The sequence below is a fragment of the Rhopilema esculentum genome, chromosome 7 (assembly GCF_057945365.1).
Source record: "Rhopilema esculentum isolate cy_ngs chromosome 7, ASM5794536v1, whole genome shotgun sequence".
Classification (NCBI taxonomy): Eukaryota; Metazoa; Cnidaria; class Scyphozoa; order Rhizostomeae; family Rhizostomatidae; genus Rhopilema; species Rhopilema esculentum.
In genome coordinates, this window is record NC_142821.1 from 11,275,209 (window position 1) to 11,419,387 (window position 144,179).

Here is a 144,179-nt window from a genome sequence, read left to right on the forward strand (position 1 = left end):
CAAAAAATATATAGAAAAATGCTTCAAAATTATTGTTATTGCTGAATATATTGTCGGGGAAAACCCCACGCGCCCTTTGCCCACAGTGTCTTTTAACTCTACGCATAGCAATTATTATTTTTGTATGGATGTAGTTAACAATAGTTCATTCATTTAGTCTGAGCTTATAGGCTTTAGCTTTGTGACTCAAGGTATTTTCTTTACACATGACTTTAATGCACGTAATGCACGTAATAACCTCGTTTCAAGAGTCGTTAAGAAACTGACTCAAGATTCAAGCTTCACATGTATTAAGTATTGGCGTCAATCTATTGTTACAGAGATTTAACTTTTCATGTTTTGGTAAAATCTGATTGGTTTGACGAATTGTTCTTCTTAATTCCTATTAGTTACGCTATTTTTATACTTATTGTAAAACGTATATATGCACGTGTGATTTAACTTAGGGCCTGTTTACACGGGACCGGATCCAAACAGCATCGGATCCATTTAGATCCGATCTCATTTTTCAGGGTGTGTTTACACGGGATCGGATCTGAAAATACTTGCGTTTACACGGGATCGGATCCGTATGGATCCAAGATGCGCGGGTTTGTGTGCGCAATCCAATTACGAAATTTTGGCGTCTTTTGGCGCCAATTACAAGGATACCATATAGGATGCACCTCGTAATGGACAATTTTCGCCTCATTTTGGATCCGTACCTGTTTGGATCCGATCCCATATCGTTTACACGAGACCTTTTTGGGATCGGATCCAAACGGGACCACCTTTAAAAGCGATCCCAAACGGGTACGGATAGCAGATCCAAATTGGATCGGATCCGCCAGGTCCCGTGTAAACGCAAAGCCTATCCGTACCATTTTGGGTACGGATCCATTTGGATCCGATCCCGTGTAAACAGGCCCTTAGAGTAGAGAGTTTGAGACTAGAGTTAAGAGAATGTAAGTCTCAGAATTGAAAATTGTGATGTTGAACTTGTTGAACTTGGAAGATATTTCTTTTTGAGCACAACTCTGCAATTAAATACGTATCGTGAACTAGCGCTTGAAGAATACTAACATATATCAATAAAAAATGGTGGAAGCATTCAAACATGTTTTTGCAGCTGGTGATACAGAATTACAACGAAAGATACCTCAAGGCCATAACAGTATTGAAAGCTTTAACAATCTGTTATCTGAAAATTTACACATTTTGTCTGCGTTATTGTATTCTGGAACTTATCTAGAGTCAACATAAAACTCTTTTCTTCAAGAGTGGAATTTTCTTCAAATTTTATCGTTTGTTTGCAGCCTTTCTTCAAGGAGGGATTTATTACAAGCTTGTTTTATTAAAAACCCATCTCAAGGACAAGGAACCTCTATTGATCAAACTGTGCTTAAAGTTCTGAAATTCTAAAACATCGAAATTCTGAAATTGATTTTAAAAGTGGCTAGAAAACAAGGCCAAAAACAAAAGGAAGGCAAAAAAGAAGTTTGGTTTATGTACAAGTACAATGTCAATCAAGAGTTAGCATTTCTCTTTCATTGATATTGTCTGATGTAATGCAGTCAGGGGCGTAGCGTCCGGGGGAGGGGGTGTGTGGGGGTGTAAACCCCCCCAACTTCCAGAAAACTCGTAGATAGAATTAAACTTAAAATAAAATATTAATGTAACAAAAGAATTTCTGTCTGTAAAATATGTTTTTGCATCTCTTACACCCCCCCCCCCCCCCCAGCGAGTATGGCCACGCGGCAGAGGCGGATTCAGAGTGAGTTCCTTGGTGCACAGAACTCAGTCAGTTTTCCGACATATAGCTAAAATTAGTGTTGCCTGAAATAAGTAATATTTAGACTAAAAAAGTGAAACCTAAAAATTCCGAGGTTCATCACAGTCTCATCGGAAGAGAATGAATTTAAACAATGGGAGTTTTGTTTGAAACACGGATGGAACTTGGTCAAAACAGCATCTGAAACTCGGAAATGATACCATATTTGCAAGAGATTTGTACAATAGCGAGTGGTTATTTGGCTACCAGATGTCTTATAGGCCCTTATTCTCACGACCCTAGCAGCATTCTAGCAGATTCTTAAGCGTTTGAGATAAAACAAGGAAATATCGTTAATTTTCAGGAGCATTAACTAGCTTGGTTTTAAATTGCAGTCTTTAATTGCACGGGAGACCTATGCTCAGACAGAACATCATATTTTGAAGAATATGCTGGTGTCTCCAGAGGCAAAACAGCAAATTGCGAGCAAAACAAAAGGGAAAAACTTCTCTGTGGCATCCAAGACAAACAAAAGGGTATTGAGAAAAGGAGAGGGTTGCAAAAATTTTCACAGAGGCACTGTCTTCTGTCAGAAAGAAATCTAGAATCTAGATTTAGTGAGTGATGAGTACCTACCCCTCCCTCCCCCCGTTAGAATCCAGATTTAGTGAGTGGTGTGTACCTACCCCTCCTTTCCCCCCTTATGGTACCAAAATGCATAAATATGAGTAGTAATGTTGTTTTAGGCACAATTATCAATGCATTATCTGAAAGAACCTTGCCTTGGCCTGGAACTCAGTCAGGTTTTTTGCTGGATCCGCCCCTGACGCGACGCCACTGAATGTAGTCTTCGCATAGGACTCAAAATTTATGTGATAAATCCAAACAAATGATGTGAGGTTTCCAAGTGATGGAAACCGTCGTCTTAGTTCTTGATTTTCTGAAGTGATAAAAATTGAAAAGTTCGTTATGGATTCCGCCTTTAATAGTATAAGTTCTTTAAACTTTTTGGCCTTCAAGGCGTTCGTGTAGGTTCCTAATAACAGTGCCGTCGGAATGAAATTCATATTGGGGGGGCTGCCCATTGTTTTCCTTCTCGTTCAGTACACTGTTATAAAGTAAACATACTACAGTTTGACAATTATTGGGGAGGGGGGGCTCGAGCCCTCCCAGCCCCCCGGTTCCGACGGGCCTGTAATATAGTGGGGCGTTATAAAAGATAGCGGGGTTGAAATGACGTATTGAAGTTTCACGGTTACTGCGTAGCGTGTGGTATTATCGCGGAGGAGATTATATGACAACGACGAACGGAGATGAAGTTAGGGACAAAATCATGCCGAAATAGCATAGGTAGCGTAGAAATTAGTGGAATAATCGTTCACAAACCCATTTCGATATCGTACTGAACTTCTTTCTTGATATAATTCGTTACAAATGGTCTCTATTTTATAAGAAACAGAACCATTCAAAGAATGGAGCAGGGAGGGCTGTTCGATGTACAATTGGCCTAGGCTGTTATTGCAGATGAACCGTTCAAGCACTACATAGAACATACTTTGACAGACGGGAAAAGACAGTTGAAGCATGTCATTATACTGTTATAAACTTTTAAAACTGGCGTATGCCATCACTTTGCTTTCAGTTCTATTTATGTGCGTGTCAACAAATTGGGGACTCAAAACTGGCGTCGATTCGGTTAAAAATTTGAAGGCAGACTCTGATAATAACAAAGTTTATCCATCTACACTAAATGGATCCTTCGTTGGAAGAGGAATCAAATTTACTGCTCGACCTTCCCAGCTCAAAATTGTAAACAAAACTTTACACAGGGCATCGATAACACCACGGAATAACATTTTTGGAGCCACCAGTACAAGTGAACGTTTGCCTGGAAAAAATTGGACAAAACAAACAGGAAAAGAGAAAATAAAAAAAATTGAAGCAATTTGGCCCAGTACAGTTGATTCAAAGAAACATAATAGCAACGAATCATCAACAAACAGCCAAAATACAGTATGTTTGCTATTTGAATGCAATGTCTATTCAGACAGAGTGTTGGTTCTTTGTTACTGCCAAGATTTATGAAAATCTTTTTTGATGAAAAAAAGGAATAAAGATTCCTTAAATAAGCCTTTAAAATTGTTGAAAAAATGAAAAATTTCCAAGTTTGGAATAATTTGATCTTATAAACAGTTTTTTTTCAAATTTTTCTAAAAGTGATGGAAATTTTTTGATGTGCTTAGATATTACAGAAACATTAAACAGTTAACTTTGCATAATACTATTTGTTGATGTCTTTACAAAGATACTAGAGTAAAGCTAACTTGGTTAATTTAAAGAATAAAAACCTGAATTCATTTCAAATTTGAAGTAAATGAAAAGTTTTGTCATCAATGCTTACTTAAGAAGTCTGAAATGAATATGCAACCAATCATGTATTGCTGATATTTGTGCAGAATGATTATATTTCAGAAGTGCATCTTGAATCATTTATTTTCTAGGTAAATTCAACGCAGCAACCAAAGATTACGGTTGAAGAGCCAGACTGCTCGAAATTTGTCTCAAAGGTTTGTCTTGCACACATAAAGCTTGTTCGTCTGAATCTTTGTGTAATTATTTTTTTTCTTCTAGATAACGTTGATACAAAATTTGTTAAAAGAAAATCATGAATTGATAAGGATGTTTTTTGAATGCATTGGTCCTACAGCGGAAACACCTAAAATGGTGAACAATGCAAATGGACAACAAACGTGCCAATGTCAGGAAAAATGACCTTGTCATCAGAAGACATAAAACTAATATCAAAACTAAATGAACTAATATCTTGTTCATGCATAAAAAGTAAAGAAAGGAGGCCTCATATGCCCGGACAACAAGATAAAATATTTACTAATACAACTCCTATTTTAGTTTGCTTTTTGTGAGAAACAGGATAATTTTCTTTACCAGTTTGCCTTTCTTCTGCTAACTGCTAACAAGATTTATAAACATAGCCTGTTGTTGTTTTGATTTCAATAAACATCAGAAAGCTTCTTGATGTAAATGACATGTTCATCTTGCTTTTTATCCATCAAAATTCTGGTCAGTTTGTAGAATTTGCACAACGATAAAGGTCTAGGAGAAATTTTAGTGAATAGAATAATTTGATTATCATTGTCAAATGAATTTTTGTTTTTAGGATGCAAATACTACAAACCAAGGAGACAGTTTTTGCTACAGCCCAAATGATGTGAGTCATATTTGAAAAACTGTTTTTGATTTATATTCTGAAGGCCGACTTGGTGAACAGCAAAGGAAAAACAGGAAAAAGAACTTCGCTTTGATGGAAAAGTTTAGCAATTTTTATAACAATTAAGTTTCTGCTTATGAGAGACAAACCGTTCAGAAATTAGTCTATAAGTAAAACAAGCTATTTGCTTCCAGCCAGCTTTTTTATGACCACTGTAGCTGTGAAGGGCACAAGAAAACAAAGCAGAGGGTTTAGAGCTTTAATTGGCCCCCTATACAACAAAACTTCAAAAAAGCTGGGCAATCTTCAAGTGCTTAGTTGTTAACATTTTCCAAACTAAACGGAAAAATACACGAAACTCATTCAAAATTAAGTAAATATGAAAAATGTGAGACTTTTTTGAGGAGTTTAAAAGAGGCATTAAATTTTGCATTTAGTTTTGATATTTTTGAGAGGATAATGAAAAATAATACATTTACTACAAATAGTACTGTGTTTTGAACTGTCATAAAGTCATGGTACATATACTTAGTCCTTTCTGGCAAATTGTTCCTTGATTTAAACTTAGATTTAAAGTTGTGATGTTGTCTGAATTAAAATAAGCCTTGACTTAAATTTGATATGTATTTTTTTATTAAGAAGCGCCATGTTCTATGTTTTTTCACTTTTATCATGTTCATATGTTTTCACAGAGTCTGAAATGTTATCAAGATCCTATCTTTTGTGAAACATATCATTTAAGGTGAGCATAAATTTCAGTTAAAGTACTAGAGAAATTCCTCTATATTGACATTCTCAATTACAGATGGCTAAAAAATCACAATTCAAGACATTGTGCTCCTTGATACACGTATTTCCAGTTGGGTTTAATTGGTACCCTGACCAAAGCAATAATTATTTTTAACATATGTGTGTACCAACTAAATATGTGATTTTTGTGCAACAAAAGTGGTTATAAAATGGTTTCCCTATACTGACCAAGAACCTATCTGAGATTTAAAGAATACTGACAGGTTTTCTTCTGAGGGATGTAAATTGTGGTCTTTTTCGTGCCTTTTTGCCAAGTCGTTTCTCTAAGAATGATCCTCACATCAACCATACCTTTATTGTGACAAATCTCGTGAGGGAGGGATTCTAAACAGAGAAATCAGATGGTCATCGGGAGCACATGCTCCTACAATTTTCAGAAAAATAGAGGCATGTGCAACTGATGGATGTAGTCCTTTTTCCTTCATTTGTTCCCTGCCCCCACTTTGAAAAAATCTTCTATGTTTATGACTCTAAAAACTTAAAAACTAGCTAAACATAATCCAATATGGCAATACTGTCCACCTCAACATATATTGCGTTTTCTGCAGTGGGAAAAGAGAACTGAGATGGCCAGCCTATGGTGAATACAGTCACCTTTCGCATGAACATTGGGTAAAAATTCTGCAGGTAATAGCATTTTGAATTTTTATCAATTTGATTTCTGATTAGGTTGCATCAAGATTGTTAACCTCAAGATCATTTTCATTCTCATTAATTTATCATCCTTTAAAACCTTCTATTCTTAAAATGGGCCAGAATAAAACTGTATATTTGTGTGTGTTCTTATGAGAGTGTTTTAATTTATTGTTTTTCCAATATGGCATTGAAGGTGGTATGGCATGTTTATTGCCTCTAAAAAGGAGAAGTTCTTGCTATTATTCAGTTGAGAAGAAAAAAACCTGGTAGGGGAAGTAAAAAAGCTTAAATTAGATTTGAGGGCTTACAATCAGCTTTGTATATACAAACTAAGACATTTAAGATGACATTTGGCTATTCTTTTGACTTAAATTGTTTCTGCAGATGTTATAAAAAATATTTATGATATTTGCACAACATAAGCTCACCAATTTTGTTCATTCTATTTTAGCATGGCGGAGTTGTTTTTCTGTATCATCCATGTGCCAACACCTCATTAGTCACAAAACTTAGGCAACTGGCTGAGAGTTGTCTGCATCGCTATGTGCTCACCCCATATGAAAAACTAACTTCATCAAAGGTATGACAATATATCGTACATAGATGTGCCATTTATACTTGCAACATACTCCTCTTCTAAAACACATCAAAACAAACAAAACAGGGCTAGCTCTGCAAGCCAGACAACAAACCAAAACTTCCATTGGCCTTTCAAACATGAAGAACAGTGTGGTTGAGAGGAAAGTAAAATCTTCTGACATTGATTAAGGAAATATTATATCATGTTTTCTCAATTCACTTTCCTCTCAAGTACAGCTGTTAGCTGGATATTTTTAATATAGCCCTCTGGTATTCAGTGGTTTCAGGATAGCACTAAAAAGTTGAAACAAAATCATAGTTGAAAAATTTTTTTTGTTTTGATACTTTTCATTCTCATTCTATGAAACCAGGCTCCACATTTGTCAAGAAAACTGGCCAAATGTGCCACTCTCATTGCTTTCAGTTGGCATTTGAATACAGATTTCACCTTTGTTAGTGGTTGTCAAATGTTTTTTACTCTAAGGAGCATCTGCCAAAACTTACTTCAAATAGTATATGCTTTATTTTTGCTTTCTATGTCATTTTGTAAAAAAATCCATTATTTAAGAAATCCTTTGAGAGTAGCCACCTTTCCATAGCATTCAAAACAAAACTGTAAAACTTGTTGTGGCATGGTTTTGCCCTCTTCCCTCTCTATTATTGGTGTTTTTTACATTGCTTTTGTTTTTCAGCCGATTGCCCTGGTGTCATGGGGATGTTTTCTCTTAATGAACAAAGTTGATTTTCCTACTTGCAAACGTTGGATTAAATCACATGCATACAAAGGCCCTGCTTCACATATTCACAAAAATGGCACTTACGAACATCAGCTTGTGAGAGCTGCAAAAGTGATCACTGATGTCAAAGATACATTTCTTTGTCCTGATGAGCATGAAAAGGTATCACACATTTGTTTATTTGCTGTTTAAAACTTGTTTACTAACAAAACTCTTTAAAAATGTTTGGTCCAAATTAGATGAATTTTCATCTTTAATACAAAAAACTAATGATGGTTATCACCTAAGGATTTTGTGAGGACAATATGCCAAAGCGTGCAGATGTATACAAATCTGTTTGATTAACAAGGAACATAGGTAGACTTGATATCTTCTTTTAAAAATAGCTTTTGTGAGTATTTGTCATATCTGCAACGCTATTGGAACGATGGGCGATGCCACTCCAATCACTTTTGTAGCTTATTATTGTAATAATTGTATCTCTATGTTAAGTGTAAGTCTTAGGGTTGTTATGCATTTCCATGCTCCCTAGGCTTTTGTATTGTAATTGTTGTCGTTGTAAATTTTTATGCGAATATAAAAAAAAAATGTGTACAGGGGCAATAAATCATCATCGTGTAACAGAGTTTCCAGTCTGGAATTAGGACCTATCAAAAGACATCCAAACTCAATAAACAACCAGTGGTATAATTCAAATATTTGCACTGAAGAAAATGGTTGCTTGAAAACTTACTGGTCCTTTTGTTCAACCACTAAGCTTAAGATTTTAATGTTGAAAGGCCTGTTGGATGGTCATTTAAGTGTCTTGGTAGATGCATCATATTGAAATGGTAATTGGGGATTTATGAAAAAGCTGCACCAAATTACAGCTGATTGATTTCCCTGCACTGACATTTTGCAGTTGTTAAAGTTTCTTTTAAAGTGGCTTTTATGTGGCTGAAATACAATCTAAATTTTCATTTTAAGGCATCTTTACAAACTACCAAGTCCCCAGTTCTGACTACTGCCCGACCAAAGCATCACATTGGGGAAGAGATCATAATGAAACGTCTTGCCAAAGCAAAGCATAAAACACAGACCCACCAAAGGGTGCTTGAACCAGTAGCTGTAGACAGAAAGAAGGCCTTCACAGCATTTGGCAGCCTCGTTTTCCTGTTTATTCTTCTCTTGATTTTCCTTCTCTACACTAAACTATGGACACCAAATTTTGGTACTAGAAAAAGGTTTAGATACGAAAAATTGGGTGATCTCGAATCAGAATCAGAGTACTACGAGTCTCAGTTCAGCCTGTTAAAGAGTGGTCAAGAATTCATAAGCAGTTTAAAACGAAGCAAGAAGACACAGAGACGAGATGCTCAGTGTAAGGTGAAACTTCTAGCACCAATTATTGAGGAAGATAGCGACTCTGATTTTGGCTGACTTGAATCGCAAGACACGCTATTGTGTTATCTCCTAATGTTTAAACCTCAGGCAAGGATAAAGGCGTGACAGAGCATTGGCAACATTGTCTGACTGGCCAGGTCTGTATCTTTTAGGCCAGGTCAGCAGGAGCTCTCCATGGTGCAGACATAAAAAGAGGGAAAGAATTAGGTGTGTGTATGTGTCAAATTGGATTTGTTACTCGTTTAAAGGTAGAACACAGAAGTTGAACCAATGCAGTTTTTTATTTGTTTCTGCAATGGACAAAATGCTTGTTGTTTGTTATCAACAGTTTTCAAACTGTTATCAAATTCTTATTGATGACTACTGTCCATAAATATCACCTTATACAAGGAAAATAAAGCTCTGTTTTTACAGGTCCAGAATTTATCTAAAATGGATCTAAGTGGATTTACATTAAAACATTATTAAACTACATTGAACTTACCGGCAGACAAAAATGGAGGCCTTAAATGCAGAGAAAAATTTGACCCAGATTAGATACTTATTTGTTTGATCTACCTTTGCCATTGCATGGAACAGAGATGAACAAAGACAAATGAACAGCAATCTTTGTAACAGTGTGTTTTCTGAATTTCTGGTGGTAAATTGATACTTATAAAAAGAATTTAAGGTTCTTCAGAAACATAGAATTGAATTATTCTTATTTCTGTATTTCCAAGAAGGATTGGAGTTATAAAGCAGAATGACAATTTTTATTCAATTATTTAAAATAAACCAATTTCTCATTAGTATTCTCCTATTTTTGGTGTTTCTCTTCAAGATGGCACTTGCCAGTTTTATGGTGAGTTTCATCCCCAACGGTTATCAAGTACTGGCTTGCATCTCATTTTTTGTATGAATGGAGCTACATATTACTAGCAATTGGTATGGGTAAGTAGAAGGGGAGTAAAAATTGATTCCTGAGATACACCTGTGATGTATAATTGGGTTCAATCTTTGAAATGCTCTTACCAATCTATCGCGAATTCGGGAGCTTGTGTGGTGACTTGCAGCAAAGTCCCCAATGACTTGTAGCGCATGCCCCCACATCTCATGGGAATCCATAATGACGTAGCTGATTATAGAGAAGAATCGGGTTCAATCTTTTAAATGCTCCTAAATAGTTGCTTCTGATCTTTTCGTTTGATAGGGAACAACCTGATTGGTTAGACTGCCAGTCAATAAAAGCCAATAAAATCTCAAGTATTTATTGAAAAGAAACTTTCACCAACTTATTTTCGAGTTGTCCTCGGATTAACTCAATTTATTGTCACATTGATAGTAGTAAACACGACAAGGAAACTTTTCAAATGCCCATCAATGATTGTTTTCGATTTTTCTTTTTGGTAGAAATGAAATTTGATTAGTTATAATAGAAATGTGACTCATTAACGGCCAATAAAATCATGATAATTGATGGCTAAGCTAATTTTAACATAAATGTGACCCACTTTTTACGTAAAAATAAAATTGCTTTTCATACATAGGAAAATAATATTAAAAGCTGCGAAAGAGTATTAGAATTCTTTGTACAAAAATAAACTGAACATGAGATTGTTCTTGTTTCCAAAAATTTGATATGATTTCGTTAATCTCCAACATAACAAAAATATTCTATTTGTTAGTTATAGTCCTAAATCTAGACACTGATTTGCATGTGTTTGTATGATATTTGTCGGATACTCGTGTAAACAAACTGGACACTGGGCGTTTTCGACGCTGGGCAAACCAAGCACATAAGGCCATGCAACAGCTATGTTTTGAATTGCTTGTTGATAAGCCAATGGTGTGTTCGAGTCCAGCATCGCTGTTTCTGCAGCTGTAGAATGCATAGTTGCAGCAGGCACGCCACGTGTCAAATCGATGGTTAAAGGAGCAGTAGTGGCAGGGTTTACGGCAGTCGGTAAAGTAGGGACTACGGCAGCAGTTGTTACCGTGGGTGGTCTTACCCTGATGGCGTGATGAACGAAACCACATTGTCGATTGGTGGATGGTTGCTTCCAGTCATTAGGATTGCGCTTTACAGTTCCTGTGGTAATAGCTGTAGTTACAGCAGCGGTAACAGAAGTTGATCTAGCCGCAGTTACAGTCACAGAACTGTGGTAGTTTTGTGATAAGGCAACTTGCGTCTTTCCTTTAGGTCTTCCTTTCAAGCTTGCTGCTTTTACAGCAGTAGGTAAGGGAGCAGCCATTGCGATAGCTCCAGTTGCAGTTGCGGCAACTGGATAACGGGGACCAGTGTGCGAAGAGGCAACTTGCTTTCTACCTCTAGGTCTTCCTTTTCCGTTTCCTGTTGTTGCAGTAGTGGCTGCAGAGGCAGCTACAGCGGTGGGTGCATTTGAAGAAACAGGATAACGACGTCCATTATGTGAAGAGGCTTGTTTCCTAGCTTTAGACGTTCCTTTTAAGTTTGCTGCAACAACAGCATTGGCTACGGCAGCAGTCAACATAGCAGATCTAACCGTGGATAGGGAAACAGGGAACTTTTGGCAGGTTTTGGGGAGGTCTGCTTTCTGCCTACCTTTGGGCCGTCCTTTCAGATTTATGGCAGTGTTAACAACAGAAGTCATGTTTGTAAATCTAGCTGCTGTTGTGGCAACAGGGCCACTGTGGGAATGTTTCCTTGCCTTGGGCTTCCTTGAAGCAGGACGTGTGTCTTGAGGCTCTCTACAACCACTGAAGTTAAGCGGTTGTGATGGAATAGACTGGACTGTTGAAGTAACACAGGCACTGGCAAACGCCAGATGACTTGAAATGGACGCGTCTTTTTTCCCTACATTTCCTGCATTGTTGTCAGCAACCGGACCAGAGTCCTCTTGAGAATCATCATCCAGTTCGGTTTTGCCGCTGCAAAACTGGGCATGTATTTCAAGAGCAACAGGAGACATTGATTTGCCACAAAGTGGACAAGCTGGATTTGTTTGTGACGTGTTGGTTCTTTCATCAATGGTACTCGCTTCACTGGTCTCTGTGGTAACTGGCTGTACCTTTGCCTGTTTATTGGGTGGTCCTTCTATGTCATCGCCGTAAAGGAGAATGCTCCGTGAAACATTTGTGCTTCTTCTTTGCATGCATTTGTTGGTATGATTGTTGCTTCCATCATTCTTCATACTGCTCAAGGGTGTAACTGGCCACGTGACAGCTCTGTTGTCGTTCCTTGATGATCCACTTCCAGGCCTTGAAGGCTCAGAACTGAAACTGAATATGCAAGCAGGTCTTACTCCTACTGGGACGGACTTAGTCCCTTTGGGACGATGTCAGTTTCTATGAGACTACAGGCGGTACCTTTTGAAGGTAATGCTTGCCAAGACAGAACCTAAACACAGGGCCAAACAAAGTTGACAGAAAAAGGAAGGGGTAGTGGGGGTGGGGGGGGGGTTTAGTATACCGCCCAAGAAAGTGCAACAAATACTTGATTACAACCGATAAATCTTTGATAACTTTGGTTTAGTGAAGATTTTGTTCTTTGAACAATAGTATAAATTTGCATCAAACACACCACATGAAAATGATGAAAGATATGTTTTCCAACAATGATGACAACAAATATTTTGAAAAATTTTCTACCTTTTTATTCCGTTGCGAAATGTCCAGGAATTGTCCTGAATGAATTAAAAACAGCAGTTTTTTACAAGGAAATCTCAGAATAGGTACAGGAAAATTTAGTACTGAAACCTAAAACAGAATTAACATTCCAATGATTGCAGCTCTCTGAGACCAAAAAGTCGAAAAGGCCTTTTTTAGAAGGGTGTCCACAAGTGCCATATTTTGAGAACTTTTTTCATTTGCAGTCCTAGTTCTAGTCCTAGTCCTTTTCTTTTGTTCTTATAAGATGACGCCACATTTCCCTTTGTTTAGAACAAGAGACCATTTTCTTCCAAAAAATTGGGGGCGACCGCCCTTCGCCCTCCCCACCCCCAGTTGTTGAAAAACAAATCGGATAAACTTCTTCACATTAACTGACAACAGCAAACATTAAAATTTTACTTTTTAAGACAGTACCTTCTGTTCCTTGCTTCTTTTTCCATTAAAATTGATTTTATCCTTTTTTGTTTCCAGATTCTAGAAGCAGTTGGTAAAAGATCATGCGATATGCACATAACGTAGATTAGGTTATGACACTTCATTAAGAAAACGATCTGAACTGTTGATTAAATTGTGTACTTTTCAAGGGGGATATCAGAAAGTATTGATTAACTTAGTTATGTGTACAAAAAAGTTTGCAGGCATTATAACAATGAAGATATATAATATCATTACAAACAACTGTAAGAAGAACTATATGCAGCCATAAAACAAATTCAAGCCTAATATAGAAGTAAATGAATCAATTTCTTTTGAAGAAAAGAAAGTTTAGCCTAAAGGCAAAGTCTTGAATTCCAGCAATAAAGCTAAAAACTATTTCCTTGGTAAACTTCATTAATCTTTATCATAAACCAGAGACAAACCGTTTCATTTATGAATAATATAATAAATTTTCCTACCTTTTCAGAACTAAGATTATTATATTTCTTCCCAACAATCTGAGGGATCAAAGATAAAGTTTGTTAGGAGCAAAATCACAATAACTGTTTTAAAGTAAAACATTTTAAAAGTGAAGTATTGTAAATTTATTCGAAGTAATGCATTTAGCCTCTTATCTAACGCAGAGGGCGTTGATAAAATTCGTCTCTATCAAGGGAAGGGCGTTTAATGAAGGAAGAAGTCAAGAAGATGGGGCTATTGTTGACTGCTTGGAGAATGAAGGGATTCAAGGTGTTAATCCCTCATTCAGAAAGTTGTTATTGGAAATCTTTTTAGTTTCAAGAAATCTCTCTTAAATTTATGGGTTGTCAAATAGAGGGGCTAAAAATAGGGAGTTTGTTCTATATAGTTGAGTCAAATAAATAAACAGGGCTGCAAAAAAGTATTAAAACTTTGGATCTGAGTTCCCTCGTTTTTTAAGCGTTAGCAGAAACAATTTTCGACTTATAATAGAAAGGATGATATTTCCCTTGAATTTGTCAATAACTTAAATTGTTAATTGTCAATAGCTTAAGTTGCTATTACAAACCAAATCCAAATATCTAAGCAGCATAATGTTTCCAATATTCGCGGAGCTTTCTGGCGAAATATTTTTATCTGGTAGAAAATTGTTATCCAATTTCACAGATTTCCAGAAAGAAATTTTTCTGCAGCCGTACAGATAAGGGTCCTCAACTAGAAAGTGCGTTGGAAAGAGAAGGAATCTAAACAAAGATTTTACAGTATGCGAACTACGGAATTCAGTAAAGTGAACGTGCAAAACATTAAATCAAATATTTAGGTGAGGAGCTTATAATAAACTTTTAAAAGTGCTTGTGGATTTTAATTTGTATTCTTTTGCTCTGTGTACCTTATCAAAAGATCCATGGGGCTTTACTTCCTTCAAAAATACCCGGTCCAAAGATAAAATTTATAAAAATACGCATTCACGTTGGTATAGCAGCAAGCTACATACCTCACAAAAGACTCTTCTCTCGGCTCTGTTTAAGGTGGTTCCATGGCTTTTTTCCATATTTTTCACAAGTTCTAAAAAAGAATTAAATTACTGATAATGCGTGATTGAACAGCTGGTCTGTGATGAAACTTTGCCTTAAAGGAAGCTAGTTTCGTGATATTGTCCTATTTTAGCAAAGCCTGACACCCTGAATGCTTCTAACTATGAAAAGGCTAGGTTGGATCAGTGTTGTTTAGGGTCGCAGACAATAGACCCAAGTGTTCAAGGGTAGAGTCCCTGTAATGATGAAATCTTCACTTAGTTTAGAAGAATCGCGAGATCTTTGTAATTCCAGGCGTTCCACTTATGACGGGCGATCACATCGAAAGGAGGGACAAGGATACTGCTCGATAATCATAGCTTCTCAATGTCCTAAAAACTACCTTCGGAAGCTACGTAGTAGCAAATAAAAAGACTACAAACACAAAAGGTCACTGGCACCTAGTTCTATGGCAACTAAAAACATCCTGCGAGAATAAAGGACAGACACATACTATATTTAACTAAAAACCCGCTCAATGTCAGTTCTTTTCAGCAACGGAAACTAGCGTTTCGTTGATGCTCAGAATAGTTTTCCGACCTACTTAGGTCACCCAGGGTGGGGCAGAAGACAGGAAAAAGTTTTAGGAAGGCGCAAACGACTTCCATTGGTTTATGACTTCTTTTCCGCAGTGTGCACTCTCTTTTGACACAATCTCTTTTAATAGCGAAAACTAGCTTAGGATCTAAAATTGGCACCAACATCGGGGAAGCGTGTTTCCCGGCTATTTGGACAACAAGCGGACCACTGTAATGCAGTTTATAAATAGATACTGTACTGTGCCATAGAGGAAGTTAACATTGTCCCAATTTCACCGACAAACTTGAGATTTTACCAATCAACTTGAGATTTTACCAACCAAATCACGATTTAACCGACCAAATCACGATTTAGCCGACCAACTCATGATTTTACCAACTGACTCACGATTTCATCAACCTACTCACGACTTTACCAGCCTACTCACGATTTTACCAATTACGATTTTACCAACCGACGCCAAATTAATTAGCCAACGAATGATTTTATCCAGGGGCGGATCCAGAGCAAATTTGAAGGAGGGGCGGTTGGTAGTGGGGGCGCTAAAAAATTTGCAAAAATTGGCGACGAGAGTTTGCTGTATACAACAATTTCAGATCCATTTTCGGAATAAACAACATAACTTTGAGGTAATCCTTGATGAAAATTAACCTATCGGTCTCAGAAACTATATCACCTGATTCTCATTCTTCAAAAGGGGCGCACAATTTCCAAAAAAGGGGTGCCAGACTTGCTTCAGCTAGTTGAGGGAAGGGCAACTGCCCCTAGTTGCCCCCTTGAATCCGCCACTGATTTTATCAACAAACATGCGATTTTATAAAAAAACTTACAACTTTACTAGCCAAAAAGAAAAATGGGGTGATAGGGTATCCTTTACGCAAACACAGTCCATATATCGTTCGTAAACTTTCTGTCGATTTCTTGTGTAAAAGTTCCAGAAACAATAAATTAGTTGCGTCTTTAATTTAGAATATTGCAACAGATTCGATTGCGATTAAATTATCTTACCTGGAAGCTGGGCAGATTCTTGGTTTTCAATTTTAGCATTCTCCAGGAAGCATTCTACTTCTTGCTGAAACTATAAAAAAATAGTTCTGTAACATAAACAGCACAACGAGTGATCATTGCTCGTAGTCTATCAAAAGAAGAGAGCAAGGCAGGCCATCCTCTGAAATCTAGTGATGGGGAATAGCGATGATACCAGGCATCTTTGCAGTGCCGTAGGTAAGATGAGGGGTTGGAAGAGATAATTGCTTTCTAGGTGTACTTTATCAGGGAATTTTCAAACTCGTTGGCAATTAAAAGATTCCATTTTGTCAGCGAATGGGGGGGGGGGGGAGCGGCACACCTCTTGATAACAATAGGTAAGGACAGCACCGCGTCATTAGACACTGTAGTTCGATGCCAGAACTGCAGTTAATCAATACACTGAAGTGAAGTTTTCTCACCTTCTTTAAAACACTTGTCTTTGACTTCAACAGCGCACTATCCGACCAACCTTTTCGAATTTCTCTACTCCCTAAAAAATTATGTGCATGATAAAAATTAACCAATCTATAGAAACGCACGAAAAGATTTATAATAAAATACTACAAATCGTTTTGTCACGAAATTCGAACCATGTTGACGTAAAGGTAAACAAAGAAGCTTCCAAAATATTAGGTTCACTTTTGAGCTAAATATTTTAAAAAATACAGAGTATCAAGAGAATTATATGGGGTAAAATCTTGCGGGTTATGGGGTAAAATAAAAAAATTAAGAGCGAAAGAGTTATTTCACTTTTACCCTGTTGGCACAGCACCAGGATTACATCTTATACATAAAAACACAATTGCTACATAGGTTAGAATAAAAATAAGGATTCTATGCTCCAAAAGTTTTAGTCATGTGAGATTAGCCGACATTTTCCCTTGTGTGGTATCTGCCAATTTACAACTGAAACATCTATACACCAAATATGTTAGTTCAGCTTCTTAACCAGAATGATGACGTCTTATAAGTAAAGGCTACCACCAAAAAATAAAAGAGTGTTTTTAACTCTTACCAACAGCTGACACAAATTGTATTTAAATATCCGTTTACATACCGGTGTTTGATTTTGATAAAGCTTTCTCAAGGCACTTCTCCGTTCTAGACATTCCTAAACTTGGCTTGAAAGATTTCCTAGAGTCAAATAAATAAATAACTTAATAAGAAACATGAAAATGGGAAATCAAATAAAAATTTTATTCAAGTTTAATTGGACTGCATCGGTAAACGAATAATATTATAAAATTCATTCCACAAAATCCCTGTTCTATATAGTGCTGTGGGCTAAATGGTGTGACCACATAAAGACTGACATTATACCCTTTTATTTTAAGAATAGTCTTTGTATCATTGGAAAACACTAACATGAAAGCATTGTTAGTATGTTTACAGCTGGTTAACCCTGGTTTTCATTTAGATTTTTACTCAAACTAGAAAGAGCAATGGTCCAAGGACAGAACTTTGAGGAGCACCTGCTCTGATTTGGAATGAGCTGCTACTACAGTCACATTTTTCTGAATATAGTGTTCTGATAATGATCAATACATTGCAAAGCAATAACATGTCTGGACCAATTCTGTGTTTGCATCCCTCTAATATTAGCCCTCTGTAAATTCTGTAGATGCGTATGGCTTCTCGGAGTGGCCAACAGCACCCCTCCCCCTTCTAACTTATTAAGGCACAATGCCTGATGTAAATGTTAGTTTCCAGCTCTTCCTTATTCTTTCAAAGACATCATAAAATATTCAAAATCAAAAAGTAGCTACCTAGAGGAATAAATTGCCTTCTCAACAATCTCTTTAAAATTGTCACAACCATCATCTGATTTAGTGTTACCATGTGTAGCTGTCAAATGTCCAGTTTCCATCTCCCGATCTGAACCTCTTAACTCAACAAAAACCAGTCCAAACTGCTTGCCTGTAGCAAATGGCTGGCGACACCGCACCTTAACCCTGTCCCATTTCTGTTCAGCAATACTTGCACGAAACGATGCTATAGATAAAAGTTTTCATTAATTAGGCTGATATAATCTTTGATATTTGAACACATTCAAATGTTATTTGCAATTAAATGATAAAAGGATAGCAAAAGAGAATCAGTATACCCAAGTAAGCATTATGATTAACTAATAGGCTACAATTAGAGTCATTTTACCACTTAGTGTCTGCGGCCTCTGGAGTGGTAAATAGTATTGACCCATCTAAAAATTAGGGTGTGTTGGGGAATCAGGACCATTTGGATCAAGAAACTGTCTGCAAATCATTGTTGTATACTAACAAATCTATGCTCGAACGAGAAATTTATTGTATGGCTTCTCTTACAGAAAACATGTTATGCCCATACAACATTTAGCAAAAATTTTTGCCCTACACTCAACTTATGAAATTCATTTGTATTTGTCCTAACTGTCAGGATAATAAGCCTTTTTCTATTCACTAAGTCATATGCCTTGCTGCTTTGAAGGTGACCCTTTAATTAAGGATAATTTATTGCTGCAGATTGTGTATGGGTCACAATTTCATTTTTCATCTGTAATAACAAAGATTATTAGTCAATTTTCAAATTTATGACTCTTATATCGAAAGTAGCATCCCGATGAAAAAAAGGTTCCCCCAGTGCTTTTCAACTAAATGACATTACTACATAACAGGTCTCAACTGCCTTAGAGTCACTAACTACAATTTTATGGACACTTTTCTTTTTCTATACCAAATTATTCAAACATGTGGCACTGGTAAGCTATCAAGCCACAACCTTTTAGTAATTGCATATTCGTTGCTAGATTGCCTACAAGCTACATGCAGCCCTAGTTTTGTTTTTATTTGGTTGACTCAATGGATCACATAGTTTCAGGAAACCACTAAGTTTGTTAGAATGGCTATGGACTTCTGCAAATCTTGTTAAACTATTTCAATATAATATAACATTCTTTTACCTTTTCCAAGCAAAACAACTTTTGAAGTGTTTATCCAACTCTTGCACTCTGCAGGTGTCATAAGCGAGACAGTGGGGAGCAGCACTTCAAATGGTCTGTTTGATGGCCAAGAGGACCTCCCAACTGTGATCTCCACAAAGGCACTCCCATCATTACCTTAAAAGAGATGATTTTACATAAGATACTAGCATGTGGTCAAACAATACTTTATCTAAACTGGAAGAGGTTCTTATTCTTTGTTACAACAATCAGTAATGTATAAATGTCTCTGTGATATGTAAGTTATATAATGAACTTTGCAAAGTATGGATAAAGTTTCACACACAAGCATCTATTTGTTTAACATCTTAACTTCCTTGTAGCTCTAACTTCCTCATTTTAATAAGACTTGGTTGATTTTGATATTTTGAGCCAGGATATACAATAAGAAAGGTAATCTCAAACATCAGACTCGGAACATTTACCTTGCCTGTCCTATAGCCCAAAGAGTTCCATTTCCATCACTGGTTTTAAACTTTGCTATAAAATTTCCTTGTGTAAATAAAGCTTAAAGGAATGATACTTGAATAGCACTTGCATTAATTCATTGGGCTGTTAGCATGTTGATTGAATAATTGCCTTCAAAATAAATGCCTGTTAATTATTTAAAAAAATGATGACCTGAACTGAGCTGACATAATTTTCCTTTCAACATAAAAACACAAACCTATATTAATGTGCTCTATTTTTGAACTAACATCAAACCCAAGCACTACAATGAGATCTTTGTCTATCTCACTTTTACTGCAACACCATTTCCTCAAATTTGTAGGATTCAAGAGGTTTTCAACCAAGTGCTTAGAATCCTGTAAAGAAAATTTAATTCATAATTATTAAAGCATGAAACCAATGGAGACAATAGTTAAACAGAAGATACAAAAAATTACCAGCAAATAATGTAAATGAACAAAAGCAAAAGGGTAGATAGATCATGCATGCAAAATGGCGAATTGTAAGGAATAAATGCTTCTCAATTAACACATTTCTAGTCATTTTTTTTACCCAAGCAGGTGACATAGATGATACAAAGCAGATATATCAAAACATAAGAAATATAAGTAAGCTGAATTAAACACATCTAAATTCAAAATTGTAATTGAATATTAAATCCACTGCAAATTTTTAGGAATACTATATTTTAGGAAAAAGCCTGATTTGTCTAGTAAATAAGCATCACAGATATTTTTAAGTTGCATTTTTTAAATTTTCAGCTGGTTTTTTGGTTCCCTGCCAATTTTTAGTCTGATATCTGATGGTTTTTTAATTGTAACTGTTAAAGGAGGTACAGGTTAGTGCGTACCACGCCCAATTTTTTGCGACTTGGCGATTCAGCATAAATTTGGGATTGCAGTGACTTTTAAACAATTCAGGATATAAAGCTGAAATTTTGCAGTTTTTGTAATCTCTTGATGTTGCAAAATATAATCAAAATCCATGATGGTCACAACCCCTGGATGATTTGACATGGAATGACCATAAGCACTTAGTATTTGAACTCTAAGGACTTTGTCTGGACAGTTAAAACATTTTTAAGCTTGTTTTCATTTGATTTGCCTTATGCAAAAGTTCCTTATAAAAGTAATATCAAGTTTTATAAACATTATGGACACTTTTAGCATTGTTGTTTCTTTATTAACATTGGTTACCTGATCGCTCATGCAAATGACATAACCACGCAAGAGCCCTTGGCCACTAGCATGAGCTATTTCGTTTGAAAAGGCCACTTCAGTAGCGTCCCCCCAGTTCTCAACAGGATAAATTTTGTATTTAATCTAAATTCTATAAGAAAATGCTGGGGGAGGGGAGGGTAATATTTTGGCAACATACTTTTTGTGATGTAATCCTATTATTTTCGATCTGCATTACTTAACCAAAAGTTAGTGATTTTTGCACACATTCACCTGAGGTCACAGGGCTGTTGGCACACCAAAGATCTTGTCAAAATTGGTCATACTTAGCATATATAATGAACATTACTCTGACCACAGGGAATATATTTGGCAGATACAAATTTAGCTCCGCAAGCAGCTTCAGATACTCCCTTATATTCCCTTATATGATAAGATGAGACCCGACATAAGAAGGTAAGGCAGTTGATGTGTGTAGAAACAACAAAGCAAGAGCCAGAAATTCGACTCGATTCCTCTCACAAATAGGGATAAACTAAGCAAAGAAATGGAAGATCCGTATGGAGATCTGCCGTTTTACCTGAGAAGATGCACTGATAACTTTTGTCTTCAAAGGAGCCATAGCTCGATGAGGGCACAGATGAGGGTCTTCTGGAGGCCATCAAGTGTCACACCTCAGCATTTCCCGCCAATTTCGTGGGCTGTTGTTGTTGTTGCTGATACTGCACAAGGGCCCCTTTGGCAATGGCAATGTAATTTGACGCGCGACGATTCCAACAAGTCTTTATGACAAGGCGATCTTATTACAACGGAAGTTCAGTATGGAACGAAAAGAGCAAATAACTTGTTACCACAGAGGCATTTCTAGAAAAGATGCTTATAAATTTTTGCTGGATGCTGGCAAACCTGGGTCATTTTTAATACGAGACAGCGAGTCGTTGGTGAATACAAAAATTCTTTCTGTTCTGTGAGTCAAAATTTTGTTTGAATTTTGAATGCTGTTTTTGAAGGTTGTTTAGGCTCGTAAAAATTCCTGCAAGTTGATTTTGATGTGTTTAAATGCACGTTAAATGCGATACTGACCGAAAGTAGAAAAGGGGATGGTTTTTTATTTTGTTTTAATCCTTTGCAGTCTGCACGCTGCGATGACCAACATCATACTCACCCTGCAACCCGGAAGAATTTAGTACAGCTCTTCCGCCTTTATGGTCCTATGGCCCTATTCGCACTGCACCTAGAAACCTGACAATGATTATCTCTTATTGTTCTATCTTCAAAGGCGGCAAGGGTTTGTCAGGAAGTAGTTTAATTGGTAGAGTGCGAACAGCGAAATCTGAAATCCGACAAATTGTAACGTTTCGACTAATTGGTCAAAGGTTCCGTCGTAGAGCTCTGGAGCATCACAATCTCGTGAAAATCTATGATAACCAGCGGGTGACTCGATGGACATGTCAGAATTATGTTAACACCAATAAAAAAGTCCAGGGTGCTATTTGAAATCATGTCACAATTTAAAAAGGTACAATTTCTTAATGGCAACCTGATAACGTGTTAGATAACAATACAACATCTCAGAAAACTGCCTAATGCGATCAAGAAGTCTGACAAACTTTGTCAATCTTAAAAAGGTTTCTTAATTGGCGTGAGAATATCGGGTTTGACAAACAGTATCATATTTGCAGTGCGAATAGGGCCTATGTAGACTAGGTTTATTTTAAATCCCTGTGTACAATCACAAACCTCTTTTACCCGCTTTTATGGTTCTTAAAAAAAGCTTTAGGGGGGCCTATTATAGGTTTGCGGCTTCACGGCTTGGACCCTATTTTTACCTGCGGCCTCCGGATTTAAACATGGTTTATCTACGGACTGCGGTTTCAACAAAAGGTGCGTCTTGCGTCTTTCGGTATAAATTCGCAACGGTTTACGGCCTCTTTAATACGGTTGCGGCTTTCAAATGAAATACGGTCCGCGTCAAGGCTTTTCACTTTACACCAAAGGTTTTGAAAAGAGCTCCATGTCGAATAGGAGAAACGTAAGAATGGACAAGCTATTGTCAGTCATTGTTGTCAGTTAGGACAAGAGAGGGAGAGGAAATTTAAACAATAGTGCCCATACCAAAGAGGTAGGATAACACAGTGATATAGTGTAACTGGTACCTCTATGGCCCAGCCACGTAGCTGCAGGGGGGACACGGGGGGCTGTGCCCCCCAAATGAAAATTTGACAACAGCTTGCCCCCTCTGGCTACAGTCTTTCCAAATGATATTTTGAAAATTTGGCATATTTATAAATCCATGATCTTGATTTTGTCCAAATATATCTGTTTGTTATATATCTGTTTTCTTGTTTTAAAGCCTGCCCCCCTCAGGTATGGTTCTTGCTCGAGTTTGCCCCCCCCCTAGCCGACACCTACAGCTACGTGGTTGCTATGGCCTTGTAAGCAGGGCCGTACCTCCCACTGGGCCAACAAACAAATAGGATCCCCAAGAAATATTCGGCAGTTTTATATGGTGTCATAGAGTTCTTTAACACGAGTCAAATGTTTTCGAAGAACATTGTCTCCGCAAGGCGGACAAAATATCTACGTACAGTTACCAGAATGATTCAAGGGATGGTCAGTCCCAATTAATTCATAATAATAGGGGTTGACGTAATATTCATGACTAGTGAATTTTCAGAAGATAATTTTACAGACAAGGCAACTAGATATAACTGAACTGGATATTATTAAAAAGTTTAAACAATTAAGAAATCATCAATCCTAATGTTGTGGACATGGTCTTGCAAAGCGAGCTGGGCCAAGGTGGCAGTTAGCCCCAAGAAATTTTGAAGGCTGAGGTTTTATATGGTGTCATAATTTGCTCGTAAGCATAACGGGCCGCACAACATATTAAAAAAACAAAATTACAATTAACTTGTGATTTAAAAGGTTTTTGAACCAAGCTTTACATTACTTATCACTGCGCGAATGCACAACCTTTACATGTATGTACAAGGTGCAAAAATTTATATAGATGAATCTGTCTCATATGAACTGTCATAGCATCCTTACTTCACGAAAGAAGAGAGGGATGCTTCTAAACAACCTGATACAACTATCAAGCAATATAAAATCATCTTAAGTCTTTGCCAGAAACTTTATACAAACTCTTATGTTACCTCCTTACATTTCCACTTATTTTATGATAGGAATTATATGGGCAGAGTTTTTACAATCACGTCCTCCCGCTACGAAGAGATCAAAATAAACAAAACATAGTCACAGAATAGGAAATAGGCAGAAGGGTAACTCTCGTCGGTTCCTTTGTTGTTTTTGAAGCCTGAGTCAACAATAGACTTCCTTAATTCCCCTTTAACCTCGATTTCATTAGACGAACTTAGCCATGACAAAATTATCATTCATTGATCAGATATAAACGAATTATTATACATAATTGAATTTGTTCACTATCATGGGGCATTTCGTCTCAAATAAAGTTGTCTACTTTCATTCTTTTTTAAAATTTCCCCGATATTCTAAGCCTCGTATAAGTTAACCCAGGCGCAAGTTTTTTCAGGCTTCACCTGATAGGCAGGAGTTCCCCTTCTGCCTAATTCCTATTCTGTGACATAGTTCCTTCAATGGAAACGAGGACCTTATTTGAAACATTTTTGATTATATTAAGAAAATAACCACGATTTTAGAGGATAGGGCCAAGAGAAAGGAAGTATTCAAATCTTTATAAATAAATAAATATTTAAAATTAGCACGAGGGGATGAAATTGCCCAATCTTCTAACATATAAAGTGATAACATTGGATTATAACAATGATATGATCAGCGAAAACATTGAATCAGATTTTATCGTTCAAGGAGCACAAAGACTACTGTACCAAAGATATGGTCTCCCCTATGGAGCATTTCGGCAAAACCAATTTCAGCATTTATGGAAATGTTCCTTTTTTATTCCCAACTCCCAGCCTTCCTTATTAGTCCTGATATCAAGACTTTGCCCCAACCACTCAATGTGAGAGATTTTGTTCCAGAGAAACCATCCAATTTTTTTGTAAAAGCAAAATTGCTTCAAAAGGTCCATTTTCCAGTAAACTTGAATAACTTACACTCAAAATGATTTTTCGTCCTTCTACGGCAACCATGGTGCTGTCTCCAGTGGTAAATCTGTCGAGACGTTTTGTTAAGATTAAGGACGTATTGTTGTCGATAAACAATTGAGCAAAAAATTCTAATTTTTCATATGCATAGCAATAAATGTATTTTTCGGCTCATGTATTGGATTTTATCTAGCTGCAGAGGCAATGTTTTCAGCTTTCAATTAATTTTTCAATAACTCATGAAACTGTTTCTATTTCTAAGAAGCGAGAAAAGTGATACAAGGAAGGGTCGAATAGCAAAAGAGACTATCTTCCTTGTCGGCTCAGAGTCAGGGCACAGTTAGGTTGCGCAGTGAGGTTCAATAACCGATTTATTCAGTAGAGCTTGAGTAGGGCTAGCTTTTTTCGAATTTTAATCCATTCATATGATTCAGGGTACACACTTTTTATAAGAAAATAGTCTATAAGAATATTAAGGCTTTAAATCGCTGAAATTCAAGAATAGTTTAAGAATAATGCAACGCTCAAGCTTCATCAAGAATCAAGTTTTTGGTTTACTTGAGTTTTGTTCAAAGCAAGAAAAATGCGAGTTTTAATAATTAAAAAATGTTGTGGCTCTGCAAAAATTAGGTATTCTAAAAAAAGTTGGGATGTGAAAAATACTTGGGTACAAACACGTTGATGTGTCAATAAATGTTTAAAAATGTTTGGATTGATACAACGATAGTTTGCTGCGAAATATAGTGAGGACCATTAGAAACAGTTACTTCTTATCCCCCTTTTCAAGTAGATGGCTTTTGGTGTCTCGTGATGCTTTGCGAGGCCCTATAAGAGGGGACGATATTATTTCATAATTCATGATGATATCTTACAAATAATTCATATTTCAAATTACCAAAGTAAAGTATTTCGAAATTGTCAAATGTTCCATTCTACCCCCAAAGTAGAAAGTTTTTAGGAGATGTCAGGACACATGGGACCGACTCACATACAAAATGGACTGAGTCCTCAAAACCAAACTTTGCAGATAAAATATTGAAAATGTGTAAAGAATATGTCCAGAAATAGCCAAAGGGCCCCGTACTTGGGTAAAAATAGGGAATTGATTCTCTTCGGAACTGTGGTGATCCTTTGGTACTTTTGAGGGGAATCTAAGGACACTGGATGAGAAATCTATCTTTGTTTTGCTCAACTTGTTTTTGGGGAACAACTAAAGAAACTCGAAAAACATACACGTATCAAAACTGATAGTCTAAAGTCTTTTGCGTGGGGGGTACAACCTGAAGGGGCCAGTCTTCGTCTATTTTGTTTAAAATAAGAATAACCTTGCGGAAAACATGTCTAGACTCAGATAAAAAAAATTGAAAAATGAACAATATCTGTTTGGCGATTTGAAAATTTAGAAGACAGATTTTATCAGCAAATCAATCCTGCAACTTAAATGGTTTACAATACTGTTGTTAAGTTGTATTAGAAAGAATTCATAGTACAAAGTTTTGGAACAATTAAGGTAGATAAAAACACTTTTATGATTTTATCTGGTATTTTTGTCTATTTTGATGAGATAATATAAGGCAAAACTATTTGCGGTAGATTCTATGCTATTGGCTTTTTTACTAATCATGAAGTATGAAAAGCCGCCTCTTCTTTTAAGCGCCTCCTGTGAGAAAATGTCCAAAAAAAATTTGAAAATTTAAAAGAGCAACCCAGGCGTAATATGGTATCCTAAAAGCTCTACATATCAAAAGTCACTCGATTCAATGCTGTTATCAAATAGAAAATTCCAACACAACATTAAAAGATGTATTCAGTTATTTTGTTATTTCATATTTCATACTGGGAACCAAAGTTATTTCAAAACCAAAAAATCTAAATAGTCATATTCTCTCCCCGAAAACTTTAATTACTTCATATTTCAATAATATAAAACTATAAGGTTTTACAGATAAACGTAGACGAAAGAAGGACAACAAAAAATGTACAAAATTTCTATTCGATATCCAAACGGCAGCAATAAATTTGAACAAAAACGAGGATGTATCAAAGCCTGACACTACAAATATTCGGCGACTCCACAATAACGATTTCGCGTAACGGCAACTTTAACACGACTAAAGGTAACGACAACTTCATCTCGACTGAATTTACGAACAAGGGTACAGCAAATATACCACATGACAAACACACCCTAATTATGTTTAAACACGATTATTATATCAAACAAAGGGACTGATGAAAACAATAGTGGCGATGGGATGATGCAACAACATAGAATGTTGATGGCAAGGCGACAAACAACAGTACTGACGCAAACATTGGAACACAACACAATTAGTTTACTACAAACAAAACATGCAAAACTGGTTGTATAACAATAACCCCTTATAGGGCCTCTTTTGCTATCGTGGCCGCGTCTTCGCGCTTAATTTCATTGCGGATTGCGGCATTTGGTTGATTTTTGCAAGGTTCTGCGGCTTTTGGTCCTCTTATAATTGACCCCCCTTTAGCTTTGCGCAAAAGCTCCAACAATTTTGGCAAGGATTTGGATCTGGTCTTGAAATCAGGCAATATTCTAAAAAATTTTCATCACTGCACAGATTCATATTTTTAGTTTTGCGTCATTTAATTATATTAATTTTTGATCATTACTGATCGCCGTACAACCTAAGCTACATTGATTAGCTTATCAGGATAGGATAGTCCTTGTCCTATGGATGTTTTCATATCACTTTGTCTCTTTCCTATGAACCAATTAACTTCCTTAAAAGGGCTTTCTATTTTTTAAAAACCTTTAATTATTTCAAAAACTATACACTGCAAGAAATTTAACTTTTAAGCAACAAAATTTGTCAGAAATGCAAAGGTTGGGCTAAAAACACCTTCCTGGTGGTTGGGAAGAGTTCAACAAAGCTCCAGACAAAAATGTCCTTGTGACCTATTTGTTACGGAAATGAGGCTCAGTGGCGGATTTAAGGGGGGCAACTAGGAGCAATTGCCCCTCCCTCATCGAGCTGAAGCAAGTCTAGCACTCCTTTTTGGAAACGGTCTAGCACAATTATTGTGAAAATTTCCTTTAGAACGTGAGTATACTTACAAGCTAGGGGTCTGGAACACAGGCTACGTGATTAGAGAGCCTTCTGTCAGTATTTAGGGTCTGAAATTATTGTATACAGCGTACTCTCGTCACCAATTTCGGAAAACTTTTCAGCGCCCCCGCTACCAACTGCCCCTCCTTCGAATTTGCTCTGGATTCGCCCCTGATGAGGCTTTGATCAAGTATCAGAGCATCGGTTGTCATTATTTTGAAACAATTCACGACAAATCCGTTGCACGTCGATCAAAGACCAAGCGATAAAGTTAGAAAATTGCTAAGTTTTGCAGCCAGTAGTAATTATATAAGAAGAGCTCATGTTTCATATTAAACATCATCAAGAACCGAAATACCGGGGGCCGGGGTGGCCCCCCCCCCTCAAAAACCTAACTGGTACAAGTAAAATACTTTTATTTTGTAAGATATTGCTGTTTCTACACTTATTTATCAGGGCTGCCCCCCACCCCAAACAAAAAGTTGTATCTCGGTCTTTGAACATCATGATTATAAATAGATATTTTTCGAAAGTTTAATCACTGCACAAATTCAAATTCATTCCTGCATATTTTTCTTTATCACTGTACAAATTGGTCATCATCGCCAGGGCCTGCACCACGAGTTTAAAAGTTGGAGGGGGCCAAAGCTAGCAAAGGCTTTACTGCAGCTTTAAAACTACTTGCTTCGCAGAAAAGTGGAGGCCATTGCCACCCGCCCCCCCCCCCCCTCCCAGTTGCGTGGGCCCTGACTGCACCTTAGAATATTGCCTTCTTGAAATAAGCAAAGTTGTTTCATAGGAAACAATCCCAAGGGCCTAAAAAAGTTATAACAAATTCCTCACATCAACAACAACAAAAATCATCATTGCGGGTCCCGTTCTTCTTTCTGCCCAAGCCTCGTGGCTCATCGTGGCAAAAATCCAGAAGAAAAAAATGGAAAAATTATCGAGTGATTTTTTCTACAAGTCATTTTTGCTCATCGTAGAATCACTACGAGGCCGACATATGGCCTCATTTTTGCTTCCTTTCACTTGTTATAAGTCATCGAGAACGCAGGAGAAAGCGGGAGAAAGAAATTTGCCTGTTCTGGGCTTTAAGCAGTGTTAGATAAAAATTACTTTGAGCATAATTTGGTACACCTCCTATTTTCTCCTGCCAGCTTGAAATTTTGTAACACGATGACTTCTTTTATTGATTTTAATTTGAAAAAAGCAAACATTTAGTATTGTTTACTGTACAAAAAAGGCCCTTCCATCCATTCAAAAGGACTGCGTTCCTGCCACACAAAAGAGTTCCGTTATATATGAATTTACGTGCCAGTGTGATTCTGGCCACGTAGGACGCACTACCCAAAGATTGGAGGATAGGATAAAACAACACGTTCCATCTAATAATCTAATATTGGAAACAAAACACATCCCCAAAGAGAACAGCCACCTCGGTCTTGCAAATCTAAAATTACAACTAAAACCTGCGATTCTGCTATCGGGCAGCATTTACTGGAAAACCCAGATTGTGCAAAAAACTATAATGGCGATATGTTTCGGATTATTGGTAAAGCCCGATCGTCGTTCCATCTAGCAGTTTTGGGATCTATCTACATAAGCACGAAAAAACCGCTATTGTTTAGACAAATGGAGCTCGTTTTCACCTAGGACTCCATTGGTAATGTTCTCAATAGGCCAGCGGCACTGATTGGTCAACCTATACAGTCATGTGCTCGTGTTTCTGATTGGCCTATTTCGATCCACAACTGGGTAGATATATTTCTTAGCGTAGAGTTTTCGATCTATGCTCTGACGTTTTAAACTCTGAAGAGTGTCAGACGAAAAGCTTTAGTTTACTCAAATTTGTGCTTCTTTCAAAGCCATTTTCAAGCTGTACCACCAAAAGATTGTTTGTTTCTATTTCTTCCCGTTATTGGATTCCGTCCCAATTTTGATATTTGTCTGAAACATAGTGTCATTCTCCTTCGCCAGACTACAGCATCTTTGAATGGAAGAAAAGCAAGAAGTTTTGCTAAAAAAATCGGATAATAATTCACAAATGAAGTAGACCGATAACCTTTTAACCAACTGATTATAACAAGAGCTAAAAGGTCTGATAAGAAAACTATTATTAAACTCGTTATTTGAGAGTACAATACTTTGATTAAATTTCAATGCAATATAATTCATCTTAAGTTTTTTATTTTTCTTGAATACAAAGTTTAAGGGATATTTGTTACCATTATTTGCAGTGTTGACGGCCCAATGATGTCAAACTACAAGCTGACCGAGGACCAAGAAACAGGGAAAGTTTCCATATGCGTTAGGGTAAAGTACTTTAAAATATGTTTTATCTATTTCTATGTCAATTGTAGTAAAATAATATAGTCTGCTTGTCAAGAAGGGCTAAAAAATATTTTGACACTGCAATGGTCTAAGCACTTAGGGCCCTTAGAAATTAAACTGAAAATGTGCCCCTATCCACAGGGGCGCCTACACAAGGGGGGCTGGAGAGGCAGCTGCACCACCTGCCCTCTTCGAAGAGGGGCAGAGGGGGCAAGAAGTGCCCTGAAATATGATGACTACTTTGACTTCTCTCGTTATGTTAATATCTATTAGAAAATACTATAAAGATGATAACACCAGCACAAAAATGCAGAGAAGGAAAAGTTTGTCTGTGACAAGGTCGGCCACATAGGGAGAGCGGCAAAGATAATAAATGATAAACAAAAGATGTGTTCCCTCAGAAGTACTCCAGGAACCCAAGGAGGATAAATCGGTATAAAAACTTAGCGGGCAATCAAAATTTTACAACCAGCCCGTTTATAACAGCTATGATTTTTATAAAACCAAATATTGTGAATAGTGAGTGACAAAGCCATTTAATAACCATTTTCATTTATGGATAAGTTCGCCAACATTTTCTTTATGTTTAGAATCTTTGTTGGTAAAAAACCCAGCTGTATGAGTGGCACATATTCAAGTTAATAGTTCTATTATATTACCCTACCCTCGCCCCCTCCCACCTAGGAATGCTCGATTATGTTAATAGACAAATTCAATGATTTGTCATCGGCACCAACACTGCCCCTCCTGCCCTAATCTTTTGCAGGCGTCCCTGCCTATCCACGGACTAAAAGATGTTTCAAGATGGAGGCTTAAAGGCTCTTGCTTTGTGATTATAATTCCAAAACCGGCCTAATATCACACTGCGTAAAAATACAAAAAGCAATAAATTTTCTCAAGACAGCAGCCGCTAAGCATGCCGGTTGTGCAAGAGCTTTTGAGTCATAGGCCCCAAAACTTAACGAAAGGGATTTAAGATCTTGAAACATATCTTTTGGTTATTTATTGTTTAGGGTATTAAGAAAATTGAAATAAGACTGAAAATGTTGTGATATTCAAGAAACTTTTACAAAGGTGATGGTAGTCTAAAATTTGCAACAATATTTAGGGTCTCAAAATTTTGAGACTCAATATTTGGGGTTCTTCAAAACTGTAACTCAATATTTGGGAGTCAACAAAAAATTGCTGACATAGACCCCCCTTATAGAAAAGTAGTGAGTCCCCCCCTGGGTGTCCTGCCACCGTGGCTTTATCATAAAGGCCCTAGTTTATAGATCTATTGAACAACCCTATCGTTTTGATGATTTGAAATGTCATTCTTCAAACTTGCGGACCAATTTATATAACTGTAGAAAACACATGTTTGTTTTCGTTGGCAGAGGCTAGATGGCCAAGAGAAGTCGATTTCATTCGATTCGTTGAAGAAGCTTGTCGATGGCTGCAAAGAACCATTCAAAATTTTAAAGCAACCATTAACTCTAGAAGTTGCATTTAAAATATGCAAAGAAAATGATGACTTTGGTGAATATATTTCCATGGCTGATAGAAAATGTTCTGGATCTTTTACTCAGGACAAAAGAGCATCATGCCATGAGCCTACAGATACTCGTAAGCATCATTTCAGTTAGTAAAAAGTCTATTTAACACCTCGAGTTGATTGACCAACGGCATTATGCCAAGCTGACCTTGGCCAACATTTATTGTTGTTTTTCCATCATTTTCTTTGATCAAACAGCCTGAATATCATACTGCAGCAAAAAGGTGCGGTGCTATTCCCCACCACCCCCCTCCCTCCCCAGGCTCCGATGTGCTTGCTGCCTGACCTTTGAAAACAGCTTTGATATAACCGCCTACATTGTCTCTGATTCAGTGACATATTCAGAGATTATTATTTTTAGAATTTCTGAATTTTGACAACATAATCTGAAAGACCAGCATAAAATAAACAGCATTAAAGTGCAAAATCAATTAAAATGTTTTCAAAACTACAATGATTTGATAAATAATCTGCACTCATGTAGCAATCCAGCTAAAAATATAATTTTGTTCTAAAAATATAATTTTGTTCTAAAAATATAATTTTGTTCTAAAAATATAATTTTGTTCTAAAAATATAATTTTGTTATAAAAATATAATTTTGTTCTAAAAATATAATTTTGTTATAAAAAAAAATTTTGTTCTAAAAATATAATTTTGTTCTAAAAATATAATTTTGTTCTAAAAATATAATTTTGTTCTAAAAATATAATTTTGTTCTAAAAATATAATTTTGTTCTAAAAATATAATTTTGTTCTAAAAATATAATTTTGTGACGTCATCACTTTGGAACTCCTCTGCATTTGTTCTAATCAGCACCCAATGCTCCGGATTCTCAATTTTGAACTTGCAAACAGACAGGACGTGCCCTTAATGTATTGTGAAAATTTGGAACGCTAAGATTACAATATACTAGAAAAACTGTTTGCGAATGAATGGCGAACGGAGATTATGATAGATGAATAAGAAATTTACTTCTTTGCATCATCTTGGCCATACAAAACTTACGCTAGATGGCCTAGCACAGGGTAAACATGGCAGCAGGCGTGTCAACCAAAAATAGGCACCCGAGTTTTGAAGCAGATACGGACAAAAAACGAGGAGTTTTTTATTTCCAATAAAACCATTTTCAGAACGTGAAACACCTAACTTCTGTTCAACAATCACATCATTACACAATGATGTTAAGCTTCTTTTTATAAGGCATTCAGTACATTGGTAGATAGATATAAGAATCTATTCGAGTCAAAATGTTTAATAGTAGTATCTCTGATGTTGGTGTTTACTGTCTGCGACTTTTTTGTTTACTTGTTTTACATCGATCATTTACTTCTAGCTTACTATATACAATATCATATGTACAAAGCAAACTAATACGTAACGGATAAATGAATAAATAATTAAATGTACATAAATGGATATTTTTACATTGTTATACTTAAAGGATGTTAGATATGTAAGTTTGAATCAGTCATCTCGAAACACAACTTTTTTCATCCAACCACCATCGTAACTCGTAGTCAAGCACACAACAACTAGCCTGTGTCCCAGACCCCTAACTTGAGAGTAGAGGTCCTAGACTTCTACTTTCACATTAGGGGTCTGGAGCACAGGCTAACAGCAACAACAACAACAACAACAACAACAACAACAACAACAACAACAACCACAACAACATAACATCCCCCTCAGAATAAGAAATACAATAGTCTCCAAAATTTGTTTCCGTTAATGCCAACCTCGTCGCCATGAAAGATAAGAAAGCATTAATCAGTCATCTCGAAACACAACTCTTTTCATCCAACCACCATCGTAACTCGTACTATTCAAGCACACAACAACCAAAATATATAAACCAATTCATAAAAGCTGAAATTTTAGCGACATGCTGGCATGCGCTGCATTTACAGTTTGGAATTATTCAAGAAATTAACCAACATAGCTAGAGTAGAGCATAAGGTGCTACACTCACCTTTCTATAAGAAACTGGCTATGAGAAATGAGTACTGAGCAGTCAAAAAAATTGAAGAACTTCAGTACTCGAAGCAAATAAACTAAGAAACCAAAAAATCGTGACAAAACTGCGAACAACGAAATTTTGTAAAATCCAAGAACATGATTGCCCTGTTGGCCTAGAATGTAAGATACAAGGGATAAAAATATTTTTCCCACGTCTAAATACAGCATCAGCACGGAAGCAAATCTCTAGACGTGATAAAAAAGGTCACGAACATTTCATAACATCATTCATGACATCATTATTAAGAAACTCTTAAAAAACCATGAGTATTGAAATTTCCAGAACATTAAGAAACTAGAGCACTAAACATCGACCTTTGTTTCTTATAAAAGAATTAGTGTATTAAAAGTATTCATATAACCTTCTAACTGCTCTTTTCCAGCTATAACAAAGGCACAAGATGCAATGTTTAGTCAAATGGTTTGCTCTGCATGTGGAGGTATCCCAGAAGATGCCGTAGAGACAAGCTGCTGCCACAACGTCTTCTGTGCTGCCTGCTTACAAGCACTGGCCGACCAAGCTTGCTCTTTTTGCAACTGTAACTTTTTAATATGCATTTCCCACGTGACAAGAAGAATAGTTGGTACTTTGCCAACACAGTGTAGTCATTCAGGGTGTACTGAGACCATGCCAAAAAGTAGCATGAAAGAGCATATTGCCATTTGTCAATATAGGCCTAGTCGATGTTTGTTTAAAGAATGTAATGAGGTTTGTTTGCAAAAAGACTTGTCTCAACATCTTTTCAAAGTCCACGAGGACGAGGTCATACGCTGCGTTGTGAAATGCAACGAAAGTGAAGAGCTGGACAGAACGGCAACAGAGAAGAACGAAAATGGCGATGCATGTCACCGGGGGAAAACTGGGAAATTCTACTGCGGAAAACCACTAGACGATCCAGAGTATGTAGTCTATCTTATCATCATTTTTGACTTCTCGATAACACACCTATTCAACGATCCAAGCCGGGAGCGGGTTACTCCCATTACGGCCTAACAGAGGGCTCCAGTCACAGTCAATGAGGGCCAAAGCTAAAATGTTAAAAAATTTCCCTCAAATGGTAGTGTTTTTTAAATATCCCTCAAATGGTAGCATAAGGACAGGGATTATGTCATTGGTAGCATCCATTTCTTTGTACGCGCCTGTTTCTTTTTTGACAAATTTCTTCGCCACTGACTGTTGTTGATTCGGGAAAGTTAAAACCTTGTTCATTGTCTAAAATAAATTGCAAGCTAAACTAAGCCGTTGTGTTATAATCAAAACTGGGCCATTTGGTAGCCTTTTGGTAAGACCCTCATATCGACTGGACCCCCTGCAATGGGAGTACCCCCCCCCCTGGGGATCTAAGACCACTTTTCAATCTGGAGTCTATATTTGGGGAGTTAAATATTTTATCGCCTGGCTGTCTGCAATGAGGAAGAATACTTTCTTACGCTGTTGACTTCTTGGAAAGGATTTTAGTGTCAAAATTTTGATCTAAGCTCCGGTCCTGGTGGAACAGAGGCCGTTGGTGGTCGGATTGACGTATTCCTTCAAAAGTATCGTTTCTCTAGGAAGGTGAGCCGCAGTATTCGTTTATTTCTCAGTGAAAGTGAAGATTTTATTCAAAAGTGGCCTATATAAATAGATGGAATATGTTTTTCTGGTAGAAGAAATCCGTTACCGTATTTCTCGGCGTGTGTGTTGAATTTCTAGGTTCATATAATATATGCGGCAAAATCACCGTTTGAGTCCACATTCCAGTCCAATATAGTCCATTTTGAATGCCACTAGTCAAAGGCAGCTTTCAAATGAGGACGGCTTTACCCTTCTAACTAAAGCAGTGGTTGCCTTTTTTAAAGAGTAATGCCAGAGAAAGTTATTGCAGGACAATTTTTTGATCTCTCGTTTTTTAAAACAGATATCCCTAACATTTATAGCAATATCTATTTATTTCCACCTAGATGTTCATGCAGTGGTGCCCAGTGTGGGCCAGAAACAGGTTGTAATTGCAATGCATGCATGAAATTGGATGTCGTCACGCAGTCCCTTGCGCGAGGGACATATGTAAACAGAGTGGGACATCCTTCAAAACAAAGTACTAAGAACGAAAATTTTTATTGTGGCAGAATGGTACTTAAAGGTACGTCACGAAAGGATGTATGCTGTGGGCCTAAAAGAGGCAAGAGCTGCAGTGCATGTAGGGAGTTGCAAGGGCTAGTCAAAGCAAGATATGCAGATGTATGGCAGTAAACGAAGTATCTAGAAGATATGTAATATGAGACGGTGTCTATTACGTTGCAGTTAATTTTCCTTTTCTGTGTGTCCATCTTCGGCACATATAACGGAAATAGAGGGACCTTTTTACATTTTAAGTAAATAGCTTCCCCAAGTTCCAATTATTTTTTGTCTTTGAAAGTGAATTCAATACGTTTTACTGTTCATTTCTATCACCACTTTGTCTAGAAGGCGCTGTAAAGTTCTTCTGATTGGGCTATAAACACAGTATCGGCTGCATAACGCAAGTTATTAAAGTATGTCCATCCACGATGAATCCTTCCATGCCCTCTAGCTCCCTCAGAGAAACATATCCCGTAGTGTTAGCGATTGTATTTTAAAGAAACCTTTGTATTATAGTAAATTGTTATACAGCTAGTTTCATCTGTCGTGCGTCGTGTTTGTGGTTCGTTATCGTTAACAATCGTTAATAAAAATGTTTTTGGATGTTTACGTCAGTCCAGTTTTTTTGTCATCGCGTCATCGCGGTTTTTGCTGTTATTAGTCCATTTGCCGTAATTTGTGTCATTAAGGCTTGTGTGCGTCATGTGGTTAAAAGCATATGTTTTTCATTGTAAGTCCAGTCGAGCAAAGTTGCCGTTTTAGTTGCTGGAAATTGTGTCTTTGTTAAGTTGCTGTTACAGAAAATTGTCCTTGCATAGGTTTTGCTAGTTGTATAAAGTCGAGAGAAATAACTCTTGTTATCAATTAAGTCATTTTTACGTTGATGTATCATTTATACTGATCGACAAAGAAAACTATAAAATCAGATATTGTTTGCATTTTCATTTGGTAGAAACTTATTAGTTCTTTAAAATCAATAATAGCAGTCTACGCCTAGTAATTATTACTCAAGCTGAAAGCCTTAAGCAGTCTATGTTGTGCTGAGCTAATCATAGACAAGATGGGCCCAAGTGGAACATTTGGCTTGTGTATTTAAACTGCTGAGCTCATTTCAAGGATCAGGGGGGGGGGGGGGAGTGTGGGAAAGAGGATATTGAGAGGGGCCATCTATAATTTTGCTGCCTTAAAGGGGGGCTAGGTAAAATAATGTTAAACAAGAGGGGGAGCATCAAAGCTGTCAGTCAAAATTGAAAACGGTTAAACTAAAGGATCATACCTTCTAGTTATTGTCATGATTGAAGCTTGTGGTATTGCACACTTGTGGTACTTTAGTTATAAATCCACGTCATTTTCACTCGATTCAGAGCTTGAATCTGGCTGCTGAGCTTTTTCTACCCCAAAAGCAGCAAGGATTGTCAGCTGCTTTCCCACTTTCTTATCTTTTAAGAGCTTTTCTTTTTTGCCTCTGCAGCATACTATATTTCACATTTTATATTCTGCAAATAATTTTGCCTGATCAGACAGCACACCTTTTTTCTAGCAAAAACGTGAGGCCTGCTCTGTGCATTTTGCTGCTCAATGGACCATACTGTGCTATTGTAATAGTAAATGAAAAATCTCCCTGCTCAATTTTCATCTTGACTTCTTCACTTTTCTTTCCTGGAAGCATGGCACCAATTAATGACAAGAGCTTCTCAAGTCACGTTCAACTTTTTTTTTGCTCTTTCTCTAATTTTCCTTTGCAAGGAGTTTCGCTCTGGCATTGCTAAATTTGCTGCTGAGCACATTAGCTCCAGCAGTTTTTCGAGCATAGCTAGGTTCAAGAGAAAATCACCCCTAACTTTTATAAACCTCCTTCGCAAAATTCAGACCTTTTTATTAAATTATCAAAGATAGATAATTCATTTTCTTTCCATGACTGTTCCATGAATATTCGTGTTGCTTCCAATGTTTTGATTTCTGCCATGAAGATCTCAATTTTGCCAATACATTTTCAAGGAACTGCAGAGACTTTTCAGCTGGTATCTGGTTTTTCACTGAAAGCTGCCCATGGTCGCATTCCTTTCTTTTACGTTCTGCCAGTTTGCAACTTCTGGTTCTGAAAACTGAGCCTCGTATGCATCAACACTTTCTGTGCTATGACATACTGAATGAAGGCATTATGGTATTACAGTAAACTTTATATTTTTGACAGAAAATGTGCTGTCTTTCCATGTTGTGCGAAGGGGGCTATGAGAACATCTTATTGGATTTAGGGGGTGAAGCATTGTAGCTGAATAAATTTGAGGGGGGCCAAGAAAGTAACTGCACTCCTTCAAAAGTATCCTCCGCCCCAGCCCCCACCATTAAAAATGACCGGTCCCTTAGTTATGTTTACGATCAATTTGTAAGTTATTTAATTCACTCATAAGCCAACAGTACCCTTTTTGCATGCACATCAAACGGAGTGTACTTGGAAGCGTTAAACATATTGGTGCCAATTGTGTGATCTTAAAGAAGCTTCTTTTAAAAAAATTAAAGGAGAAAATTTAAAAAATTGCATTTTGTCTCAACATTTTTGTCCGGGATTGTAGTTTACATTTCAGCAACGATAATTCACCTGATAGGAACCCCTCTATCCAGCCAGTAAGTGTATCTATAATGTGGTGTTTACAAAAGCATTTGAGAAGTGGAAAAGCAAAGGGTAGATCGACCACACAAATATTCCAAAATGACTCCCTCTAGTTGCTCTAACATTGTCCTTTAAAGATTTGCAGTTTCTTATTTTATGTTCTGTGGTAGGAAAATTCGCGTCTCTTGTGGGATTAAGCCATTCTCCAGTCAAAAGAGGAAGAAATTTAGAGAAAAGAGTTTGAATAGAATGGTTGAGAATGAGACTCCCGTTTATATGGTTCAAGCATGATATATAACTGTTTCGATTGAATGCTGTGATCTGTGAAGATTGATGAGAACTAAAATGTGTCCAAAAGCCTACATTTTAACGCGCATGCGCATAAAATGCACTTTCTTATTGGCTCAGACAATTAGTTAGAATAATAGCCCCAACAAAAGAAACCTGGACACATATCCTCAGTTATTCTGTTCTAAAAATCAAGATGATATGGCAATCTAAAAATTATCGGTTGAAACCCACTTTTAGAAACAAATAAAATTTGACGTTAAATACTCCATTGACCTGATACACTGGAAAAATTTTCATACTCACTGTTGCTTAAAACTTTCTTAAATATTGCGTCATTAATTATTTCAACATAAGCTTCCTACAATCAAATTTTCACGCAAGGACATTTCCTTACAGAAACCGTTGGGGAGGGTTTTGTTAGAGTTACGCGGAAGAGTATTGTATGCGAAAATGATACCTAACATATTCAACAATGAAACGGAATCGGTCATATTGCATTTTAAAAGGCACGTGGTAAATCTAATAGTTTAAGTACTTCATGTAAAGATGAAATGTCATTTCTAACAGGTTTTTTGTAGCTGCAAACAGTCAATATTTCTATTATTTTCCAATATTCGTCAAATTTCAAACATGAAATTGGTTTCTGTTTTAATTATGTACTTAGATATGGAAAGTCTGTTTCTCATTCTTTGTATCTAAATTATAATGCCAACCAGCCAATCATGTTGATGGAATTTCACAAAAATTTGTGAGTTCGGGAATTTTTCAACATTCACTTGTGTTTTAATATTTTTGCTTGGAGTAGTGAGGTTTCGTAAATTGTTCTGAATACCTCGTACTCTTTTCTTACGGCGAGTTAACAAATGAGTCTATTATAAAAATTTTACATTGGACATCCTGTGTCCTGACATGGGGTTTTTAGGTGAATGCATTTAATCACCCGAGTTTCTTGTTTTAGCGGCTTTTTCGTCTTTTTTATACCAAAATATCTGATTTTCCGAAATGTAGAAAACTTGGGGCTGCCCTGAACCCATTTTGTCTCCATCTCCAAGGCCGTCGGTTGCGTTTATATTTCCTTTATAATAGAGTGCGGAATATGGAGCAATTCAATAAGCAGCCACACCCCACTTTGAATTTCGTTTCAGACGCAGTGGTCAGTGACCTCCTGTCATTATTAGAAGAATTGCGTTTGCGCTAATCCGATATCAAATGAAAACGGGTGATAATGTGTCCGTTCTAGCCTTATTTCGCTGCGAGAACCATTGGCCTTAGACCTTAGTCAAACGTCGAGCCTGTCATGTGCCGAACCTAATAGCAATAAGTTCGACGGTGGCGCGACGTTGGCACGGCACTGAATCAAACGTCGAACCAAATCGGTCGAGCCAATTAATTTTTCCAAGAGTTACATGAAGTACTAAAAATTAGCGCGGTTTTCCAACTTGGTTTTCTTGCATGAAAATGGCGCCTCGAAACAACAATTTAACAAAATTATTCATAATCAAGAAGATTTTAGAACGAAATGAAAGACGGAGGAAACTGTTTGAGTGTTTTGCAAAAGCGCTGTCAAGACAAAGACTATTGATTCAAGCGTGCTTGCTTATAGTCACCCTGCTAACCTCACAGAATAAAAAATAATGCACCCGTTCATGTAGAAGGTTATCAAGAAACAGTGGTTGGTGGAGTCGGGTTTGGCACATTTATTCTGATGATAGGTTCAAAAGAACATTTCGCGAATCTCGCAAGACCTTTAACTTCATTTTGTCTCGAATTCGTCACAAACTAGAGCGTGAAGTAGTTTCTGACGACCCAATCTCACCTGAGTTGCGCTTGGGATTATGCTTGTATCGCTTAGGCCGTGGTGATTACTTTTACACTATCGCAGAATTGGCCGGGCTTGGCCAATCGACAGTCTCCACCATTGTTAAAGAAGTAAATGAAGCAATAGTTTCGTGCATGTGGGACGAATGCCTTACTGCATACATGCCAAAAATGAATGATGATTTTACAAGAAAAATCTTGGACATGGAGGAATTGTGGCAATTTCCCTTCAGCTGGGCAGCAGTGGATGGATGTCATATCCCCATCAAATGTCCACCTGGGGGCTTGAAGCGTGCAAGGAATACCACAACTACAAGAATTTCTATTTAATCATCCTAAAGTCAATGGTGGACGCAAAATATAGATTCATACGGGGAAGTTGTGGTTTTCCTGGAAATTCCCATGATTCAATCATTTTACAGTCAACAAACGTCTGGGATAAAATACAAGGAGGCAATTTTTTGCCCAACTTCAGTCAAATTGAGCAAAATGTATCTATCTCTCCAATTTTGCTGGCTGGGTGATTCTGCTTTTCCCTTTGAGACATGACTAATGAAGCCATTCACCAATAATGCAGTCCTAAGTCAAAAACAACGCTACTTTAACTATCGCCTAAGCAGAGCCAGAATGATTGTGGAGGGGGCATATGGCCAATTAAAGGGACGCTGGCGGTATCTCACGAGAAAATCAGAAAGTAACCGACTTGAAGCAAAAGTTGAAACACTAGCCTGCATGGTGCTTCACAATGCATGTTTAGAAAATGGTGACACTATCCCTAAAAAGTTAGATTTGACGATTGATCCCAGCTCAAACCAGAAAAGAGACCGCACAACAATTGAGAAAATATTGCTGATGACGTAAAGTTCAAGAACGGTGAATGTAGCAAAAACTCGAGCAACTAAAGTGCGTAATATGATAATGGAAAAGGTGTGGGAAGAAAAACAGAACATGTAAAACAATGGAGTATCATGTCTTTAGTGAATCTATAACAATTAGCTTAAAAAACGTTTGGTGAAAGGCACACTGTCGAGGCACTGATTGGGTGAATGACAATAAAATAGAATTAAGCAAGCTTTAGTAATTATGCTGTATACTGAAATTTATGACAGTTGATAGCTGAAAACGATCCGATTCCCTTTTTTCTCGAAACAATGTATGATCCAAGAGCATAAAGGCCTCGTAATCATTTAGAGGACAGGTTCTTTGTTAGTGATTTGAACATTACAACTAGCCAATCACAGCCACGATAGTGTGCCTTTAATTTAAAGGTAACTTCCTCTGACCCTATTACCCTGCAAATAAGTGTGCACAATTTCAGTAGATTTTATAATCTTTGACTGCTTTGAATTACAAAATGGATGGCCTACATGTACGTACAGGTGCTTATAAAGTTAAGCAACACAAAGGAAGAATTCTTAGGAACACGTCCCACATTCTGCATCCTTCCAAAATTTCACATTTTGGGAGAAATCTTGAGTAAAATGACGCACTTACTGTATATGCAGCATGGTTACAGGGTTGCAGAAAATAGATTCAACACAACTGTTTAAAAAGCATGTTTAGTTCACTGTTTATTTAATTTGAGGAGATAATTTCACAGATTTTGATAGAGTGAAAGCTCATTCTCCTCAAGATTCAGATTAAATGTCATGTTCTGCTGGTTTTGGTGATCTAGTGGTGTAGATTGGTAACCTGCTTGACTCTGAGGATAACCTACTGGATTCTGAAAACCTGCGTGACCTTGATAGGCAGTGGGAACTTGATATGATGTGCTTTGTGGTTGAGCTTGACTTCCCATTAGCATTTGCAATAATTTCATCTCGTGCTCTCTTGCTTTTTCCCCTTCTTCTTTGGCAAACTTCAAGAATTCCTTCAATGGATCATTTTCTACTAAAGTTCTCAGCATATTAACAACCTCGTCAGTTGACCCTTTTCCCTTTTTTATTGATGTCTTTTTTATTTGAACAAACAATGGTGGACTTGAATCTGATCCTGGAGAATCATCTGGTACGCTTGACAGTGCAGATTCATCTACTGCCCGATTCATGGAAGGCTTTGTGGCCAATTCAGGCTGGCAAGAATCCCTGGTTTTAACCAATGCATAAAGCCTGTCAAACCAGGCCCCATACCCTTTCTGATCTTGAAATCTTTTTATGCCTGTAGCACTTTTCATTGCTAATGCAGATTTCTTGCATTCAGACACAAGTTTCTTGAACTTATTGCGCAATTGGACTGGGGTGAATTAAATTTCTTCATCTCTTTTGGCTGCCCTATCCTTCAACTCCTTCAAAATTCTAGCATACAGCTCAGAATTTTTTTGGTTCTTTGTATTTTGAAATATCAGCCTTTTCCGAAAGTATTCACTTGACACAACAATATCAACCACATCATTCAAGGTGCTTTCGTGCCATGTAGCTTTCCTGCCAGGTTTTTTAATTCTTTTCTTGGCCAAGTTACCAAGGACCTCCTCCATCTCTTCTTGATCATCACCATGGACTTTCAGGTCAGATTCCAGTTCTATGTCATTTCTCTCTGCAAAATTTGTCCTGAATAGAAAATGGAATACTTTGTAAGAAAAAGCTTGGATCAGCACAAAATGCCAGAATTTATTTTCCTCTAAATAAAATACTTTAGCTAAGTGAGGCAGGTTTTTTGAAATGCTATATTATGGTATCAGTAGTAGGTAAATCTAGTAGTATCAATTTATTTTCTAACTCGTGAATAAAATACCAACAAAATGAAGGGCAAAAAGTTCCCTCAGAAATCATGCCCTAGACATCAGAAAATCAGTCATGAGGCTACGTTCCCACATCATCGAGAGCGAGTTGGGCCGTTGGTGCATCGGCGCAAATCGCTAAACCTACCACTGATTTAAACAGGAAGCGGTTACTTTGGAATTTTCCATAATAACCCCCAAATTTAATTGATAAAGGGGAGGGAATGGACAAGAAAAGACTCTTTTCCCCACCATAAACGAAAAGAGTTTCCCCCAATCCCGATCCTAATCATACAGTGGGAAACGTAGCCACAAAAATCAGAAAGAAATAGAATTAGGAACTCACCATACATACCAGCGATTGAATATGGTCCCGAAAACGAAACGAGCCACGTTTTATCCAGTCGCTCAAAAGAGCGAGATAACGATTATAAACTCTCTACCTTAGAGAGTTCGCATTTTTGTAATTAACCCTCTACCCGAGGGGATTCATTTTGCAACCCTCTACCTGAGAGGGACCACGCATAGCAACCCTCTACCTGAGAGGGACAATTTTGCAACCCTCTACCTGAGAGGGACCACGTATAGCAACCCTCTACCTGAGAGGGACAATTTTGCAACCCTCTACCTGAGAGGGACCATAAATAGCAACCCTCTACCTGATAGGGACAATTTTGCAACCCTCTACCTGAGAGGGACCACGTATAGCACCCCTCTACCTGAGAAGGACAATTTTGCAACGCTCTACCTGAGAGGGACCACGCATAGCAACTCTCTACCTGAGAGGGACAATTTTGCAACCCTCTACCTGAGAGGGACCACGCATGGCAACCCTCTACCTGAGAGGGACAATTTCGCAACCCTCTACCTGAGAGGGACCACGCATACCAACCCTCTACCTGAGAGGGACAATTTTGCATCCCTCTACCTGAGAGGGACCATAAATAGCAACCCTCTACCAGAGAGGGACAATTTTGCAACCCTGTACCTGAGAAGGACCATAAATAGCAAGCCCCTACCTGAGAGGGACAATTTTGTAACACTTTACCTGAGAGGGACTACGCAAAGTGAGCCCCTACCTGAGAGGGACAATTTTCTTTGCATTTAAACTTAACCCTCTAGCCAAGAGGAATCATTATCACGGAAACAAACAGAAGACATGCATACAAATACACAATAAACAAAACAACGTGCAAAACATGCAAGCATTTTGTATCACATTCCAATCAGTTATTTAAGGATATTTAAACGATTAAAAGAAATAAAAAAGAAAAACCTTTCTAAAAAAATCACCTATCCTTTTAGGCAGCTTTATAATCAAAGAGGCATTGCATTTAATATGAATAGAAAAACTGAGATGCAATGATAAAGTTACAAGATAATTTCTTAAACAGACAAACAAAATCAAAATGCTCCGTAGAATCAAATGTGATAACCCGAACTTTCTAAGAATAAATCTCATACTGAGCTTTAATTAAATAGAAAAAGCAAGAAGCATTAAAGCTTGAACTGTCCAGAGTCTTTCAAGCTGAAGCCAAGCATTGAAAAGGCAACTTTACATAAACATTGTAGGCCAACGTCCTAAAGCTTTCAACAATTACTCTGGAAAACCCCAAAGCAGCTGCAGTTGTAGCTGCACCTACACGAAAGCTGTGTAGCGTAGAATTGCCATCAAAACCAACGACTTGTAACAAAAACTTTAGTTTGTTAAAGAATTTGCTTTTAGTTACAGGATTTGCTTACAGGAGAGAAATTTTTGTCAAAAAACAAAGGACCCTGCTTATTACCCAGGGACCAGAGATTAACGCCTGCACAGGACAAATTAAAGAATCGGAACGAGCTAGAACCAACGTACAGCCTTTACCAAACTGATCAGCTTTTGAAAATGAAGAAAAAGAAAAAACATGATGAGGAAAAGGTTGCTCATAAACAGGTAAATCGGACCATATTAATAAGGTATCAAAGAAGAAGATTTCGAGAGCGCCTTAACATCAATCTTTCATATAGGATCACTACCGTAAGTTAAACATCGGTGTAGGACAGGAAGAAGGAGGTTAGCCCCCCATTTGCTATTGCTTTTAGAAAAACATTTTGAGCCCTAGGGCTCCTTGTGAGATTTATATAGCAATACTTCGCCGGGTCTGAAAACAAAAGTAACGTCATCTGATCAACTCATCGAATCATAGAGAGCATATTCTTTAATGTACCGAAGTGTTGAATTTTCTATCCTACATTGCTACATTTGTTACATGTCTTAGCAATGTTCCTAAAAAGATAACAAAGGAGCTAAGCAACATTCGTGATAAAAATCTGATCTTACGGCAGCTATAACAAAAATGAATTTCCAGTAGAAGATGGTTGACACCCATCATTTAAGGAACCGACGCAACAATGAAAGGTAGATTCTGTACCATGCAAAGAAACACCAGCAAAACATTAAAATGTTTTAATCTGAGGAGCACTGGTAACAACAACTCCAAAAGGAAAATTCTTTAAGTGCAACAATCTCATTGCAGACCCGAGAAACTTATGAAAACGTGACACTACTAGGTGGTTTTATTTCCTTGACCACAATACGGAACAACTTTACTATGCTCCGGCCACACATCCGCGAAACGTTTAAGGTTACGGTAAACATTTTGAACACGAAAATTGGTTTTTCCTTACTAAAGGCCAAACGGCTCAACGAATCTGGATAAACTATATATCATTCGATGCACAAGATTATGGCGTATCTAGCCAGATAAAAATTATTGGCAAATAATGTTAAATGTTATTTTCCATGCGAATTTATTGGTCAAAAAGTGTACCATCTTCAAAAGCTATTATGTACCCTTCCGTTTGAGGTAACAAAATCTGACTTAGACCAGCAGGAAGTGCAGGTCCTAAGCTACCAAAGTGTGTCTCAGATTTTTTAAATTCCTCCTCTTCTTGAAACTATACCCTATCAAAAATTGGCAAATAATTTTTCCACCCTCCCGCAGCTGTTTTTGGGTATAAAAGACGGACCAGAGAAAATAAAAAAATTTTGAGACACACTTTGTTTGCCCAACGTCTGCCCTGGCCGTGTGCAAATTTTCGAGCCATTCGATTGGTTCCTTGGGTACATAATAGCTTTTTCGTACCTGCATGTAGAGGAATTTCGAGTCCGGAGAAAACGGGATTTTACTGATCGCACTTGCAAGATACACTCGTAAACCACAGTGTAATTCGGGTCAAGTCACTTGAAGATTTAAGATCAATAACCCTGTTTAAATAAACACGGCTGTACATGAGATACATGGATGTGCCATGCGATATTGTAAATGAGACATGCGACCACAACCGCAAAGCAACGATAATCGGCTTAACAGGTCAAGAGATTTTCAGGCCTCAACTAAAAGTTTTGATAAAGAAATTATGGAAACCTTCGTTTACATGGGATTTTTTCCACTTTCAAAATTTCTGTTTGTTTCAAATTTGGTATCATTGTGCGCCTTGAAATTTCGGCTACTTGAATGTGAAAAAATCGAAAAAATGATGTTTTCATCCAGAAAACGTTTACCGTAACCTTAAGGTTACGAAATGCTCAAGAACCATCAAGGGGCATCAAGGGGTAACGAAACTATTAAGAGCTAAAATAAACTGCGCCCAGTCAAGCAAACTAAGCAAAATAGACCAGTCTTTAGATAGAACAAGACAACAACTTTGAAAGGCAAGAACGTTGTTACTATAACAACAACTATACCTAACAAAAAGTGATAGGCCTAATTCCGAGAAACAAAAAAAAACCCAAAATGAACTGCAACAAAAGCCTTGTCACAGCAGTATTTTTGTCTCAAGAGCCTTCATTCCAAGAATAAATCCGCTGTTTCCATAGCATGGCTTAAATATAGTAATGAATAATGATGGAAGGCTAAAGAAAAGCGCCTAAAGTTAATAATTCATTTAATTACTTGCCGGAATAGCTTTCAATTACACCTGGTCGTTCATAATAAAGAATAGTTGAAAGATACACTACGTAACACAAGTCAGAATAAATGTTATCAAGCAGCAATGAAAACTAGCCCCTCGAGTAAATTCTGCTAAGAAGGCACAAGCTCGAGGCGACAAAGTGAATGTCGTGAACAGCATACAAATGCAACTATTCAAATACACACGATAATTGATTTTCACTGCGAGAGACCAAGCTACAAACACCAAAGCATTTCTAAAACAGCCTGGAAAACATACCTGGAAACCAGTAGAGGTACTAATACTTCGACAGTCACCTCTCTTCATCAGCAAGTCTGAGCCAAACACAGTGGCGAGAAAAGAACAGCGTGGAAACAGCATACAGCAAACAAAACCAAAACAAATTGTATTGTAGCCAGGGGCGGACTGGCTGGTCGGGCTATTCGGGCGATCGCCCGAGGGGCCGGTCGGGTTAAGGGCCGGTTGATAAAAGTGCAAAAAAATAAATTAGCTTAAAAAGTAAATGCGAGGCAAAAAAGTATACCCACGCGTTGATCTGTTTGCCTTGAATTTTCAGAGACTTTGTGGGAAAGAATAAATATACACGCGAGTACTCCAAAACCATCAAAATTATGAATTCATTATTGTCACCGCAGCCCAAACACACTTCTTCAGGAAACATATTATTGACAACTTGTCATATTTTCTCTTGACGGTATTTCCTTTTTGGCGACATATTAAACTGTAACACCCCTGTTTCAATGCGATACATAAGATTTTAACCTGCCCTGATGTCTTTTTACTTAGCTTTTGCTTGAAGCTGGTCGTGTTTTTGCCTAAGCACATTTGCTATTGCTAAAGGTAATAAATTTAAAAGTTCAAAAATTAGAGTTCACTAAGCGATTTGCTTTGTGATGTGAAGCAATGAAGAGGACATACGTAGAACAAGGGAAGAGCAAGAAGGCTTCAACCAAAGATGGTGCGCAGAGATTTCGTGAGGAAAAGCTGCGAGACTTAAAAAGGGATTCAGCTACGATACAAAGCTTTTTATATCAAGCAAAAGCCACAAACGTCACAAAAAACAACAGGGTCTTGCTCTTGCTCCTTTCAATAAACTCATACAAGTTATGGTAAGTTTATTAGGCATATACTATCATAAGTCAAATGGACCCCCGCCCAACAGGGGTGTGGTGCTACACGATAAAATTTCAACAGGGGTGCCCATGTTTTCTTTTTGGGGTCAGAAATTGACAAATCGATATCTTTGGGCTGCTGAAAATCATTGTGGTTTTCCGGAGGATTAGAAAATTATTTGTCACAATTGGAGTGTGATAGAAGCTTTTCCACTTTAGATAAATAAAGAACAGATTACGTAGAAATTTTTCGCAGCCAAACCTGGAGTCCTTCATGTTAATGTCTTAGAAAAACACCTGTTAGATGACATCCAGAACGATCACATTATCAACATAAAAGTTACTGTATTTAGAAAAAAGTCAAACCAATGAGTTAAAATTTTTGTTTATTTACTATTTTGTTTATTTACTATTTTAACATGTTCTGCTAACCATGTTCTGTTAACCAGCATTCATCCATGAACAAAATTACTGAATTTAAAAACTTGTTTTCCTTACAGACTAACATTTACTTGCATTTTCCGAAGAGCTTTTTATTTGCTATTTTTGTGGGCCGGTTTGATCAAAATTTGCCGGGCCCAAAAAAATTAGCCAGTCCGCCTCTGATTGTAGCATCACCAAGCAAATAAACAGCACACTCTATTCGTCGCATTTCACCAAGCAAAGTGAAACCAACACTATGCCAAAAAAACCTTAAATACCCCCAAGAATAACCTAGGGAATGAAAACCGCCATGAGCCATAAATGTTGCCCTAGCATTACTTAACAAATTCTCCGGAGGCCAAGACTACTTCGCAATACCAATAAACGAGTAACGCAAATGCAAGAGAACCACGAGAAAGCGTGGCACATGAGACCAAAAATATGAATAACAGTCAATAATCAACTCAGGAGTAACAGCCAATGCAAAAGCCCCTCGTGAAATTAACTCTGATTAAATTTCATTAAATCATCATTTATCATCAGAGGTCTTCATAATGTTTTCGATACAAACAAAACATGTACTGCAGCACTTGTCTCTGATCAAATAATCAAATAAATAACAATGGCAATGCATAATAACAACGTACCTCTTACTGTCACAACCCGAGATTACACTTGGACTTGCAGATCTTCCATTTATAGGTTTTTCCGCTAGCCAAGGGCGGCGTCTGTGCATTCCTTACAGTAACCAACACGCTTGGCAACAATCCACCCATCAGTTCTTTCGTCTTTCTCAGGTATTGCACATACTTAACATATCGAAGACAAGCAAATAATGCAGCCATTCTTCGTTTCTCTGAAACAAGCAGGATAAATAAGCGACGAAGTAGCTAGATGTCTAACTCTATTGTTATCGACTGAGGCAAAATCACTCATGCGGTAAAAGGGCAAAAAGACGATTCCGCATTAGGTCTCAGTATTGGAAAATCCGCAGCTGGCAAAAGAAACAAAATATTTTAGAAAATCTATTTAATTTAGCAAGATAACTTATAATTTGTCAGCTTACCGTATGCATTCAGGCACGTAAATAATAGGGGGCGTGGGGGGCGTAACGCCCCCCCAAAGTTTGGAAAATCCAGTTACAGTTGGAAAACTTGACGGTTGACTTGGATTTTTTTTCTTAAGTCCAAACTTATGAATTTCATATTTTAAGACGTTTTTTGATTTCAAATGTAAAAATTCTAAACATCAAAATTCACAGGCTGAAGCTGACCAATCCACTAATCGTTTTCTATTGTGAATCCCGTTTCCACTGGATCCAAATTGCACAATTGCCTCGTTTGCTTTCTTTTTGACGGGAGTTGAATCAATTTACGAACAGGCAAGGTGAATTTCCGGATAAGAAACTTGAAACTTTACAGTTTGGAATAATAATACCCGCATTGATCAGAAAATATTAGAGTGGGAGAAGAAATTACGAGTAGTTAATTCAATAAAAGATTAAGAATCTTTCAGTACTAAAAATTCTCAACGCTTCTTATAAAAAACGAGTTTATGCTAAACTCCCACTGTTATTTATGAGCGTCCTTGCCTCATTATCATAAATTCCTATGACAAAACTGCTGTGAAGCAAGAACACATTGCAAAATTGCAGTAGAAGTATATGATCAAAGAAGAGTGTTTCATCTTTCGAGTCAGGCATATGCACAAGTTTGCTCTCAAATCATCATTTCAATTGTAAAGAACGAAAAGGCATTTGGTCCTCTGAAAAGTGTTAATAGTTTTCTTCGATCAAGAACAAAAATAAAAGGCTCGAATTCTGGGTGCTTCTATATCGTGAAAAAATGTATTTTAGATACATAGATCTGCATCAATTGATCAATTGGTCAATTTAGATAAAATTGATCAATTGATCTGAAAGAATACTACTAATCACTAAGTATATCTAAGACTGGTTTTGCTTGAATGTTGCTTTACTTCTTACAGTAAGTTTAAATTTTTGTTTCATGGTAATCAAAATTTAGAGATTTAGGCTTTTTTGCTTTAGGCTAATTGTTGAGTAAGGTTTTGGTAATTGTAAAGAAAATAGAACTATGGTGTTCGGGCTATTTACAAAGATCAATTTGGTTGGTACAGTAGATTTACTGGTCGCATGAAAAATTTCTCACTTAAAGTTGGAATTTTCATCCTTCCACGCCCCTCCAAAATTAGCAACTTATTTTCGTCCCTGTATGCATTTAGAAGGTTTTAAGCCATAATATAAAAAGTTGTCATAATGATATTAGGGTACTTGCTTACATCCACTTTTTTACTTATAAAATACAAAATGAACCCAATTTTGAAATTATTTTTCGTTTTTGGCAAATAAACCCGAAAACAGTCTACCTGAAAAGGTAAACATTGCCTAGGCCAGAGTGGACCGTGCGAGCGCCGCAGCAATAAATATTTTGAAAATCTTGAAACCCTATTTAAAAACACAATTTATGGCTTAAAACTTTTTAAATTAATACGGCAAGCTAGCAAAGTATAACTAACCTTTCAAAATTATGCTAATTTTCGATAATATTGGTTTTTTTTCGTCCAGCTTGCAACTTCCTGTACTGAGCCCTTGTGCGGAATCGTCTTTTTGCCCTTTTACCGGTTGAGTGATTTTGCCTCACCAGCTCAAGCACATGTAGCAGCCGCCATGTTGTTCGATGTGAATTTACGCGCCATTCTTCGTGCGCATGCTCAGCCTCATTTCGAAACAGAAAATTATTACAATTAATTTATGCATTTGGCTCGGCACATGGGCAACGTGACGTTTGATTCGAAGTCGTGTCACAGTCGTGCTACTCGACTGGATCAGTCGGGCCAATTGATTTGGGTCGACCAAAAAGATCGAATCAAACGTTGTGCCACTCATGTGCTTAATTCATGTATTTGGTTCGCCACATAACAGGCTCGACGTTTGATCTAGGCCTAACCTGCAACCTGAATGAAAATTGCTGTAGCCATCTGTCGCCAGTACTCCACAGACGAAATTGTACCCGCAAAATAATTGGTTTGGTCAGGGCTTAATTTGTGCAAGCGATCTTGGTAAATTGATATCAAACGAATAGGCTAGCCAGCATTAGAGCAGCAGATATCAAGATGGTTGAAGGAGATCAGAAACCCAAAGAAGCTGTGAACGTGGACGAGTTTCTGCAACATGTTGGCGAGTTTGGAAGGATGCAAGTTTATCTTCAGATAATGTTTTTCTTGCTTATTATTCCGTCTACGTACCAGAAATTCATCGGGACATTCGTGGGTAGCAATCCACCATGGCAGTGCACTGGCATACACAGAGAGTGCAATACAACTGGTGTCATTTACGAAATAGGAGACCCGATGTACAACAAAAGATGTGATCTACAGAATCGAAGTTCGTGGGAGTTTACTAAGCCTAAAAAGTATTCGATTGTAACTGAGGTAGTCTGAATTTTGCTTTTTTTATTCCTTTTCCTTAATGAAAAATTCATTACATCGTGCTTCTTTCAATGCCATAGTACACAATACATCCTTATTGCTTAAGTCCTGCAAATCTCTAGACATCTTTGTTCATCTGTCATAAACCACAGCTTTGCTGTTTATCTTAGCTGTTTTCATTCCAGCTGTTTAGAGAGTTTAAGCACAACAACGCTAACGTTAACTTTGGAATCATGAGATCATAATACGCCCACACGTCACTGGCACATGATCAGACATGTGAGCATTCAGAATGGCACGTTAGACCACTAGGCAAACAAATGGCTCCACCTTTGTACAAAAATAAGTATATTATTCTTTGTTAAATTTTAAAAAATGTTCCCAAATATTCAAATCTTTAATTTTCAAACTCAAATCTGTGATTCTGGTACTATTTTTTGATAAGCAAAAAGGGGGCACAGGAAGAAAATAGGGCATTTCTCTAACAAGAAATAAGGTAAGCCGATATCTCCGAGGGGCCATCCATGGCCTCATTCCTTTTTCTAAGCAAGGGGAGTTTATGAAGAAACACCACTGACTTGCTTCTACCTGAAAATCCTGAAGTTAGGTACCTTCGTAAAATCTTGAAAAAATAAATTGCAAAATCTTCCCTCGCTTGTCCGAACTATCAAATATGTGCTGTCAACGTTGATGTGAAAGAATCAAGATAAAAACAAACGAGATAAGTTGAAAAAAGAGCTATAGTTTGGCCGAACGTTAACTCACTGATGCTAGCGTTCCTAAACAATGGAGTAGAACGCTAACGTTAGGGTCCTCTCCCTTTCATTTTGACTGTTCACATGATGCGCAGGGTCCTCCTCCTTTCAACTTATTTTGTACACATGATATGCGGGGCCGTTCATAACAAGACAATAGGCAATGACGCAACAACGTTAAGGTTGAGGTTAGCGTTGCTGTGTTTTGAATACGTAACTTGAAACCATGAAACCACAGAATGAGAAATAGGCAAAAGGGGTACCCTTGCCTATCAGGTGAAGCCTGAAAAAACTTGCGCATGCGTTAACTTATAAGAGGCTTAGCATGTATCTGTCGCGGAAATTTTTAAAAAAGAATGAAAGTAGACAACTTTATTTGAGACGAAATGCCCCATGATAGTGAACAAATTCAATTATGTATCATAATTCATTTATATCTGATTAATGAATGATAATTTGTCAAGGCTTCAAAAGCCATGACATGCATTTGTCATGTCAAGGCTTCAAAAGCAATAAAGGAACCGACGAGAGCTACCCTTTTGCCCATTTCCTAGTCTGTGATGAAACAGTGGCGTATTGGGGATGAGGTTGCAAGGAGGCAAAGGGTCAAAATGGCGCCCCTCATTTAGCTATCTGCAAATTTTCCTTCAAATATTTGGAAATGTGCAGAAAATTACAAGAGCTCTGCAGCACGCAGATCCGTATCTAACTATCTGTGGCGTACTGAAAGACCTTAAAATAAGGGGCGAAAGAGAATTTTCAAATAGAGTATATTATTCTTTGTAATACCTAACAGCATTTTTCAGTATCGTTGTAGCGGCTGTAGCATTAAACTGCACAACAATGATAATCAGGAACGTCACTGTTGAGGGAGATTGGGGTTAGGGAGGGGGCGGTAAGATCGTTCAGGAGCCATGGTTGGCGGCAATGAATTGCAAAGAAGTACTTCTAGAGATGGTCGGAAAATGCATCTAAATATTTACAACATCGCTCTAGACTCGTGAAAGATCCTGGACAATACCCATAAGCTTTCTTCAAACGATGGCCCAAATACCGGTGCGAGGCAGGCCTTGTTTGGGTTTACTACAAATTTGCCTGATTGAAAGAGTTACCTGAAATTCTTTTGTTGCTGACACCCGAAGGGCAATTCACTCCTGCAAATAGCGTACGAGATTTTCCTTAAAACAAAAGGATTCCCGAGGATTTTCAGATAAAACAATAGGATTTCCACCAAAGGTGTACGAGATTTTCTTGGAGTGATTTGCCCCTCGGGTACGCCCCTCCGGTATCTACTTTGTGAAAAAGCCATTTAGACCCTGTTTACACTGTGCCGGATAAATTTTATCCGCATCAAAATTAGTTCAGATAGGGCTCCCGTTTACACTTGACCCACGCTATCCGCACGAATTTGAGAGCGGCTATCCGGACAAAATTAGTTCACCTAGGAAAATGGATTAAATTAGTTCTGATAGCTATGTGGTACAGTGTAAACACTTTTATCCGGATAAATTTTATCCACATCCGCTGCGAGGTTGATTTTGATTTACAGCGAGGCTCTTTCAATTAAGAGAAAGAAGGTTGCGCGAGGTGGCGCGAAATCTCATTTCTCGTAAACAGAATGGTTTTTTCACCAATCTGCACGTCATCGTCGTTTTAACTTTACTTTGCGGGGACATGTACGAGCTCAGGGAAAAGGTCATAAAAGCGCTGATTGCCCTCGTTTGCCACATCCGGCGCCCCTTTAATGTGAGAATTCATTTTGCCGGGGCAATTGCCCCCTTGCCCCCCCCCTGCCAGTACGCCACTGCCATGAAATATTTCTTTAGGTTTTGTAAAACTTGCTACATTTGTTGTTTGATTGACCAAGCGAATAATGGGGACCTATTATAGGGGGATCAAAAGCCGCAAAACCGTGCAAAAATCAACCAAATGTCGCAATCCGCAATGAAATTGGGCGCAAAGACGCGGCCACGATAGCAAAAGAGACCCTATAAGGGGTAATTGAAATATGAAATAATTAAGGTTTTATGACTATTTACTAAAGAGAAAATATGACCATTTAGATTTTTTGATTTTGAAATATGAAATAACTTTGGTTCCCAATATGAAATAACAAAATAACTGAATACATCTTTTAATGTTGTGTTAGAATTAGCTATTTGATAACAGCATTGACTCAAGTGACTTTTGATATGTAGAGCTTTTAGGATACCATATTACGCCTGGGTTGCTCTTTTAAATTTCTCAAACCTTTTTTGGGGCATTTTCTCGGAGAAGGCGCTTAAAAGAAGAGGCGGCTTTTCATACTTCATGATTAGTAAAAATGCCAATAGCATAGAATCTACCGCAAATAGTCTTGGCTTATACACCAGATAGCTACTTTGTCTCAACAAAATAGACGAAAACACCAGATAGCTTCATAGTGTTTTTATCTATATTAATTGTTCCACATCTTTATACTATGAATCCTTTCTAAAACCACTAAACAGCAGTTTTGTAAACCATTTAAGTTGCAGGATTGATTTGCTGATAAAATCTGTCTTCCAAATCTTCAAATCTCCAAACAGACATTGTTCATTTTTCAATTTTCTTTATCTGAGGCTAGACATGTTTCCCGCGAGGTTATTCTGATTTTAAACAAATTAGACGAAGCACGTAATACACCAATTCGACTTAGGCTACGTTCACACTACTCCGTTTTCATATGAATACGCTGTGAATACGATATGTGTTCACACTACTCCAACAAAAACGCTGTTGGTGGCCTCATTTTTGGAAAGAGGCGTTCACGAATCCTCAACAAATTGGCGTCATTATAAATGAAATTAAATAAAAGTAAATCGTGAAAAACTTTGTTGTAACAGCTACCAGTCCATTGTGAATTCTCAATTTCAAAATTTTTCTAAATTTGGTGTGCTACAAAGCACGTAATTTGTTGCCGATGTTAGCGTATTCAAATGTCTCCGTTTTTGGTCTTCGCATTAAAAACGGAGCGTGTTCAATACGCACAGTATTCGAAAGTATCCGTTTTCATTAGCGTTTTCAAACGACTCTGTTTTCATAGCATAGTAATGTGAACGTAAGGCAAAAACGGATTAGTTTGACTCCGTTTTCATTTGATTTGTTCACACTCGATGAGTACCCCCTAAAAAAGACACCTAAAATATCTACTCTTTAGAAACATGTAGTCAAACTCTAGTATTTATAACGATTTCTTCTTAAGGACTGTTGGGTAGTTGGCTGAGCATTCTTGTAAGGATACACGGAAGGTCCTGCGTCCTTATTTTACAACATTTATGACAATTGTAAATTTTAAGTCTATGTATAATGAACTATAATGACTGAAAGATTGCCAGAATACGATGACATAAAAACAAACAGTTACATTTTAGACTGTGATGATTCGTGAATGAGATTAATTAGTCTGGGCTTTTAAGCCCCGACCAAACGAGCCAACATTTAACCCAACATCTTTGCCAACAATGTTAGGAGTTGTTAGGAAGGCTGGCCAAACGATCCAACATTAAACCCAACATCTTTGCCAACAATGTTGGGAGTTGTAGGAAGGCTGGCCAAACGATCCAACAATTCACCCAACATTTAGCACAACCGTTTTTGGGATACTCGGATTGAGTCCAAGACGGCTTAAGCCTGCCATCCCTGATATTGAAAGTAACGCTTTTTTTCCCCCAAAACTCTATTCATTGCCTTTACGGCCTCGTCGTACTCATCTTCACTCACTAAATCTCTTTCTTCGTACTCTTTCATTATCCAATATTCTTCAGTCGTCCAAATCAAATCAAATCAAGTCCACCATCCAACAGCCGCCAACATTTTTGACCAGTTTCAAATCGATCCAACATTTCACCCAACATCTTTCTCAACAATGTTGGGTGACCCTGCTTACACGGCCATAGAGATGCCAGTTACACTATATCACTGTGTTATCCTACCTCTTTGGTATGGACACTATTATTTACATTCCCTCTCCCACTCTTGTTCTAACTGACAGCAATGACTGGCAGTAGCTTGTCCATTCTTACGTTTCTCCTATTCGACATGGAGCTCTTTTCAAAACCTTTGGTGTAAAGTGAAAAGCCTTGCCGTGGACCGTTATTTCATTTGAAAGCCGTGTTGAATTTGTTTAGTTGGTCACCCTATGTACAAGCGCCTACGTAAGGGCCTTCTTATTTTTCTGTATAGGGTGTTATCTTTAAAGTTGTAAAAGAGAGTTGTCGCCTGAAATCATCGCGAACGAACGCATTATCACAACGAAACGCTGTATTTCATTTATTCGTTCACAAATCATCACAGTCTAAAATGTAACTGTTTGTTTTATTATCATCGTCTTCTGGCAATCTTTTAGTCATTATAGCTGGACTTAATATTTACAATTGTCGTAAATGTTGGAAACTAAGGACGCAGGACCTTCCGTGTATCCTTACAAGGATGCTCAGCCAAATACCCAACATTTTGGTGCCGTGACCCGGGAGCTGTAATGTCTGAAAAAGAAACATTAAAGAAGAAAATTCAGGCACGAAACGGTCATCGCCTGGTTGTTCGCAAAAATGTCGCGAAGGCCCGAGAGCTGTTGCCTCCGCGCGGTCAAAATCTTCCACCGGAACAACAATCGAAACTCGAATCAATCAAAAACACACTGGAACGAAAACGATTGATTATCACGACACTAGATACAGAAATTGAGGATCTTTTGGAAGAAGTCGATATCGAGAAAGAAATAGTAGATCGTAGCGATTTGGAAGAAGAAACGGAAGACATAATATGTCAAATAGATCTAGTTAGCAGAAAGGACACGATCGCCCCGCAACATGAACTTAATCGCAGCTTCGAATCACAAGGTTTTGCCACAGCAGGAAAAGTGAAGCTACCAAAATTACCTTTAACGGTGTTTAATGGAGACCCGACAGAATGGCCATCATTTTGGGATAGTTTTTCCTCAACAATTGATGAATCTCAAGGCTTGGCTCCTATCGACAAATTCAAATACTTACAGAAATCGCTGCTTGGCGAAGCCGCTAAAACGATATCAGGTCTTCCACTCACAAGTGAAAATTATCAAATAGCTCTAGACTTATTGCGAAAACGATATGGAAATCGTCAAATAATTATTTCAAAACATATTGAAGCCTTAATGGATTTACAAAGGACTGAAAACGGAGCGGATTTAAAGAAATTGCGTCAAATGTACGACAAAGTTGAAAGCACTGTTCGCAGCTTAAATGGAATTGGTGTATCTGCAGAAAGCTACGGAACTATCTTGACGCCTATCATAATGTCAAAAATACCGGTAGAGTTAAGACTTCTTATCTCGAGGAAACTATCGGATGAATGGGATTTAGAAGGACTATTATTAGCGTTCGGTGAAGAAATTTCACTTCGAGAAAAGTGCGTTTATGCACCTATTGGTAGTGCTACCAATACAAAAACAGTTTTATCAAAACCATCCTTTCAGCAATCCACAGCAGCTACACTGCTAATCAACAACCAGAAACGAGAAAGGAGTGCAAACGATGGAATACCATCTTGTTTATTTTGCGGGCAGAAACATTTTTCTTCGAGCTGCACAACGGTCTCGAATCCTGACGCGCGGAAGCAGACATTACGCGAGAAACGGAGATGCTTTGTTTGTTTACGTGGTGGACATGTTAGCAGATTTTGCAGAAGCAATACTAGATGTTTCAAATGCCAAGGAAAGCACCATGTTGCAATTTGTGGCTCAAAAGCTGACAGTTCCACAAGTTTTGCAAAAGCAAGAGAAACAGCCTACAAGGAAACCGTCGCCGCGCCTCAGTCACCGCCCACACAACCATCGGTAAGTACTTTGCTAGCGTCTCGCAATAACACCACAAATACCGCTGTCTTATTACAAACTGCAAGAGCTAAAGTAAGAAGAGTAGACAGTAACACAGAAGAATGCGTTGTAAGACTTATTTTAGACTCTTGCTCACAGAAATCGTATATTTCACGCAGGCTAAGGGATAAGTTACAGTTGCCCACCATAAGCACAGAAAAGGTAATCATTAAAGAATTCGGTAACGTTAGTGGGACATTAAAAACGTGCGATTCAATCCAAATTGCTATCGAAGGAGCAGATAACCTAACTGTGTTTATTAATGCTTTTGTGGTAGACAATATTTGTAGCCCGGTTGCTAATCAAGCCATAGACGTAGCCAAACTGAAATATCCCCACATAAAAGATTTGCCTTTAGCTGATAAAGGTAGCGGCATGGATGAATTTGAAGTTGACATATTGATTGGGGCGGACTACATTTGGCAGTTCATGTTAGATCACGTAGTACGGGGGGAGCATGGTTATGGCCCCGTAGCTACACTTACCAGATTCGGGTATGTACTTAACGGTCCCGTAGAAATACCGTCAACAAATGAACACTCATCGAACATTATCATTTCACATGTCCTTAAAACTGACAATATTGTCGTTGATAGCGATAAACATTTGATAAACGAACTTCACAAATTCTGGGATATCGAATCTATGGGTATCAAGTCTAATGAGCAAGAACTAACTTGTAGCGAAAATCCATTAGAGGGAAAAATTCATTTTAATCAAAAACTCGGAAAGTATGAGATTTCGCTCCCATTCAAGGAAGATCATCCTGTAATTGCAGACAATTATCAAGTAGCACGTAAACGTCTCGAAAGCCTGTTAAAACGCTTAAATTCAAAACCCGATGTTTTGCATCAATACAACGAAGTAATTTCTGAACAACTAAATTCCGGTGTTGTAGAAAAGGTAGAGGATACGGAGTTATGCTCAGCTCCTGTTGGATCTGTGCATTATAATCCTCACAGGGAAGTAGTTCGAGAAGAGCGGCAAACTACAAAACTTCGAGTCGTTTACGACGCAAGCTCTAAACAAAACGGCGAAGTAAGTTTAAACGATTGCTTAGAACCAGGCCCAAATCTGGTACCTCTCATTTTTGATGTACTTTTGAGACTCAGAGCTAAACGAATAGCGTTAATTGGTGACTTAGAAAAGGCATTTTTGAATATCATTATACAAGAAAACGACAGGAATTTTCTCCGATTCTTGTGGTACGATAACGTTTTTGAAAAAGATCCTGAGCTTGCAACATTGAGGTTTTCACGTTTAGTTTTTGGACTTACGAGTTCGCCGTATGTTCTTAATGCTACTGTACGTCACCACCTTGAAAACTATCGACAGTCAGATAACGAATTTGTGCAAACCGTCGAAAAATCTCTATATATCGACGATTTTGCGTTTTCATTAGATACTGAGGAGGAAAGTTTCGAACTTTATCGTAAACTCAAACTTTGTTTTGCTTCTGGAGGGTTTAATATGAGGAAATGGGCCTCTAACAATGATTCGCTTATTGAACGCATTGAACTAGCTGAAAATATGCATAGTAAAACCGCAAATTCGAAGGAAAGTAATGTCATTTTCGACGATGATGAAACCTTCACAAAATCGATCTCTAATACAGTATGCAATGGTACCGAATCTAAAATCCTAGGAATGCCTTGGAACAGAAATAACGACAAATTTGTGTTTGACTTTTCGGAGTTTATCGAAGCCGCTAGCAGTAATGTTGAAGTAACCAAGCGCAATATTTTAAGAACTACCGCGCGGTTCTTTGATCCGCTCGGAGTACTTTCGCCGGTAATTCTTCCGCTTAAAATGATATTTCAGCAATTGTGCAAATTGAAAACAGCCTGGGATGAAAAACTCCCTGACGACATTTGCAATAATTGGCTCAAAATCGTAAACAACATTGCAAACACAACACTAATTGAATTTCCACGAAGCCTAATGGGAGATATTATCAGTAATGACGCTATTTCGATTCAACTACACGGCTTTTCTGATGCAAGTCAATATGCATATGGGGCTTGTGTATACCTTCGCGTCGAATCATCATCTAAACTAGTAATAAGCCGATTAATTTGTGCAAAAACCAAAGTAGCACCTATGAAAGGTGAAACAATACCGCGACTTGAACTAATGGCCGCAGTAACACTTTCGCGTCTTATAAAGTCAGTCCACAATGCCTTGATTAGCACAATTAACTTAGAATCAATCTTTTGTTGGACAGATTCACAGGTTGTCCTTCACTGGGTTTTAGGTAACAAAGAACACAAACAAGTATTTGTAAGAAATCGAGTGCATGAAATTTGCGATTTAACCGAAAAGAAAAATTGGCGATATTGTCCAACGTCTAACAATCCAGCTGATATCGCTTCAAGAGGCATTGATTGTTCTAAAATGCAATCAAACGAGTTTTGGTGGAACGGGCCACAGTTTTTGGAAAACGACTCGGAATTTTGGCCTGTAAATGAAATCGCGCCCTCGCAGCAAATCGAAATTAATACAAACGTTGTCGTAACTGAAAATAACGATCAGCTAAATCTGAACAAAATCATTCCATGCGTAAATTACAGTAGCTTCATTCGCTTAATACGGGTAACTGCGCTCGTATTGAAATTCGTGGCAATTTTAAAAGGAAAGGTTAAAAATTTACAAACAGACATAAGTGACGACTTTTTGTCCAAAGTCAACGAAGCGAAAATCATGTGGCACTTAGAAGTGCAAAAGGTCTTTGATCTATCTGGAAATGATAAAGAAATTAGAAATAACCTCGGATGTTTTGTCGACAAAGAAGGAATAATCAGAGTAGGGGGTAGACTTCAAAATGCATCGATTTCGTATAACAGTAAACACCCCGTATTATTGCCACGTCAGCATCATTTTACAAAATTGGTTATCTGGCATAGCCATTTAACAGTCAAACACAATGGAGTCAATGAAACACTCGCGCAAGTACGATCCAATTACTGGATTACGAAAGGTCGTCAGATTGTAAAATCCTTAATTGCGAAATGTTCCAGATGTAAAGCTATACATGGAAAACCATACGAAACACCAAATGCGCCACCGTTACCTGCATATCGCGTATCAGAAGATGCAGCATTTACCAACGTTGCAGTCGATTTTGCAGGTCCTTTATATGTAAAGGATATCTACACCAAAACTGATCGTATGAATAAATGCTACATTGCATTATTCAGTTGTGCAAATACGCGAGCAATACACCTTGAGTTAGTTCCAGATCTTTTCGCAGAAACATTCATTCGCGCGCTTAAACGTTTTACAGCTCGGAGAGGACTAAGTAAACTTATCGTTTCAGACAATGGAAAAACATTTCTGGATAAAAACGTTCAAATGTATGCGCAAAATATGAACATTCGATGGATATTCAACGTTCCTACTGCCAGCTGGTGGGGCGGCTGGTGGGAAATATGCGTAAAATTAACGAAAAAATGTCTCAGAAAAACGCTGGGAAACGCAAAGCTTTCGTACGAAGAACTGGAAACAGCATTGATCGAAACTGAAGGAATCATAAACTCTAGACCCTTAACATACGTTGGTGAAGAGATATCGGAACCACCATTAACGCCGTCGTGTCTTGTCATCGGAAGACGAATCCTCGATCAGTCGGAATCACTATCGTTGTCCTCGGATAAAACTTCATTAACAAAACGCGCTCGTTATTTAGAATTAATCATTGAACATTTTCGCCAAAGGTTCAAAAAGGAATATATTCCATCGTTACACGAACGACATCGTTGTTTGAAAAACCCGAAACGCGTAATACAAGTCGGAGACATCGTACACATTTTCAGAGATAAGGTTCCCAAACATACATGGGCGATGGGAAAAGTCGTTAAACTTCTAACTGGAAGAGACGGAATAGTTAGAGCTGCAGAAATCAAAACATTAGATAAGTCGCGACGAGTCATCCATATCAAAAGACCGATACAACGTTTATACCCACTTGAAGTTAATGCTAACGAAGAAAACTCAACTGAAATTGAACACCTTAATGGTCAAAAAGAACATGAACCATCGATTACTATGGTACGGGATGAAGACATTCGAGAACACATAGCAAACATTATTTAAATAACAACTAACGTACATTTTTTTGTAAATAGATTATTCCAAGATTGACTTCGTCAATCGGGGGGAGTGTGTTGAATTTGTTTAGTTGGTCACCCTATGTACAAGCGCCTACGTAAGGGCCTTCTTATTTTTCTGTATAGGGTGTTATCTTTAAAGTTGTAAAAGAGAGTTGTCGCCTGAAATCATCGCGAACGAACGCATTATCACAACGAAACGCTGTATTTCATTTATTCGTTCACAAATCATCACAGTCTAAAATGTAACTGTTTGTTTTATTATCATCGTCTTCTGGCAATCTTTTAGTCATTATAGCTGGACTTAATATTTACAATTGTCGTAAATGTTGGAAACTAAGGACGCAGGACCTTCCGTGTATCCTTACAAGGATGCTCAGCCAAATACCCAACAAGCCGCAACCGTACTATAGAAGCCGTAAACCGTTGCGAATTTATACCGAAAGACGCAAGACGCACCTTTTCTTGAAACCGCAGTCCCTAGATAAACATGTTTAAATCCGGAGGCCGCACGTAGGGTCCAAGCCGTGAAGCCGCAAACCTATAATAGGCCCCCAATAAATGACAAATTTATTTTGACACACAAAATTAAGTCCGTTCATGCCATCCAATGCTAAGACCTCAGTTGATAGAGAGAAGAACGTAGGTGCTAAACAGTCTTTCACAAGCATTGTTATGCCATTTGATTATTGATAAAAATGAAACGAAAACTCGAGTGCTTTTACAAGCCACTTGGATTGAATGCCATCAGCCCTTTCATAATATATCAATCCACAACTGCAATGATTCTTACCAATCTACTGCAGGCACCGCGGAGCGTTGCGAAAAGTGGGGGGCTAAAAAAGTGGGGGGCTAAAAAGTGGGTGGGGGGCTAAAAAAGTGGGTGGGGGCTAAAAAAGTGGGTGGGGGGCTAAAAAAGTGGGTGGGGGGCTAAAAAAGTGGGTGGGGGCTAAAAATGGGGGGGGGCTAAAACCGAATAAAAAAGGCTTTACTGGTGGTTAACTCTTTAATATTTTGCATTTTTGCAAAAGTGGGGGTGCTAAAACCCCTCCAGCCCCCTCTCTGCTCCGTCAAAAAGGAAAAATGAAACCGAGGTGCAAAGTTGAAAACAGTAGAGTCTGCACGCAGGCTAGACGGCGCGACCTCTGACTTCGCCAAAGATTTCCTTATATCCTTCTTCAATTGATTATTATTTATTTATTCAGCGTTTCGTAGATATACTTTCACATTTTATAAACATTTTTTCACCTTCTCCACTTTTCAGTGGGATCTGATTTGCGACAAGAAGGAGCTGTCATATTTAGCTAATTCTGCCGTTTATATCGGCATGGCTGTCGGTGCGTTTGTTCTCATGGCCCTATCTGACAGGTAAGCAGCCAGTCAAAATATATTTTTTATCTGAGCTAAATGACATTTTTTGCATTAGCACAAAATATGCTAAAATTCGAGAAATTTTTTCTTTTTCGGGACACATCTTCCATAAATGAATTGCATTCTCCATAGTCTATTGAAAGGACTGGTTAGGAATCCTATTGTCTTTCGATCGCTATGTTATTGTTATGAAAATTTTGTGTCACGTGACCATGAAAAGGGCTTGCTCCAACATAAATCACGTGACTCATTGGACATTCCTAACCAGTCCTTTCAACAGACTATGGTATTCTCCAATGTTTAGTTATAAATTAATTTACTTTAAAGCTTAAGCACCCCACCGCTTATCAACAATCTAAGCTGATGTGTATTTCAAGCCAGTGACGGTGCTAGCTACTGCAGAGTGGTGGGGTAATGGGCGTGACCCATGAGACCACGCCCACTTTGCTTATTTAAAGTACTTAATACCAGGTGAATTTGTATGAACTTCCCCTATATAATGCATTTTAACCATTTTTACCAATTTCCCCTCCTCCTTTTTATGCCGCCCCTTGGCACTGCCCCAGTGTAAAGCTACTAATCATTACAGTTTTAAGTTGAAACAGCTGCTCATTACTGCCAACCAAGCTCGAAGTTGCGATTTGCGCCACGATTGTTTTGTATTTATGTAAAAGAATCAACGCTAATGAAAATTTATTGTGAGAGCAAGGCAAGAACTTTACACTCATTTTGAACAGCATGTAAACTGTATAGCATATTTTAACTTTCGTTAGTTTCACTTCGAGCTGATTTTAGCAGGAAGTCTCAACATAATTGGGCTGAGGTCTCAACATAATTGGGCTAAGTTTAATAATTCCATAGCTGGAAAAAGCCACCGAGAGACCTAATTTCCTTTCCTTAGGTAATATTGATGCTCACCATCGTTGTCTTCATCTGTGTCTTCTTCTTTTCCATCTTCTTATTCCTCTTCTCATTATTTTCCTGGTCCTTTTCTTAGTGTTTGTTTTCTTTTAACCCTTCTCAGCGTCTTTTTTCTTCTTCCTCATTTACTTCATCTTCTTCTTCCTTCCTTACCTTATTTCCTCTCCATTTCTTTCTGCTATCTTATCCTCTCAGCCTGCATCTTCTTCTTTCTTTGCTTCTGTTCCTCCACTTCTCCTTTATTATTTTCGTTAATCTTTGCTTTCTCATCTTCTCCTTCATTCTCAGCGTCTTTTTCTTCTTCCTCATTTACTTCATCTTCTTCTTCCTTATTTACCTTATTTCCTCTCCATTTCTTTCTGCTATCTTATCCTCTCAGCCTGCATATTCTTCTTTCTTTGCTCCTGTTCCTCCACTTCTCCTTTATTATTTTCGTTAATCTTTGCTTTCTCATCTTCTCCTTCATTCTCAGCGTCTTTTTCTTCTTCCTTATTTACTTCATCTTCTTCTTCCTTCCTTACCTTATTTCCTCTCCATTTCTTTCTGCTATCTTATCCTCTCAGCCTGCTTCTTCTTCTTTCTTTGCTCCTGTCCTCCACTTCTCCTTTATTATTTTCGTTAACCTTTACTTTCTCATCTTCTCCTTCATTCTCAGCGTCTTTTTCTTCTTCCTCATTTACTTCATCTTCTTCTTCCTTCCTTACCTTATTTCCTCTCCATTTCTTTCTGCTATCTTATCCTCTCAGCCTGCTTCTTCTTCTTTGTGAACAATTTTTTTGCGGTACAGAATTTGAAAATGGCTTTGAAAAAAGCAAACATTTTACAACATACTTAAAGCTTTTTCGTCTGACACTCCTCAGAGCATAAAACGTCAGAATAGGTTCCGAAAAAACACGATGGAAAGATATATACCCAGTTGTGGATCGAAATTGGCCAATCAGAAAAACGCAGGCACAAGACCGGTATAGTTGACCAATCAGTGCCGCGAGCCTAAAGAAAAATTACCAATGGAGTCCAAGAGAGAAAACGAACTCCTTTTGTCTACACAATGGCGGCTTTTTCGTTTTTATGTAGATTGACTCCAAAACTGCTAGATGGAAGGACGACCGGGCTCTGCCAATTATCCGAAACATGTCGTCATTATAGAGTTTTGCACAATCTGGGTTGTCTAAAAGATGTTGACCAATGGCAGAATCACTTGTTTTAACAGTGTTTCTAGACCTACAAGATCGAGGAGGCTGTTCTCTTTGAGGGGCAGTTTTGTTTCGTATGTTGGAAGAAACATGCTGTTTTATCCTATCCCCCAATCTTTGGGTTGTGCGCCCTACGTAGCCAGAATCACACTGGCACGTAAATTCATAAATGACGGAACTTTTTTGATTGGTAGGGACGCAATCCTTTTGAATGGATGGAAGGGCTCTCCTAGTGCTGTAAACAATCCGAGGATTGACAGCAAAGAAACAATTGGTTATGGCTTGCCTAATCTGACTCTCGAATCGCAAGGAAGTGTTACCAATCCATGGTAGTTTCAAATAAACTGGGCACTTTTGCGGACCAAACTTTTGAACAGCCGAAAAACTTGCGATCTTCTCCTTAGTATAAGATAAAATGACGTCTTCAGGATAGCCGTTGTCCAAGAAGATCGTTTTGAGTTTTTCCAGTTCAGCGTGCAGTTTAGATTTCGAGCAGATCATAAGTGCCCTATGTACTAATGTTTTGACAAGGTTGACTTTGCGTTGTTTTGGGCAAAATGAATTCCAGCGTATGTACTGACCGGTAAAAGTAGGCTTGCGATATACACTGGTAAGAAATCCAGTGTTAGACTTTTCGACCAAAACATCTAAAAATGGTAAGGAATCATTTTCTTCCTTTTCAAACGTAAACTGGAGGGCTGGGTGTAGGCTATTTAGGTGTTTTAGAAAAATATCACACTCAGCCTCTGTTTTAAAATGGTATATGTGTCATCCACATACCGAAAATAGACACCTGGCTTTTGGTCGTAGTCGAACAAACGCTCTTCATGAAAGCCAACAAAGATATTGGCCAAGGCAGGTCCCAGAGGGCTACCCATAGCGACACCATCCTTTTGTTGGTACATTTCATTGTTAAAACTGAATTCAACTGAACGTGTTGCAGTTTCCATCAGTTCAATGAATACTTCCTCTGGGAATGGTGGGCTATTAAGCTCGCTCCGGTACAAAGCGTCGGCACATATTTTGATGGTCTCACTCAAAGGAACATTTGTGAAAAGACTACTAATGTCGAAAGAACACATGAAAGATGTTTCGTTTTCGATGTTCAAGTTTTGCATGAACTCAGCGAACGTAAAAGAATCCTTGATGCAATGTTTTGAATATTTTTGAAGAACAGGGTCCAAAACTTCAGAAAGCCACTTAGCCAGTTCGTGTTGTGCTGAGCCAATCATAGACAAGATAGGTCTAAGTGGGACGTTCGGCTTGTGTATTTTAGGGAGGCCATACATTTGTGGTCGTTGAGAGCCCGTGGGTCTTATCCTATCATAAATTTCTGTAGCCAACATTTTTGAGTTGACCAGTTCCAACAAACGTTTTTGGAGTTTCCGCTCTAGTTTGGCCGTTTTGTCATGTGTTTCGACATCACCCAATTTAGCAAATTTTTCTTTGTCGTGGAGAATTACCTCCATTTTATTGATGTAGTCCTTTTTGTTTAAAATTACCACTCCAGACCCTTTATCAGGTTTTGTAATAAAGATGTCATTGTTAGCCCGTAGAGATTTTAGTGCTTGGAAATGTTCTCTATGCAAAAGAAAATCTGAGTGGTCGATGGGAGAGCCGCTGTAAGCGTACGCCAAATCGCTTAGTCGTGCTCGTAATTTGTTAAACCCCAAAGGGTTAGAAATCTCGTGCTTGGCAAGTTGAGCGTGTAAAATTTCGAATTCAGCAAAGAGTTCCTCTCTGTTGATTGTTAGGGGTGGGATACAAAATTCAAGTCCATTACCTAAGACAAATGTTTCAGTATCAGAGAGAGAATAATCCGAGAAATTAAAAATATGTTTTTTGGTGTCGCTCAACATGCCACCGAAACGTTTCCTTACTAGCAAGCCAATATTCCTATTGTGTTTTTCCGTTGTGCAAAACTCTATAATGACGACATGTTTCGGATAATTGGCAGAGCCCGGTCGTCCTTCCATCTAGCAGTTTTGGAGTCAATCTACATAAAAACGAAAAAGCCGCCATTGTGTAGACAAAAGGAGTTCGTTTTCTCTCTTGGACTCCATTGGTAATTTTTCTTTAGGCTCGCGGCACTGATTGGTCAACTATACCGGTCTTGTGCCTGCGTTTTTCTGATTGGCCTATTTCGATCCACAACTGGGTATATATTTTTCCATCGTGTTTTTTCGGAACCTATTCTGACGTTTTATGCTCTGAGGAGTGTCAGACGAAAAAGCTTTAAGTATGTTGTAAAATGTTTGCTTTTTTCAAAGCCATTTTCTTCTTCTTTCTTTGCTCCTGTTCCTCCACTTCTCCTTTATTACTTTCGTTAACCTTTACTTTCTCATCTTCTCCTTCATTCTCAGCGTCTTTTTCTTCTTCCTCATTTACTTCATCTTCTTCTTCCTTCCTTACCTTATTTCCTCTCCATTTCTTTCTGCTATCTTATCCTCTCAGCCTGCATCTTCTACTTTCTTTGCTCCTGTTCCTCCACTTCTCCTTTATTATTTTCGTTAACCTTTCACTTTCTCATCTTCTCCTTCATTCTTGTCGTCTTTTTCTTCTTCTTTGTTATTTCTTTTTCACTCGTTTCATTGTGTTGCTTTCCTTCCACTTCTAATTTTTCTCCTTCTTTTATTTCATCTTATTTTCCCTTTTTTCTTTATATTGCTACTGCTCGTCTTTCCCTTTGTCTTTCTTATCTAGTACTTGCTACATAAGGGCCTTCAATTTTTCTCCTCAAGCACATTATATCAAGATGCAATAAGTGGTCAAAGGAAGTTAATACTTCTCTGATAATGCATTTGAAATACTAAGTTCGTTTGAAAGTGGTTTAAGAAAATTTATTTGTTATTGTAGGAGTCCTCAAGAAAACTAGAAACACGAAGAAATAGTTTCTCGTATCTTATTACAATTTAAATAAAGTTAGTATTGGCTCAAACGAGATAAACATATTCTCCCAATTTCGTTGCAGGTTTGGAAGGAAAAAGGTGCTGTTTCCATCTGTAGCAGGAATTCTCGTTTCTGGATTTATTAGTGCCTTTGTTCAACATTTTTGGCTATTTTTTGCTCTGCGACTTGTTATAGGCATTTTCTTGGCAGGAATTAGCCTCTCGATTTTCATAGTGGCCACAGAGCTGGTTGGCCCGAACTACAGAGCCTTGTCCGGTTCGCTGATTTGGTTCTCATTTACATTCACTTTGTGCTTGATTGGTTTGCAAGCGTGGCTTCTCCCCGATTGGCGACTTCTAGAAATGATCATATCTGCACCGTACATTTTTGTACTTGGATTTTGGTGGTAAGCAAAGAAAAGTATTCAAGTAAAAGAAAGGCAATCTAGAGTTGGGCCTCGTAAAAACTTCCGTTCTCCTTTCCTATTGAAATAATGTAATTGCACTTTCGTGCATTTAGTTTACCAAATAGTAACTTCTACAATTCTCTCTTATTTGTTTATCGCCAAGTATGGAAATCATATATAAATAGTTTTTGAGATTCACTTCAGGTGTTCTTCAAGCTTCATTCCTCGGAGCTCTCCTGCTGATTATGAAATACCAAAGGATACTTTTCCTATAAACTTTGATTTGATTTGCTATTAGCGATTTAGAAAGCTCACAAAGAAAATTTGAGAAACCTCTGATTAGAATTTGTTACATTTTAAACAGGTGTATACCGGAATCAGTTCGTTGGCTAAGAGTAAACAACAAACTGGACGAGGCGGAAAGTGTTTTGCAGAAAGTTGCAAAAGTTAACAAAAGACCAAAGCCAAGTGTGAAATTATCAGAAACCGAGGAAACCACCGAATCAGGGACGTATGCAGACTTATTTCGCCCGTGGAAAGTTTGCAAGTCTTCCTTGATACAATCCTACGCATGGTAATGTAATGTCAATATTTATGGTTTAATTTTCCTCGTAGTTTTCAGCACTGTGAACGTCAATTTCTGGATTTATTCATAAAGGATCTTAATGACCCACATGAGGGTCTCAGTGATGTTCAATTGCACTCTCCAAGGATTCAGCAGTTGGGATCTCTTCCCCAAGAGGGTTGGGGGAAAGATTTACTACTTTTCTACACAGGGTCCTTATACTCGTAAAACGGTTTTGCAGAATGGGATATGGAGAATTTTTACACCTTTTCTGGTTTGAAATAATAACTAGATTTGGCTTGAGCTTCTTATTTATTGAATAGCAAAAAGGCAGAATCTACCTTTATCTAGTAAAATGTGGAGAACAAAATTTAGAGTGCATCATTAGTGATAGGGTGAAGGATATTATCAATTCCCCTAACATTCTACCAATGATGAAGAAACTAATGAAGAAAAGGGGTGCTCATTTTGTAGGTTTGTCAATGGTATGGTTTATTATGGAATTTCGATGGCATCAGATAATCTTGGTGGAAATATGTACAGGGATTTCGTGCTTACAAGTTTGGTTGAAATCCCAGCAAACATTCTTGTCATTATATTAGGCAACAGGTAAGGTATTCTTAAGCATGAAACTCGATTTGAACACAAGCTAGTGTTTATATACTCTGTCATAGGACATGCAAAAATTCCAACATTTGATGGCTCGATCTTAGGTTTAATCTAAAAAATCGTATGTGATCAGAAATTTGAGCAATCAAAGATCCGAATTTCATGACATACAAGTATCTATTAAAATTTGGCATTAATTAGAATACTACTTAAGGTAATTCAAATCCATTTTGGATTTACGAAATTGAGTCCAGGTTAACAATTGTCAGGAAAATTTCAAATTAGATCAATTTGGATCTAGATCAGCTGCCGAGGGCGTGTTTAAAGCAGTCATCGTACCAGGAATTCTGTACTGTTCTACTCCTGGCCTAAAATTAGTTGTAACTGACTGTTGAAGATTTATATCACTTCAAATTAAAGCTTTAGAAATTATTTGAAGAAATAACAAAAATATTTCAAACTAATGTCGATCGACAGCAGCAAGAAATAAAAGGCTTGTCTCCTGGTCTTTAGATGCCTAAACAGAATATCGATAGAAGTTATGAACACATGTATTAATTCCTTGAATCATAATCAGAACACTCAAAACAACAGATATGCAGTGCAAATCCAGGGAGTTAAAACAGAAACAGGAAAAAACGTTTTTTGGTTTCAAGGTCCCAAAGTGTACAATGAACTTCCGAGCAGCCTACATCAGTGGGACTCATTTCTTCATTTTACAAATACGCTTAATCAATTTTATTTGAATAGCTTAAATTAATTTATGCTTCTAAAAGTAAACAGTCTTACCTAATTATTTTATTTTCCTTGATTGTAACATTTTATTGTAACTTATAGCATTTTTAGACACAGGGCCCTCGTTGATAATAGCACTCCGTGTGTTGAAGAGATAACCTTGTGTAAACATTGTTATTATCATCATTACAGGCGCAGATCTAGACCGGTTGCACAGGTTTAAAAAAACCAGTCAAATTATAAGAGCTATGTTTCCCTGTAAATCTTAAATTTTTGATCTAAAATTTCCATTGCAACAATTGCCGCATTTCTCCCTGACTGACTACAGTTCTTCTGGTTACATACTGAACTCAACCCCAAAAAGATTCCGACAGAGTTCGCAGCTTCCTAATTCATCTTTTAACCCAAAGTATCAGTCGCCACTTGAAGTGAAAGTTTGGAGTATGCTATCTATGCGCCAATATTGAAACCGGTGGTTATTGTTTTCTGAAAACCTGTGAAAACCGGTGCCCATATGTTTCCCTTATGCAAAAAAAACCGGTGACTAAAAAGCATATTTTATATCGATATCCATTGCTCGAAAGTTTGGACGCTTTGAAACAAAATGATACAAAAAGAAATACGGATGCTAATAAGAATCTGAGGTTTTGTATTGCGGGACTAGACTTTCTTTCTCGGAAAAATTCATGAAAATTAGAATCGAAGCTTCAAGAAAAGGATCAAAACCCACGCTGGACGGAGTAAAGTTGCGACATTTTAGATAAAGTGTGGCCAAATTAATCACATTTTACTAACCTTATTAGCAACTTTTAGCAATATTTATGGACCAACAACACACAGGGCTGTAACGGGGTAAAGCACCTCGAAATCAGTCAAAGTTTGGCTCGATTCATGCCTGCATTATTATAATATATCTATCAACCAAAGAAGTATATTCTATCTATTTAAGTAAACTTATTTTGTCCACCAAAGGCTTTGACCTTTTGGCCCTTTCACATAACTATTTCTTAAAGTATGTATTTGTCTTTTCATATGTTTCTGTTATATCAAGATATGGGAGAAAGCCAACAACGATATGGGCAATGATATTTGGTGCTTTATCCTGTGGCAGCGTTGCGTTCATACCCAGTGATACAAATATGCCAGGTAATCTCCAAGATGGCTCACGATTTTTCTTCTAATTTTTCTATAATGTGGACTCTATTTTCATACTGCTGACTCATGAATTCTACTCTAATCTCTAGTATTCTAATTCAGACTTAAGTATTCCATATGAAAACTTCTGTATACTATGGTAGACCTTAGTATACTACTATATATTCTAGTATTCCTATTCAGATCCTAGTATTCTTATGTAAACCTTTGTTTACTATTGTAAACTCTAGTACAAAACTTAGTATTCTTGCTATAAACTATAGTATTTTTCTGGAAACTGGTGTCTACTACTGTAAACGGCAATATACTACTACTCTAATGAATTTCATTTGGTTTCTTGTAAAAGCAATAAAACTTTGTTGCGGGTTTAAAAAGATAGAATCAATTGGCTGTAACAATCCTGTTTTGCCTGGTCAAATAGCCATGCTCAAATCTACTGTTCAGATCTTCAATGAAACTGACATTTTTGTTTGATAGGCTACAACTGGTCAAGAGTGGCGCTAGGAATGATGGGAAAACTGTGCATTACATTATCATTCAATGAGCTTTACTTGTGGTCCGTCGAACTTCACCCAACAGTTGTAAGGTAAGTGCCTTCCAAATTGGCTGTGGGCTTGAGCAAGAAACGTTAAAATTGAACTGGCTTGTAAACGTACTGTACATAGCATGAAGGTAGTCTGAATAAAGGCACTGCATTTTTCGTTTACCGCTTTTCAAAGTTTGGTATGTCAGAATATGATCAAAAGCTCAAATATAAGCAATCCATTTACCTATTTGTGCATCAAAATAGGCCAAGCAGATTACATTGGTCCCTTCAGACTATATTGCCTCAAGTCTGAAGGTTCAAAACAACTTGTTCTGTCTATAGAATAGCGGGTCATTTTTTACCGATCAAACAAAAAGAATTGACGAAACAGTAAAAAAATTCTAGTTTCAATATGGATAATATCACCATAAAGAAAGCCATAAATACAACTAAATGTTCTAATCCGTAAAATCTATTCAATTTAAAATCAGAGTTCTATTTTATGACGTCATCACCACCAATCTATGGATATAAAGTTGCCCCGTTTTCGTTGCTTTGCATATAAGCGTTTATTCGCGATTGTTATTATTGCAATGAATATATTTACATTAAAAGATTTTCATCATCCTTCAGGTCACAAGGCATGGGAGTATTGCAGATCACAAGCCGACTGGGGGCTGCTTCTGCTCCATGGGTTGCTCAGTGGTTGCGACATTTTCACACTTCGCTACCCTTTATTTTGATGGGAGGCTTAACTGCCACCGCAGCATTCCTGTGCTTTATTTTGAAGGAAACGAAGGGTATGCAGACAGCCGAGGTTTTGGAAAAAACTAACACAACACAAGGTGAATATGCAAAATTTTCCTGCAATGTGCAACATAGAACTGAAGAGTATTACGTAATTGCTTGAACGTAATGACAGGAACACCTTGGAAAGAACTGACCAGTCCTTACCATTGGGGCCAGAGTCCCCATTATTTAGTCTCAGAAATACGTACAAAGCTGGAAGCTTGTCTCACAAAGATGTTTATTTGAGCGATGACTCATTCTTTACCACCGCAACGGTTTGTATTGCTTTGTCCCCGATTGTTATAAGCTCTGTCTGGTACCAGTGGCAATGGCAAGGGAATGTGGGGGGGGGGTAAATGCCCTTAATTTTGCCAAAACATGGTCCACATAGTTTTTCTAGAAACTGACTAAAAAGCGTTAGGTAGGGGAAGGTCATTGCTTCGACTAAGGAATATTCACCTTGTACATAACACTGAAACGAGGTAAAAAGGCGTGATCTTAGTGGCCACTCCCACTCTGCAGTAGCTGGTACCGCCACTGCCTGGTATCCAGGGCAACCAGTCCTATACACTCCCTGTGTCTCTTCTTTTGGAAATATAATCACTTTTCTGTCCCCTCGTATTCCTATTTGAAGAATTTTGGTAGAGCGTCTCTAAAAAACAAATATTGTTTCAATAGTTACCACACTGCACCATTTTGAAATTCTTCTAATGCAGTGGTCGCTGTTAATTAGCATAGCAAGACACCAAGATAATTCGCAGCAAGATAATAAGCGACTGATATTCAGTACTTTAATGTGTGCAAATTGCAATATAGTTATAAAGCAATGAATTGGATTGATATCAATCAAGGAAAAGGATGTTGTATTGCAAGAAGTTAGCAGCTGCATGTCTATTTCTGAAGTCTTTAGCAAATTCAACACTTTGCCCCCCCCCCCCCTACCCCTTCTCCACTTGTGTTTCTCTGGAAGATTCACCACCGTTCTGAGGAAAACCCCGATTTTACTTTAATTCGTTTAGACTAAAATTATTTTGCTCTTTTAATCGTTTAAATTTGGACACTTTTAATTGCCATTTTCAAGTTTTTTCGCAATGCCGCAGGGTATTCGCCTTGTCAAAGGGCAATTCGTGGTATCGTCCTTGTAATATTGTCAATTTTTTACACAGTAGTGTTACTAGTAAAGTAACACTGCAAAATGTTTAAAAAAGCATTGATTGGTGAGCTAAAGAGCATTGAAATGTTGACATTGGCACTTTTTTACAGGAAAAGAAATCATTGAGATGGATCAAGTCAATCATTTGGAAACAACGGCGCTGAAAACTGACGCATAATCGCCTGTTTGCGACTTTTTTAGGTTATTAATCCCTATATTATGAGGGCAGTTGTAATTGATTATGCAAGGTGTGAACCATTCTTTGTTTCATTTTTATAAAAAGGCAATATTTTCTGGTTTACCATATATATTAAAATATAGTCTTTTACAGACATTCGTTCTGCAATGCTTGTTGATTTATTTAGGACACCTACAAACTTGAGCCGTGTTTTTATTTTTTCATTTCCTTTCTCCAAAAACCAAATTCCCCGTTGCCTTTTTCCACCAAAAAATTTTAATAAAATTCTACTCTGGAAACTTGCCTTAATGTTACATGATGTTTGGCAGTGATTTTGGTACCGAGAGTAGCCACTACGAAGGAGCTCTCCAAGGCTCCTGCCTTGGCCCTTTCCTGTTTATTATCTATATAAATTAATTTCTGCTCTCTCGATATCAGATTTAATTGTTTATATTTGAGTAGTGTTTCAAAATATTTAAAGCTCTAGATTTTGCTGAGGTCTACTGTAAAGCTGAAACATTTGACAATCTTTTTAAAGGACAGCTTTAGGCAAGTATAAAAATATAAAACCAACCTCATAATCTTATACAGCAAAATACATGAAATTTTTGTGACCCCTGTTTGATGAACATCAAACTTGCAAGCATCAAACAACTGAACTTTCGAAAATATTGGCTAGAATCTACAAGATTCTCTTCAAGACAAGAAAGCTTTTTAAAAGGCAGTCCCAAAACGCTTTCATTTGGTCTTTTTTGCAATGACGTATCAAACTTTCACTCATTCATTGAAACCCTGTTTCTAAGGATCATTTCTATGCATTTTTACGCATCTAAATTTGTATTTCCATACCTCCACAGGTTGACGCTCAGCATCACTGTCACCCTTGATAGAGTCAGACATTGTTCAAAGTTGATAACCAACCTTTTCTCCTGATAAAGCCTTTGTTGCATTTTAAAAAGCAGGCACTGTAGCAATAGAATACTTGAAAGAAGAGCCAATCTCAAAAACTGCAAAGTTATTCATAATTAATATTTATTCCAGGTTACCAAACAAAAACATTTCGCAAGGAAAAACCTTTGCTCTCCACAGTCCGACTTCAGGTTGTCTTATAACGTGTGGAAAGGGATGAAATTAAGCAAACATAAAGTTTAATACCCTGAGAAAAATGCACACTTGCACGCTTGTTGCTTTGGCCGTAAAAAAGACACTATGTAATGCTTACTCGAGCACTGCTACAATGAACACAAGCTCCACAATCGTGCAATTTGTGCCAAAAACAAAAGCCCAGGGGGAACCAAAAAGGCGTACCGTGTCACATATTAAGATGTGTCTACTGGGGCTAAGAGTCTCGAAATTCAAGTGGATTACAGACTTATTAGCTGAAATCCCTACTACCAACAGAATGGTTTTAAGCGGTTGAGTAAAGTGGGTGGCACCAAAGACTTCAAAGTAGAATATAAACAGCACAGTGCTTTAGCATTGGAATTGAAAGATGAATACTAAACAGAGCACTGAATACAGCATGTATATCAGGTATTTTAAAGCATCTATCTGTTGAAAGTTCAGTGACAATGACTAAGCAACTAGAGTTTCAATTTAATTTTCTGATCTCTACAAAAAGGAACCTATTTCAGATTTCAGGCTGGATGGTTTCTTAAATAATGGAGGTCTATTGTCATAATTTCAGTCTGTAGGTTCTTAATCCACTAGGTAGTAGCGTAGCAAGGGGAGGCAAGAGGGGGCGGAGGCCTCTCCAATGGAATTAAATCTCCCTGAAAAAAACGATTTCTGTTATTGAAATGGGTATGGACCCCAATTTTCTCTGGCTCAACTCGCCTCTAGGCTCTTATATGCAGGTGTTTACTGCACTATAAAATAAAGAATAGTGAAATCGAAGATCTCTTTTATCTGCATTAAAATATGACGCCTTCTTTTGGTCGAGGTTAGGTGTTCTTGGCAAGACAAGATTTGAAAACGAGGCTGTTGTATAGGATACCCGAAAGTGTGAATTGACTCGGTAACTTTCTTGCTTATCTTATGAACTGACCTAATTTTGAGCGGCTGTGTCATAAGTTCAACATTTTAGATAAATTCTTAGGACATGTAAGTATATAAAGAATACACATATCTAGTGAGAGATGTGTAGAAAGCGCCAAAAAATACACATATATAGTTTCGGGTCGGAAGATAAAATTTAAACTTGCAATTGAGATTTTTTTTGATAATAATTTCATGAATCAAGTGAACGTCGGCCTCACCGCTCCCTCGATAGCACATCCAATGGTGTAACGAGAAAGATGTGAAACAAACTAGAAAAAAGAAATACAAAACCTTGTTGTAGGTTTGATCAAAATATTTTATAGACAAAAAATGGGTTAATAGCTTAGTATCTTATAGAAATTGGAAAGATTAAGATCTGATTTATCTTATTGAACAATAGAAAAAATGATTGGGATTTCTGCAATAAAGCGCTTAAATTTGGAGAATTCCTTTTAAAATGCCACGAAAAAGCTTGACAAATAAAATAGAATATTTCTGAAAAGATTGAGCAAATTCTTAAAGTTGAAACTTTTTGTTGAAGTTTAAAACAATTTATTTATGGCCTTTAACTAGATGTTAAAAGATATTGAAAATTTTCTCATGAAAGTTACTGTTTTGCCGCCCTGCCATATAGTGCTTTATACAGGGCAGATAACATCTCAACATTCGCAGGGGGAAGGGGGGCAAACAATCTAAAATTTCCGACTGCAAAGGCACAGTATACCCAATTAAAACAACACCGACAATGGCAACAACAGGAAATTTTTCGAGAACTGTAATCATTATCTGATTGTGTACCATTATTTTAACCCGTTTCGGAAATTCATTCTTAATATTTCAGTTAGGGGAAGCAAAGCCTACAAAAACAAGTAAATTTGCCGAAAAATAACAAAATTTACCTACGAAAGGGCTAAGATCTGTTTTTTAACCGACAATTTGGCAAAAGCTGGAGAGGAGGTCGCCCCCACACTTCCGGAATATCCGCCACTGCTTCCGTGTTTTCTTTATTTTGACAAATCGATCTATTACGAATTTAGACGAAATACAAAATTGATCTTGCCGAGAGATGGGGGAGACACTGCCCCCCGCCCGCGTGGAGGCGCTACTGCGTGGTAAGATCTTGTTTTCTACAGTATGAAATGTCGCCTGGTAACAGGAGTCCGTCTTCATCCACATTTGGTTGAATAAACCTTTCATAAAACCTTGTCTATTGGAATTTTGCAATGCAAAGTAGTCCTTGCAAATGGTTGCTTTACTGACTACGTAGCCAAAGCTTCCCTGGGTACTGGGTCTAGGTCTGGGTCTAGGTCTAGATCTGGGTCTAGGTCTAGATCTCCGTCTGGGTCTAGGTCTCGGTCTGGGTCTAGGTCTAGGTCTGGGTCTGGGTCTAGGTCTAGGTCTGGACCTAGTCCGTTAAGGTCTGGTATGCCAAAATATTCTGCAAAAATTTTGGTCTGGCTATTCCAGTATGTCCAAATATTCTGCAAAAATGTTTGAGGGGCCATATTTAACTTGTCTAATTCTACCCAGAAGCAATACAACCTCGTCTGGGTACATCTTCATTTTTTGGCTTTCCTTCAAATCTTTGTTCAATTTTCCGACGAATAAAAATCAACGTGCTGCGTTTTATTTCTCCCCCAGCATATGACAAATAGTTTGTTGGGGGAGGTTCCGCTCCCCGGCCCCTCACTGCCTTTGGCCCTGGCTTGATGCCGTATAAGAATAGCTGGACAGGGTGTTTTTAGGCACCAAAGCGATTTCTCATGATTGTGTGACTACTTTTAAAAAAGCGCCTTTGCCCGGTTATACATACAAAGGAAGGTTGTTTTTAAAAGGAACTCATGTATACTTCTGTAGTTGGATTGTTAAAAGTGGAAGCGAATTGAATGATATTATAACATAAACAAAAAACTAACATAAGATATTATGCAGCGAATCATCTAAGCCAGAAAAAAGAAAAGCAAAGCAATTTGCAGAAACAATATTCGGAAACAGCAAAAACAGTCTCTTTTAATTTCCGCATTAAAAAAATAATCTTTCAAATGTTCATCACAATAATCTTTCGTATTTCTTAATAATAATATTTTCAATCCTTCTTTTTGAACACAGAATACTTTGAAACATTACCAAAATCCATGGAAACGAAAATTGTGCTGACAGGCAGCTTTTTTAAAATGGGCACGTTTCAAACAAGATTTGATGTAGACTGATCAGGAAGAATAGACATGGCCAGATTCAAGGGCGCGCGCAGTATCAAAAACCTCGAACGAAGGACAGAAAAAAACTTAACTTTGGTATTCAATTGCGTTAGTTGGGGTTGCCCACAGTGCATGAAAAGTTAAGTTAAATGGTTGGAGAATGAAGCTTTTTGACTACATGATAAGCTCTGAAGGTAGTTATGAGAAGAGTTCACATTCCCCATAAGAAGTTTTATACGAAGAGACGAGGGCATACCTCATTGAGTGACAACAGTGGTACTTCTTCAATGCGTCAGTAGTGCGTCCTAGAACCTGCATCAAAGAAGGGAAAATCTCACATTAAGGGGAAGACATCCATTGGACCTCTTCATTTTAAGGAAAGGTATATAAGAAGAATTGGTAAGTCAAGGCTTGTAGTGTCAACTCGATTTATATTTTTGTACTTGGAAAAAAATAGCAAGGCGGACTCTGGAGACTATATGCAGAAAATTTTCAACATTCAAAGAACGAGATGCGATATAATCTTATAGTAATGAAGTACGACACGACCCTATAAGACTAGGGTATACCTATTTGGAACCGATACTGAATATTCTCTTGGATTTATCAAACTCTGTATCTTAATTTGTACCCATTTTACTTCTTAGAATCGACGAAGAACCCGAAGCATGAAATGAATTGTGCTTTTTTGCGCGTAGTCTTATCATTAACTAGGTTTCTAGAGAACGAATCTGATGGATAGAGAAGCATGTAAAATGGATTCGACCAGTGACTATATTGATTTTAGTTTTGACTCAACAAGCTGCGTTTGTTGATGGAAGTCTCCTAGCAAGTTGAAAAGCACCAGTTTGCCTATTCAGTATACTGATTAATAGCATTCATCAAAAGATGAAAATCTTATATCATGAAAGGGGATGAATGTTTTGCACCAGCAAAGAGTATTGGATCTGCAGAATTGAAAAAATATTGTGGCAGATTAGTTCGTTGGCAGACAATTGCTTTTATTGGATTCAGTTGGTTGGTCGCAGTTTCCATGTTTGTTTTGATAGCTCCAGCTCTGATTTGTTTTGCAGTAAAGGGCTTTGATAAAAGAGCCAGAACAAGGTACGCTCATATACTTTATAATGATATTTATGTTTTGTCAAAGGAAAGGCTACTGAAGGCTTACTGGGGGCAGAAAGATATTCATAGTAGAGTCAATCAACTAGAGTACACTTTTAATCTTTGATGAACTTTTTCGTAGCAGTGAAATGTGGGAAGTTCTGATGGAACAAAAAATTTAAAGAAGAATCAAACATGATTCAATCATACAAGGTAATATAGGTTGATATTTTTAAATTAAGCATCAATAATTATAAACATTTCTCACCAACGGCCAAGCAAAAGCCAAATTAAATCTTAACCCGGCTCTCTTTGTAATATGAAGAAAGAGGCTGTGAGCAAAAAGAGGCTGATATTGGGCGTGTGATTTTGATGAGATAAGAATTTCATCTTTAATCGACTAAAATTGAAGTTGAAAAAGGATTGATGGGAAATCAGCTACAGAGGATATATCGTATGCACGTTTATTCATTAGAAAATTAATTTTTAAGTTTTTGTGTTTTAACAACAGTATCTTAAATTATATTTACAAAAACTCGGTTAAGCTATGTTTACGAAAACACATAGCAAAGTTACAGAATTGCCTGTTCATCATTTTCCGACGCTTTTTAAAGTTTTTGAACAATTCTTTCATATTTGAGAGGGTTATAACACTAATTGCTTCTTTTTGCCATTTAAAATGCCACAGTCTTTCAATATTGTTCACTGTCTTTCAATACCATCTTTATCGTTATAGTATGAAAAAGTATGAATCCTCATTTTGATCAAAGTTGATGTTGTTATTACTAATTAATTTCGGGTAACTAAAAAGATAATTTATGCTACTATATTGTTGTTCAGGTGAAATAACACGACGATACAATAACGTACAGCAAGAGACGGGAGGACAAATTGAAGGAACTAATGCACTTGGCCTTCCCACAAGACCAGTGGTTACACGCCTAGATTACGTCGGCCTACCTAAAGCTGCAAAAGTGGCAGTAGAAAGTGACTATGAAGGTCAAAGAGTGAGCAACAATTAGAGTTGCCAATGTACAATTGATTATGATGAACTTCTTCCCTGTTTATAAACAGTCACGTGAAGGACATTAAACCTGTAAGATATTTCTTTGCTATAGAATTCTCTAGTCTACCTCATGGAATAATTTATATCGACATTCCTATACCAAGCCAATTTTGTGTGCCGGGTAAGTTGTTTGTTGCTGTTGAAATGATATTAGAAGCATTCATATTTGGATACTAAAAATCAATAAGGGGTAGTCTCTCTATGATTACAAAAACCAAGCAAAAGGACCGAATGAAACCATCGGCATCTTTATAAGTTAGGTCTTGTACGCTAAAACAGTACTTCTAAGATCATGACTGCAGGTTTGCAAGATGGACATCCTTTTCTCTAATGATGCCTTCTGGGGTCTTGCAAAACGTTCATTTTCAATTTTTGCATTTGTGGCTAAATTTGACTTGAATTGAAACAATAAATTTAAGAAAGTAATACCGAAATGATGATGTCAATATGGAGACTTAAACTAAAAGTTGCATAAGATGAATTAAAAAATGTATTAAAGCTGCAAAACTATATTGATAAAAAGTTTTTTAACGAGGATAGAGGTGTACCAGGCTAGAAATTTGCATTCCAAAATAGTGACATTTTAGGCATGATCTGGAATGACACCACAAGCATCGTACATGTCGGTGTGATGTGACTGGGGAGTGTAAGTTGGTAGAATTTTTGGCATTTTTGGTTGTATTCATTTTTAGATTTCCCCAGGAATTTGAAGATACGCTACTGAAATACTTTCGAAAAAAGCTTTTGATCAATCGATTCAACAAGGCAATATAAGTCTCACCGAAATATCTGAAGGAAGCTTTGCTGTATGTGAAAAGCCTTAAGGTGCAATAGATAACATCCTTCTAGAAGTTAGAGATAAACTTACCATCTCATATCGTTCTAGAATCTTTTATATCGACCTTTCATGAGTGGGCATAGTTGCCTATCGGAAAATACGTTCATCGCAGCATAAGCCAGGGCCTTTTTTAGCATACAAGCTAGGGGGCAATTGCCCCTCCAGCCCAAGTGACTTTCCATTGTTTAAAACAATAGGCTATTGTCCTTCTCTTTTTATAAACAAAGGGTTGCCTCTGCAGCTAATTTTCCTTAGAATAGGCTATGGCATTAGCATAATTTAAGGGTCATAAAGTGAAGATTATACAGCATTCTTTGCAGTAAAGAAACATAATGTATCATGGCCGAATGCAGTCTCTAAGACATCACGTGCTATTTCTCGATTTCACATATTTCATAGCATTTATTTTTCTAAAAATGAAAATATATAAATGCTAAAAACAATCCAGTCAAAAATAGTCTTTAGGTAAGCCGATTATTTTGACGACAAGATGAAGCAGTATTACCAAAGCAATTCAAAAGGATAGATGTCGGTCAATCTAGCTCATTTATAACTTTCCGATGATATTAAAGATGGTATGAACCGAGAATAAGCCCAAAATGTGTCTCTAGCATAGGCCTAATTTTGATTAAAATTGTTTTTCCACAGTTTTTTAGAAAAAGGAAATATTATTCAAACTAAATGCTTATATGATTTTTTAATAAGATACTTTCAAACGTTTTGAACATAAAAAAACAGTTCACTCTGTATTGGAATGAAGCCCCTAAAAAAATTTGTCAAAAGCTTTTTTTTTCTACAGCTAAAAATTGAGAAAATCTGGTTTGAAACAAACTAACAAAAAATGTCAAAAGCAATAATGTAAACATAACAAATTACCTGATGGGATTGTTTGCTTTTTGATATCTTTTGTGGAAAACTTTCAACTTTTCAAAAACGGGCCTAAACCTAAGCCAAAGTTTTTAAGACAAATGTTTCCCTTTATTCTTAAAAAACAATATCATTTTACAATGTAAACCCTTTTCATGCTTTTAATATCCGCTACATACCTTTGATAGCTTTCAGCGTCATATTTAATCATTTAACAAGAGTTTCCGTTGCTTTTATAATTAAATCCTTAAAAAAAAGTTTAAAAAGATGCTTTTCTGCAAATGAAAAACTTGAAATTACAATCACTGGTTTCGATTTAAATTTGATATTGCCATAAAGAAACAAAAAAAACATGTTTAAACAAACAAGTTAGAATTTTAAGATAATTTAAATGACTCGAAATTGGGCCTAAAAGTTTCGTCTAAGCTGTTTAGAAAAGATATTTCAAAAGTGAACTGTAGGCAACAAACAAATTCAGGTAGATATTGGTTCTGTTATAAGACTAAATGAGCCTTTTATCACCCTTATCACAACTTTTTCAACGATACAGGAATAGACACAGAGATATTTGGCTAGTTCTAGGAGATTCTCATGTGTGCTAGCCACGGGGTTTTTATCATTGCACACATTCAGAATTTTTTTAAAAATTTGACGTTATCTTTTATAACTTATAACACCACAAACCTTGAGATAATTTAAAATATAATGTGTGAGGTTTTCTCGTCATAAAATCAAACTTTTATAAAAATATCTTTAAGAGAGAAAATATTACTTTTTTGAAAGGAAACTGTGTCAAAAGAAACATTGAAAGATTCAAATATGGGAGAAAAGTAATTTCAGTGCAATATAGTCTATTGGAAGAAGAGGCTATGGGAAAGCGTGTGACATTAGAGACAATTTAAAGGCACACCTTTGACATTTTGTCAAATATGAATCTAAACTTGGTAAAAGAAATGTCTGTATCCAGTGGTGGATTTAAGGGGGGGGGCAGCCAGGGGCAGTTGTCCTTCCCTCAACGAGTCTGGCGCCCCTTCTTTGGAAATTGCGCGCCCCTTTTGAAGAATGGGAAAAGGTTTTTGAGACCGATAGGTTAATTTGCTTCAAGGATTTCTGCAAAGTTGTGTTATTTATTCCGAGAATGGATCTGAAATTGTTGTATCCAGGGTACTCTCGTCATCAATTTTTGAACATTTTCAGCGCCCCCACTACCAACTGCCCCTCCTTCAAACTTGCTCTGGATCCACCCCTGTCTGTGTCTAATGCTCGAAAAGAAAGCTATTAAAATGATTTCTGCTTTGGAGAACAAAGCAACGAAAAGAAAAATGTTAGGAAGACTCGCCAAGCTCTAAAATGTGTCCCCTCTTTAAAGAAAAAAAATGACTCAGTCAGAACAGAAATGATTCACTCTGCTATAAATGCTCTGGCTGAGAAAATGAATATTGAGCAAGATGGAATGATTCAAGGTTTGATGAAATTTTCTGTTGCAATTGCAAAGACTACAGTCCATTGAGAACAACCATTAGAGACCTTGTAAGTCAGATGTTTGGGGCTCATAGGGTTGACGAGTTCATGTCTGACTTGTTTATGCAAAGTGCAAATCTATGCGAATTCCATGCAATGCAGGTAGGAGATACTGGCACGCCACACTGGCATACTGGCATGTTGAGTAGTGCTATGTTTTTTTCGACAGTGTTATGTTAAACACTTTTTTGTCAAGAAGATCAGCAGAATTGCAAGAGGACGGACCAGAGGCAGAACCCTTGGTAGAGTAGAGGTGACATTCATGCTAAGTCGCAACTGCTTCTTAAAAAATGAGAATCTTTAGTTAAGAATAACTTTGAATATGCAATGATGGTGTAGTAGATCTTAAACAGGCAATGTCAGGAAATGTTTTATCAAGAAGATCAGAAATAGATTTCACGTTTTAAAGCTAATGGAAGACTTGTTGAGCAGAACCAGGACCTTCACAGGCAATGTCAGGAAATGTTTTATCAAGAAGATCAGAAATAGATTTCAGGTTTTAAAGTGAATAAAATAATTGTTGACCAGAACCAGGACCTTCACAGGCAATGTCAGGAAATGTTTTATAAGAAGATCAGAAAGAGATTTCAGGTTTTAAACCGAATGAAAGACTTGTAGACCAGGAGCAGGACCTTTGGTGGAGGTGAAAACTAAGTGCTTATTGGTAGATTAAACACTTTTGGAGAGGATCTTTCAAAGAAACAAATCACATTTTAAATCTGTTTATTCACTACCTTCCCAATTCACTTAGTTGTCTATTGTTCACGTCACAACCTTGACTCAGGATTTATTTCAAATAACAGATATAAATCAAGACAGAAAGTATTCTAACTTGAGTTTTATACAATGTAATGGAATATGTAATGCGCAACCTGATAAAGGCCAAATATCCATAAAGTAAGAAGTTCGGTCTTTAGAAAATTCATCAGAGACAAATAAAGAGAGTGTGGCAGCATAATCTTTTGCTTTGAAAGCAAAATGCATTTTGTGACTAACAAGTTAAATCTTTGAAAGCAATCTCAGAGAGACTTGCATTTGGTACCAGGAATATTAGGACTTTGAAACATCCTTGCTGACTCTTCTTCTGGATAGCTGCAGTATATAATACAAAGGAATATGCTATGTCATATTACTTGCAGCTCTCAAAGAAATTGTAGTTGCTATTAAGTAGCATAGAATTATCTAATGTTTACTAATTGACGAAACCAGTTTTTTTAAAGTCTTCAGCGACATCAAACATCATCAAAGTAACATCAAAGAAAATATGCTATTAACCAAACTATTCACAAAATAACATTGTATCTTGATAGTAGTATTAGTAGTAGTTGTCCTTCAGGTCGTTCGATCCCTGGTGATGTTATGAACCGGACGTCTCCATTCAGCTCTATTTTTAGTGTCTTTGTTGAGCTGATAAACATTTCTTGTTGTCATCGTCTTAATGTTGTCAAACCACTTTGTTGCAGGTCTTCTTCTTCCTCTTTTCACTTCAATTTTTCCTTGCATTATCAGTTTTTCTAAACTGTTGTCTGCTCTATTTATGTGGCCATAATGGGTTAATTGCCTCTTTCTGATGGTGTTGAATAATGATCTTTCTGTTTTTATTTGGCCTATTACCCATTCATTCGTTCTTCTATATGTCCACGGCACCCTTAGGAGTCTTCTCCATACCCAAAGTTCAAAGGCTTCAATCTTTTTCATTTCTGCTTTTCTTATTACCCATGTTTCACTTCCATATGTAACAACAGGAAATACTAATGCTTCGATTATTCTTATCTTGGTATTTAGTGTGATGTTTTTGTTATTCATTATCGTTGTCAAATTGGTCATAGCCTTCCTACCCAGCATTAGCCTCCTTCTAATTTCTTTTGTGTGATCAGAGGTTCTGCTTAATGTAAAGCCAAGAACATTGAATTCCTGTACTACCTCGATGGATTCCCCATCTACTTCAAAGTTGGTAATTTCTGCCGTCGTCATTACTTTTGTTTTTTTTAAATTTAGTAGTAGCCCTTTTTCCTTGCTTGCTCTCTTAACATTTCTGATAAGTTCTTCCAGATCTTCTTTGGTTTCGGCAATCAGGGTCGTGTCATCTGCATACCTTAAGTTATTAATGAGTCTACCATTTACTTTTATTCCGATGTTGTTTTCATATAGTCCTGCGTTTCTCATAATAATTTCACCATATAAATTAAATAGGTATGGAGATAGAATACAGCCTTGTCTCACTCCTTTGCTGATTTCAAACCAATCTGTTGGCCCATACATTGTTCGTACATGCGCTTCTTGTTTATGGTAAAGATTCTTAATCAAGATTATTAGATGTTCTGGAATTCCCATCTTTCTCATCACAAACCACATAGTGTTATGGTCCACACAGTCAAATGCTTTGCTGTAATCAATAAAACAAAAATATATTTCTTACTTTACTTCGCGTACCTTTTCCAATATCCATCTGATGTTTGCAATTTGGTCTCTGGTTCCCCTTCCTTTAGTAAATCCAGCTTGCTCAATTGATATTTCTCTGTCAATATAGGGTGTTAGTCTTTTCTGGATTATTTTCAGAAGTATTTTGCTCATGTGAACAATTAAGGATATTGTCCGATTATTTGAACATTCTCTAATATCGCCTTTCTTTGGCAGCGACAAGAAGACAGATCTTTTCCAATCTACTGGCCATTCAGTGGTTTTCCAGATTAGCTGACACAGCTTGCATATGATGTTGAGTGTTTCTTTGCCAGTATTTTTTACCAGTTCAATGGGGATGTTGTCAATACCTGGAGCTTTATTGCACGCAAGTTCTTTAATGGCATGTTCTATTTCTGCTAGAGTTGGTTCCGGTTCTTCTGTAAATTCTTCTTCTGTGAAATCATTGGATATGTCTGCATCCCTGCTGTACAAGTGTTGTGTGTATTGTTTCCATCTCTCCTGTATCTCTTTCCCCTCTGTGAGTACTTTACCATTTTGGTCTTTCACTGTTGCCATGCGAGGTGTAAAGTTTCCTGTGATCTGTTTAATAGCGCGGAATAAATTTCTTGATTTTCCTTTTGCTTGATTTTCTTCCATATTCCTACAAATATCATTCAAGTATATTTCTTTATCTTTCCTTGCCTGATTTTGAAATACTCTGTTCAAGTTATTAAATGTGTTTCGAGCGTTTCGTCGTTCTTCAGCAATCTCTATAGCTTTCTGTGATAACCAATGTGATTTTCTTTTTCTCTCTTTCTTAGGAATGTTTTTTCCCGCAGTGTCAACGATGATATCTTTTGTTGTCTGCCATAATTGCTCAACACTAGTGTCCTGTGATTCTAGACATGAGAAACGATTCGATAGCTCGATTGTAAAGTTTGGCGGTATCTTTGTTAAATCATATCTAGCTTGCGCATGTTGCTGTCTTATCTTTTTTAACTTTACTTTGATAGTGGCGTGAAGCAGTTCATGATCTGTTCCACAGTCAGCTCCAGGAAGAGTTCTGACTGCCTGTATCGCACTTCTCCATCTCTTCCTGCCCAAGACATAGTCAATCTGATTCCTATTTTTACCATCTGGTGATGTCCATGTATATAGTCTGCGTTTGTGTTGGAAAAACATAGTGTTGGCTATGAACAATTCGTTTTCAATGCAGAATTCTATTAATCATTCTCCTGCAGCATTTTGCTCTCCTAGTCCAAATCTTCCAGTGACTCCTTTTTCTTCATTATTTCCCACTTTTGCATTCCAGTCATTGCATTCCAATTAAAAACAACATATCTTTCTTTGGTATATTATCTAGCACTTCCTGTAGCTCTGTGTAAAACTGTTCTATTACATCATCATCGGCATTTGTGGTTGGTGCATATATTTGTATTATGCTGGTGTTGAAAGGATGTCTTTGAAGTCTTAATGCAATTATTCTGTCATTAACCATGTTATATCCTAGCACTGATTTGCTTATCTTTTTATTGACAATAATGGCAACTCCATTTCTTATGTATTTTTGGTGTCCTGAGTAGTACACTGTGTGATCACCTTTTCTAATATCCCCACACCCTGTCCATCTCATTTCACTTATTCCGAGTATGTCTAAGTTTATTCTGTCCATTTCATTTGTTACAACTTCCAACTTTCCTTGATTCATCGTTCTAACATTCCAGGTCGCAATTGTGTGGTTTTTGTTGTTGCGGAACTGCTTTGGTTTTTCATCCTCTGCAGTGTCAGCTATCATACGCCCTAATGGGTTTAGTACAACAGCTTCATTATTGCTAGAATTACTCAATCCAGAGCTGCACCCTTCCTCAGTAGCAAGTTGAGTGCCATCCGACCTGAGGGGCACATCTTCAGGCACTAAAGCTATTTTACTTGAGACTGGCATTTTCATAACATTTTCTTGGCAGGATACTGTAGTAGTTTGCCGTTGCTTTCTACAGATTGCAGTTCTCAACTAACTAGAGTTTGATTGCCGCCATTCATCTGGTTGTACCATATTTCTGCCAGCAGTCATAGTGCACGATACTTCATCATTTATTTAGCAAGACCAAATCTCTGCTAAAGCATCTCCACCCTGCTCTGTCGGTGGCGCACGGTGGCGCACGGATGTAGTTTAAGTTCATACCCCAGGAACGATATTTGACCCATATCTGGGACCCTTGCAGGTGCTACCACCCCGGGTCAGGGTGGACCTGAAAATAGTGGTAATTAAGAGTTAACTCCATTATCCCCAAAACTCTGGATTTCCCGAACCATAGCCTTACCACCGGATGTAGTTTAAAGTCATTACCCAGGACAAAAAGAAATTATAGTTGCTATAATTTAGCACAGAATAATCTATTTTTTACTAATCAACGAAACCAGTTTTGTAGTCTTTTTCAAAGTCTTCAAACAATGTATAGCGAAGAAAAATATTCAAATTACTGTAAAGACAAAGTAACTATAAAGAAAGGAGTAACATCAAAGAAAATAACCTATTATCCAAGCTATTCACAAAATGACATTGTCGCTCGATACCGTAGGTTTATCACTGATCATGCATCCAACTCGATATTTTGCTAAAGTTTTAATACGAACTATAATAGGGAAAAAGTGTCATCTACTGTTTCACTTTTGGAACCATCTGGGTCTTCAGCTGCTTCTTCTGAACCATCTTGGCTTGATTCATATTGCAGAGAAGGTTCAATAGGCCATTCATGCTCAACTGGCTGGTTTATACTGTCGCTTTTTATGGCACCATTTTTCCATTCCTGCACAGCATCTGAATTCGCATATAAAAGTATTTTTTAGGTACAAAAAAAGTAAAATAAGTATATATAAATTTAGACTTTTGAATCAATTACACTGCAGTTCATAATATATTGCGAAACGTTTTAAGGCCTAAATAGCAAAGGATCCAAATGGCTCATAATGAAAGTTGTTACAACAGCCAGCAGTCATCTTCTTCGAAATCTGCAATATAATTGTCTTACTTTTGTGAATACTTGGCATCCATTTCCAAAGATAAGCTCATATTGTAAGGAAGGCCATGGCCGCCACATATAACTATGGGCCTAAAAGAATGTATAGAAAGTCGATTAACGCACCGTAAACTCGCTCCAACAGATTTCCCATGGTTTTTGTCACTATTCATGTACTTTAAGGGAACTATCAACATAGACGAACTCAAATTTTATTCTTATTTTAATTCACACGCCCTGATCTTTGCTATCTCGAAAAATGAGACTGCGCATGTCCAATTCCTTTCTTTGACTACGCATATTTTTCTACACGTGTTTTTCCAAAACATCTTGCTCCTGAACCAGAAATTTTTCCATGAATTTTAAACCAATTAAATTCAATCCATTTTGACATTGTATATCTACCTTACAAAGGAAGTGCAACTTGAGTTATCACATGAACATTGTATATATATTCTTATAGTGCATCACTCTTGGTCTTTTATAAAGAAAACATCATCTACGTGACAATTATCGATTCACTGCAATGCACACGACTTCCGCCATCAACAATTTTCTTCGCAACTGCATAAATATAAGTGTAAAAAGCAAGAATACATTGCTGTCTGTTTACCTCAATGGAATTGAATGCAACAAATCCTTAAGCGGCATCCTGCTTAAAACCCTTTATGCCAAGCAAATCAAAACTTGAGCTGTGATAACAAACTATGAAAGATCAACGAAATCAAACTTGCAGAACTGCCTGCTTACGAACTCAATCTGCTATAATAGCTTTTGTATGCTTCAGATCCAAACACTCTTTACTGGTGCCAAACATTCATCCCACTTTCATGATATAAGATTTTCATCATTTGATGAATGGTAATAGCCAGTATACTCAATAGGCAAACTGGTGCCTTTCAACTTGCTAGGAGACTTTCATCAACAAATTCTACTGATTATTTTCAGACATATTAGAACTGAAACAAACCAATTTTCTTTAATACCCCTTTATCCATCAGGTTCATTTTCAAGTTCAAAAGACGTAGCTGATATGCTATTTCACTTGAAAGTTTGTCATTAAGATTTTTGCGAGTCCACAAAATGGAAAATAATGCAGTGAATCGTTTTATATGAAAATCACAGAAAATTTTCCTCCAATCAGTTAGAGAAATAAAAATGTACCCTTTCAAATAGCGAGAAGATCCAATGGACCATAAGTGTTACTTGCGGGATTTCTTCTTCATATGAGGTTCCCCTCCTGTCTGTTGGTCACAGGATTTGCAATACATTTCTGACCCACTTTAGAAGTAGCATTGCTGTCACTCCAAGAGCAATGATCCCGTCACTACCTCTGAAAGTCCTTTATCGGGGATTTGAATTGCCTTCACAGTTGCATTCAAAGATTATCCCGCAATCAAAGTGCTTCATTTTTCACTCCTTTAACTGTTCATGCATAGTGAACTACACCATATACTTCAATTGGATACCAAAGTCAGGTTTTTTCTATACTGTATGCAAGGATTTAACGCTGTATCCTTGGACCTGGCCACAGTTTGTTGTTTTCCTTGAACAGACTCCATCAAATCGTAAATGGAATGTCCTTTCTGTTCTCTAGAAGATGATTTTAGCCCTGTTCTAAATCTAGTAAATGTATCCTTTTTCTTGAAAAAAGAGGATAACATTTCTATTGATAAATATTGAAGGTTTTTATGGCAGCACAAAGCTATACTTTTAGAAAAATATTTGCAATCTTTACAAGTTTTGTTCTTTCCAACAAAGGGAATATTGAAACTTTGTTTTTGGGCGAGTTCTGGGTCATCCTTTTTCCGTACCTTCTTGTTTTTAGAAGCTTTTGAGAATTCTCCAGAAAATGGACAATAATACTTTCAAACATTTTTACGTTTATTTTTCAATTTGTTTAAATTTTATCTTTGCTAAGATGGAGTTACAATCACTGCCAAAATTGCATAGAATAACCAACACTTGGCACTGTGTTTTTCTATGTTTCGTTTGTTTTCCCGAATGCTACTACTTCCGACCCCTTTTCCCCGAAAACGATGTTGAAAGCATTGAATAATACCTACAAGCCACCAGAAAAAACGCACTCCATATAGTAACTTTCTATAGTAACTCGACATTGTTCCTAAATAGAGAAGAAGAAGGCTGAACTTGCTTTTAAAAACTGATGGCAATGTTCCAAGACTTTTGGCAGTGATTGTACTTTGTAAAGGAATTGTTGCGATACTAGCCTCATAGTCATGAGACCTCTCACGACCTTTTACGTGACCTAAGTGATTTCTAATCAATACGTTCTAAAAATCCTGGGCAAAAGGTTGTGAACAATACACCAACGCGACAAAAATTCTAAGCGAATTCAGTGCTAATCAAATGAAATTTTACCGAGTTAACTTTATGAGGGATTTGATTTCGCTAGAGGTTCTTATTTTATCTAATTTGTATTATTCGCACTTGGGTGTCGATTGTCATGCTTCAATTTGGTATTTAAGTCCTTATGTGCTTCTTTGATGCCATTGGAAATAATAGAGAAGAAGGAGTTCTGTAGTTTGGGCTTCTGCACGAAAGTGTAGGCCCCCTGCCTCGGATGGGTATATTTAATTGCTTTGGGTCACGATTATCGTGCTTATTTCGTAAACTGTTTCCATGGTACTTATTATCTTTTTTCAGTAAAGTACTTACTCTCACTTTCCAGTCTCTCATCTGGAAAACATTTGCGAACTACAATAGTCTCAGTTTATAAATCTATAGAAGGGTGAGAAAAGGCATATTTTTTCTAACATTAATTAACACGTAGACTTTCCCGAAGTCTATTTTTTGTTAAATCCGTAAGGCATTCGTATTACTGCGAGGGCATATCTATAGTCTCCTCCGCAGTTTAGATATGCCCTCGCAGTAGTACGAATGCCTTACGGATTTAACAAAAAAACTTGCCTAAGAAAGTCTAATTAAAACGCTATAAATAAAAAAATAAGTTATTCTCCTGGAAGTTTAAATGATATTGCTATTCTTTGCTGCTCGTTTACTGGGCTTCGCGAAAATGATAGGAATTTGTCTGTAAGGCGTTTTCCGTAAGGCAAAAATTCCTTTCTCAGAAAGAGATGCCATAGACATCAGGATGCCAGTTGCTGTCAGTCGTGAAGCTACGTTCCCACATCATCGCGAGCGAGTTAGACCATTTGTGCATTGATGCAATTCGCAACCTACCATTAATTTCTTAAACACATTAACGAAGAAATTCAATCAATTTAGATAATATAGCTCCCTCAGAAGACACTGCCACATCCCTCCTCAAATCAAGCCTTGAAGCGACATTCCCTTGCTCCACCTAACCCATATAAAACCCTAAACCTTGGATACAACTAGATTGACTCAAGTACAATTAACTTGACGTTCTGGACAGGGAATGAACAAGAAAAATTCACTTTTTCCTACCAAGGAGCCGATGCACCAGTCCTACCTTAGGTATTAGAGGGGAAGATAAACATCGCTGAACTAAGAACCGAGTCAATCCTAAATGAAGAACAAAAGGAGCTTTGAAATCCTGTAACGTAGATAGGCCCATAACCCAAAGAGAACAACAGAATTGACAAGGATCCGAAGTAACACACTATAGAGTACCGAAGTGATGACGTCATAAAAATCTATTTTTACAATTTTTGAAAGTTGTTTCCATAACCTGAAAGAATATCATGAAATACCTTTAAATCTGCAAAATCAGTTACGTATTACGATTTGGCTGAGATATGGCCACATGAGCACAGAATCTTGCCCCATCAAACCTCTATAATTTGGTCTTGGTTCATAACTTTATGAACCAGGCCAGAATAACAGTAATTCGTTAGCAAACTTTAAACCTTCCATTGGCCATATCTCGCCCAATTTTGAGCATATCTAGCCGATTTTGCATTATAAGAGGTATTTTATGCTGTTCTTTCAGATTATGTGGTCAAATCTAAGAAGTTTTGAAAAAATATTTTTGATGACGTCACACAATATGTGGTTGATATAAAAAATGGGCCGGAAGGACAGGAGTAGAGAACAATGTGAAAACAGCATATCAAACAGGATAACAAGCACGATAAGCCCGACCCAAAGCAATTAACCAGGGACCAGCACTTCCGTGCAGAAACACAAACTCCTTTTTCTCTATCATTCCCAAAGGCATCGAAAACAGCACATAGGGACTTAATACAAAAATGAAAGCATGATAATTGAAACCCAAAAGGGAATTATATAATTCAAGTAAAAATAAGAGCCCCTAGTGAAATCAAATTTTATAACATCTGTTGTGAACTAACTCCACTAAAACTTTATTTGATCAGCATTTAAACCTTTAACAGAGTTACTAAGGGAAGCGACAAAAATCCAAATTACAAATGATACTGGTGAAGGAATGAACATAAAGTATATTTTCCCAGTTATGAGCCGATTAACCAGTCCTTTAAGAAAGTATCGCATTGATTATCGCCTAGAGGAGCGAGAAACTTTCATAATGCTGGAAAAGAGACGAAAAGAGAAGGGTTATTTAAAAAAGTAAAATTTTAATATGAAAACAATCCAGGGCGAGTAAGTTGTGAATGCACGGATAGCACTCTAGTAATAAGGCTTCACCAAGAAAAGTGAGTCTCGTGCTATGTCGAGCCCATGAATACTCCTAGTTAAACCAAGAGAATAGAAATGCTATGAAACCAATACCTTACCCTAGGATTCTAAGCCAAAAGAACTCAGATGGAAAAAAACCCCACATCATTGAGCACATTTTTGTAAAATGTGTTCAAGCCGGTGCCGTCGGAACGAAATTCATATGGGGGAGGGGGGCTGCCAACTTGTATTTCTTCTCACTCAATACACTGTTATAAAGAAAATAGACCACAGCTATTGACAATTATTGGGGGGGGGGTTATATCGCTGGCTTTTGAATAACGGAAATCTTTTGGGAAGTCCTCTACGTGCATATCCTCGCAACGTAAATTTTCTAGCTTAAAATCTTTTTTACATTTGCTTATCTTTGAATTAGTTGTTTGCTGCATTCTTAGATTTTATGTTTACTTGAAATTATGGAAATTATGTTAATTTGTAAGCAGTGGTGGAGCCACGGGCGGGGGGGGGGGGGTATGGGAGACTGGTTCCCCCCAATTTTTCAAAAAGTTGGTCCTTGAGATTCTTGCGAACCTGATGAGAGAACTTCGAGGGGGGGGGGGTATGTACGTTATCTAGATCGTCACATTTAAATGACATTTCTTGGGATACAAGAGGTGCTTCCTTCGGAAGAAAATGTTTCAAACAGGGGAAAAGGGCGTGGTCAAAGGTACGTGGTCAAAAGGGCGTGTCCTTGACACACCTTTTGTCCGTCCCACTCATCTTAGGCGCGCTGTAAATTATTTGTAAAATAAGTCTTACATAATTTTGGACATTTTCAAGTTTTACGGCGCACACTGAAAATCTTGCATTTTTATCCACATGCAATTGTTTAATATAGACCAGGCGTATATTACGACAAAGGTAACATCTCTCCGAACTTTTTGCAACCATGATATTTAGCAAACCTTACCCTTTGGCAATGAGAAAATTTTTGGTAAACGGCGAATACCGTCTGCGTTTACCAAATATGGGCATTTTCCCAAACTTGGGGTTACGGCCAATTTTGAATCACATGCACTGCAGCCTTTACTGAAATACCCTGGGTACCAGACTCACTGTATAAAATAATAGTGAGTCTATTTTTTTTAATATATAGTGAGTTTGGTACCCAGAGTATTACTGAAATAACATGATTCTATAATAGTTAAGACGTTTTTCAATGCAGTCTGATAGCAGAATACATAAAATCTTAAATTGAAACTTTAAAAGACAGGGGGTCAAATCTATTCTCAGCGCTGTTTTGGTAGAATTTTCTCTGTCACTCATTTTGGGGTAACCTCCTCGTGGTACCTTTGCGCAGTTTTTTATGACTTCTTCGTTTTTACCTTCTTTAAGAGAGGGTGTTTGAGTTTTACGGTTACGCGGTTTTGCCCGTATTTCGACTCGGTTTTTCGGTTTCTGCCTTAAAATCTATCGGTTATCAATATTGCCACGGTGAACGGTTTTTGGCGTTATTTGGGTCGGTTTTCTGGTTTGTATGGCAGAAATGTTTAATTTTCGGATTTTAAGATGATTAAATGAAATTTAATCAGAGTTAATTTCACAAGGGGCTTTTGAGTGTTAACTAAATCGCTTGAGATTGTTGTTAATACTATTTCGTTATGTTTTCTTGTGCCACGCTTCCTCGCATTTTTCTTGTATCTGCTTTACTAGTTTATGGGCAATGCGGGGAGTCTTATTAGACTACGCCTCTAAGTCTAACAGTTTGTGAGTCGACGAATAACTTCATAGGCAATCAGTCTCAAATGTTTAATATAAAGAATATAGAAAAGCTAAGAATAACAATAAAAACAAAGCACTCACGACCTTTAGCTTGCTTGCTTTAGTATTGGCGACTTGTGGCGTCTCTGAATTAAATACTTCGAATGGCAACAGCGACGTCTTTCAAGCGACACACGCTTCGACTTTCATCGGGAAACGGCGGCCACGATTCTTTTGGCAAGGCGGGAACGCCCACAGTAAAAAGCCTCCTACTCTAAAACAGGCAAGCTCCTTTATACCCTTTCTAAAATACAGCTAGCCAATAACAAAACAGAACATGATAACAGCCAATTAGATACTAGAATAGAACAATAGTTAAAAAGCATAAAAGTTAATAAAAGGATGTTCACGCTGATAACCACGTGGACCAGCACGTGATAGAAGTTCGATCTTCGTACCGTAACAGTCTTTCGGCCTCCTGAGAATTTGTTTTTTTTAAACTAGGGTAAGATGTGTGTTTCGTGGCGTTTTCATTCCCTTGGTTAATCTAGGGGTATTCAAGGTTTTGACATAGCGTGGGTCTCACCTTGCTTCCATTCCCTCCTAATTATCAATCATATTTGGGGGCTATTGTGTAACTTCCCTTAGTAACCCCTTTATGGTAGGTTGAGCGATTTGCGCCGATTCACCAAAGGCCCAAGAGCATTTTCACCACAGGGCGCGAGAGGTATGATAAACAAGATAACTATGTACATTCTTCAGAGCAGTGGCGGAAATTATGGGGGTTTGGGGGGAGGGGGCTCGTAAAGATTAGCCAAAATTTCCATCGGATTCATCGGATGAACAAAAGTTATTTTCAAACGAATTTCTCACTGGCGAAAACAAGATAAAATGCATAAAATGAACGTAAGACTTGTCAAAAGTGAAATCGGTCTACCTCTTGTATCATTAATTGTCTTAGATGAGATATCGATCTTGATATCAAAAATCAAAAATGGATTGTTCTTCTTGCTACTTAATTATGGCGTGGTCAGCAAAGATTTCTAAAGATTCCCGTCAAAAAATCAACTATTTTTATCAAAATGTGCAGTTTCTTTAAAATTATACATGGTCCATGATTTTATCTTGTCAGAAAATCGTAGGCCTGGCCCCCCCCAAACAGGGGCGAAAATACCGGGGGGTGTGGGGGGGTGTGACACCCCCCCAATCCAAAAAATAGTCGATTTCGCAGGGCGCCAAGAAGGGCTTTATTGCCATGCAGGAATGCCACCTCTGAAGTTCGTAAAGGGCCGTTTAGGAATTTTGAAATGGAAATATCGTATTTTTTACAAACTTCCCTCCCTGACATTGTGTTAGAACACAGGGTTCCCATTCATTGCAGGACATCACATGACAATTGCATCATTGCGCTGCAATTGCATCAGCTTCTGTAAATTGTATTTTTCTTAGGGTATATAAGGGGTGGCTTTATAGTTAGGTTCAGTCTTGCCGTAAGCTTTGTCGAACTCAGTGTACCTTGTCGCTAGCTTGAAGAATTGTGTTTGCCGTTACATTTTCGCCGTTAGCCATTTAAGATATTTTTAGTCGTTTGCCGTGAACTGATGAATTAGAAGAAGTGTAAGAAATTAGCGAATTGGATAACAGTTTTTGCCGTATTTATCGTGTACGTTTCTGCGAACGACATACGAACTCACGTTTGTAAAACCCCCTTTTTAAGTGGTTTTACAATTGCATTTTAGAGAACGGAACAGGTATGTAAGGAAAAGCTCCGTTATTTGCAAAGCGAAAGCATTTCTTACCGAAAGTCATAGCCAATGGATGCAATGATTGATGCATATGTTTATGAGGGCAAGGTTGAGTCATGCAAATTAATTTAAGTTGTAAATTATTTTCATGACAAGCACGGCGTCACTGGGGGGGGGGGGGGAATAAAGGGCTGAAGTCCCTCACTTTGGTCAAGATAGGAATTTTTTTATCATTTTTTCTATTACTTTTTAACAGTGCATGAACTAAAAAACATAATAAATCGTTAAGATACCGATTTTGTTTCATCTAATTTCAACTTTTTCAAGTATATTTTTATTATTTTTCTTTTATTTGCATTAATTCAGTAAATCATTTTCTGTATCATTGCAACGTTTTAATTTTGGATGTGTAGACATGGCCTTCCTGATACAAGAAACTGCACATTTCTGTTCAGGAAAAAAATTCTCCCAATCAAAACAACATCTTCCTCTGTCATTCACAACTACGTGCAATCTGAAACGAAAGGTTGCCGTTTCTTTCCTTCCCCAACGTCTAACACTAGAGTTTTAGCATGACATCCCCCTCCCTATTTTTCCCAATAAACAATAATATTTTCAATAAACAATCACTTCTTTTAGCACAATAGTAATTTGGTAAATTTTTGTCTGAAAGATGCTTTTTAGCCCTTTTACAACATATAATTTCAAAAAATTTCTTCACGTCGGACCCAACCATGGTGGGTCCTCACACCTCACTAAACTCGACTCTTAGCTCCACTGGGCTAAATTTCGTTGCGCTGTCTACATCATGTACCCCCACCCCCCCCCCAATTAGCTGTTTATTAGCTTAATTTTGCAAACCAACGTTAAATGAAGTGAATTTAACAATTTACGCTCACGTAGAAAAATAAAAACTTCATAGGCAATGAAGTTTCAAGTTTGTTTTTATTGCTTAGAAGTTTGTCCTTGGTAAAGACCAGTGTACACTGGTAAAGCTTTCACTAGTAGCCTATAGACAAACCGTTGCTACGAGGTCTGCAGGGCACCAATCAGTTTTGCAGGGCAGAAACCCTTCTCACCCCCCCCCCAACCTATTGGCCAAGTTACGCCCCTGCCCCGAAATGAAAGCCTGAATTTCCGCCACTGCTTCAGAGTGGTTCATGGAATGGTCATGAAAATAAGGGTTGATGTATAATATTCGGAAGATTATACAGACAAGACAACTAAATCTCCGCTGGTAACTACTGAACTGGGTATCATAAAAAATTCAAACAATCAATACATCAATACATCGTAAATACTAATGTTGTGGGCTTTTTTATGATCTGCTTGTAAGCAGAAGGGGCCACACATAGATAACATTGCTTCAAAGAGTGGATTTTCCGGCGAACTGAAATCACTTACATTAGAAAAATTTCTGACCCTTCTGCGGCAACCATGGTGCCGCCTCACGTCTTGAGTTAGTCGAGAAGTTAAGGACGCATACTTATTAATAGTTCTGCAAAATTCTAATTTTTCACATACATAGTAATAAATGTTTTTGTTCGACTCACTCGTCAATTGAGTTTCTTGTGGCTACAGAGAGAAAGTGTTTAGCTTTCAATTAATTTTTCAATAACTCATGAAATTTTTTATCTCAGCTTCTGCAAATAAAATGCTGGGATTTGTTGAAGGGTTAGATTTGTTGTCTATGCTTGGGCTCGGGGGCTCTAAAAATGTTAGTGCGGCCCTGGTCAGCCCCATTGTTTTCGGTTTGTGCTCAGTTTCGTACCCAGTTTTATTCTTGGGTTTGGGAACCTAAACTCTACAACTTGCATGCGTGAGAGGAAAATCTACACATGAAACTTATCTACGATGATGTTAAAGGTGCTATTGCATATAGCATTATTTTCGGTTTTAGCTAATTCTGGCGCGGTTTTGCGGTTTTAAGAAAAATAATGCACAGTTTTACGGTTTTTGCGAAAATTTAAGGCGGTTTTAGTCCTCTTGGTTGAAGTTATTTCAAAATTTTATACTCTTATTTAGCTATTATAGATCTAGTATTAAGCTATTTGGTGTATAGAACATGACGGTTTTAAGTTGCTACTCCGAGTTTCACGCTTAATGCGATAATCAGACAATGCATCTAGCTTTATCTCATAACATAACCCATAACTTCATTTTTGAGTCCGTTTTTGAGAAAAATCGACGATATCAACCCGGAACTTGAGAAATACCTCACCAGTCAGCTGACACTGTTGTTGCAGTTGTAGCAGAGGAACTTTCGGTCCGGTAGCAATTTTCCCGTCTGGTCGGCTGTTCGATATATTTTGTGGTTTCAACGCTCAACGATAGAACAAAAGTACAGAAATTGACAGGGTAAGTTGCCAGACACACAAATTTATTGTTCGAAAATTTTAATGTAAAGATTCTCTGCCTGAACTTATTTCTGGGAAGGAAGATTGAACTCGCCTAGCGAAAACGGAACAGTTCAATCAACCCGGTTAGGTATTGATATTGATTTTAAAATCCCACTACCCGACAATAAAAACAAGAAACTACAAGTATAACAGAAGCTTTAAATCAATAATTGTAAATCATAGAAGTACTTGGATTTGTATTTTCAAAGCCCTCTGCCGAGATTTCTCTCAGTAGCCTAACCAGTTGGTAAACAAATCCTTCTCTGTGAAGCCCTTATTCAATTTTTTAATTTTGTGTTAAATTGATTTGAGACTAAACTACATTGCAAGAAGTTTTTAGCAACTTAAGCACCAATTTCTGTCAGAGGAAATAGGACTGATTTTATTTGATAAGAGACCAAAGGGCATTGTTTGCTGTTGAATGGAATGTTTTGTTTGCTGTTGTCCCCTATTATTAAACCATTATACTTTTGTCATGGTTCCAACATTTATGTAATTCAGATTTAGATTTCATTGATTCAATAACATTAATTACAATGATAACTCTTACAAGAAATACTATAGAAGATAACATTGATATAGTCTTTTCAACTAGCAATAATGTTGTAAAGGGCACTGAGAATTGCCTATTGGAAACTGCAGTGTAAGATACTAGGTATTTATTCAGGTCCTTGAGGTGTTTGGGTCATTAGATTCTGTATAATTTATTTTTTTATGCCAAACTATAATTTATTCTGTTTTAAGGCAGTCATGGAAGTTATGAAAACAAAGGACCTGCATCAGCTTTAAAATCTTTCAACCATACCAAATTAACAGTAATCCATTACCAAACACCAAATGGCCATATTGCATAAAATATGGAACAGATTTAACACATCTAGAGATATTTTAGCATGCTCTTTCTTTTCAACTCAAGCATGCAAAATTGAAGATTAAGAAATAAATCTTTATGGTTTGATGTCAATATTTTGTGACTTTATTGCTCAAGTTGGGTTTTATTGCAAGAGAAACGGGTAACACAGCTTGTCTCATGACCAATAGTAGAAAGAACAATGTTTGAAACAATTTAACTTTTGCACATTATATGAATACATATTTCATACACAAACTTTCCTAACTTGTGCCAATGGTGCTGGTTTATGTCCTATTCCAGAAGTTGTCATTATGGATAATGGATCAAAAAATTTACTTTAGGACAAATTTTTCTTAATAGGTCAAACAATTTTCTTTGGTGCAGGGCCCTAGGCCATGGCCTAGTTGACCTTTCGGTTACTCCAGCCTTGCCTTTGCATATCTCGCAATAATTTAGAAACAGGCTTGCAATACTATTCATGCCGTGCTTGCTGGAAATAAGGCCAAAGGCAAATAAGGCAAGTAAGGTTCATTAGAAAACAGACCAAGCAAGAAATAACAATTTGTTTATATGCTGACTATTTAGGAGCTTTTAAAATTTTAATGTTATAGAGTCAAGGACAAGTGATATTCCTTGGCTTAAAGCATTTGAGACTAAGAAAACATTGTTAAAAGTCTGTTTTTATATTTTTGTATCGCAACTTTGTCTTGTCACTTTTCACCTCACACATTTTGCATTAAACATAGCCCTCTGATAAACACTGCCTTCAATTAAACGCCACATTCAAAAGTTGGATTTTTTTATAAATGCCACTGTATTCTTAAGAGGAAATGTGGTATATCTAGTTTTTTGGTGAGCCTTCAAAAAAATATGTTGGCAACTTGGGTGTGCCATTGTCGTGCTCTGCATACTTGGTTGGAATAAGACTTAATATGATAATTTGATAATAAGTCCGTTCAGGAAATTCTCCTGTCCCTCTGTCCCCTTTTGATATCAAGCATAGTGTATTTCTTGATTTCTTCGTTGTTGATATGCTGAACATGGCAAAAGCTTTTTCTTTCTTGTGGCTGTTGGAACATCCATTTGCAAGCCTAGCACAGTGTGGTGTTTTCAAAAAGAAGAAGTCTAGCACTTGTTCAATTTTTTTGGCACAAGCAACTTGATAAATTAAATAACATAATCGTTTTGCCCAAAAGCTTAAAGCTTAGGGGCTCTTCAATAAAAGATCATGTTTATTCGATCTGGGGAAGCATCCAGAGCTGTCACTATGGTGGGGCATATAGGGGTCTGAATTCCCTTTGGAAAAAAATCATTGTGAAGGTAGGAGTTTTTGCCAGGTAGGGGTACTTTGTCTGCAAGTTTCCAGACTTGACAGGAAATATAGGATAGTCATCAAATTGTCATCAAATGGGTTTGTATACCCACCTTGAGCAAAATAATCTGGGATGGCCCTGATGCCTATCAACAGGTTGCAATCAAGAGGATGCAAAATTTGAAAACTCCCATAGAAAATCATCAACTTTACTGTTTTCCTTCAGCTGCTATTCTTTTATTAAATTTTCCCCTCGCAATAATGTCACATTCCAAGTGGAAGCAACATCAAATCAACGCTTTATGTCTGAGTGATTTACAGTTAGTGAAATTGTGTTAAATTCTTTATGATTACCTTGTTTTATTGTTTGTATGTTGTTATTATTTGTAAAAAATTTGAGGAAGGCAGGGGGTAAAGTCCCCTCACTTTTTTTGCAATAGTAGGTTAGAAAATTTTGGAAAGTTCACTCTAACGCAACTTTGGAAAGTTAACTCTGACATATTCTAAGAGATAACAGTTCTTCTTGATTGGGAGCCTTCTTAGTGCTCAAATCATCTTGCTTTCTGTTGCTCAAATCAAATTGTGGATACGAAGTCCGCTGTCTCTGGGGAATATTTATTATAAACAACGTAGAAACAAAACTTTTGGAGGGAAATAGATAAACTTAAATTATTATTTACTTTGAGAGCATAGGAGCTTCATTCCGGGTGAATTAAGTTGATGTGACCTCCTTTATCAATATTGACCTTGATTTTAGATCGTCTTCCCCCGGAACTTTGATTTTTATCATCTTTTCTGGAAACTTGAGAAGAATTCCATTGAGCTATTTTTCTGCCCCTTCATGACTCCAAGATAAATTGTTCCTCTAAAGTTGAGTGTGTTTTGTCAATACAGGGATCATGGATTCACACTTTATTAAGTCACTGACATGTCCAATATGTTTGGAGCTGGTAGAAGATGCGGTTGAAGCAAGTTGTTGCCATCAAGTATTCTGCGACAGATGTATTCTTTCTGTTTCTCGCGACTGTTGTCCAAAATGTCGCAAACCGTTTGAAACCCTTGTTTCCCACATCACCCGTCGCTTGATAGATACAATGCCGCGTAGCTGCCCTTTTCCAGGCTGCAACGTAAAATTGTCAAAATCAGAGCTAAAGCACCACGAGAAAGCATGCGAGCATCGCATTTACAATTGCCCCGTTTCCAGTTGCAAGTACGAAGGTCTACGTCCAGATTTCGCTGCTCACATTGCCTTGACACACGAAGAAAGCTTGGTACGGAATGCTGAAGCGATTTTAACCCAGTCCGGACGTAGACGAGATGTTGAAGTCAAAGATGATGTTGATCTTGTTGCTACCAGAACTAATTCGAGGGGATTTACATGTCGGCTTGGGTCAAGTGGCAAATATTATTGTGGGCAGCGATTAGATGGGCCAAGGTGAGTTATAATAAATATTTCGTTCAGAAAATTCCCAGTCCTTCCGGAAGCAGCCAATGCGCTTTTTGAAGCTGAACAAGTCCCAATTTACAAGAATATGTATCCATATGAAAATACAATCGTGGCAAGAGGTAGCAAATGAAAACCTCACAAGAATTTGTCATGGTAAAAACCTCACAAGAAAGATGCTAGATTTACCAAATCATTTAAAAACATAATTTTATTCTTTGTCAAGTGCCATTTTATTGAATTGGGTGCTATTTGTAGAATGGCAGTGACGTCACAACCCCCTTTTATGACACCCCATACAACCAACCTTGGTTTTTAGTTTGCCGCATACACGGCAGCGATAAATCTGTAACCAAAAGTAACCAAAGATGCATATGAGAGCACCTTCGAGAGAAGAAAATTTTGCCACATTAACATGCCTGTATATTTTTCACTTCGTGTGCGAGTATGCCTCGGTGGTTAAGGTAGCCGACTACAGATCCAGAAGTATGGGGTATGAAACCCTGATACCACCAAACTTCCACTTAAGAGTGAGGATTGCTAGAGTGAGGAGATGTTCAAAAGAGTACCAAAGTGTGACGTCCTATAAGATCAATTTTTATAAATTTCTTAATTCTGACCACATAATCTGAACCAACGGCATAAAATACCTTTCAATATGCAAAATCAGTTAGATGTATTCAAAATTGGATGAGGTATGGCAATTGAAAGAATTTTCTGCCAACGGATTACTGTGAACAAAGACCAATTTCCAACAGAGGTTTGATGGGTCAGAGCCTGTACTCATGCGGGCATAACTCAGTCAATTGGTAACACATTCAACTAATTTTGCACATTTAGAGGTTTTTCATAATGCTCTTTTGACAAAATTGAAAAGTTCGAAAAAAAATTAATTTGACATCATCGCTTTTGTACTCTATTGGTAACTTGAAGAGAAGTAACCCGAAGCGAGAAACAGTAGCCTTCATTTGGTTTTTGAGTAAAGGTCCTCTGAACATGTTAAAAATGTACATGCTTAATTTTTTTAACTCGAAAATGCTTTTGAAGGTGTCAATTTGCGCAAACTGTTTAAAAGATTCAGCTCACGTTTGGGTAGAAGGATCCGGGAGGGTGTAGAAATTAAGAGGCTTTTGAGCATAAAATTTATTGTTTCTGACATAGCAGCGCTTGATGCACGAAGTTACAGAGCAATTGAACTATTAGATGTTGAATCAAAGATGATCTATGTTCACTGTTACTCGGAGTTTTATACCTAATGTATGACTGTTTCATATTCATCAGATGCACTTGCTGTGACGGAGGTTGTGGTCCGACGAATGGATGCAATTGTAGTGCCTGCATGAAGGAAGATGTGAAAACAAGAAAACTTCCTAAAAACTGGTTTGTAAATAGAGATGGAGCAGTTTGTAGAATTGGTAGTGAGACAGGAACAATGTACTGCGGAAGGCGCGTGATGCCATGTAACAGGAATTGCGATGGATATTGCGGGCCTACAAACGGACCTAACTGTGAGTCTTGTAGGATCTTACTTTCTCAAATATCAACACGGTACACATCTGTTTGGAAGTAACCTTTTTTATTCTATCATTGTTAGTAATATGTTTCTATGATTGCACATTTAACTTTTGTTCGTGTAGCTATTTTAAACTACAATTCCATGTGTACGTTTTGATATGTTGATGATTTTGCTATAAAAATGTACTGAAAAAATCAACAGTTTTTTCCTTTTTGAAATTGCTGAAATATACGGTTTTCTACATGATATCTCATTCAATGCCCGTGTTAGTCTAAAAATCAACAACTGACGATTCCCCGTGTTTTTGCTGGGGAATCCATTGAAGCAGTAGGGATCCACTATCATTGAGTGTTAGAAATATCAGTATTTACCATTATACAGAAATCTTCTGACCGGAACTGTTTATTGTAAGCGTGGATGAGGAAGACCGAAAACTATGGTTTCTGACAACATAAAAAAGAATATGAGTGCAAAGGGTTTCACTGAAATCTGCATGATGGTACAAGATCGTAAATTGTGGAGAGCAATAGGGGATCATAGTGAACCTTCTGTTACTTGATGATGAGAAATCCAAGCTGGCACTTCAAATCAATTGAAGATTCATCATGCTGTTCTGCACTCAGAACTCTTGGTATTATGAGACAAACGAATAAAAGATAATCACAGTTATATAAGTCATGAAAATTTGATGACTCATTGTGAACCGAAGGACAATTCTAATCAAAATCATGCAAAATCAGAATTTGCTCAACTTTGACCCTCCAGATTAGGGAAGATCGGGAAATTGGCAGGTTGGCTCAACGACAATGGGGTAGAGAAAAGACAATGTCAATGCAGGCAAAGACGCTTTGTTGTCTAGCATCTCAAGGATGTTTTAATAGTATGCCCAGGTGCAAAATGAACAGTTGCATTGGTTTAGAAGAAAGAGTCTTCATAACAAAATTTTTCCATTGCCTTCTAACAACACAATATGTAAATCATTAATTATCAACAAAAACACTGTTTTATTTTTACCCCATATCTATAAGATCTAGGAGAAACCTCATTATCTGCTCCTAAACATGGCTTGCAAAGAGAAGCAGTCGACGCTCGTTTACTTTAAGGAGACGATACGTTTCCGGCAATTTACAATAAAGTAGCTGAATTTGATAACTTTTCTGGTAAATTTGGTACTTGAGAGGCGCTATAGCCCTCACTTACCCTATTTGCTACACCCATGGGAAGTATATCTCGGCGTTTTGCGGTGCTCTTAACCTTGTTTATTTTATCTAGTTCGCCGCAAGTATCATTTTGGGAGTCTGTCAAGCAATTTTGGTACCGTGACCTTAACATTAATTGCACTTTTCCAGAAGTGAGCGGAGCATGTGCTCCTTGTGCCCCTGTTCGAACGCCATTACTTGTCTCTCGCATTTTACAAGAATGCCATTCAAAAGTCTTATACAAACTAACTTAAATTGTTGAATCCTACTATTACATCTCCCTGATTTGAAAGAGATGGAATGGCAAAATGCCTTGCCCTAAAGCAAGTTTATTTTTTTTTTCATTTTTATTTTTTATATTAAATTCTTATTTCAACACGATATTCCATCAGAAACCTAAATACAAGTTATGATAAGCTAAAAAACTAATAATGGAAGACAAAATTTTAAAAGATAATTTAATAATATGTGTGAATTGAATTTGACGTCTGATCTTCCTGGGAGTCATGTTTTAATTCGGGTTTCCCGAGCTCTTCAAATGAGCTTTTAATTTTCGTTTGAATTGATAGAGCGGGGGATATTTAATGGAATATTTAGGTACCTAGAACTACTAGGTATTTTAAAGAAAAGGCAAGATTAACTCAATGCAGGAAATGAGACCCGCCCTTTACCCTCCTTCAGGAACCTTTTGCCATTTGCGTTAATGAACAGAAATAAAAGATAAATTCAATTCAATGCTTACAAAGCTACAATGTAATTTTGATCTAAAATTTAGTCTCTAAAGCCAAAATACACTTTAATTGTGCTCAAATTCTTTAGATAGAGAAGATTCAGAGTTTTGTCATTTTGCACGGAAAATAACTTATCGAGTTGAGAAATCTTCAACTTTTTTTGCCTTCCGTACGGAAAATTTCTTAGCAATGGCCGATTTTGAAGGAAAACTTTGTGAAGAGATACACAAATACCCCCACATGTATGATTCCTTGCTAGAGGACCGTCGGTCTGGAACCCAGTGTAAGAAATCGGGACAAATATTAAATTATTGGACAGGAGCAAGAAAAATGGCTATTTACACCGGAATCATTGACATCAAACGCGAATCGTTGACAATAACGGCACAATCCCCGCAAACGGTTCGTAAAGTATTTGTAGGTAGAATATACCAGCATGTTTGCTGTTCTTTTTATTTTTTCTCCGTACAAGTAGAAGGGCAAGAGGAACATTCCTCGACGGCATGTCTGGAAACTATGAACCGAAAAAGCTTATGGCGTATCGTCTCAAGCTTCCCGCATGGACATGCGGAAAACGTACGTGTTTACGCTTTTTGGAAATGCAAGATGAAAAGGCGTATGCTTCAAAGCTTACCCTTGTGCAGAATTTAGCGTAAGCTAATAAGTTCAGAACTATGAACCAGGCTTTAGATGTCAATTTTTCTGAACTGGTCAAAGAATATGAATTAGTGTGGGCTGCCATGTTAAGCCCCCTTGTTAAGGTTCAGAGAGAATGGGGGGGGGCTGGTGGGGGGCTCAGTCCTCTGTAACAAGTGAACATTTGTTTTGTTTCTTAGGCATATGCTAGAATTTCTTATCGGTCGATGAATAGTTTGAATGGTTTCATATTCGCAGCAGAGGATTTTTAACACAAATTCCAATATTTTGGTTGGGACAATAGGCTTCTATATGTTGCCTGCAGCACATCCCCCAACTGACATTTTAGGATGGCAACCCAAGTTTAGTGATGTTAGGAAAAAGTACATACTTTTCAAACAATGCCATAAAGCGTATTAGCCTAATCGATCGAATGCTTTCTCAAGACCTTTTCAGAAAACTGCACTTTCTTGTGTTCCTCTTCTTTTTATTATCTTTTTGGTGTTTGTTAACCTGTGTTTCTTCTTGTTTGGCTTCAGACAAGATGTGCATTTACACACCCTTTGTGGTATCATCTTGTACTGTTCAATGTCGTAAATGTCCAAAACTTTTAATTGTGTTGTAAATATTTTTCCTTGTGTTTTTTTTGACTGCACGGGAGATGAAGCTGAGTGGGTGACTTTTTTATTTACGCTTCACCCAAAACGTGCCAAGGCAGCACGAGGATAAATTTTTCTCTTGCTCTCTCCCAAACGTAGTCGTTTATCGTATTTGGATTGTAAAGTAGTTTGCTATTTAGTGTATATCAATGGAATCTGTCTGTATTGTTACTGAATTGGTTTTTGAAAAAAGGAATGTAAATAACATCGCTTTGCTTGTAACCAACTTTAAAGCAACCAAGTAGCTTTTACATTATAAATGCAAACTTCGAAATAAGCCTCTGGTACAACTCTAAGCTTTTAAAGACCTCAAAAGCGGTAATATATCATTCTAGTTTCAAGATAGCAGGAAAATACAAAAACCAGACACACTCAAATTCGTTGCGTCTGTCTCGTCTACGAAGTGTAAACGTTGGATAGTAATAAAAGTAAGCAGAAATTTACATCCAGGTACAAATCGAAAGTAACGTGAGAGGAAGGATAACGTATTTGATTGGTTACTTGTTTCGACCAATTAGCGACCGCTAATTTCTCTTGCCTTTTGAGAACAAGAGGAGATGTGAATCTGTGTGCACAAGCTGCATTTGTCATTCTCAGTTTCCTTATAATAAATTTGGGAAACTGCTAAAATACATCCTGTAGCGATTGTATTTTCATGAAGAAAGTTTTGCCGGGATTTTACCACCATATGAACTTTGATTTTATTGGTTGAATTGATATTGTGTGGAAAAATCATGACAGTTATAAAGGAGCAAGGTTAGGTTGATTCTTCTTTGAATTTCAGAAAGTTTGACAAGGCCGTATAGCAATTGGGAAGGGCAAAGTTCTCAAACATCATCCTTCCCCCCAATCCTGTTAAAAATTGGGTTTTAAGGACTGAGTCACATATTATACTCGGGGTATTATGAAGATTTTTCTTTTGAAAAATGTCAGACAACGGATTTCAATTCTGAATTATCTCCTACAAAATTTTTCTTGTTAAAATCATTGGATTCCTTTTTTAATAAAGATTACTTTGTAAAACCTTAACGCCAGGCGCTGTTTATCGTACTTTTGTACTGGAAGTGTGCTTACAAATATCAGAAAGTTTTTTATTGACAGAGACTTTCATCATCAGGGTCTATGTTTCTTATCGGTAGATACTGTCAAGTCAAATCAAGTCAAGCTATATGACAGTACCTTCCATGGATGTGTATTCAATATTACTGGTAGAAATGTATAATACATAACCTACAGTATAATTCTTTATATCAATAGAATACACTACAACCATCCTAGAGCATAAACAGAAAATGCTACTGTTTATACTTGAAAGTAAGAAACATTTCAATTTCAGGCCTAAAATTGTTTCTTAAAAAATGAGCCTCTTTTGAAGAGAATGAGGCCTGTTTCTTATACAATGGGGTTTCCCATATGCGGGTACTTGCTGTAGTCCATGCGCAAAACAAATTTTCATTACCATTTAGGGGGGGGGAACCACCACCATTTCTCAAATCATATGTAATGACAACATTTTAGAGTAGCTTGAAGGTTACCTTGAATTTCTCAAAGTCAGCATAAATTGACAATATACTATAATGCGGCTTTTAGCAAGTAACAGACACGAAGCCAGCACTGAAAAGTTGGGTGGGCAACAGGGGCGAAGCCACAAAGTTTTTTCGGAGGGGTAGTATTGTCTTTTGCCTGCAAAAATACCTGCAAAAAGTCTCAATCTTTTTGGGTGTGATCATAAAATAAGTAACTTTATATGCTGCTTTTATGTGCTTCTAACTTATTATTCACAGTTCTAAAATTTCAATTTGTATATTTAGAGCATACTTTAAAAGTTTAGCTGCGACAGAAATTTTAGCACGTTGCAGCTGTTTCAAAAAGATACTAATTTTACTACAGTATGTGAAAAAATTATGTGATGACGGACCAAGTATGGGGAGCAAGCGCCTTCCTTTAGCGACGCCCCTGGGGGCAATGCCGAGTTAAGGTCGGCTGAGCAAATCGATGGAGCTCACTGCTTGAATTTTGAAGGCAAGAACTCGGTATTGAAGAACTTAAGTAGCGGTATTGAAGAACCTTTGATAATTTAAATCTTGCAATTGATATAGAGTTTGATACAGGCGTATCCTCTTGCCTCGGATAAAGAATTTTTGCAATTTAATGAACGTGTTGTAAAGAGTCTTTGTAATCTTCCTTCACTGGGGATTAGAAAAGCAAACATCTGAAGAGAAGTCTTGTTTTATAGTACTTTTTTAGAGAATAAATAAAAAAATTAACTGTAAAAGCCAAATAAACCATCACGATAGGCGCAACAGAGCCTTGTCATTTTGTCTACTTGAAAGAGATTTTTCAGGGTCTTTGGCTCTCAAATTAAAAGGTCCGAGGGGAAAATCACTCTAAGAAAATCTCTTACACCTTTTGTGAAAATCCTATTGTTTTATCTGAAAATCCCCAGAATTCCTTTTGATTTAGACAAAATCTCGTACGCTATTTGCAATAGTGAATCGCCCCTCGAAAAGGTCATCAAACCGCAGTGACATAAATGGTTACCATTCAAAATTAACATTGCCATTTCCAAGGGAAATTAGTTACGGGAGCAAACCTTTGTTTATATAAAAAGAAAAAAAGCCCCAATAGCATCAATGCCCCTCGCGTACCCCCCCCTCCCCTTTGTGACTGGCTAGTAGTTCCTCGCATTTCACACGAGTTACCCTGGGTACCTTTCCAGTTGGTTGCTTAGTCACCAGCGTCCTCGGTATCAATACGAGACATTTTCAAGTAGACAGATGTTCTGAATGAAAACTTCCAAATTGTGAAGACAGGTCTTGAACTTGTTGTTTCAGTATTTTCCATTCTTTTCCTGAAAACAGATGCCAAGATGGCCGAGATTTACCTTCCTGCAGGTGTCCAGAAGCAAGTTATTTATCCGGGAAGAGGAGAAATTCCACTTTTCATTGATGGCACAAGGGTAAAACTTTTTAATAATTTTTAAATTGAAACTGAATATTATTCAGATTTGAAAACTTGTACCCAATCACACTAATACGCAAGTTTAAGGGTCATCACTCACAACTGAATCATCTTCGATCTTACCTAAATTTTTTTCCATTAATGAAAACCTTCCTCTCGTAGCATATTTTGAAGCTACATAACCGCTACCAAACTGGTTGGACGCCTGTCTCCCTGTTGTTCGACTTATATATTGATTGGTTATGACATAAATATCATTTTGAAGTGGTCAATTAGAGGTTTCTTTTCGATATGCTACGTAGATTTATACGCATTTCAAGGTTATTCTCTCTGTAACAACAATGCATTCTCATTTGTACAGACACTGAGCTGTCTGTAATCGTCTGTTAATATTTGTTCCAGGTTACTAAACAAAAACCATTAGCATATAAGGGTAAGATGGTTCTCAGAATGTTTTACCATTGTCAATCATAAGACTGAAGGTGGTGTTCTCTCATCATTTGAACCATTTATTTTTGGGCTGTCGGTGCGCCAATCGCAAAGACGGCCATAAATAAAACCCCAACCGTTTTTGAGGGGGTTGAGAAGAAGAACAATGGCCTTCTTCCGCCGACTAGCAGCACCTTGTTCATGCAAAAAGCCGCAAGCCATACGGCCATTAACTAATGCACAAAGAAAAAAAAAGAAAGTCAAAATGCATGTAAAGAAAACCCCTGAAGATATCTAGACATGTCTTGGGTGGGCAGGGTCGCAAAGGAAAAACATTTCCTCTCCAAAGTCCAACTTTGAGTTGTCGTGCAACGTGTGAGAATGAAACTGTGCTAAGACACAGTTTATATACCCAAGGCCAATGCACACTTGCACGCTTGTTGCTATAGCCTTATAAAAGAAACAATGTAAAGCTTACTCTAGCACTGCTACAATAGACACAAACTCCACAATTGTGCAATATGTGCCCAAAAAACAAAAGCCCAAGGGGCACCTAAAAGGCATACCCTGTCACATATTAAACGTGATTAAATTTCATTTAATCAAGCTTAAATGTTATTTTTATAAATGTGATTTTTAAAAATGATTTCAAACTATTTGAGTCCGAAAATGAAAATTTTCCATGGGAATGTGGATTTCTCAAGACATTTGCATCTGGGAATAAGGCTAGGAAAATGTAATGAATTGATTACACAAGTCCACAAAAGTTACACTTTAGATTTAGCTCAAGTATACCATATGTTTAGTGGAAATAAGCTTAGGCCTATCAAATTGTTATCTGGTTGTTATGTTTTTTGTAGAATGTTTACATCTTATGTTTTGTGTATTTTGGAAAGAGTAAATGTTCATCAGAGCTTCTAACAAGCCCAGGCATCAACTTCAAGGCTGCTATGTATAAAAGAAATTAAGGATGATCTAAGTCAACCTGCAGATGGCTAAATAAATTCCACACTTTCTTTTCTAATTATATGACGTGTCATTCAACTTTCTTTTAATTTCAGTTTTTCTCAGATTCGAATGCTTTTATTAAGCTTTGTATTCATGTAGATATTTACCATGTATTTATTTCCAAGACTTCTTTTGCCAGTTTTTTTATCTGGATTAATACCTAAATGTGCATGCTGTAAATTTTTTTGATTTTTTTCACCCAGCTTACTGAATAGTTTACTCAAATGTTTGCTTTTTCAATTTTCAATTTTTGTACCACTAAAAGATTGTTTGCAGATTATGTTATAAAATCTTTAAATCTCAATCAGCTATCACTTGAAGATTGACTTGTTTTATAGGCTACTTTCCATTTCCGCACATTTATTGATAATGATGAAAGAACTGAAGTAGATGATAGTAAGAAATTAGGGGAGCCATTTGTCCTTATGTTTGGGAAGAAATTCAAACTGGAGGTTTGGGAGAGCATGGTGGAGACTATGAGAATTGATGAAATTGCATCATTTCATTGTAAATACTATGTAAGTATCTCTTTAACGCTTTATGTGTTGTTAAGTATTTCCTATATAAGCACCACTTGTTTTTGTGTTTCTCAAGCAATGAAAGTAGCATGATTTTTTTGCAGTTTAATAGGGCAAATAACTCGACAGCTCATCTGAGTTCTTTTTATTTGCCCTAAGCATTATCAATTATAAGTATGACATACATGATTAAACATTGTTTAATCATGTAGCCTGTAATTAAAAGCTTGAATTTCTTATAATTGAATTGAATGGAATTGCATGCACTCCCTGATGAAGATGATGAGCTTGTAGGGCCATTTTATGGATTTATTTTGGTTAAGCATGTTTGTCCTGTAATCTGATAATCTTTATAGATGTCCTTACTTTTTTAAGCTTCTTTTGACATTATACCCGTTACAAAGGTAGTGACCATGAATAAGGTCATTGGAAAGTTTTGATAAAATTAAGCTATCGTTTTAATTTTTGCTCTTTTCCATATATAAACAATGTTGTCAAAATTAAGACCATTTTCACACCCTTAAACATTAGTCCTGATGCATTTATGACCAGTTACTTAGTTTGAGTAAAGGTTGCAAAATTCAATATTTTGAACTTACCCTCATTTTTGCCCAGCAATTCTTGACAAAAAGGCCCTCGTTTAAAATTCTTTGAGCAGCTGCCAGAATGAGTTTGGCTGCAAATAGATCTCCAACTCTGGATTAGGCAGAAAAGATACATATTTTTGGGACCGGATATGCCACTCAACTGTTTGTACCTCCCCAAATAAAACGTTAAGAGGCAAAATGGCATAGTTGCAAAAACCTAGGAAGCATAAGACAAAAGTAAGGAACCAAAACAGTGTTTCATTAGTTTATTCAGAAATATTACCTATATTGTGTTTTTTATTTTATCTCTGCCCTCAAAATTAAGTATCGAAATGTGTACACACATGAATTTACATAGGGCAATAGCATCACCTCCATACCAATTGTTTGTGTTTTGTACTTTTAAATGATATTTTCACATATCATAAACAGTGACTTGCCTTCACATATCATACAAGGACGACTGGGGGTGGTGGGTGGAAAAGATGGATTTACAGACAAAAGTTCAGTTGAGGAACATTCTGCTCCTAGTTTACCTACTCTCAGACCAACTAACGACCTACTGACAAACTAGCGATTAGTGACAAATGAGTAACATATCAAACACGCCTTTTTTGATATTTGAAGAAATCTGCATGCATTCCAACTTGCTTTTCCCCGTAGCACGTCAAATCTTATCCAGTTGTCGCACAAAACCTACGTGATACGAAGAAAAAGCGAGAAGGCAAGATCAAAGAAAACGAACATCGGCATCATAGTTGTGCATTTGACGCAATACACCGTGGGGTGGGATATAAAGACCTCGATGACATCCTCCACACCGATGTCGATCTCGTTTTCGAGATATCATTGATCAGCGTAGAACAACCTGGTGCTTATGAAGAGGAGGTCTGGGCATTAAAACCTGAAGAGAAACTCCAAAGGATCCCGGAATGGCGCGAAAAGGGAAATCGGTTGTTCAAGCAAGGCGAGCATTCAAAAGCTGCTGAGATATACGCACAAGCTCTTGGATGTTTGGAACAACTTTGTCTACGTGAAAAGCCAGGAGACCCTGAATGGGTTGAATTAGACAAATTGAAGATCCCTTTTTTACTTAATTACTCACAATGTAAACTGCTAGACGAAGATTACTATCAGGTTATTAAGCACACAACAACTGCATTAGAGAAAGACCCGGACAATGTTAAGGCGCTTTTTCGCAGAGGTAAAGCCCATGCAGCAGTTTGGAATCCTGACGAAGCTGTTATAGATTTCAAAAGGGCTCTAGAGCTGGACCCATCCTTGAAGTCGTGTGTCAATAAGGAGCTAAAGAAATTAGAAGAAGAAACTCACAGGAAGCTAGAAATGGATAAAGCTAAATATAAACACTTGTTTCCGCCTGCAAGATGACTATAAATTATAATATTTTAACTACAAAATTATTTTCAACTTCAAAGTTAATCATTCTTCAACGCTTTAGCAATTTTACGTTTCTGCCTGAAATAAGCCATGGTAATAATGGTGTCATAAGTCATCTGTGAATTCGAAACTCAAAAAGTGTAACTCAAAAATCTGATATTTGAACTTAGGTGCAGAAAAATTTAGAGGATACATGCCCCTTATCCCCATTCCTCTCATTCATAAGCTCATTTTATTTACCAGGACCAAAAACGTGGTAATAGCCGCCAAAGATAGGGTTTCAAGTCATTCAAGGATAGGTTTGACTTTCCCCGTCTTTTTTCGGATGTGCTGCCGGTCTGGTTTGCATTCTTAACTGCACGCACATGAATTCAAGAATAGATTTAACGCATAGATGGAACTGGTACAACAACAGCCTGGTACTTACCCCTGCCAACATCGCCTCTGTCGTACTTGCACACACATTAACCAATCGACCACTATCATCAACCATAACCATTCCTTCCACACCAGATCTCACTTTAACTGTTCTTCTTCCTGTGTGATTTACTGCATCATCTGCACCAAATGCCAATCTCTTTGCTCGGCTCGTTTCTTTTCTAGCCACTTGATAACAAGTATATGCTCGAAACATCGTGTTTTTAACAATCAAACTATTATATTTTCATTCTGGTACTAAATTTATTACTAACTGTATTATCGCTGTTACCAGACTCCCTAGATAGATTGTGAATGCCCAGTATCGATGTTATTGAGAAAAGGGGGCGGGCCTTTTGAATAGAAGATGTAGAATATAGAAGATATGAAAACTGCTATGGAATCAACTTTGGTTTTCCGGCAGAAAGAAGTAAACAGGACAGCCTTCCACTCATACATATGAATGAGTGGCAGAAATTACGGTTCACTTTAAAAGCGAACGCTTCAGGACGTATAGATTTGGCAAAAGGGATTAGATTTATTTGCACAGTCATAGTGGCCTGGCCAGTATATTTAAAATGTCCCTTTGCTGGACTACAATTAAGGCCCCGTTCACATTGCTCCGGATTCCAATGAAAACGGTTAAAAGTAATCGTTTTCACCTTGCGTTCACACTGCTCCGCTGCGAAAACGGATACTTTTGAACACGCACTTTGAAGATGGAGACTTTTGAAAACGGAGACTTTCGAAAACGCAAAACGCAGTGTGAACACCGAAAACGGATACTTTTGAAAACGATAACAACAACAACAGCACAGCAAGATGCTTAGACCGCGCCAATTTGAACAATTTCTCTTAACATGGCTGATTCACTTGAAGTTAGTACACTACTTGGAGAAATATTAGTGGCAGTGAGTTGTTTGAAAAGTTTATTAGCAGTCGTAAGGTCTATAAACCAGCTCGTGGCGTTTCCCTTTTTATCCAGAGCGGAGCAATGTGAACGTTTCCATCCATATCGTTTTCACACCGTTATCAAATGTATCCGGAGCAGTGTGAACAGGTAAAACGGATCGATATGAAAACGGATAAAAATGAATACGGAGCAATGTGAACATGGCCTTAGATAATTTCCAAATACATTTCGGTTTCTGTAAACCCAGCCCCCATCCAAAAAACTCTGAATTTGGCTCCCATGTTAAAAATTCCAACCTTCGCAGACTGTAAAGTGGTCAGCACCTATAAAGCAAATTGTCTCTCAAAGACAAACAGACGCGTTCTTGTAATACTGTAATCAGAAGAACAGGGCAACTTTTCGTAGCGAATCAAGAAAAGACGACACGTGTTGTGAACGGGATCTTAATTTCAGATCCACACAATCTAAGGATCGTTCCTTTTCTATCTCTCCAACGAATAGAAAGTTGGTGCGGCATGTTAACATATGACCGTACAAAGTTTGTTAGAACTTCTCAATAAGCTAGTAAGTTTCGTCAATCTTATTATGAAATATCCATTACTGCATTCCCACGCATGTGTCTAAAATCGTATTTAACCACTTAGCTATTTCAATCTTAAATTAACAAGATCGGTTAGATTTGTAATCTAAGCCCTCTAGATTTGCAATCATGTTGCTTAGCCTTTGACTTTAGCGGGACTTCGAACGTTTTGTAACGATAGACTTGTTATTGTCTCTATCTCAATCAAACTTTTATCCCTTTTCATTTTGTCCCAATTCTTTACTATGACATACCTAATCGTATTACTTTTGCTCCTAAACAGCGCTTTTATAATTCATTTGCGTTCCCACAATCCTCACAAAGAGCTGCTTAAGTAACTGTTGATTTATTGTCGAATAATATGTCAAAGATAAAATGGCTTTGTGTCCTTGCTCGCAGCTTAAAGAAACTGGACGAATTGAACAGTTACAAGCATAATGATAATGGCGTTAGGCGCTTGTATCTCAAAGAGCTTGGCTGCTGGATCCCTTTCAAAAGGTGCGGTCTACACACAGAACTTTTCATATGCAACTTCATGCGACTTCTTGCACAAACAAAATGAGACCAACAAGTTGTATGTCTAGACGGGCCTGCAACTTGTTTGAACTTTATCTTGCAACATATAGCCTGTGTCCCAGACCCCTAGGCTAGCAACATACCCTACTTAGACCCTAAATTCAGGTGGAATTGTGTAAAGCCTTACGACACTGGAGAATGAGAATATTGTTCCATATCATGTGGTTTTTAGGCTATCGTGAAATTTCTTCTGAATACTCAGCGTCGAATTATATGGCAAAGTCGCATTATCTTCGACTGCTTTATATGTTATAACGGAAATCCCACTCCTTCACCCTCCCTTGATCTGCACTTTTTCTTGAGGGGTTAAAAGTATTTAGCCCATTTTCGTATTTGTCCCTAGTTAATGTTTTCATTCATTTTAAAGATGTGCCGGGGAAAAGAATAAAACGCCTCAGATACAATAATACTCTTCTAGCCCAGAGCAGCATAACAAACACCAGGGATGTCGAACGAAATCAGCCTGTCTTGACTTATTTTGTAGCATGTGCTCAGTGCTCGCGGTGTTTTAAGACATCTCATTTTGATGAATTGGCAAGGAAGAGTATTTTCACAATGAATAAAGGGTTGCAATGAAGCGTAGAGTGACTGCCAGTCATTGTCTAGCAGGTATTGTAGCACGCATATATGTTTGATATAATTGGTGACACTCTTGCACCAAATCCTCAAATGTGGCAACATCGATGCAAAAGTACTTATAGCACGACACTTCCCCCAATGTAATATCTCAGAAAAGGGAATTATTAGCCCCTACCTAATTGATTACACCTTGGGGTTCACTGCTTCGTCCACAAGTTTGTTTCTTTGCATTCCTTTAGACTATCGTTTATGCTGCAAAATCAAAAATACTGATGCTGCAAAATCAAAGACACCGAGCTGCTGCACAGCCAACTCCTGTCTCTGTTGTGTTTATCCTCTTATGCTCCAAGATTCCCACAACATAGTGCGGCATTTATCGTCCAGATCTTGCTAGAGGGTGCATCATCACATTTATGTGTAAACCTAACAAGTACGTTACAACAAGCTGGAGGTTGCGCAAGTACCCTTGCGTACCTGAGCCTCCCGGAAAAAGGCGAGACAAGGAGAGGAGAAGTAAAATTCGGGGATCCTCGACTCTCCCCAGTGTTAAACACTCTTCTGGTGTTTTTAGAATTACAGCCTCTAATACCCAGGGTAATGTTCGTGTAAATTGCTAACCTTTTCTGACAAATACTTTCTAAAAATATGAAAAATTAACTACTAAAGGGCTCAATGGCTTGGGTTAAAAGTTGTACAATTCAATCTTGGTACAACTTGTTCCTTTTCACCAGGTAATTGCAAAGGATTTCCAATCCGAAGAATCTGAGTAGGCAGTCGTGGAAATTAGCGTTCAGGCAATCAGCGTTCTTGTCGGAAAATTCGGGCTGTTGTCAGAGAGTTACCCTTGGTATGGTACCTAGGGTATCAGATAATTGAGAACTGTTTAACGTGCCGAAAGCCTGTCCAAGATGTTATCCTGTCGGAAAAATGTAGGCTTGAGCCCTCCTTCTACCTCCCCCCTCCCAGAATGAGAGCCTAAATTCAAGGACCGCGCACCAGTCTAAAAGTGGAGGGGCCGAAATTTTTTTGAGGCCACGCCCTCTAGAACGCCGGAAAACGCCCTTTTTAGAAAATGCTTGCTTTTTTCTATTAAATTTTTATAAAGAGTCTGGCTCAGAGAAGATATCAATAACCATAGAAATATATGAGTTAGCTCGAGGGTAATAAAAAACCAAGCTAACCAAGTTAGAAAATACAGCATATCATTAAACAAGATGAAACACCTAGAAAAAGAACAAAACTATTTCTCAGTCAATGAGAACTGCTACCTCATAGGAGTAAACTATCAAAAGTTTCGTTAGAGTACACCTTTAAAATTTTTTTTCTAGCCTATTATTGCAAAAAGTGGGAGGGGGGGGCTGTAGCCCCTGCTAGCCCAATTGCTGCGCGGTGCCTGCCCGAATTTCTGCTACTGAGTGTAAGCTATCAGTAGCAGGCTTTTTGTCTTGCCAGTGCCTTGATGATGTTGCAGTATGCTTGTGGAAATCACAGTGTGGAGAAGGCCATCTTTGGCAGACGATTGATGTTGTATCTTTGAAACAAGTCGCCAAGGAGATGATTTTCTACAAGATAACAAAGGGCCGAGGCATGGTGATTATCATGAAACTCAAAACGAAAATCGCGAAGATTGTTTTTATGACCAAGAAGAGAAGGAAACTAGAGAGTGGGTAAAGAAGATTTTGCACATTTTCTTCGAAAATCAATTCCATATGCTGATGCTTAATCAACTTATGAACAATCTGACTTTGACTTCGTTGCCGCAATCTTTTGCATTGGCAAATCATTTCATGGACATATGTTTGGACTAATTGGATTGAAAGCTCTTCTCTTAAGCTTGAGTCAAGTGCTAGAATCAGAAGATGCTAGGATTATGGTTGGAATTTACTTGATTTAAAGAGAGTTCATTTAATTCGCTTTTTGCACGCAATGCCTGACCATGATGCAATATTAGCCTACCTAATGACAGCTTATTTTGATACAGTGCAATATTTACGGCTAATCGTAGTCTTAAGAAGATTTATGGCTTTATTTATGATGTTATGCCGAGAGAGATTGATATTTCTTCCAGAATAATATGGCTGCCCATTTTTCAAAACGACTGTTCATTCAGAACTCGTTGAAGATCAAATTTTTCTTGGCTTAACTACTGTTTTCTTCATTTCATTTCTGATCTGTTGCCAGACAACGCAACAAAACGCCATTTTCTACGTCTAGTAGCTTACCCAAAAAAGCAATAAGCAAAAATTTGACCTTCTTCACAACTAGACTAAGTAACACAACAATGGGGTTCCATTCAGTTGAATTTTGGTATTTTGGGACAAGGGTAGTAACATCGTGTTTTATTACAGTATTACTTCAATTAAACCACCCTTTTCTAACACCCCCTTTTTAACACCCCCTTTTTAACACCCTTTGAAAATTCAAAAGATCTTCCTTTTTAATCGCCCCTCGAAGTGTCCCATTATTTCAAAGTGGAGTGCTTTTAACTATAGGGCAAAAATACCTGTCTATAAACGCAAGTAAATAGTTTTGGTATACAGATAAAGCGATACATGTTAATAATTCGCGTCTGTAGGTACGGGTACTTATAAACATTTCTTTGACATATCTGTATGAAGTCTTTGATAGCTTAGTTGGCAAATGAAAACATTAAACGACACCTGTTGATAGTAAGCACTACAGTATTTCTTCTACATTATACTATATATATATATATATATATATATGCTTTCATTGGGAATTCTTTATATTCGCATAGAGGGACAGATTTAAGGTGCAAGTATTTGGGGAGTGTTGGGTAATGATTAAATTTTATTGTTCTATAGATAGTTCTGATCATTCAGATGGGGCAACCCAGCGAAAAATTTATTGTGTATAGAGGTTGTTTTTTTTTTAATTTTTTGGCAGTGAAACTTCTTACGAATAAAGACAAAACTGTAAGAATTCAAATCTGAACTTTGTTGATTAACAATGGACCTTGTTTGAACTACAGAGGAGTTTATAAATCTCGATGATGTGGGCCGCCATTGTATTTATTGCGGTTTTTGCCTCATTTGTGTCACGGCGACGCAAACTCCGAGATGCAGGGCATTTTTAACATACTCAGTGGTGGGGGAATCGCCCCACCAATGAGGAGGAAAATGCTCCTTTTACCACAGATGCCAAGCCACTTTTAAAAGAAAGAACATAATGTGAATGCTAACAAATAGAAACCGTTTTTTTCATCCTTCAAGTGCAAACAGTCGAACAAGCTATGCCCTCAGTTTGGAAGATATCAAGATTCTTCACTGTAAACTTTTTAGTAAAATATATTTGCTTGTATCGTTTATGATCGAAAATATTTCATACAAAGATTCCAATTATGTTTATAAAAATATGTTTGAACGTTTTAGAGAGACTTTGTAATAGTAATCATTGTCAAATCTAGAAGCCCAAAGACGGAATCCTTATAAAAATCAGAATGGAAACAGCATAATGTCATGGAAATTTTGCTGAATGTAATAAATTGCAAATTAGGCGAACATTTAAATTCAGCATTCCATGCTAAATTGCTAGTTTCTCTTAGCAAATATGTTTTAAACGATATAGCCCATCTAGCTCTTGCAGCAAACCGGAATCTTTTAGCATGTTACAATCTGAAGCACCTTCCATAAACCCTTACAACTTCTAAATGTGAGCACAGGCTCTTTTGAAAAATGACCCACCACTCAAATATCCTTTAAAAATTTCCTGCCTGGTTGGTCTATTCAAAGTTCTCTCAAAAGATTGGCATTTTGAGAATCAAATCGGCTTCAACGCTTGCAGTCAACAACTTTCATAATGCAATCTCTGAAATTGCTTTATGTGGGTGTATGCTAGTGTTTACATTATTGTTAAACTAACATTTGAAAAGGTATCATTTTTATATTTTTATATATGCAAGATGTTCTAATAAGTAAAAATATAGTATAAAATAAAGAATTATAAATAAATGCAAAAAAACAATTCAATCCATAGTGAATTTCCAGACTGCTGAACACCCTTTCAATTTAAAAAGAGACTTTATTGAGGTCCCAACGAGGCTGTCCTCGTATTTTCCAACTGACCCCCAGTTTTACCATTATGGGAAATTTGTGTGCATTTTCTTTTGAAATGGAGTGTTAAACGCCACCCTTGCTTTTTCCTTTTGCCTTCCCAGTCAAACATGTTATCCGTTGTCACTGACAGAGGTAAAGATTTTAAAATTTAGGAGAATAATCTTTCTCTCCTACAAAACCATAACGGATCTCATATATGGCTGCAGTTGCCAATCACACAGCCTGAGCTTCATGCCCTGACTAAAATGCAGTTTGGAATACGGACTGTGCTGTTTAGTCTATTTCAAAGCAAAGATTAATTGATAGCAAAGCCTATTAGATTCTATACCATCTCGAGACTTTTAACACGTTGTAGTGGTTGGTATCCCAATCATAAATACAAGGCTCTTTGCTTGTTTTCACGTTTACTGCTTTCTAAAATGCTGTCTGCATGTACAATGCCACTCAAAAATTATAATGTATCTTATGGTTATTGCAATATTTCAGTGGTTAAAACTTCATCCAGGTTTTTGACTCTTACATTGATATTGTGGCTATTGACTTTGCAACATATCTTTTCAAAATGCAATACTTTCAATATATACTGAAACCATGTGTGTTCAACAGTCGCTGTAATGGTCTTTCTTTGGAACGCCCTACAAAAAATCAGTTATCAGGTTTTGGAAATTGAGATTCACTTAACCACAGACACACCTCATGTGACCAAAAAGAGATGCACTCTCTGTAAAATCATCTTTAGCTGAACATAAGTCTTCTTTAATCTATTCCATATGTACACTAAATTCCGGTCGAATAATAGATGAAAGGCACTGCAAGTCAAATTACCCATTGCTTGGTAACCACCTCATTATTAACAAGTATGGTGATCTAAACAGATTTAAAAAAGGATTTTGACAGCTCTGCCTTTACCTGCTTAGAGATCAGGTTATTTCTTTACTTCATTCTTTCTGAGGCGGTATTATTGGGTTAAGACAGTGCTAAGAGTACGTAGGGTTGACTTAGAAGATAAATAGAATTCCGCAAATCCTTGCGAAACTTCAAACTTTCGATAAATGGAATGATCCAGAATGTAAATGGGGTATCTGCAGTCGCCCGAATGTCATTCAACAATATGCTTTGGATATATTTTATTATTGCTTGATCTAGGTTACCTAACCACTTATACATATAGGTGTAGACTGTAGAGTTAGGCCTAAGGCGAGGGGGCTAGGGGATGAGGGGGCTAGAGGATGAGGGGGCTAGAGGATGAGGGGATGAAATGGAGAGAGAGCAAGGAGCCATGGCCTCCCCTTGAAGAAGCTCAAGGGGTCATTACCCTTGAATTCGATCTTTTGCGTGCTCTACAGCTAGATCTTTATGTGAGTTACAAGAGACTTGGACAACTGCATTTTCAACTGCTTGTTCAAAGGTACATAACAATGATCGTTGAATTAATTTTTTGTTGGCTTTGTAAGAATAGAATAGTATGAAAACAAACAACCAAAGTCGAAACAGTCCTTTAGTGGTACAAAACTTAAACACGTTTTTGAAAAAGCAAGCAATTTCAACATGTTACTAAAGCTGAGGGAGCTTTAGCCCAGCCCCCCAATAATTTCAAAAATGTACTAAAACTACAAAAAAGTCGCCTTGCTTTTGGTTTTTAGCATGTTTAGCCCCCCCAAAACGTCCTAGCCCCCTCAATCTGTAATATTCTCCGCGGTCCTTGAATTTTTGTGCTTCTCTGCTGGCAGATTGTTCGTGAAAGTGCTAGGAAGCTCAGCACGATAGGTTTGGGGGGGCTTTCAAAGAGTTAATCAGAAATCTAATGACCACCTGGTGAAAAATCGATGGAGGAACTGGTATTTTCTCCGTGAGAAGTTGAGCGTCATGAGAAAACACCGACGTTTATCATAGAAATCTTATTGAAAGCGGCTCTTTTGGCATCAGCTTGGAGTTGCGGAGGTGCATTGACTCAGACCTTAGAGCTGTGACCAATGGAGTTTCGACTTGAGCATGATAAATTCTTGCTAAATGACATATTTCTCAAGTAGATGAATACCACGTACTGGCCCTTGGAGGCATAATCGAGTGGCAATATAGGGATTTCATTTTATTTCAATGAAAATCATGTCTTAAAAAATTTAAAGTTTCTTGTCTTATTTATTTAATATTTCTGAGCTTGGCTTGGATATCTGGGCATTGGTTTTATCAATATTTTTTTCCTTTTAAAATTTTTTCTTGCAATTGCTAGAATGTAGATATAGTTTTAAAAATGCAAATATTATTAATTTCATAGCTATTTTATCAAATAAAATAATTGAAAATTACAGAAAAACAAACGCTTAAAGTTTCCAAGCGACAGCCTACATCTGCTCTAGGTAGATGACACTGAATAGGAATGCTGTTATTTCAATACAAGGCTACAAATCAGAAGAGGGGGAAGGAGTTGAAGAAATTAAAATTTAACCGCCATAAAGGAAAACTGCATTGCCAATCCAGTGGAATTACTATGTGAAGTAAAATGACTAAGAGAAATTTCGCCGTAGTTTTGTATGTTTTGAGTCTTGTTTCGTATGGTCTAGAAGTGGTGAAATCAGAAGGTAAGTTCAAGATTTGTTGTGGTCGGACTTCCAGCCCACCTTTTCCGTGAACGTCGTCAGTTTGTTTTGTTAAAAAGGAGAAAGTCGCTGGCTGCGAACTGGTCAGCAATTCTTCATGGTTTCAGAACTCACTGAATACTTTATAAGGAGCTGTCGTCTCGTTACATTTATTAGGCTAGCATTTTCGGGGTTTGTGCGAGTAAAAACGCTGTAGTATGAAAGGACTTTTCATTTGCTTGTTGTGAAAGAAAGAGACCACCAGGGAGCCGAAAGTAAAATTCGATTCTTCAAAAAAAATGTAGATACGATTCCACTTGTGGGGGTGATCATTAGCCTTTGGAAATCTCCTATCTATATTTTACATTTGTTATGTTTTCGATTAAGCGGTAAAATGTTTTCGATTCTCCCTGCTGGTATAACACCAGTGGGATTGAACGCCCTCAGTAAATATAGGTCAACGAAGGTGAAAAGGCACCAATGCTAACCTGCAGGCAAGTGAACTGTTTTTTGATGCCATTTGCCATGCAACAACTTCATTCTTATAGTGGTAAAAGGTCCCTACTTGCTTAGCACCCTTCAATTCGACAATAAAAAGCTTTTCTTGCGAAGTTCATTTGTTGCATAGCACCGACTTGATACTGCTAGTGGTTCAGTTTCTGTTGTGTAACACTACGTTTTGAAATAATTTTTAAAATTTTTATAAAAATACTAAGCAAAACTGGCGTTAAAATATGTGATATAGAGCTTTTCTTTGTCTTAAATTGCGATTAAAGCTGTGAAATTAAACCATAGCCAAGACACCTCCCCATAATTTGATTTATTTTTGAGATATTAATTCAAATGTAGGATAACGTTCAGTCTTATTTTAAAATAACTTTAAGATTTTACACCCATAAAGTGCATCTTATCCTTAACATGGGGTTGCAGCTAATCCTTAAAAACTAAAAACCTAAACTTTTAAAATGGAATGGATCATCCATAGTAATATTTATGTCCGAAATGATGAAAATTAGTAGAATACAGCTAGATTTATTTTTCCATTCCTCTCAGAGTGCCTTCCAAGGTCGAACTTGTACATTGATAGAGTATAGAAGTCATAAAATTTCTCATTTGGAAATTTTAAACCCTTGACCATATAATTTCAAAAAACAGAATGAAATACCTACCACATGAAGTGCAAAATCACTTAAATATGTTGCAGATGGACTAAAATATTAAAGCTTTAAAACCTGCAGTTTATTCAAAATGGCTTTGAAAAAAGTAAATAATTGAAACATACCAAAGCTTACCGTCTGACACTCTTCAGAGCTTCAGAACACCAGAACGTAAGTCAAACACTCTTTTTCAATCCATCTTCTGATGTTTTATACTCAGTGTCAGTGTTTTATACTCAGTGAATGCCAGACAAAAAGCTTCAGTGTGATTTAAAATGTTTGCTTTTTCAAAGCCAAAGTCAGGTTAGTTTTATTAAATAGTTGCTATTGTTCTGACATGATAAATTCCATGATTTCATCGGTCATCACTCTAAGAAGATCATTTTCCTCTCGCCGAACATGTTTGTTTTAGTATTAAATGCACTACCTTGAAAGAGAAACCTGTCCTTAAATTTAAAAAAAATTCCTTTTGATCCCTCAAGAATAGGTTTTATAAATCAACTAAAACTGGTAACATCTTTCAGATTTATCTTTACAGTTTTTGCGTTATGAGCAAATAGATAGAAAGAACCCAATATGTCTCAAATATAATGGTAAATCTGATGCTAATTGGTTGATTCAGGCCTAGCAAGGGAGTAGTATTGACTCTCCTAGTAATTGCCAGAAGATCTATTCACAGATCTATAAAAAAATAAAAGAAAAATTGTTTTCAAGGAGGGCAATCAGCAGCTGTCCTCAAGCATTTAAGGAGAGCCAGGAGTGGAGCAAGAGCTATGCCTCTCCTCAAAGAGTTGATCAATATCCAGTAAAATATCAAAATTTTACAATTAGGTCAAGGTTGTGGCTTGGTTCATAAATTTTAGAACCATTGCAGTAGCTAAGTTGTCATCTCGAAGGTAATTTGTAACTAGAAATGTTTAATGGTCTTCTTTCAAGTTATATGGTATATACAAATTACAAATTACGTGTAATTATTCTTAAAGGTCTTTATGGCCCTGAGTCTGATTTTTTATGACATGTAGAAAAAATGTAGTTTCAAAGAATAAAAATGATTTTGAATAAACTGTTTACTGTTGTGAATATGTGAGATCATTTGCTTTAGATGCTAAAGTAAGTCAAAAGTTACTTCAGTTTAAGTTTAATATTAATATTAAGTTTAACATTACTTCAGTTTCGTAATCTTAAAAGTGAATCAACAATTGAGATTAAAATATATAATGGTTTCCTATTGGGTTTCTTTTTGCACAAACATCATAAATTTAACACCCCAGCTTGCCTGATTGCTTTCTCAATAAATTCTATTTTAATTAAACCCCATTGCATGTTATCATTGAATAATGTATAATGCTTACAATGTCACAAAAATCACCATTTACCTAAAATTGCTGTAATGCAATTAAGAATTCCATGAAAAAACTAAAGAATATTCATCTGTATATTTATTTGCTGAAGCAAAAAAGGTTGGAAATCTAAAACTCACGAGATTGAAAACCATTGAATGTTTTTTGAATGAGCTGCCAACTCAATTGGACACAAACAATAGGCTGATTGTAGCAGGACCATCAAGTTATTTCTGGGGTAAATTGCTTTGTGTGATTTGTTGTAACAAAATTTTGCCCCTTTCGTGACATACTTGGTAATGCTTTGTAATGAAAAGTTTATCATGATGGAGTGAGTTAATTGAATCAAACCTTATTAAATCAAATCCCTCCCTGGAAATTTAATGGCTGGTTTACAAATGTATGTAAAGTCAAGAAAGTATACTTATATTTTTGTATTATCTAAAATCTTGCTTATGTTACAGAAATTGTTTTTCCTAGATTCTTTTGGTCAGTTCACAAGGAAGCCTCCAGATGTATTGAAAGTAGAGATTGGTAGAGAAGCAACCTTTATCTGGCAGTACTCGCCACCATCTGGGACAACACTGACCCTAGAAAGATGGTGCAAAGTAGATAGCGTCCGTCAGCAATGTACTAACAATATACTAATGACAAAGGGTGCTACAAATGCAGCCCCAGTTGTTGCTTCCTCTAATACTGAGTATGGTTCAAGAACAACTGGTATAGCACCATCCACAATGAAAATACGTGACATTAAGTTGTCAGATGATGGCGTTTTTGAATTTTCTGTGTCCTTCCTAAATGGTTTGACATGGTATGATAGAGTTCGACTTATGGTATTAGGTAAGTTTCTATTCCTGTTCAAATTTGCAATTTGATAATGTTATTTGGTGTTTTGCAATCTCTAGCCAATTTATCCAGGAGAAGTGTTTGCCAGGACTTTTGGAGGGGGGCAAAAAAGGAATTCAGCCAATACCCTTTGACTAATAGAAAATGCTAGTTATACATGGAAACCGGGTGACTAAAACACGATTTAGCATTATATTGTTGCATTTTTAGACAAAATATGATATATATCCATAATGTGGTAGTGAACATTGTAGGTTTCCTCCATAAACAGTCTCAACAAGCTGTGATATCGAACTTTCTGTACATTGATTAAGATCAGATATATCTCTGGATAAACAATACTTTTCAGAATTCAATAGCACCTAATAACCAGAGAGCTGAAACATTTTTACAAACATTTTACCATCCTTCCACTTGGCTATGGCTTTTTTATTTGGTAAGCCAGGTAAAAATAAGAACAGTTGCCATCACAATGTTGCAGGAAGCTCTATATATACTTAATTAGTGTTTACTCAAAGCTCAAAGCGGTTGCCTTCAGTTTCTATGCCTAATTCTGCCTTGTCTGTAGCAGCTAACAATATATTATTTGTGCTATCAACAATTTACTGTGCAAAATGCAATCCTACTTGTTACGTGTAATCCACCTCTTTTATTTATAAATAGAGAAAGTACCCTATTATTGCTACCCCCAATAATTTTGGACCAGAGGGTAAATAACTCCCTGTTTTTTGAAATAGTATCTCTACCTTGAATATGCCCTTTCCACATCCAATTTTCAAAATGAATATTAACTCCTTGAAAAAAGATACTGATTTTCAAAGACCATTCAAGAAGATGCACAGGTAACAGCTATGCTAAACCAGTACAGCTAAAGCTTAGAGAATAAGACATCTCTACGATTTATTTAAATTGCCATAATAATTCAATTAACCCTCTCTAACTTGGGGCCTTGCCAAATGGGGGCTGTGGTACCCCCTCCCCCTCAAAGGGCTTACTCCAATTGTAATGGTATGAGATGAGAAAGTCATTTCTTGATATGCCTTAGAAGTGTTGTTCATTTTGATTTAATAAATTTCGTTTCCAGGAAAGCTGATTTGAACTTCATTTTGAAGTTGATATGAATCTGTTGATTGTAACTTCTTTTTTGTTTTCAAGTCAAACCTGTGATCACATTGAAGACCAATGGAAACAGAGTCGTGAAGGAAGGTGAAAAACTGAAGTTTGAATGTGGCGTTGGACAAGGCAACCCAAAACCGTTCACTATTGAATGGTGGCATAACAACATAAAACTTACCTCAACCCAGAGCAACTTCGAGGCACCTCTGATTTTTAACAGCACACTTCGAAAAGATAAAGGGCTTTACAAATGTTATGCAAAGAATGATGCTGGTTTTGATAGCTACGAAATAAGTCTTGATGTTGTGTGTAAGTATTCTAAAATGGTTTTTAAAACAAGGCTGCATTAGAGTGAGGCTTTAGCAGTTGTGGCAATCCTTTCTCAAGAAACGCAGCAATCACCTTTCAGCCAATTCTTGGAAAACCCAAGTCTTTTTGGATTTCATTCCAGATTAGAATCATAATGTTATCCAAGTTCATAAGTACTATCAGTCATAAGTAGTCCTTGATGCCAAGTAAAGACCATCCATAAGATGTGTAGGCTCAATGCTCACAGGAAAGGGGTTGCTGCCAACAAAGAATAAAATTGCTATTTTCATTAAGGCTTCTGTACTCAATCACAGGTTTGTTGCTCAGGAGTAAGCCCTATTCATGCTCCAAGTATGCCCATCACAAAGGTCCCCCTATCCAGGGATCCCCTTATCCAGGGATCCCCCTATCCAGGGATCCCCCTAGCTAGAGCTGTTTCTACCCAAGGCATGTTCACTATAGTAATTAGCAGTGATGACATATGAAATTTATGACATAATATGTAAGAAAAAGCCATGTTAGGCCATAACTCTGCTTTTGATCAAGTGGATTTAGCCTTGATTTTCGCGACACGTAAGCCTGCGAAGTCTACATTCCTAGACAAAATTGTTAAGATAAGATGCAATTTATTTGTATATGTACACAGTTGCCATCAATGATTGTGTTTGAAATATGTATACTTCGAGCGATTCAAATCCAGCAGTTACTATATGCACAAAAAGAATTTGTCAGAAACACTAGCCAAAAGATAAGGGGAACGATAAGATGAATAATTCACAGAAGTTGATGTCTTTGTTTTTCATATGCAGCAGATACTATCCAATTTATTTTGAATTATTAAGTTTAAATATTGATGAGATTTCAATCGTTGTTTTCCATTTTAAGCTCTTTCTTTAGCAAGCTGAAAGCATTTTTATCCTCTAGTCAAAGTTTATTTTTCGATCTTTATTTTGCGATAGGATGCTATAAACACGATACAGATGTAAATTAGTCCAGTAATTTGTCAATGGGTCTTTATTCTGGAGTCTGATGACTTTAATTCTTTTTTCTACAGACCCCCCGGAAAATGTTTACATAATACCTTCTTCAAACGGAGTCGTAAGAGTTCGTGAAGGAGGCAACGTTACTCTCAATTGTCATGCGGACGGGACACCAAAACCAACATTCACCTGGACGAGAATAAGGCAGTTTTATCGTGAAAAGCTGAGAGAGAAATCGGAAATATCGACGTTGTCTTTTGAACGTGTTGACAAGGATCGTGCCGACAAGTATGAATGCGAGGCAGTCAATATTCACGGGAGGACGCCGGCCAGTGTAATCTTGGATGTTCAATGTACGTAATTGCCTTCAGGCAGGTTTATATTTTACGTCGCGCAGGTTGTGGCTAAGTTAGCAAAGGCAATTTAACGAATCGATGTGATGGCAAAAGTGTGGCTTATTTGCAGCCTAAGCGCACATGCTTGGAAATATATTTACTCAACTACATGACAAGCGAGTGAAGAAGAACCCTCCCCTTTAAACTCCAAACCGGATAACTCCTTATTTTGGAAAACAATTCTTTTCCTGTTTGACCACAGTTAGCAATACATGAAAGATGTTATATGGAGCAGAGAATGTAAAATTATTCTGTCATAAATTAAAAACCAAATAGAGTCAGGCTAGCTAGTAACGCAGGAATTTCAATAAACAAAAACAGAAAAAAGGAGCGATAAAAGTAATTCGAGTTTTAAATAACTTTTTTATAGAAACTATATAAATGAAATAAGGAAACAAAGTTTTTAGGACACGCACTTTCTACCACCAGATAACGCACTTTTGCCAACAAGGAACGCCAATTTTACCTGAAAGGAACGCCATGACTAAATTTTGTTATGTGTGGGTAGTTTGAAAATCATAGGATTAACCCTCCCCCAACATTTTGTTATCGAATTTAAATGAAATACAAAATTGATACTGCTGTACGTCCTCCAGCCCCTCCCCTCTTTGTGGATCCGACTGGTTGCCAGGCTGAATTCAGTTCTTAAACACAAGATGCTTAGGCAAAGAATTGTAGCCTTAGATGTCTTTTGCATACATTACGATGAATTGCATTACGATGAATTGCATTACGATGAATTGCATTGCGATGAATTGCATTGCGATGAATTGCATTGCGATGAATTGCATTGCGATGAATTGCATTGCGATGAATTGCATTGCGATGCTATATGAGTCTTTTGCAGCAGAATCCATGTTTCGTGAGTTTTTTGTCAATAAATTTTCATCAAATTTATATTTCGCTTGACAAGCTCTTTAGTTCAAATGATATCTTCCTAAAAACTTTGAATTGTTTTTTACATCAAGATGTTTTATGAGACTACATAATGCGTTTTAATTGTTTATTCTATTCATATAATTCTGTTTTTTTCCCTAACATAGATCGCCCAGAGAGAATGAACTTCAGCATCAACAACCACAATACTTCTATAGTACATGCAATGGTTGGGTCACGTGTGAACATGACGTGCATTGCTTTGAGTAACCCAGGCGCCCAGTTCAGCATTGGTTTTCAAGGATCGCCTACACCCAAAGTAATGACACAGTTTTACTTGATTGAGTCCGCCAGCATAACAGATAGTGGCATTTACGAGTGTGTCGCTACAAATGGAATCGGAGAACCGGTTCGGAAGTTAGCTCAGCTTGTTGTTGTTGGTGAGTATGACGTCATTGCCCATCTAAGTTTAAGACTGAATGTGGCTCAATATTCATGTTAAAATGATTCTGCACTTAATCCGATACGATTTTAGGTATGTATCGACAAGGAGACTAAAGCTACGATATTCAAACTATTCCGAAACGATTTTCATACCGTACTGAATCTGATACCACCCTAGGTAGGGATTGTCATGGCAGCGCTATTACGCAAACGGAAGTACCTCTTGTTTAACGGTATTCAAAATGTAACGGATTCATTTGTTTACATGATTTCATTGAATACACTTTCATTATAATTGTTTTTACGAAAGACCAATACAGTATGATATCCGACCATATTCATTTGAACATGGTATTATGGAAACAGGGCCTCATTATTTAGGATTCCAAAAGCAAGCTTCCCCTCCTAAGAACGGCCATTCAGGTATTATGGAAACATTGCCTAATTGCTAATGGGATTCCAAAAGCAAACTTTCTCTTCTAGGAATCTCCCGTCCTCTATGGATCCCTTCAATATTTTCCTATCTACAGAAAACAACTGTGAGAACTAGCTTATGACCAACAACCTTGAAATAACAGGGGTATTTTCTTGCAATCATAACAAGGGTGATCATTCTCTGATAATCTCAGTTTTTTATTTTTTTTTCTTGTTCTATCACAGTTGCGCCATCAGCAATAAATATAATCGGAAGCCCACAAAACCGACTCCTAAATGCAGGCACAGATTTGACGCTTAGTTGTGAGATGAAAGGCATTCCCCGGCCACATATCTACTGGACACTAAACAGAGCCCTTGTCCAGTACGATCATATACGTCGCCAAGTAAATGGAACGAAACTCAATATTGCTGGCGAAGAAATTCACTATTCGAGAATTGAATTCAAGCCCCTTAGAAGATTTGATGATGGTGAATACACTTGCTTTGGGCAGAATTTCGGTGGGGTGGTTGAGCGAAAGTACATCCTGGAGGTCAACTGTAAGTAGTAATTTTAATGCAATAGACTACTTTTACCTTGACCTTTCATTGACCTTCACCTTGACTCTGATTTTTACTTTTTCATTGATATTTTTACCCTGACCTTTGACCTGACCTTCATTTTGACCTTTTCATCGATATTTTTTAACCCTGACCTTAGCTTGAACTTAGCCCTAACCTTTTCTTTGATATTTTTACCCTGACCTTTGACTTGAACTTAACCCTAACCTTGTCATTGATACAACCTTGACCTTTGACTTGACCTTACCCCTCACCTTTGCCCTTACATTGGACTTGGTCTTTCCCTTGACCTTTACCTATTTAGACTTGCTATTTACATATTTGATCAAGGTTAATTAACATTAAAATGACATTAAGTTCCCATATTTGCTGAAATCCAACGTTATATTTATGCAAAGGAACCTCATGCATGAGATCAATCCTTTTGTAGAGGAAACTTCCATCACAAGAGCTTTTTTTATAGCCTACCAAATCATGTAGGTAGTATTTTGTCTGTCCATTTCACTGTCCTGTGGCAAAGTCTTTAGTGCCTTTTCTGCTAAATTGCAAGTGAGTCCCTGATTCATATCTTCTTTTTAAGATGCACCGTACATTGTCATATTTCCCAAGAACGTATCAGTATTAGAGTTCCAGCCTGCAGAGTTGTCCTGCCAAGCTATTGGAAAGCCACCACTGTCAGCCTACCTCTGGAAGCAGAATGGTATTGTCAAGACAACTGAAGCTACCGAACGGATATACTTTATGCAAGCAAGTCGCACTGACGCCGGACGGTATTCATGCGCCGGTATAAACTCTGTTGGTGCGGGACCAGAAGCGGTTGCAATTCTTACTGTAATGTGTAAGTTCTTTAGTTGTTGCCATAACATTTCAAAACCTCTATGTCGATTCAGCTCTTTTTAATTGTATCCCAAGATTTGACTTTTACAAATGAGGTTCACCCAAACTTTGAGATGGTAAAGTCTTTTAGTATTCCGTAGGGGAAAAGCCTGCTCTTTAGGAGTGGGAAAATTGTAAAAAAAAGTTTGTGTATTTTCCCAAAGGGAAAAGAAAAAATATTTCCTATAAAAGGATTAAGAGCCTTTTCTGCCAAGGATAATGAAATTTCACCAGTGGGACAGTGAAACTTTTCCTAAGAAGTTTAAAGTCTCTCCCTAAAGACAGAAGCACACCTCTTTAATGGAATAGAAGATAATTATGGACAATTGTTAAGTCTTTTTTCATCATTTAATCGCCATTTTCATGTTTCTTGACAATTTTTTTGCCAGATAAACCAGAAATTACGATAACCCCACCTCTAACCCAAACCGTGAACGCGTCTGTCAACATCAGATTTCAATGCAATGCCACGGGTGTACCGAAGCCGAGGATTCTTTGGACGAAAGATGGCATATCAGATTCGACAATTCTTCACGAAGGCGAGATCTTAATGCTTCGTAATGTAGGCTACAAGGAGAAGGGGACATATTACTGCACTGCCTCAAATAAGATTGGAAATACGACTGTCAAGTCAATTTTGATCATTAATCGTAAGTTCATTATCAATTCAAGATTATATCAACTGCGGTGTGTTTATAGTCTCGTTTTCATTTTCAAAACTGCAGGTTTTTCTATTTATCTAATGGTGTTTACGCATATTTTTGTTTGCATCCATTTCTCGTTCATTTGTACTCGATCAAGCAATTCTAGGTAGCGTGTACGATGTATCGGTGTTATGCACTGTCGCCTTGTCACGATTAGCCTGATACCCACTGAAAGCGAGCAGAGCTGAAGTATCACAACTGACGCACCTAATCTTTGTTAATGAGCTTATTTTTGTTTTTATTGCCTGTTTTTCACTGTCAGTTACTTTTGATAGCTTTCTTAACTTAAAGTTGAAATTTCATCGTCATATTTGTTCTTGATGCGTACGAAGCCTCAGATTGTCTCGTTACCTTCCTGGGGCCTCAGGATTCGCCATCTTTCAGCATTGCTGCTATGTTATCCCCTTCATATATTCGAGCCTCATCAAAAACTTCCCTTTCATGATTTTCCCCTAGAAAACTTTAATGACGTATTTTTCCTTCATCTCTCCACACAGATGCACCCGTTATAACAACTAAGGACCCTTCAGCCACCAGGGTGGGAGCAGATGTTGGCGTTGGCGCCCCAGACGTGTCCTTAGTATGCAGTGTCGACGCTTACCCCCCTGCCATGATCACGTGGGAGAGGAGAGGAGCCCGCATCGAAAGCACAGACAAGTATACTGTCAAAGTGAGCGGGGGTACAAGCACATTGGAAGTAAAAATGTCGTCTGAGGCACAGCTCGGCAGGTACCAATGCAATGCTGTTAACAAACTAGGACGGGTGTCCCAAGACTATGAAATCCGTGTCAAAAGTAAGTTTATTTTATCTTTCATTTATGATCTTTAAAATAGAGACATTTGAAAGGTGAAGACATATACAAGGTGAATTCGTTAGCCGACATACCTCTAAAATGCTACATAGAGGGATGTGGTGGGAACAAGCTGAGATTTGAGGGTGTGTGGCATATGTGAGGGGGTGTCTTATTCCAATGTACAATTTTCAGCAATTTTGAGAATTTGTTATCACATTGAAATTCTCAAGTTTCTTCGAATTTTTGTTAGGTTTACAAATATTGGAGGAAGGGAGATGGGGTGGGGGGGGGGTTAGTAGAATGATAGAATGAGGGAAGAGTAAGGAGTGAGGATGTAGGGAGGGAGTGACGGAAGGTGCGGGGAATCGCAAAATTCTATTCTTTACAATATTTGAAGATAAACAGTAACTTTAAGAATGTACACATATTTTGCTTTTATTACTAATTTGAGCTAGTATTCACTGAACATCGCCAGCATCGGACTAATTTACATTTTCCCCTGCAGGTGTCCCGGATCCCCCTGTATATGGCAGCCTGATGGCCACAGATGCTTTGGAGGAAACAGACCCCCCGACATCCAATGTTAGGCTTACGTGGACCCCAGGCTTTAACGGGGGCTTCGCCGTCACCTTTCAGTTATATTACAGGGTTCAAGGGGAGAGCTCATTTCAACAAATAAACATCGGATCAAGTCCTAACAACGTCTTCTATTTAAGAGGGCTGAAAACAGAGACTGCGTACGAGTTTACGATAAAAGCAATCAACGAGAAAGGCCCGAGTAGCGAGTACAGGCCATATCTAACATACAAAACAAAGGGTAAGGCTTATAAATGGCTAATACTTTGGTCAAATAATCAAAGGCAAAAGACCTGATTTGTTCTTTAATTAATAGCCTACAGTCTTTGGCTGAAAAAACCAGATTGCAAGATATAACCAGGCCTTTGGAAAATTGAATTACGATTTCATGATATATTTATGATTTGTATAAATTAGCTTGAAGTTTGTTTGAATAAAACTGATAGTTTTCAGTGTTTTTATAAACTAGCAGGTTACCATCAAATTCCTCCTGAGAATAATGTCCTTTACCGTATCATATGAGAATATTTCTTAATACTCAATTTCATCTTCGGCCTCCTCTGCATTTTCAGTTGCTCCGGCAAAGAGAGGCTCAGCGTCTGTAAGGCGTTACGGCACATCAGGAACACAGGCTGAAGTGAGTTGGACGATTAACGATTATTCGCAAGCAAAAAGCATCATTGTACGATACAAGCGGGTTATTGACAGCGGCTGGCGGACAAAAACTACCGACAACATAAATGGTACATTGATCATATCATCGTTGGATGGCGAACAAAGCTACGAATTTCAAGTTTTCATTGTTTACAAAGATGGAACTAGGGGCATGCCAGTCAGTGCAGGGCAGAGTGAGTTGAAAGTTTTTTTCGGCTTCTAATGTCAATTTTCCTTGTTGCAAACAATAGTAGCGACGGCCGATTTAGGCCAAGCTACCGACACATTTCTAGCATTTTGCAAGGTCGATAAATTGCAAACAGAGCTTGTTATGGATGTTTGCTTGTGTTTTCAAATGATAAGGAAATTTAAATTATAATGAAATTTTTACCAGGTGCTTCCTAGAGCTCGTGTATATGATTTTGGAACATTGAAGCCAAATTTCGTTCAGAAATGAAGCATCGGTTGTTTTAGTTTAATCAGTGTTTGGTTACATCAATGACTCTTCAGCTACGTAGTTAAATTGTAACCAATTAACTACGCTTCCTTTCATTTTGGTTTATCACCGTTCACATTTATCAAAGTAAAGGGTTTTACTGATTGTTAAACCTTTTCTGTAGTTTTCCTGTACGTAGCAATTATTCAGATGTGTAGAATTCAGAACTGTAAATTTCTGTAAAAACAGCTAAGGCAACAGAACAAGTAAGATGATTTATTTTCCACGATAAGGGAATATTTTACCTTGGTAGCTGAACGTTTTTGCGATGTTTGGAATCGCTGTAACTTAGAACAGTCGATTAGTATAAAAACGGGATCTAAGCACAATATTTTACCCGTCAGTAACTTTGTTTCTTCAAAGAGGCGTTTTAATGAATGATATGACACCCTGTGCCCTGAGTTGTATCATTCCTCATTTAAGCTTTGTATGTGATTAATTCCTTTTAAAAAAGGTTCTGCAATGTATTATGTTTGTTTGTTGTAGTCTCGCCTGCTGGTGTGACGTCAGGTGGGAGAACGGGACTGAAGAAACAAGATATCATTGCCATTGTCATCGGAGTTGGAGGCTTCCTCTTGATTCTGATTGTCGTTTGCACTCTCGTCCTGTTGAAAAACAAGAAAAAACGGGGTCTGGGTGAGAAATCTTTACATCTTTTTTATGCCTCTATCAAAGAGGTAAAATATAGCTGCATTTCATGTGTCCAAGAACGGCGTTGCGTATTTTTGTAGGTGAAATATCAGTCTGTATTATCTTTAAGTCACAGTGATCAGTAGTTCTAAAGTATGACGTCATCACTTTTGATCACACGACCTTAAAGAACCCCATAAAATGCCTTCAAATATTGAAATTACCAATATTTGAAGATTTGAAGTTTGCTAACAGATTACTGTCATTCTGGCCTGGTTCATATATATAGTTATAGGTTTGATAGGGAAAGAGCCTCTTCTTATGTAGCTATACCATATCTTACCACATTTAGCTGATTTCAAACATTTGGAGGTATTTTATGATGCTCTACGAGTTTTGTTATCAAAATTCAAAAGTTCGAATATAAGATATTTGTGACTTCATCACTTTTAAGATCTAAATCATTAACAGTAACGACCCCGTATAGAGCACGGAATAACATAATGATAACGCGATAAACCCATTTAGCATGGAAACATAAATGAAACAAAAATATTACAAGCAATTGCGTAGCTTTACCTTCCAAATTAGGGGGAGGGGGTCATGAGTAGTAAAATTTACCGATGAAGACATAGATAAAGAGAAATTTAGATGCTATTTTATAAAATTGACTGACAAACTCATGAAGAATTGGGGGATGTCACATCCCCTACACCCCCGCTAGCTATGCCCCTGATTACAAGGAAAGATTTTTGCAACTGGAACCTTTCTGAGAACTGAATATATTTTAAGACTGCTTTAAGGATTTTGCTAATGATTTAAAATGGCAATTGCTCATAGCACAAAGGATTGCTTGAATTATGTTTTTAATTTAGTGCTAGCAAAGTTTCCGCGGCCTAAAGGTGATATGGCGCTTTAAATACGGTTAAAAAACTATATTAAAATCAAGAAAATTAGCCAACCAGTTTTTTAAGTAGCAATCGATTATGAAAGGGAGGAGGTCTTGATTGGTCTCATAGAGATTTTTTTCACCTTAGTTGTAGCATATGGAATTGGACGATTTTCGTCTCCTTTTGACAAAAGAATTATATTTTCTTTAGGAAAGTTATTTTAGTGATGATATAACTTGAAATTAAGGTAAAATTGTACTAGAAAATAATAGCAAATTTATTAACGGCGTTTCAAGCATAGCCCGTTATCAATTCAACACATTAAAACATGTAAAGAATTTGACAGGAAAAATTGTTCCAGGTATAACTTTTAACGCTGAGTCGAGAGTCACGATCAAATCCACGGTATAATGTTTAAATTTTTAGCAAGATCACCAGTTCTAGCATCATCAAAACACAGACTATCATTATCGTCCTTAATCGGAATCTGAAGCAAAAACTTTAAGCACAAAGCCGTTCGGAGTTTTTTCTCAATGTGGTGTGTGGATCTCAATGTGGTGTGTGGATCTCAATGTGGTGTGTTTGATGCTTATTTTTTTACTTGATCCTCGAAGGTCTAATAACGTTTATTGTTTGTAGATGGACACTTTGAGATGAAAACTAACAGCACTGGACGCGGTAAAGGGTGTGTACTTGAGATTATGAGACAACTTTTTAATTAAATATCACGTAAAACCGTTGTTTTTACGATAAAAAACTTCTTGCATTTTTATTTTGTTGGTCAAATATTCAGATTTCCAGAGAGGCTAAAGGGATTTTCACCCCCTCCACCTCTGGCATGTAGACCTGGAAAGAAGTTGCTGGAATGCACTCCTCATGAAGCAGAATGTTGTCAACTAATTAGAATGTAGTCTCCCTGACTTGATGATTGGGAAGGCGGTCAAATATAATACTTAATTTGCATACAACTGCTCTTGTGTGTTGGCGGTTGTTTCAACTGCTGCCTTCAGCACCCTAGTTATATCTTATAGCTAGCACAATTTTTTTATTGTATTGTATAGATTATTTAATGTTAATTTTTACAATAGTGAAGACACACTAATTAAGACTAACATGAAGCATTTCAAGGATTGCATAAGACAAATCACTTACTGCGAAACGAGCACGCGCACTTGTTTTCAAGAAACCAAGTTTTGATCGAATTCTTGAATTGTCTAGTATTTTGTGATGTCTTTATTGATTCTGGGAGTGAATTCAAGATTTTAGGCCCTTGGTCACTTAGAGATCTGATACCATTATTGATCTTTCTGGCTTTTGGAATGTCAAGGGGGTTTTTGACTCGAAGGTTATGACCTGTTGTTTTGGGTAGAAAATACTTAATGGGCCAGGTCAGTTGCCGATAATTTTATTCCCATGTTATCACATTCTCATTCCCCTTGAGATGGCGGTATTCTCCTTATGTTAACAGAATTCATAGCATTTGATTTTACTTGGGGATTCCTTTTTCTTCCAGTGGGAATATCGGCTATGCAACTGGCGGCTCTGATGTTGTGAGGGCAGCAGGGCTTCATGATTACAGCAATGATTTTGATGATGAGCCAGGTGCTGACGAGCCGCTGACGCAGAAGGGAGCACGCAAAGACTCACCGCCTTCATATGACGGCCACTGTAAGTTTCTTGTTGCTCACGCTTTATACCTAGGGGTGCAGTTAGAATGGAGTTTATGTGGGAGGGGGTGGTGTTAAAGGCTATTTTTTTGAAGAATTCGACAGAGTAGCAAAATTTGCGAAAGTTTTCGACAAATTTGGTTATCTGAGAGGCAGAGAGGGGCTATTCCCCCTGCTCCCTGCCATGCTTTGTAAATCTATGCTCTTTGTTGGTCAACCCCAGTGTTTTGCCTTGTTTCCAAGTGTCTCATATCCTACATTTCCCCTTTTGTAGTTAGCCTATACGATGGCACAGATGTACAAAATGACTCTTTCAATAAGCCAGCAGCTAGCAACACACCGGCATACACTTCATTCAGTGCAGTTGCTAATGCTAAGAAGCCCCTCTTGCCTGGTACGTATTCTCCATTTTAAATGCATTTTCCTTTAATTTTTTGACGGGGGTATCCTTGCAGAAAAGCGGCGTTTCAAAAATTCATATTAAAGTTTTTACGTCCCGAATTCTATTTTTCGCCCTCCTCTTTTTCCACAAACCGCTTCTTTTTCGCAACTGTAGTTAAATTGCCTGACCAGTTACCTTAAAATAGGAATCGCTCTAGGGAAGTAATTGAGCCTCGTATCCATCCAAAACCAATGGTCCTCGTCTCTTTCCTAAACAAGAACCTTTTTGTGTGTGATTGCCACTCTCTGGTTGGAAAAATTCCTTTTATTCTCAGAGTGATGTTCAAAAGTATTGTTTCAGGGGTGCAAAACCCCCTTCTTTTGAAGAAGCTATCAGTAATTCTTTTGCTTCGTTTAATGATAATGGCACTACAATAATACCAAACTATGATGAATTATCTGGATCCAAACCTGCCTTTGCTACACTAAAAAGTCAGTAGTTGTGCGACTGTATTTTCTCTGTGGTTAATCAAGATTTGCCATAGACCTGTGCTACATCACTGCAAAGAACTTTTTTCAGAAAACCTTTTAGATGAAAGAAAAATTGTCAGATCATAATGTTTCATTAACTAGTTCAGCAAAAATTGGAAACAAAAACTTTTTAGTTAAACAATTTTTAAATGGTATACTGTTCAGTTTAAAGCAGTTGAAAGTTTCAAGGGTGTTATATTCCGTCCTGTAATAAGTTGATGTACGATATATCTGAACATTTTCTAGGGACTTTGTTCTCAAGGTTCAGATTCTATCTGCAGTCCTGCTATGCTGTTCCATGACAAACAGTTACCCATATTTATCTAACTTTCAGATTTAGAGCCTGGTGCCAAATCTGGCTCTCGAACCTCGTTAACGAAAGGTCGTGGACCCGAAATATCAAGGAAAACAAAAAATCCGTTCGAGAGTTTAGATTATAGAGGAGGTACTGTTCCGTTATTCTTTCCTTATCGTTATTACATTTACCTTTTATTTTCTAACCTGAAAAAGATTTCTCAAGTGTAATGTCATGAAAAGTGTTCATTTTTAGAATTTTTTAATTTTTGATCGCACAACCTAAAGGAATACAATGAAATTCATCCGAGGTGAAAAAAAATAGTTTTTTCTGTTGGGAAAAGAGCCAGTACTGGTGTGGTAATATTCCAGCCGTTTTGCTACACATTTGCTTATAATGCACATTTAATTGTATTTATACCAAGAGTAAGATTACTCTTGAAATTAAGTTCTTCTTTTCGGGGATGTATTGTACAGCATCTTCATGGAAAGAGGCACTTACAAAGAGTACCATATGGCACATTCTGGATCACACGAAAAGTAATGGCTTTGCAGGAATTGCCACAGTCAACGAACTTCCTTGTTACTAACTTCTTAAAGTCATCTAAATCAATTCAATTTTTTATTGTTTTGGATAGATCTCTAAGTTGTAAATTGAGAAGGAGAATTATGAAGCCTAAAATTGTCTTATGAAAGAAAAAGTGTTCCAACGGTCTATTGGTCCCACTCTTTATGGCCTAATATGACCTTAAATAAAGGTCCACCAGACCGAAATGCTTTTTTGTGCGTGGCTTTTCTCTAATAATTTTGCAGCATCGATGATCATCGACACCATCTTTGATTTTCAGAGAGACGGCCTGCTAATTCATTCGAAGATGACGGATTGGATAGAGAGCGTTTGCCGTATCGCAGCGGTCAGGACAGGGACAGGGGTTACTACAATACGGAGCCGAAATCAAAGACCAACCGCGGTAGCAGCTCAGGAGGTCTTTCTACAGGTATAGCAATGACACTTCACTTCATCTTGGATCGACCTCAAAGCTGCGGCTGCAAGAATGATTCCATT

The 144,179-nt window shown here is 37.3% G+C and overlaps 8 protein-coding genes and 1 long non-coding RNA gene across 11 annotated transcripts in view; 7 read left to right on the forward strand and 2 right to left on the reverse strand.

The window, feature by feature from the left end:
* Nucleotides 1-1,745: 1,745 nt before the first annotated feature.
* LOC135682994 (uncharacterized) lies at nt 1,746-9,912 on the forward strand. The gene is made up of 8 exons (XM_065198121.2): nt 1,746-3,763; nt 4,252-4,317; nt 4,929-4,979; nt 5,672-5,721; nt 6,338-6,416; nt 6,877-7,005; nt 7,697-7,903; nt 8,708-9,912. Exons 1-8 carry the CDS (start codon nt 3,335-3,337, stop codon nt 9,158-9,160), a joined length of 1,464 nt encoding a protein of 487 aa, XP_065054193.2. The 5' UTR covers nt 1,746-3,334; the 3' UTR covers nt 9,161-9,912.
* LOC135682992 (uncharacterized) lies at nt 8,932-21,612 on the reverse strand. The gene is made up of 12 exons (XM_065198119.2): nt 21,473-21,612; nt 19,932-20,070; nt 19,226-19,381; nt 18,057-18,282; nt 17,348-17,424; nt 16,710-16,780; nt 16,270-16,339; nt 14,643-14,713; nt 13,648-13,686; nt 13,166-13,225; nt 12,731-12,765; nt 8,932-12,361 (listed from the first exon to the last, which is right to left on the reverse strand). Exons 1-12 carry the CDS (start codon nt 21,512-21,514, stop codon nt 10,789-10,791), a joined length of 2,559 nt encoding a protein of 852 aa, XP_065054191.2. The 5' UTR covers nt 21,515-21,612; the 3' UTR covers nt 8,932-10,788.
* Nucleotides 21,613-21,713: 101 nt separating this feature from the next.
* On the forward strand, nt 21,714-36,667 carry LOC135682995 (uncharacterized). The gene is made up of 5 exons (XM_065198122.2): nt 21,714-21,859; nt 30,310-30,385; nt 31,783-32,011; nt 34,344-34,860; nt 35,902-36,667. The coding sequence occupies exons 1-5, from the start codon at nt 21,714-21,716 to the stop codon at nt 36,188-36,190; spliced, it is 1,257 nt and encodes a 418-aa protein (XP_065054194.2). The 3' UTR covers nt 36,191-36,667.
* On the reverse strand, nt 34,504-51,659 carry LOC148959985 (uncharacterized). Its single transcript, XM_089109514.1, has 3 exons — nt 51,519-51,659; nt 49,631-49,839; nt 34,504-43,324 (listed from the first exon to the last, which is right to left on the reverse strand). The coding sequence occupies exons 2-3, from the start codon at nt 49,717-49,719 to the stop codon at nt 43,021-43,023; spliced, it is 393 nt and encodes a 130-aa protein (XP_088965640.1). The 5' UTR covers nt 49,720-49,839; nt 51,519-51,659; the 3' UTR covers nt 34,504-43,020.
* Nucleotides 51,660-51,786: 127 nt separating this feature from the next.
* Nucleotides 51,787-75,857, forward strand: LOC135682993 (organic cation transporter protein). Its single transcript, XM_065198120.2, has 9 exons — nt 51,787-52,433; nt 64,428-64,531; nt 69,620-69,943; nt 70,308-70,517; nt 70,983-71,117; nt 72,904-72,998; nt 73,485-73,593; nt 74,167-74,378; nt 75,586-75,857. The coding sequence occupies exons 1-9, from the start codon at nt 52,116-52,118 to the stop codon at nt 75,651-75,653; spliced, it is 1,575 nt and encodes a 524-aa protein (XP_065054192.1). The 5' UTR covers nt 51,787-52,115; the 3' UTR covers nt 75,654-75,857.
* Nucleotides 75,858-79,577: 3,720 nt separating this feature from the next.
* On the forward strand, nt 79,578-83,158 carry LOC135682999 (uncharacterized). Of its 2 annotated transcripts, XR_010515744.2 has the most exons (4): nt 79,578-80,290; nt 80,539-80,995; nt 81,135-81,205; nt 81,833-83,158. It is a non-coding gene; the product is annotated as an uncharacterized LOC135682999 (long non-coding RNA). The 2 variants fall into 2 exon arrangements; XR_016143894.1 differs by lacking the exon at nt 81,135-81,205 and having other exon boundaries at nt 79,585-80,290.
* A 17,843-nt stretch (nt 83,159-101,001) lies between these two features.
* LOC135683930 (uncharacterized) lies at nt 101,002-106,463 on the forward strand. Its single transcript, XM_065199332.2, has 3 exons — nt 101,002-101,149; nt 104,250-104,790; nt 106,081-106,463. Exons 2-3 carry the CDS (start codon nt 104,255-104,257, stop codon nt 106,367-106,369), a joined length of 825 nt encoding a protein of 274 aa, XP_065055404.2. The 5' UTR covers nt 101,002-101,149; nt 104,250-104,254; the 3' UTR covers nt 106,370-106,463.
* A 5,089-nt stretch (nt 106,464-111,552) lies between these two features.
* On the forward strand, nt 111,553-117,506 carry LOC135683929 (AH receptor-interacting protein). Its single transcript, XM_065199331.2, has 3 exons — nt 111,553-112,499; nt 114,277-114,456; nt 115,707-117,506. Exons 1-3 carry the CDS (start codon nt 112,410-112,412, stop codon nt 116,430-116,432), a joined length of 996 nt encoding a protein of 331 aa, XP_065055403.1. The 5' UTR covers nt 111,553-112,409; the 3' UTR covers nt 116,433-117,506.
* An 8,458-nt stretch (nt 117,507-125,964) lies between these two features.
* The window catches only part of LOC135683925 (hemicentin-1), a 22,657-nt gene continuing 4,442 nt past the window's right edge, over nt 125,965-144,179 (forward strand). The window contains exons 1-17 of one of the 2 annotated variants that reach the window (XM_065199327.2): nt 125,966-126,161; nt 129,136-129,498; nt 130,660-130,929; nt 131,984-132,262; nt 133,348-133,620; nt 134,285-134,599; nt 135,201-135,458; nt 135,886-136,146; nt 136,698-136,994; nt 137,500-137,811; nt 138,143-138,418; nt 139,207-139,356; nt 140,880-140,925; nt 141,754-141,908; nt 142,182-142,301; nt 143,154-143,264; nt 143,962-144,111. In XM_065199327.2, the coding sequence (XP_065055399.2) occupies nt 126,083-126,161; nt 129,136-129,498; nt 130,660-130,929; nt 131,984-132,262; nt 133,348-133,620; nt 134,285-134,599; nt 135,201-135,458; nt 135,886-136,146; nt 136,698-136,994; nt 137,500-137,811; nt 138,143-138,418; nt 139,207-139,356; nt 140,880-140,925; nt 141,754-141,908; nt 142,182-142,301; nt 143,154-143,264; nt 143,962-144,111 (3,715 nt within the window). In that variant the 5' untranslated portion in view covers nt 125,966-126,082. Of the gene's footprint in view, nt 126,162-129,135; nt 129,499-130,659; nt 130,930-131,983; nt 132,263-133,347; nt 133,621-134,284; nt 134,600-135,200; nt 135,459-135,885; nt 136,147-136,697; nt 136,995-137,499; nt 137,812-138,142; nt 138,419-139,206; nt 139,357-140,879; nt 140,926-141,753; nt 141,909-142,181; nt 142,302-143,153; nt 143,265-143,961; nt 144,112-144,179 lie in introns of both variants that reach the window. The other variant, XM_065199328.2, reaches the window with a different exon arrangement.

What these genes read in the sequence shown, in the direction of transcription:
- LOC135682994 (XM_065198121.2), top strand. Translation starts at nt 3,335, where the DNA reads ATGTCATTATACTGTTATAAACTTTTAAAACTGGCGTATGCCATCACT. An exon ending in GCTCGAAATTTGTCTCAAAG is followed by an intron (nt 4,318 to 4,928) that starts GTTTGTCTTGCA and finishes TTTTGTTTTTAG; the next exon opens with GATGCAAATACTACAAACCA. An exon ending in GTCCTGATGAGCATGAAAAG is followed by an intron (nt 7,904 to 8,707) that starts GTATCACACATT and finishes TTTCATTTTAAG; the next exon opens with GCATCTTTACAAACTACCAA.
- LOC135682992 (XM_065198119.2), bottom strand. Translation starts at nt 21,514, where the DNA reads ATGGCTCCTTTGAAGACAAAAGTTATCAGTGCATCTTCTCAG. An exon ending in TTTATCAAAATCAAACACCG is followed by an intron (nt 16,781 to 17,347) that starts GTATGTAAACGG and finishes ATAATTTTTTAG; the next exon opens with GGAGTAGAGAAATTCGAAAA. An exon ending in AGACAAGTGTTTTAAAGAAG is followed by an intron (nt 16,340 to 16,709) that starts GTGAGAAAACTT and finishes ATTTTTTTATAG; the next exon opens with TTTCAGCAAGAAGTAGAATG.
- LOC135682995 (XM_065198122.2), top strand. Translation starts at nt 21,714, where the DNA reads ATGGAACGAAAAGAGCAAATAACTTGTTACCACAGAGGCATTTCTAGA. An exon ending in AAGTTTCCATATGCGTTAGG is followed by an intron (nt 30,386 to 31,782) that starts GTAAAGTACTTT and finishes TTTCGTTGGCAG; the next exon opens with AGGCTAGATGGCCAAGAGAA. An exon ending in CCATGAGCCTACAGATACTC is followed by an intron (nt 32,012 to 34,343) that starts GTAAGCATCATT and finishes GCTCTTTTCCAG; the next exon opens with CTATAACAAAGGCACAAGAT.
- LOC148959985 (XM_089109514.1), bottom strand. Translation starts at nt 49,719, where the DNA reads ATGCACAGACGCCGCCCTTGGCTAGCGGAAAAACCTATAAATGGAAGA. An exon ending in TCGGGTTGTGACAGTAAGAG is followed by an intron (nt 43,325 to 49,630) that starts GTACGTTGTTAT and finishes TTTTCTATTCAG; the next exon opens with GACAAATTTTGCAGAGAGAA.
- LOC135682993 (XM_065198120.2), top strand. Translation starts at nt 52,116, where the DNA reads ATGGTTGAAGGAGATCAGAAACCCAAAGAAGCTGTGAACGTGGACGAG. An exon ending in TTGATACAATCCTACGCATG is followed by an intron (nt 70,518 to 70,982) that starts GTAATGTAATGT and finishes CTCATTTTGTAG; the next exon opens with GTTTGTCAATGGTATGGTTT. An exon ending in GTCATTATATTAGGCAACAG is followed by an intron (nt 71,118 to 72,903) that starts GTAAGGTATTCT and finishes TGTTATATCAAG; the next exon opens with ATATGGGAGAAAGCCAACAA.
- LOC135683930 (XM_065199332.2), top strand. Translation starts at nt 104,255, where the DNA reads ATGGATTCACACTTTATTAAGTCACTGACATGTCCAATATGTTTGGAG. An exon ending in CAGCGATTAGATGGGCCAAG is followed by an intron (nt 104,791 to 106,080) that starts GTGAGTTATAAT and finishes CATATTCATCAG; the next exon opens with ATGCACTTGCTGTGACGGAG.
- LOC135683929 (XM_065199331.2), top strand. Translation starts at nt 112,410, where the DNA reads ATGGCCGAGATTTACCTTCCTGCAGGTGTCCAGAAGCAAGTTATTTAT. An exon ending in TTTTCATTGATGGCACAAGG is followed by an intron (nt 112,500 to 114,276) that starts GTAAAACTTTTT and finishes CTTGTTTTATAG; the next exon opens with GCTACTTTCCATTTCCGCAC. An exon ending in CATTTCATTGTAAATACTAT is followed by an intron (nt 114,457 to 115,706) that starts GTAAGTATCTCT and finishes TTTTCCCCGTAG; the next exon opens with CACGTCAAATCTTATCCAGT.